Source organism: Ipomoea nil, unplaced genomic scaffold (assembly GCF_001879475.1).
Source record: "Ipomoea nil cultivar Tokyo-kokei standard unplaced genomic scaffold, Asagao_1.1 scaffold1421, whole genome shotgun sequence".
NCBI lineage: Eukaryota > Viridiplantae > Streptophyta > Magnoliopsida > Solanales > Convolvulaceae > Ipomoea > Ipomoea nil.
Genome location: NW_017617849.1, coordinates 6,090,611 through 6,231,071, shown reverse-complemented (window position 1 = coordinate 6,231,071; position 140,461 = coordinate 6,090,611). Strand labels below are relative to the sequence as shown.

Genomic DNA, 140,461 nt, shown 5'->3' with positions numbered 1-140,461 from the left:
CAGTTTCCATGGGGAAAACCTAAGTACAGTTGCCCTGTGGTTTATCATCGGAAGGACATAATCCTGCTGTTTCCTGACATCGATAATGGCGGAAAAAGCAACAGCGGAGTGAATGTGTTGGTCGCTCTGCCCCCTAAAGAGATGGAGAAATTCAAATCACTATTCCACAAATTCTTGGCTTGATCTTCGTCTTCATCGTATCATCGTCATATTAATCCTCAATCATCTTTCTTGAATATTTGAAGCTGTGAAATATATATATGTGTGTGGATGCAATATGTAAAATGGTTTAATATTCAATGTTGATCAAGGGATTAATGCACAAGTAATAAACGTATCATTTGTTTTCTTTTCACCAATATTTCGATATCAAAAATTTCAAAAAACAAAAATCCCATCAATAAAAATTTATGGGTATTTTTAGTTTGAACCGGTTAACTATGAACAATTTAGGATAATCCGGTTCAACTATGGACAACCTAAGGTAATTTAGTGTTACAAGGCGGTCTTCCGATTCAACTATATATGGACAACCTAAGGTCAGGGACGGAGGCACCTTAGGGGGTAGGGGCCTGCCCCCCCCCCCCCCACCCCCACCCCAACCCCACCTCTACCCTCACCCTAATTTTTTTAGTAAATATGTATGTATATATTGATATAGTTGGGATAAAATGCACTTTTAGCCCTCCTCTAATTTTTTTATAAGAAAAAGTTATTATGTTTATATTAAATAAAGTCAAAATATATATTAAAGTTCAAATTCATTAAATAAAAAGAAATGAATCAAATAACGAAAGTGACCATTTTTCTTTATTATCTTATTTCTTTTATCAATATTTTAATAATGAATGGCATCAAGTATACATTTTAATTTTTAAAAAAAATCTCCAAATTTGAGATATATGCTTTGGTTTTATTAGTTATATATGTTGATTAATTAATTAGTAATTTATTGTGTGTTTTAATTATTTATTTACATTTTTAAAATGTACATTTATTAGTTTAAATGATTAGTTTTGAAATTGACAAAAATTAATATTGATTATTTAATTCATCTTGAATTTTGTCTTTATCTCTCAAATTTTGAAATATTCAGTTAACCAGTAAAATGAATATAAGTTAATTATGAAAAGAGTAAATACCCAAAATGGTCCCTCGACTATAGCTAAATTCGCAAATTGGTCATCGACTTTCAATTTCAACCAATTAAGTCCTTAACTTTGCCATTTTAACACAATTTGGTCCTATGTCTATTTGACCATTTTGTTGACTGTGATTTTTGAGGATATATATGTAATTTCATGGTCCATCGTCGGTTTTTTAAGGTTTCAATTGCATTTTCAGACCGCACTATTATATTTGAATCCACTGCCGAAAGTAATCTACCAACTCCGGTCGCCTTCTTCATCCTCCATTTGGATTCAATGTAGTTGAGTTCGTACCAGAGTGAAGAAGACGACATGTTTCCGAACCGGTGCAACGTCATCCAGGAGGCCTCTATGTGAGCTTGAGCTTTAATTTGCACGTGAAATTACATATATATATCCTTAAAGATCACGGTCAACAAATGGTCAAATAGATAGACCAAATCGTGTCAAAATTGCAAAGTTAAGGACTTAATTGGTTGAAATTGAAAGTCGAGGACCAATTTGTGAATTTAGCTATAGTCAATGGACCATTTTGAGTATTTACTCTTATGAAAAAATTTGGTGAAAAAATAATTGACAAAAAATTTTATTTGATGTTAAGTGACAATCTATATTTAAATAAATGTTGTTGTTATTGTTATTATTATATTTTGTGTTATGTGAAAAAAAAATTCTAAAGTAATGATCGACACCTGTGTCGATCGTAATTATATAATTATGTATTTCATACTTTATTACACATAGTATAATTAGAAATTATTATCAATAATAATCACAATAATGTATGGTATATATAATAATATGGTGCAATTAATTGTAATGTCGACTAACATTGTAAATTTTCTCTAATACATCGCCCCCCAACTCAAGTTTTCTATCTCCGTCCTTGCCTAAGGTGATTTAGTGTCACAAGGCGTCGTTCACCTAGAGCACGCCTTTAGACAACAACTGCGGATTTTTCTTATAAATCAAAGGTTAATGTTATAATAATGTGGACAAATTATACAATTGACCGGAGTTTACATTACATTGTGGGACATGATAAGTGTTAAATGTGTCACTTTTATGAGTTAATTAAGAGTTATATTTTGCTTAATTATAGTCCTTCAGGTTTATTATGTGCTTAGAATAGCTTAATTTAATTAAAGTTTGGCACAAAGACTAGTTTTGATTACATTTGTGAAAATAGCAAAATATTAACAATTTTAGGACATTTCAACGACACATCGTAAGAATAATCATATCTGAAGCTATGAGTGTCCGATCGAGGTGATTCAGGTTGCCATAGATCGACATCGAAAATATCTACAACTTTCGTGAAGATCACAAGGGCTATTTCGGACATCTAGGCAGACAAATTCACATTTACGCTGGAGTCACGCGCGTAACGCGCCGTGAGCTGAAATGACATTTTGGCGACACTTTGGTAAAATGAGCATATCTGGATCCATAGATGTCCAAATGATGTGATTCAAGTGGCGTTGGATCAGCATTTCAAAGAGCTACAACTATCATGCAGACCACGAAGGCCGATTCAGACGTCTAGGCAGTCAAAATGAGCGAAGAAAGCGTCATGAGACCCAGTTACGCAAGCTGTTTGTGCGCGTAAGGTGCACGTAAATGGGAAATAACAGGCTGTAGCAGTGCTAAAAGGGGCGAAAATTTCCAGATTTGGGTAGCCAACTACATTGTTCATTTTCCACTTTCTCAATCTAGGTTTTTAGGTTAGATTTTCTCTCTATAAATTAGAGAAGTTTCTTCCTCTTTTTTTAAGCTTTTGTGCAATGTTTAAGATATTTTCTTGTGCTTTCTTGTTATTTATACTATTTAATCATGAGTAGTTAGTTTATGAACTTTGAGTTAAGGTTGTATTATATATCTTGATGCTTGATTTGTGATTATTGCAAAAAAAGGGGAAGAACACTAATCTAGGGTTCTTGAGTTTATGAATGATTTGTGTTCGTATGTTGTTAATGTTTGATGTACACTTTCATTAGCATGTTTTGGAGGATTCTTGGCCTCAATGAAAGTTGGGTTAAGATTCCAAGCAACTCCTTGCATAAATTCAATTTTTTCCTATGAAAATATGAGAAATTGGGGGCTTTAGATGTTTTGTGCAGTGTGCTTGATGGACTTGGAATTGATACGTCACGAGGGTGGAGCAATTCCTTGTTCTAAACTTCTAATCCTTGTTTATTAATCACGAGAGTGGTTCGTAGACTAGGATACCTACGTGCGTTCCCTCTTTATTCCTTGGTTATTTGTTCTCCCTAATCCCATAGGTTGTTGAAGTATCTAGATGATAATACTATCTAGCTTGAATCCTATTTCTTTATTTCATGTTTACATCTTGTTCATATGTGTTTTTTGTTATTTTGTTTAGTTACCGTAGCCTTAAATGTTGTTATGATTTGCTTAACTTCTTGTTGGGTTCCTTATGCTAGTGCCTAGTTTCTTGTGATTGCATATTGCATGACATATCCCCCAATCACTTGAGGACGATATTTCACACCCGTACACTCACCACCACTCATTTTTGATATAATCAGGCCCTAATCCAAAACGACATTCATATTATGTACCTACCGTTAACATATTATGTACATTGATATAACTGATTATAAACCAATAAATAAATGGAGAGTACATAATATGTTAAATGCATGTACATAATATTTAATTGTAGTAGTTGTAATATGTACATAATTTATTAACTGCAAGTATATAATATGTTAACTATAATACATATAATGTTAACACAGATATATAATATATTAATTATAGTAGATAAATTAAATAATTTATTAATTAAAGACTGAAAACACATAATGGGGGTGTTTGGTTCTGTTAGATGATTGGGATAGTGGGTTTGAGTAATTGATAGTATTAGTTGATTGTAGAAATATGTTTGATAAATTAGTTGTAAGGTGAGAATTGATTACATGCAAAAATGACTTTATCAAAAAGGTTGTTTTGACCAGCTTTTTGAATTTAGCACTTTGAAGCAATAAGTTGTTACAAAAAAAGGAATTAATAAAACATTATATTGGATGTTCAACCAAGTCAAACAGCTAATAGTGGTCAAATAAGTCAAAATTGACTGATAAACGAACTATGTTACCAAACAGGGTCAATATGTTAATTGTAAGTATATAGTGTGAATTATTTTAGATCAAGATTCAAAATTTAAAAATGGACCATGCTATATGGCATAATAATTAATTAATGTATTGTTTGGTAGTAGGGTGTAATGGGAATATATGATTATCAACAATGTTGTTTGGTTATGTATGATCCTATAATGGGAATAAAGATTTTAAATATACAAGAACACAAAATCAAGACAATTGATTCAAATATAAAGACATCCAAAACGCCAATATGAACAAAAAAATAAAAATAAAAACAAAAATCTAAAAACACTCATCAAAGGGGATGAGAAGGAATAAGGGAATGAAAGGAGATTATACACTTATTTAATTTGAGTATGAATTTTTCAATTAAGGAGTATTTGAAACCTATAGTAGTGTTTTAAAAACATGTTAATCAAACAATACCAATCACTTTCATACTCATTTTTTAGAGCTAAACCTGTCAACCAAACACACCCATGGACGGAGCTAGCCTGGGGGAAGTGGGGGCAGCTGGCCCCACTCCCCCATCCTACCCCTTTATATATATGTATGTATATATATATACATATATAGCATTAAATGTTATATAAAATTTATATTTATGTTTAAAATATTAATTGTTTGAGTAGTTTACTTTGTTGAACTCTAAATTTAATTTTAATAAAAGGTATATGGTCATGGGTTCAAAACTCATTAACAACACTTGTTTATTTTATCTCTTTCATTCATTTCCAAGATAAATTAAATATTTTTAGTCTACTTTTATGAATCATTTAATTAATGTAGTACACAAGTTTATATTATACTTCATATAAATTTATTCGAATTAATTTACTAGTTGATCTACTTCATTAGTCTACTTCGTTGTATTCAAATTGATTTAGAAAAATTTAAAGTTGATCTAACTAAAAAATAATAATTAAAATTTAAAAGTATTTATGATCGAATATAGTGTTATTCAAAATTTTTTATCTAATAGATTATGTTTCATATTTTTACATTTTCACCCCACACAAGTATATTTTTAGCTCCGACTCTAATTATTGTGTAATCTATAAAACTATTCTATTTTAATTTATAAAGTATTTTGTATTTTAACCTTATTATGCCGGTTTGATATTTTGTAATTGACATTTCTATCGTCATTTAAACTTCGCCCCCACTCAATTAATTTTCTGACTCCGTCCCTGAACACACCCTAAACTTTTTAATGCACTATATTACATGTCATTAAGAAACACTATCTTATAATCAAGAAAGGGTGACTAAATTAGTGTACAAATTAAAAAGTTATAAGTTTGATCTTTGTTAATATTTTTTCATTCATCGAACCGGTCACACGTGGTAAAACAAATTAAACTAAAGTTTTGACAATCAATGCTCCTAAGATATGATTCCCGTAAATATGTCAATAAATAAAGCAACAGATGAGGGGAAGTATTTACGTAGACAACACTCACTAGTAAATGACAGAGATTCTGAAATGCCAATTTTCCAAATTTCATTTTATCATTTAATTACTCTCGAAGAATAAAAGCATATGGTACGTTTCACATTCAAAGAATATAATAAAACCAATGGCTTCACTTTCTAGTTCTAGGAATAAATAAAAGCTTATTTTGCACTCGATTATTCTAGCTATATAAGTATATATGAATAATTTGTTTTACCCAATTCAGTATACTAAAGTATTGGAGTTGAACTATGTAATCCAATATTCACACGAATATTTATATAAATTAAAAGATAAGATAATCAAATTGTTGGAATAATAATGTAATCTACCACATTGATATGGTTGGATGGTCGGCCTAAGAAAATTTACATTTACGCGTGGCATTGAAATTTGCATTACATTTTTTAGAAAGCTAGCTTGCTTACGAAATTAAGTGCTTAAAAATAATAAAATATCTTATAAGTTATAAGAGTATCGAATCACCAACAATATATGTGAATTATAAGATGATATGTCCATTTTCACATAATATTATATATTTTTTCTTTTTAAATCTTGGTGTTTTTAATATATTCATTAACGCCTTTTAAATAGTGATAAAACTTCCCTTTAAGTTGCACATGTGCATCATACGTTGCTTGTTCAGTATGCCGTTGTTTGTTACCTATTTGCTTTGAAGTTTTATCAACTATATGTGGATCAGCGACAACATTTTTCTTAGAAGAAAGAACAATTTTAGAGTAAAGCCGCTCAATAGAAGAGAGATATGGAATGAATAGAACAAGAGGGAAACTTGTTTTTGTTGCTTTTCCAACCAAGTCAAAATATGTAATATGTTGTCTTTGCAAATTTGACATCATCAATCTCGTGCGGTTATCATTATTATATTATTATTTGTAATAAATAATGTAAAATGTTATTTTTAGTATTATATTTTGAGAGTGAAATGAAATAGTAGTATGAAAATAACATTGTAATTAATAGTAAATATGATGATATAACCGTATGACTCACATTTAAAACTTAGTAGTATTTAAAGGATGCAGATAGCCTAAATTTATTTTTGAAGAATATCCAACATATTTTAAAACATGTGCACTCTATAGCCCATTACTCTCAACTCAAAGTAATATAATGTGTGTGACATTAAGCGTTTATTTGGAAACCTAAAAAATATATTTTTAAAATAATTCATTTTTCGGAAAATATTTTAATTTTCTAGTATTTTGTTGAATGTCAAAATGCTATCCTCTTTTGTTAGGCTGAAAGTTAAGGAATATTCTTTGGATTAATATTTGATGCACCGGCGGTGAAGGAGAAGATGGCACATCATCAAAAAATAAATTCAATATTAATCGGATCCTTTTTTACAAAATATCTAAGACTTGTACTTTATTAGGTAAGTCTTCTATTTCTAATTAACAAAATATATTTACTTTCATAAAAATATTTATTACTTGATTATTATATATCTAATTATTAACAAGTAATAAATATTTTGTTAATTAATAATTAGATATATAATAATCAAGTAATAAATATGTTTAGGAAAGTAAATATATTTTGTTAATTAGAAATAAAAGACTTACCTAATAAAGTACAAGTCTTAGATATTTTGCAAAAAAGGACCCGATTAATATTGAATTTATTTTTTGATGATGTGGCATCTTCTCCTTCACCGCCGGTACATAGCATCTATACACCGACGGTGCATCAAATATTAATCCTTAATTAAATACGTTCACATGCAAACTAAAAAGTTGTGTTGGATAAGGTGTTATATTCTTCCATTATAATTACGAATTAAATTCCGAACAACTCCTGTGGTTTGAATGTGAACAACAAGAATTCGATGTTTTGGGATTTATATAATCATTTGATTTGATCTCATATTTCAAAAGTGAAAAAAGACTAACTTTTTTTGACTTTGATAAGAAGTTCATGTTGATTTGTCGATTGAGTAATCGATGCTTATGGGTAAGATACAGAATCCACAATTTCACACAAACTTCATTCAGCTAATGGTTATAAGTCCTGGGTGCTGGGTGGCCACTTTTACAAAGCATATCTTTTAAAGAAAAATGCGTTGTATCTGGACACATTACTACAGAAATTACATATAACGACTAATATATAACGTCGGTTTTTGAGAAACTGACGTTAAAAATTAAAAATAGATATATTATTTTAAAATGAACATTTAACCCTCGGTTATTCTAAATAACCGACGTCGTATAGCAAAAATAAATAATAATAATAATAATAATATAAGACGTCGGTTATACTATTCGTTTTTTCTTTAAAATTTTAAAATAGGTGATATATCGTTTTTTTTTTTCAAAACCGATGTGGTATTGTAATTTTTATTTTTTAACTTTTTAATCCCTAAGTAGACGGGTGTCAGTTTTTTTTTTTATAAAATATTGTAATATAATTCAAATTTTAACATTGTGTATTAATATTGGGCATATATTTTTACGCATCACGCATAAAAAATTAATATATATATATATATATATATATATATATATATATAAAAGCATCCCGTCTCTAGTTTGACATCAGATGAATATATTACAATAAGAATATACTTCAGTAAACAACCATATATATTAACATGCCCCAACAGTTTTACCTGGCCGGGATAACAACGACTCAAAATCTGGAATAATGTATCACATTGAAACAAGGGATATAGCTTTAATAAGAATAAGAATATTAACAATTTGACTATCACTAATTAAAAGTTAAAACACAGAAAATAGAACCCAAAATTTATTTATAAGAAAATTCTATAATGCCAATAATAAAAACATTAGATACTAATTAAAATATAAGGAACAGTGTATTTGTAATTTGACAAAATTAAAAGAAATTGTTTAGTATTTGGTATTGCTGCGATGAACATTAAATCGACTTCCCAGGATTGATTGATTTATCACATGTGGAAAGAAATATACTATACGTATGGTTCAGCAGTGTAATGGTGTCCACATAGCATGCATTATTCTAGTGGATAATGTTGGCATATAAACATAAACGTCGAATCCAACTATCAGTTTAAGCTTAGTTGAGATGGAACATATGCTTCAATTGATAAAATGTTTCATTTTCTACTTACTTAGAACAGTAGGGTGGTGTTCAATTCTTGCCATGAACATTGGAAGTTTGGGTTTGGATTGGATTCTTTTGTGCATATTAGTATAGAATGAATTTGATGTTTTTTAGTAAAACGTAGTATGTATATATATATATATATATATATATATATATATATATACTTATTCAAACTATTAAAGCACAAAGACCCATTTGGAAGAGGCACATTTATACTGCTTTACCACAAGGTCTTTAACAAAATTAAAATGGCTCGGTTCATCTTTTTATTGACCTTGGAGGCAGGTTTATGAGACCCTTAAGCTCTACTTAATAATAATAACAATAACACCCCTATAAGATGATTTGTGAAACAGGCAGAATTTTTTAAAAACATTTCTATAACCAGCAACTATTTTAAACACCTAACACTATCAATAAGTTATAAATACCAGTTAATTGCCAAATATTCATTATAATTACTTACTAGTACAACTCATCATACCATGCAAGAATTTGATTTAAAAACTGGTTTTTTTTTTTTAAGAACAAATTGACTTTTCCACTGGAATCTAAACGTACAATGCCCGTTTCCAACAATCACAATATCACATTGTATTTTAACATATTCAGAGTAGTTTTTTGCCCGACTTTATTATAATGGCAAAAACCCCTATAATATGACCTGTGGAACGAGAAGAATTTTTCAGAAGTATTATATTTTTTTTGTAAAAAATATTATAAATTGATTCAATAAATAACATTTCAACCACTTATATTACATGTTGATTCTAAAATATTATATTTTTCATTAAAAGTATCACATTTTTATATGCATTACAACTTCTCTCAAAAGTAACAGTAAATAGATTTATCTGTTTGATGAAATTTATCCCGTTACCCGTACACACTCTCAGATATATTTGTGATTTCCCTCCTCACTCATAAAAAAAGAAAAAAAAAATATAATAATAAAATTAAAGCTCTGTATGATGGATGTGATGCTTATGTTCTGACCCAACACTGCATTCTATTTGCCAGCTACTAATTACTTACACCACTGAATACAATTAACAAACATGCAATACGGAGTATCGTCAACACTCGACAACGTTACAAAAATACTAGGATTCGGGCAGCTATGTTCTGCCAAATATGACAGAGAAATGCACGGATTATATTCTTCAGAATGACCGTCAACTATGCAGTCCGACCGTCATCCACGAATATATATATATCTATATATAACAAGACGTAGTGCTTGCATATATATATACGTAAGCATACATACAGTGATACAGAGGGCTATATATATATGGGAGGAAGATATAATTTTAGTAAGAGCTATACTTACAGATATATAGTCCACTCCCCCGGCCCGGTGCATATATATATATCTGTTAGTTAGAACTACTTAGGGAAATGCCGAGGGACAGAGATTCTCTGGTAGTTGGTCGTGTTGTAGGGGATGTTTTGGAGCCATTTACGAGGTCTATAAGCCTTAGGGTGGCCTACGGCGGCCGAGATATCACCAACGGCTGTGATTACAGACCGTCTCACGTTGCTAACCAGCCTAGGGTTGAGGTTGGCGGCCATGATCTTCGCACCTTCTATACTCTTGTAAGTATTATATATATCCACTCCCCTATTTAACTTATAACCAGTATTGACCTTCTCGATTTAAGTTGGTCCGTTTTTATTAGCTATAATCACGAGGCAGAATTTACATAATGCACAACCTTAAATAGTGATTGCTGATTTTTTTTTTTTTTCAATTATTCGAAAAATATTTCCGGCTAGATAATTTTCTATCCAATCAAGTTCATATAATTGTTAATGCATTATATTTTTGGACTGATTAAGGTTATGGTGGATCCTGATGCTCCAAGCCCAAGTAATCCAAGCCTAAGAGAGTACCTGCACTGGTAATTATTGGCACACCTTTTTTACTCCTTCCATTTTCTACTCACATTATATTCCATGTGTTATAATAATACATATATATATTTAAGGTTTTACTCTTTTGATTTTGGACATATTCGATTGATAATGGAAATTGCATGTTTTGAACTTTATCAATTAAGTCGCCTAATATTAAACTATATTAGTGATAATTTTACTTTTTGAAAATTTTTGAAAAGAGATTAAGATATACAATTACAGTATAATATAAATATTATGTACATTCTTCCAATTAAAACAATATTGTTAATTGGCAAAGAATTATTGGGAATGGCATGCATGATAGTACATCATGTCTATCCAAATTTAGGCCTTTTGATCTTACTTAATCATGTATAAAGTAACCTTAGCTTCAAGAAAGTGAAAGTTGAACCAACTATTTACTAATGTATTTTTACGTCATCTACTCACCGTAGGAAAATGGCAACAGAACAGAGTCATAGAGTGCACTAGGTATAAACTATATATAGGGTTTGACTCTCATTAAAAAAAAAATACCTTAAATCGAATGATTGTCTATTGATAGTCACCCTATGCTTTTTGTTTTTGTTTTTGTTTTTGTTTTTTTTCCCCTTTTCGCATTCTTCTACCTTAGGTCTCAAATTTTACAAAACCCAATAAAACATTTAAACTGATAGAGATTAGATGTTCTTAGAGAATAAAACTGATATATCATGTCAATCTTTTAGTAGGAGACAAAAAAAGAAAAACCCGAATAAAAATATAATAAATGTAGCTATCATTCTATTCTGAATCACTGAATGAATTAAAAGATATTGAGTAAATTAAGTAAAAAGTGAGATTACCTTCAAAAAAAAAAGTAAAAAAAAAAGTAAAAAGTGAGATTACACGTAAAATTACTTGAGGAATAATCATAGATTTGAAATGGTGGCGTGACAAGACCCCAATCCGACATTTCCGTAGCAAATGAAAGAAGACTGGACACGCGGGAGAAGAGGAATACAAGACACATCAGAGAGATTCTAGGATACTTTTCAAAGGGTTCGGTGTCGAACTCTTGTTCGCCCACGTGTCCCCTACAAAACAGATATTGAGAAATGACATGCACACATACAATATAAACACCAATGAGGAGTCAAGGTTTCCTAGTCGTGCAACATAGTACCGGAAAAGACTGAAACAAAAAGTGAAACGAAACGAGAATCTTTAGTCGCAGGTGGTCTTGTTGTACATCATAGCTGCTCTGATCTCATCTTCTAATTGTGTGGACTGCACATTTTAGAATAATCTTTTTTATTTTTTGGGTCATTAATTCACATGTTTATCCATAGGTTGGTCACAGACATCCCAGCCACCACAGGAGTTGATTTTGGTGAGTACAGTACTATTCTTTTGAATAAATTTTACTTTTTATCCTTTGAATTATATTTTTATCTTTAATTATTAAATTATAATTAGGTGTATGACTATTTAATTTACATCATATTTGGTCCTGTCGTTCAATTTTTCGTCCAACTATTTGTCAGAAGGTGCTCCTTCCAAAAATGTATCTTCCCGAAGAAGCAAATGCAATGCTCTTTTCCAAAACAGCACTTACAACAATAGTTGGCAAACCAAATTTAATATAAATTACATAGTTATGCACATAATATTAAAGGGTCAAATGTGATTCGTGTATAATAGTCAGAGACCAAAGGTTAAATTTTTTCTATTTTGTTTTTTAATAATAAAGACGAGGATGACGATGAGGATATGACATGTTTAATTTGTTGAGTTTGTTTGTTTGTTTGTATAATAGGACATGAAATTGTGTGCTATGAGAGCCCACAACCGTCGATGGGAATCCATCGTTTTGTGTTTGTGTTGTTCCAGCAGCTGGGCAGGCAGACAGTTTATGCTCCGGGATGGCGCCAGAATTTCAACACTCGAGACTTCGCCGAGCTTTACAATCTGGGCTCGCCGGTCGCCGCCGTCTACTTCAACTGCCAACGGGAAACTGGCACCGGCGGCCGCCGCCGTTAATCGAACATATGTTAGTTGATTATCAGTAGCTCCGCCCGCCGGCTACCATTTGACTAGCTTAGCTTCTTCGTTTCCTAACAATATATGCTTGTAACTGTGATAATGTTACGATAATAACAGCAGTAATTATTATTCACTATAGAGCAAGTGTCACGATTTCTTCTTTTTTTTTTTTTTCTTATAATAAGCTTCCCGTTCATAATATGCATGATGTAGTAGTGATATATTTATGCTAGATTGAAATAAAATAATGCCCTATTTTAATACAAAACCTAAGGATCATCTACTAACTGAAAATTTCTGAAAAATAGAAAACAGAAAATATGTTTACTAACACAGTTTTCTATTTTGAAAATTGAAAATAATTTCTGGAAAACTGGAACACACTTAAAAAATATTTTCGAAATGAAAAACATAATCATCTATCATCTATTTAGTTATATGTCACTATAATTACATTATTACTATGATTACATTCATTACATTCTTATTTTACTTATCACTATCTTCTATCTTTTATACTTACTTTACTTATTTAAACATAATTTATTTGCTTACACTTTAAAGTTAGACATTATTTACATTATCAAAATTAAGAATTAAACTCTATATAATGTTTTAGATTTTGATTTAACTCAATAGATTATTAGTTCGAATATGTTTAATTATGTTACATTGTAATACAAGTTCGATCCACATATCGAATATTGAAATCTCACATATATTAGAATTCAAAGTAAAAGTTATATATTCATATTCATTTCATTCAAATGAATATATCAAAAAATATATATTTAAATATTAGCTTAAAAAATATTAATATTATCTAAACCAAATTTTGAGTGAAAACTGAAAAATTAGAAAACAGAAAACAGTTAACAGTTTTCTGTTAGTAAAGTTTTCTGAAATAGAGAATGGAAAACAGAGAATGAAAACTGAAAATTAGAAAACATAAAACAGAGAATCGTTTTCCTATAGTAAACGGATCATAAAAGTTTGTAATTTATAGAAGAGTTTAATAACTGGGAGTCGTACATATAGGACGATACATATGACTATCGTACTTGGGTCGAATTTTATTTTTCTCCCAAATACTATTTACTAAACTATTGAGCTATGTGGGTGCAGACTGGATTTTATTCTTTAAATACGATAATAATATGTTATGTTATACATAGAGAGAGGTTAGGGTGCGTCATTACGCATTATATAATAATTCATCGTCTCCGGCCTCCGGTGCCGCTCTCCCTCTGGCCATTAAAATAGACGGCAGCCACCGGCGAAGTGAGATTGTAAAGCTCGGCGAAGTCTCGGGTGTTGAAGTTCTGACGCCATCCCGGAGGGTAGACCGTCTCCCGCCCCAGCTGGCGGAACAGCACGAAGACGAAACGGTGGATCCCCATCGACGGACGCGGGCTCTCGTAGCAGACCACCTCGTTTCCTGCGCCGTTAAGTTTATCGTACAAACAAACCACACACAATAATCAGTATTGTTAACTTTTTGCTGTCTTTAATTTGTCTCTCTTTATGTCCCAAACAAAATAAATTAATAAATAAATCACCACTTATTTAGTTATTTAGTATAGGTCTGCTGTTTCTCAAATACTATATGGAGAAATGCTATTTGTTAGGATGTTATTGCCAGTTAAATATTATTAATTACCTTTAAAAGGCACCAAAATATTTCATCCATCTTCTACATAAAATACTTTAAACCTTTATTTTCCGTAGCAAATTAAAAGTTATTACTTAAAATTCCATCTTCTTCTTTCTTTTAGTTGTAGACAATGTTACAAAGGGCTAGTCTAGCGCCAGGACGCTTAGTGCCTAGGCACCGCCTAGATCGCTGCTTAATTTAAAAAAAAAAAAAACAATTCGTATAAAAAAGACCTCAATTTGAATAAAAAAAATTAGCCCCTTAGACGGTCGACCGACTAGCAATCGCTTTGACGCCTTTCACCTCGGTCTAGGGGTTCCTAGGCCTAGCCCCAAGCTTAACTTTTGTAGCTCAACGTTATATATATAGGCATACTATATTTTTACATTGTGACTTTGTAAAATGTTAGTATTATTAATTTGGGTGATGAAGAAAATCGTAACTATGTGTATAATATATACTAGGTAAACTCATTTTATGTGTGCAGAATTTCATTCTTAATATTATTATATATGTAATTAGGTGTACGTATATGTGTGCGGAAAGAAAGACTAACCAAAGTTTGCTCCTGTAGTTGCTGGAATGTCAGTGACCAACCTGCAATACATATATATATGTTAAAGAGAATTATTGTTTTGTCTTATGTATGTATAACTATAATCAATGTTTCAAATACTAGCAGTGTAGTGGGTAGAGACGGATCCATTAATCTTTGCGCAGTGGGAGCGAAAGATTGAAAATCAATGAAATAAAAAAAAATTAAAAAAAAAAAAAAGAACAACAACAACAACAACAACAAAATGCTTAGAGTTGAGCCATCAATATTGTTGATTATGGATGAAAAGTTAAAATACATGCATCAAAATGAGATTAAAAATATTCAAAACAACATATGAAATATAATTAATTAGATAAAATATTTGGAATAGAAAACAAATCAAAAATCACTCATATCACTATTAATATTAAGAAATAAGACAAAAAGAAAAAAAAACAATGTTATATATTGTTGACTAGGGATGAAAAATTAAAATACATCAAAATGGGATAAAAAATATTCAAACCAAAATATGAAATATAATTAATTAGATAAAATAGTTCGGCTAAGTAGCTTGTAGTTCAATGGCACCTCCATAACTTTCATAAATGGGAAATCACAGATTCGAATTGAATCTCTTGAGTCAATAGTACTCAAAAAACAAAAAAACTGCCGATCAATACTTCGTCCAAATGAAACCTTATATAATAAATTATACTCCGTATTATATATCTATTATTTCATGATGACAAAATAGTTTACTTAGTATATTTGACAACATATTTAACATGCACATAAACATATACACATATTGTATGTTAACTCACCAGTGTAGGTACTCCCTCAGGTTTGGGTTGCTTGGGCTTGGAGCATCAGGATCCACCATAACCTTACAAACCAAAAGCATATATAAGTATATATGCAACTTATAACATATAATAAAACGCATGTTCCATTTGTAACATCTATTATATAATTAATTTTGTACAACTCCAATCAAATTAATTTGGTTGTTGTCCGGCTTGGTAACCGTACCACTCGACTCGCTCAATTAATCATTAATTTTGGACAACCCCAATCAAATTGATTTGACTGTTGGCTGGCTTGGTAACCGTACCATTCGACTCGCTCAATTAATCATTAATTTTGGACAACCTCAATCAAATTGATTTGGTTGTTGTCCGGCTTGGTAATCATACCATTCGACTCGCTATATTATATTATTAATTTTGGACAATCCTAATAAAATTGATTTGGTTGTTGGCCGGCTTGGTAAGTGGAACCGTTCCATTCGACTGGCTCCTTGAGGGAGTCACTTATTGACCTTCTCAATTTGAACCAATCAGTTATATATGAGATGAGCAACCTATTTGGAATTCTTTGCCAGCTAATTAGGTCGCAAAAACCATCTTCACCCGAGAACGCGTGCACATTCGTTCAGGTAATGGTTGTGGACTTTAATGTAAATCAATAAATAATAAATAAATAAATGTTACCAGAGTGTAGAAAGTGCGAAAATCATCTCCGCCAATCTCAACCCTAGGAGGGCTGACGATATGAGAAGGCCTGAGCTCGCAGCCATTGTTGATTTCCCTGTTGTTGTAAATCACCCTGAGCCCGACGGATCTGGTAAACGGATCCAGAACGTCTCCGACCACCCTTCCGACGACCAGTGGGTCTCTTCCTCCCGACATTAGTATACTATATTGTTTTTCTCCGGCAACCTATTTGATGCTTATGAAACACTTTCTGGCTGGCCCTTCCTCGCCTATTTATACCCACACTTGGGATCTTTACATGCATGTAAATCAGTATATATATGCATATATATCTTGGCATCTATACGTATTTTACAACACGTATAGTAGCAGAATTTCAGCCCCCGCCTTTAACGTACATGGTATAAACTTTTGCCTATTGTAAGGATAAGTGATATTTGATTCAGTAAGTTTTCTGGTAAATAAAAGTTGATAAAATGCATGCATCACACTTACGGATTGGAAAAAATCGCAAACTTTACGCAAGTGGCTTTCTCGATCGGCGGCATCATTTTTGTTTTTTAAGTTTTGGTTGGCTGGCCTTTGAGCGAAGCTGCGAGAAGACGACACCGATGCATGGACAATATATTCTTGTGGACCCCTCCATGCCACCAAAGATTATTATGCATGCATGTCTTCCCTCTTTCCTACCTTAGCTACTATAACTTCAATGTCGCATTATTTCAATTCCTAACGTGGTATTTGCAAAACATCTAATTTCGTCTATCTTTTAAAAGAAAAAAGAAATTATTGGTGAATCTCATCACAAGTTCAGTTAAATATACAAGTAGATATTATTTAAAAAAAAAAACACTAAATAAACAAAAAAAAAAAAAAAGTTATTCGTGGAGTTATATGAGATGGCATTGGTCTCACTTTGAGGTTATATCAAACACGAACAAGATTAACCTTAGAGTCCTACTGTATTTCGGTTGGGAATTTCAGTCAAACAAAAAAAAAAAAACACACACACACACACATCGGATGATCAACTCTAGCATGTCTGTATGCCATGTTGAAGAGAAATGAGTCATACTTTCTTAAGTAAGGGTTAAATTTGATGTGCACTGGATGAATCCAGATTAACATAGTGATATCAAATACTTTAATTATGTTTTTTTTAAAAGAAAAGTATTATTTCTTGATGGTTTTGTCGGGACCGGATCCATCATAAATCGAGTATAAATATATAAAATCGAGGGTAGAAAAATAGTAGTACTATTGCTTAGAGCGCTAGGACCAAATAATTGTATAAAGTCCAAGGTACCGGTCCAAAATGGCGGTCCAAATACAAAGGCTATGGCCCAAAGAATGAGCTAGAATATAATTAACTATGCTACTAGTATAGACCAGAGACCACTAAGCGAGTGTGTCTGTAGTGTCCAGATGATGATGTCTTCGTGAGAGGCAAGGCATCCTATTTAGAGCAGACCCCCCTGCCACTGCACCGTCCACGTGTACGACTCTTGATCCACTTTTCCCCCCTCCTCCACTCACCATACCACGTCACATCACACCACACCTAACGCACCACTCTGACCAATTGAACCAGCCCTCCAGGAAAGGGGGCGCGGGCAAGCGGGGCGTTTATGGAGGCACGCGGCAGGCTGACAGTCGACGCGCGCCAACGCCCTGACTGGTGACCTCGCCTGGCCGGCTGCCGATAGCTGGCGGCACCCCCCGCCGCACCACTCCACCTCAAGAAATGGGGGCGCAGGCGGGGTGCTCGGATGCGCACCTTCGCTGGCAGGTGCTTGCGCCCCGGCCGTGACCCCTCACGGTCGACCGTTGATAATCGACGACACCCTCCGGATGGGTCGACCCACCATTCATTCATTGACTTGTTACCTCCCCTAAGCATTATTGCCAAATTAAGCACAAATGAAAAGCCCAGTAAACCTAGCCCATAACCAATATCCCCCTCCTTTCCCATCTAAAATTTTCCCATAATATTTTCACCCATTAGGTGACATATAATCTGGTTTCCAAAAAAAAAAAAAAAAAAGGTGACATATAATCTCATGGGTGTCATTAATAAGCTGACCCCACATCACTCCAGTTACATTGACATTTTCACCCACTTTTTGTCATTTAGTTAGAATGATATTTTTAACCATTTCTTTTGTCATTCAATTACAAAGACATTTACATTTTTAATCATCAGAAATTAGGATGATCATTGTTGGTCACTTTACACGTTCATATTAAGTATCTGTTTGGCAGAGCTTATTTAGGAGCTTATAGTTTATTTTAAGCTACTAATAAGCTATAAGTTCTGTTTGGTAATATTTTCAAAATAAGTTCCTAGCTTAAAATAAGAGCTTATTGGGATTTGTTTGGCAAACCTAGCTGAAAAGCTATAAGCTAGGAGCTGAAAGTTGAAAAATTATAAGTTCGGAACTGAAAACTAAAGAGCTGTTAAGCTAGCTGTTATGATTGGAAGTGTTTGGTAAAATTAGCTTTTTGATAAGCTGATGAATGTAAAAAGACTAAAAATGATATCTTCATAAAATTTAAATTAGTTTGTTTACATATTCTTCCAAAAGGCTGAACCCCAACCCTAAAGGCCCCCCACACCCCGGCCCGACAGAGCATTTGGGAGGATGTAAATCATGGTGACTCAACTGAACATGAACCATAGAGGCTAGACCGGTGCACAATGCGCACAAGAAGCCCCCCTCACGAAACAGAACTTATAGCTTATTAGTAGCTTGAAACTAAAGAGCTGTTAAGCTAGATATTATGCTTAAAAGTGTTTGGTAAAATTAACTTTCTAATAAACAGATAAATATAAAAAGACTAAAAAATGAAGAGAAAAAGTTTTAGTGTGAGGTAAAGGATGTCACGGATAAAGATAGAAAAAAATTAGAAAGCTATTAGCTTATTTTGAAACGCTACCTAAAGATATGTAGCATTCCAAACTAAACTCTTATAGTCTTATTTTAAGCTATAGCTCATAATTAGTAGCTTAAATTAAGTTATAAGCTCCCAAATAAACTCTGCCAAACATAGTCTTGCTCAGTTTCACTTTGTTATGTTGCGCTCTACTTACTACACTTTAAATCCTGTTGTCTTCATATGAGATATATAAAACATATATATATATATATATATATATATATATATATATATATATAGATATAGATTTTGGTTCCTGTGAGGTTAGGTCTTCCCGTGCGGTCAGTGCGGTATACACCATTAGGTATGCATAAATGCACCACACACTGTTCGAAAATACACCAGAATGAAATGCCAAAAAATGCACCACAAAAAAAAAAAAAATACACCACACATATTGGTGTATTACGAACAGTGTATGGTGCATTTATGCATAGCTAATGGTGTATGCCGCACTGACAGCACGGGAAGACCTGACCTCACAGGAACCTGACCCTATATATATATATATATATATATATATATATATATATATATATATATATATATATATACTTTGCCAATGGTTAGTTGAATGATAAGGAAAGTTGTTTAAGTTAAATGGTTGATATGACAATGCATGACATGAGCAAAATCGGATTTGGATATGGTAATTTAATTAGTTGTCTATAATTATAGATATAGTATTAGAAATTTAGTTTATTTACTCGAATAATTTAAATATAATTATTTATATGACATTGTAACTCTTGAAAAGACAATAAAGTTAAAAGATGGAATAGAAATACCGTCTCAATATTTTTTTATTTCACTTTGAAATATGATATTTGATATGTTTTTGAACTATAGATATATTATTGCTGGGCCAAGGGAATTTATAAAAGGGTTACATGATTTTTAATGATAGAGAAATTGTTGGGCGCCAATTTGAAAAGTTGATTCTATTGTTGTGTTTTAGAACTATGTCACTAACGGCTACACACGTTTAAAAAAAATAAAGTTATACATTTACTACTAGCTATAATTTGAAACATAATGATAAATTTTTAATCTTGACAATTGACATGTATGAAAGTATGTCGCGAATTTGAATGTATATGTTGTGCAGTTAATGCAACTCTAGCATCCTAGGCTTGGAACGTTGCAAAATAGCCACCATAGACATAAGTTGACAAACTTTTGAATGAATAATGAGATGAGATGAAATATAACCGTTATTTCTCTAAATTAATAGAAATAAAAAGGGTAAATGTGATATTATTGCTCAAACATGATGTTGGATACGTTTTATGAGCATATTGCCGAAAAAAATATTTTAGGTTGTACGTGTAACTAACATGTACATGAGCCGTTATGTTGTGGAATCGTGTTCACTTTGCAAGATGAACACAGTTCTATGTTCATAATTATTGAACTATATATTCATAATTACTGAACTATATGTTTATAATTATAAATTTATATATTCATAATTTTTAAACTTTATATTCATAATTTTTGAACTCTATATTCATAATTACTGAACTATATGTTCATAATTTTAAAGCTATATATTCATAATTTTGAACTTCATATTCAAAATTATTAAATCTCTATATTAATAATTACAGAACTATAGATTCATAATTATGTTTACAACTCTATATTCATAATTATAGAACCATATGTTCATAATTTTTGAACTATATATTCATAATTCACAACTTGATATTCATAATTATAGAACTATATGTTCATAATTTTTGAACTATATATTCATAATTATGAACAGTTTTAAAATCGTATCCACCTTGATTCCATAACATAATTTGACCGTGTACATGCGGCCAACAATTCATGAATCTTTGCTTTCATATTTTTTGTTCTATATATGATATTCTATTTGCAGATTTACGATGATTAGAGATATACTTGCGTGAGAAAGCCAATAACATTTTCCCTTTAGTAATTTGAGAGCGATAGTAGAATATAGAGTCTCATTCCATTTCCAAATTTGATGTGTGGCTGGTATTTTGATCATCCAATATACCATATCTCTTACTCCATCTATATCTTACAAAGTATATTCTCTCTATAATTTATTATGATAAAAACTATATAATATATATAATTTTTTATAAAGCTAGTTATTAAATTCATACATCGTATATACTTATTATTTGAAAGGATAGAACATCATAAAGTGCTACTAACAAGTAATATCTTCTTGGACTAATACTCCCACCATTGTGTGAGTTTGTTGTTGTACTAGTACAAAAAGAACTTTCTACATCTGTTGTACATACTTTTTTGTGTAAATAAGCCGCAAATTGTAGTTGTGAAAAGTACGCAAATTGTGTGTACTTTCTCGGTGTATGCACTAGGGTCATATTTGAAGAAAATTGAAGGGTGCATGGCATTTTCTCAACGAAAAGTGCTACATGTATTCCCATTTTATACTTCAAACTTGTTATCTCAAACACAAAATTTTGATATAGACACTTGTATTAAAATTCACATAAAAAAGTAACTTATCAGAATCCGCTCGGAATAAAATGTAGGGAGTACAAGTAGTAGAAGTCTTTCTCAACATATATACACGTACGGAATGAATATAATACACGTCAAGCATAAAAAAGTTTGAAAATAGGGAATTGAAAAAGCTAATCCATTTTTATTTTTTAGCTCAGACGTCACCCTATGACACATGCAATCATCTGAAAGTGTATAAAAAGGTGGTACAAAATATGCACCTTCACGGGACTAGTAGGTTCATCATATATATCGATCTCGATCCCTTTAATTTTATTGAATTGCTTTGCATATTGCATATGCTTTTCCAGGCTGCAGCTACGTCTTTGAATATTATATATTTCCATGGGCAATAATGAGTGGAAGAGAATAGGTAGCCGGTTTTTAATTTGTGGCCGTTAGCGCTGGGATGCATGGCCTCTCTCAACCACAATCCACAATGCGCCGGACCAGCCCGATATTCTTATAGCGACAACTACTCCATCCACAACCACACCCACATATACGAAATAATTTTTATTTTTATTTTTTTAAAAAATCTTCTTTAATTTGGATTTACATGCACATTCTCTTGATAGGCATGGATTTCGCCACGTATTCATATAGGGGTGTTGAGGCTAAAGATTTGAAAGATGATTATTTTTAAATATTACTCCTAAGTTTTTTTTTTTTACCTACTGAAACACAGAGAACCAATAACGCCTCTACTGAGGCTCAAACTCATAATCTTCCATATGGAAGTCAAATTCGAGTACCATTAGACTACATAGTCCTGGTGATTTGACTGGAGTTATTTTTAATCTATTTTTTTATAATATTAAATTTAGTATTAATATGCAAAATTTATATATTTAAAAAGTACACTAAAAGTACTATTAAACACAAACAATCAAATTTAAAAATAAATATGTAAAAATATTCAAGAAAAACAAAAGAAAAAAGCAAAAGTTAGTTTGATTCGTGAGTAGTAAGTGTAACAGACGGAGTAATATATTTGAATATATTTTGAATAATATTGATATTATCTAAATTATTTAATTAAGGGAAAAGAGTCAAATAGGCCCTCAAACTATTGCTCAAAAGTCAATTAGGCCCTCCAACTTTTTTAAGAAGCAATTAAACCCCTGAACAATGTATTTTGATGCAATGAAGTCAAAATACAGGTAAATGACCTGTTATCCCAAGTCATTGCAAATCCGGCGACATTCCGACATATTTTCAGACAAAAAAGTAACCAGCACATAGTGAACATGTGATAGCTATACGGGTTGAGACACGAGCAGGTAGGTGCTCGTGTAGAAAACATAAAGAAAACCATTTGGAGATTAGTGGCGCATGGGCGGATACATAGGCACGTAGGCGCTCGTGCATCTTGGCATAATGTCTTCCTTATTATTTTGACAATTTTAACATTAGAATTAGACTTGATGATCTTCATGCAATTTGTAGCCCCTTGATTTGTCCTTTACAATGGCGTAAGAGTCACTTGATTTGGACATTCATACATTGAGATCTTGTCAAAATACTAGTAATGGACATGTTGTGCGATGATTGCAATGCCTTTATCTTTTACTTGACTTTAGCCTTGGTTTGTCCGTATATATGATCAAAACAAGTGAAAAATCATTCGTTGTCTATGTACATCAAACATATGTTAGCCATGATTTTAGCTTCACATTGGCTCCCATCGACTCCAAATGCATTCATAATGCTTCAAAGATCATTTAACTCATCTCAATCATCAACAATTATACAATGAAATTTATATTCCTATTAATTGCTTTTATATGGAATTTCAATTCCATTTCCCATAAAATATTTTCCCCGAACTAAACGGGCCCTTATTGTTTGAGAGTCTATGCAATTGTTATATCATGCACCATGGCGCATTGTGCACCCTGCCCAAAACGATGTTGTTTTATCTATTAAAAGTTTATGTGTATTATGTTAAGAGTTGATGTATATTATGTTAAGAGTTTATGTGTATTCTGTTAAGAGTTTATGTGTATTATGTATTATGTTATGAGTTTATGTGTATTCTACTATGCCATTTTGTACATTCAAAATATGGATTTTTTTTTTTTGTTGAAGTTAACAATAGAAATAAAAAACAAAATTTCTTTAAAAAAAACAGATACAAAACGATGTCGTTTTAGCTAAGGCGCAAAATGCATTGTGCGTCATGGTGCCCGATATAATTTGTCGAGTCCACGTATGAACTATTTTGGATCTCCAAAACTGGGTCCTTCTAAAATTTTACACGCAATATTTGGAAACAGGCCCTTGAAGCCCATTAAGGGATGGTCACCAACAATTGGGCCTATGTGAGTGGGCTACCAAATTCGGCCCATAATATTGCCGCGCGGACAATTTTTCGCCGCGAAACTGAAATCGGGGATTTTCCATTTTCGCCAAATACTGGCGGGAAGATTGAGGAAAAATGGAAAAATATAAAATAGGCGTAAATTGTTCGGTCCCCGAGAAAAGGGGGGTTTCATTTCACTCTTTTTATTTTTCTTCTATTTTCACTTCATATTCCTCTCGATTTTCTTCTCAAAGACGTTTCGTCTTGATTCTTCTTCTAGGGTTTCGATTTTCCACTAGAAAATCCGGCAGATAGTTATAATTTTAACCGGAAGGTATCTTGTTTTGGGTATCCATCAGTTGTTGATCGTCTTCTCTTGACTGATGGCGGAGCCGATGATAGTCGACGTTGTGGATGTGGCAAGTTCGAAGGGTCTAGATCCTCAAAATGACGTCACCGCCAAGAAGACATTGAAGAGAAAGAGGGCATCTTCTTCCTTATGGGAGAGTCCTGAAGAGAAAGAAGCTAAAATCAAGGCGTTGCGCGAAGAAACGGAGGGTTTGTTCAGGTATTATAGGGAGGTGATGGAGAGCAGAGTGGTTGAAAATGTGGAAAGTGTTATGCATGGCGTCTCGATGAATTCAACGATTGCTTGCTTAATGGAGGAGAGCAGTCTTCCGCTCTCGAAGTTAGTGGATGAGATTTTTGCGAAAATCAATGCCCTGCCCGATGGAGTCAAAAGCAATGTGGAGAGTATTAGTAAAGCCGGTGTCAAGAGCGCTGTGATCTTGGTTGGGCAAAGATTGTTCTACGGAATACCTAGCGCTGACGCCGATGTCTTGGAGGATGAGTCAGAAACCGCCCTCTGGTGCTGGGAGGTAAATTTCAATTTCAGTCTCTTTCCTTAGTCACGTCAAATCTGATTACTAGCATATTCATTCGATTTTTAGTACTCTTTGTCTTGTTTTAGTAGTTTTTTTTTTCCCTTTAGTTTGTTAAGTAGTCTAGTTTTTCATTTGTGTCTTTGGAGATTTATTTTGTACCTATTTAATGTTTCCTTACCTAAAATTTGCTGATTACCTATTTCAGCAACTTGATTTGGTATTGTGGTCTGTGGAAGTTCAATAACCATTTTACTAACCTTTGTTATTCTCATCAGCAGATTTGTTTAATTTTGTTATTGATTGTACAATGTGCTGTGTCTGAATGACTAACATCTACAACTGCCTCTTCTTGATGTGCAGACAAGGGATGTTAAATTGTTGCCAAAGTCTGTGCGTCCTACTCTGAGAATCCGGCGAACTTGTCGGAAAAAGATACATGAGAGGATTTCTGCGGTATCAGGTATGTTATTAATGTAATGCATCTCACTATGTATTTATTTTCTACTCTTGTCAATAGGTTATGCTATAAGTTCTCTTTGGTACTAATGGTTCTTCTTGCTTGAGGATTCTCATTGAGTAATGAATGTCAAATGCCAATGTGCAAATGCTAGATCATTTCACTGGGTATATTGATTCACCAAATTTTACCATTTTTTAAAAACTTTGTGAGCTGTTCAGTTTTTTTCTTCAATAATTACTTGGGAATTCTTTAGTGTTATATTGGAAAATCTATATCCAAATTACCACCAAAAATGATGTAGCATCGATGAATGTGTTATTATTTGTCAGAAAGAAGTAGCGGCAGCTTGGTATTCTTGTTTCTTAAAATTTCTTTACACGGAAAAGTTGATTAATATGTCTCAGAAGTTGGAACCAAACCCAATTATATTTTGGTGATTATTGATTATTGCTTCAGCTTCTGTTTATTAACATAATGCTTTCTTTTGATTTTCCCAGCAATGTTAGCTGCTCTAGATAAACCAGAAAGTCATGGAAATTGCAGCAAAGAGCTGATGAAAGCTTCAGAAAAGCTTTGTAAAGTCTTAACTGAAGCAGATATACGTTTATTAGTAGACAACATTGAACAAAAAAGCGGTGCTGAAATGTGTGTATTAGCAGCTGTCTTGTTATGGTATTTTGTATGCTTGACTTCCAAAATTTTTAATCAATTTCTTTAACTTCTAAAGGGCTGAGAAGGAGACAAAGAGCGAGAAGTTTTTGATCAAGCAGTTGGAGAGGAGCAAAAGAGAAGCTGAAAAAGAGAAAAAAAGAGTAGACAAGGAACTTCAAAAGGAAAAGTTACAGAGTGTAAGTCCTCCTTGTTTTATGTGTGTTGACATAATGCCTATAGCCTATGCTTTATTTATTTTCACGTGGACGTTTAATGCATAATTAATGTGTATTGAGTATGTTTTTTGTTTTTTTGTTTTTTTGTTTTTTTTTGTTTTTGTTTTTCCTAACCAGGAGAAAGAGCTGAAGCGCTTGCAACATGAAGCAGAAAAAGAGGAAAAGCGCCGTGAAAGAGAAGAATCTGAACTAAGAAAACAGTTAAAAAAGCAACAAGAGGAAGCTGAGAAAGATCAGCGACGCAAGGAGAAAGAAGAATCTGAGTTGAAAAAACAACTTGCTTTACAAAAACAAGCTTCACTCATGGAGCGCTTTCTTAAAAAGAATAAGAGTAGCTCACCTTCTCAGAGTGATCTTTCTTTGAACAGTACGATGCCAGATTTATCCTCTGACAAGGGGGACAAGATGCTTGAATCTGTTACTACATCAATGGACTCTATCCTTTCACACAATGATGGAATAAATGCTGAAGATCTATGGAGGTAAATTTGCCATTTCTATTTGACAGTGCTGTTTTTGCTATTTAATTTTCTTAATGAAATTGCTATTAATTACTTTTTTTGGTTACTGTATAGATCACATTTGAATTCTTGGCATGGCTTGGGTCACCTGATTCGTTCAAATGGAAAGGTACATTGGGGCATTCGTCGTGGGCCTAGAACTAAAGTTGTTAAAGAGCTCAAGCTAACTACAAACAAAGGACTCACTAATGATGATGAGTTAAGTGTAGTGAAGCTTGTTGATAGATGGGTTGACTCTAATACTGATAGCACATCCTGCCATGTGAATCCAAAAAGTTCGCAGTCTGGCCAGAAGAAATTACCAAAGATAAAACTGTTGCAGTTTGATAAGAGTCATAGGCCTGCATTTTATGGTGTTTGGCCAAAGAAAAGGTGACTGACCATATTTCCACACTCGCACATGTTCCAGACAATTACTTTAACCATTTAGATGTGCACCATTCATGCCAAATTTCTTCTTGTATTATGTTTTCTTATCATATTACCACCTTATTTGACTGTGACTGTTGAGAAGTTTACACATGGTAGTGCTCCTAAATGAAATATCAGTGAACTCTTATTGAGCTTTTCTCTTACTTAGCTTGGAACAATTTCTATTCTTCTCCTTATTTCTCTGTTGGGGCATAAAAAGTTCCATATCTATATTTGCTTTATTGATTATGACATGATTGAATATGGTGGAACTCGCTATCTTATTGCTTAATTGTTTGTGAATTTTAGATGCATAGGGCCTTTACCATCAAAGCGTTATATTTAAATGTCATTTTGATGATGGTTTGCCAGTTATGAGGATAAAAATGAAGATAAATTGAATTTGCAACTTTGTTACTTTAAATGTTGCTTTTGACTACATGAGCTGTTATACTGATCTTGCCAAGTGTTGCTATGATCTCATGTATTTATGGTTTTCTTCTTACCAGTGAAGTAATTAGACCATGTTGCCCTTTCAAGAAGGATCCGGAGTTGGATTATGAGATAGACAGTGATGAGGAGTGGGAAGAGGTATTTCTGCTTTATTGAGCATCTCATTTGATTTGATTTTTTCATGAGGGTTCTCTTTTACTGATAAATTGATATCACAGGAGGAACCCGGTGAAAGCCTATCAGATTGTGATAAAGATGAAGTTGAAAGTTTAGATGAAGAATGTGCTAGAGGTGATGATGAAGAAAGTGAAGATGGTTTTTTTGTCCCAGATGGATATCTGTCCGAGGATGAGGTATGTTTATCTTAAATCTACATTAAGCATTTTACATTTTCAATATTTTCCCCCAAGAATCTTTCTTCAAAGATTCCCATAATCCAGAACTACCCTCCTTTTGATGGATGGAATCAATTACAAAATGAAGGAATCTAGTCTAGGCCTAGCTAAATAAAGGCAGATTTTTTCCTTTTATTATGGTGATTATTTGCCATTTTGCCCAACTTTATCTACTCTGTGCTGCAGGGGGTTCAAGTTGACAAAACTGGATCTGATGTGGCGGAGACAAAAGTTTCACCAAGCTCGAAGCAGGAAGCTCAGACTGAAGAGTTCAGTGTACTTCGACAGCAGAAGTATCTCAACAATTTAACTGAGCATGCACTTAGAAAAAATCAGCCCTTGGTTATATTGAATTTTATGCATGAAAAAGCTTCAATATTGTTGGATGAAGATGTCAGTGGTAATGATAAAGTTGAGCAACTATGCATGCATGCTTTGAGGATGTGTTCCTTCCCTGGTCAGCCATCGATAGAGATATCATGTTATCATATGGATGAAGAGGTTCAGGAAGCTGGCCCCTCAAACAGCAAGATGGTTGCTCCCTCACAAGTTGCAACAACAGTTGCTCTGCAGGATTCAGATTTACCTCAAGTTGTAAGTTTTCTATTTTTGGAACATATAGTAATGAGATCCACAAGAGGGGGGGGGGGGGGATGGGATTAAATCATAATCATTAATTATTTGTTTCATTATGTAACTGAAATTTTGTGCTTCCTTCACCATTAATTGAGAGGCCCTGCTCACACAAATTTCAAACTGATGCTCCTCCAGGTATCTGTTATCCGGTCATGCTCGCATGGCATAAACAAAGTTGTTGAGTCATTGCAAAGTAAGTTTCCCCACATTGCAAAGTCCCAACTACGGAGCAAAGTGCGGGAGATATCAGATTTCTCTGATAACAGATGGCAGGTTAAAAAGGATATTCTTGTGAAACTCGGGTTATCAGTGACCCCAGGTAAAACCTTGATACATACCCTTGGCAAACTAGCTAAGATAATTTCTTTGGGTGGCTAAAAGTTGTGTCCATTTTGCAGAAAAGGTTAGTAGTGGGAGGACAAAGAGTATTGCCGCATTTTTTTCAAAACGGTGCCTGCCACCTTCGACCAATCCCAATGAAACTTCCCCACAACCCTGCCAGAAAACCAATTCTGCTGGACTGCTCCAGGAAAGCGAGAACAAAATCGAATGAGCTGCCACTTTTTTTTTTTTTTTTTTTTTTTATGCTTATGGACTTCCAAGGCAGGAAAAGCAAGAACAAAATCCGATGAGCCTGGAACGCCTTTTTTTTTTTTTTTTTTTTTTTTTGTAATGCTGGATCCACAAGGCTTTTTTTTTTTTTTTTTTTTTTTCTTTGTTACTTTGATCCTATATACTCCGTATATGTTATCAGAATTCTGGTTTTGATCTTCAGTTTTATTGTATTTCATGTACGTATGAAGTTTGGTGCTCTGCTTCTTATAAGACAAGATTTAGTTTCATTTCATAGGGAAATGGTTACAGACTTACAGCATAGAATGAATGATATATAACGTAACACCCAAAAATCCACTCATCAGATTTAACACTCCCAAATTAAATAAACGAATAAATAATAAATACAGTGATAAGAGTGAATATATTAAAATGGGTGAGGCCTTAAATGTAATTTTACACTTGGAAGGGCCATGGCCAGTTCTTGAGCTCTTCCTCATCGTGAACAACCTTGCCGCTCCTCATCGCAACGACGCCGTTGGTCTCCGCCGCGGCCTTGTACTTGAGGATGAACGCCAACGTGAGCACCACCCACTCCAGGCAGAAGATGAGAGCGCAGAGGCCGCCGGCCAACCTCAGGATCATTTCGCCGTCTTCTTCCCTCACGTACGACTTAAGATTCCCAAGGAAGTCACCGGTGCGCGTGAAGATGAGCACAAAGACGGAGCCCTGGAAGATGGCGGTGAGGACAGTGGCCACCATGCGAGTTCCGTACAGCTTGACGCCAGTGTCGGAGGAGACGGAGGCGCAGCCGAGGACGGCGCCGCCAATGGTGAAGACATGGAGGAGGATGAGGAAGAATCCGCAGAGAGAAGGGAGGAGGCGGAGGGAGAGGGTGAGGAAAATGCAGCTGGAGGCTGCACCCAGCAGAACATAGTTGCAGCAGAGGAAAGCCTTTTGAGTCCCGGAGGAGTTGGAATCGTTGCCGCCGAGACGCAGACCCATTTTTCGTCGAGAGATTTGCTGAGTTTCAGATATAGTGAGAAGGTTGATGGGAAATAGGAGCTCAACTAGGAAATTGCTTTACTGAGTATGAATGAAATACAGATGGGAGTGATGGTATGTATATATAGTAAAAGTGGAGAAGAAGAAGAAGTAAAGGTGGAGCTCCAACGGTCATATTTGAAATCTGATTACATTATTGAAATCAAATCTGACCGTTGTAGACTACTAGGCACAATTTTTGTAACGGATGTCTCTTTATTGAGCTGGAAATGAAAATTTAAAAAAATGGAAAAACATACTTTTATGAAAAAGTAAGGCAATACTACAAAAGTACAGAGTAAATGATAAGGATGTACAATATTATAAATAAAAGTTTTCGAATAAGGCCAAATATGTTAAGAAAAATCGAATAATAAGTAAAATTTTCACGTTTTCAGTAATTGGTAATTAAACATGCCATATAAGAAAAATCATTCTTTTTTTTTTTTTTTTTTTTTTTACAAAAAGCATGACTACTTGAGGAAGGTATATTTGAACAAGGAGATCATCATTATGACTATCTCTCCATCACACAAAAGGGAAGAGAGTCATGCAAGGAGGCATTCACTAGCCGTCTTGCAATAGTTATGCTGTGAAAACGTGTTCACCATGTGCATGATGAACACAGGGGTAGATTCATAATTTCTATACTGTAGATTTATAATTTTTTTTTTCTTTGAAAATGTAGATTCATAATTTTGTTTTTCATTTGTTGTTAACGGGATAGATTTATAATTTATAAGCTGTAGATTCATAATTTCTATACTGTAGATTCATAATTTATGTACTGTAGATTCATAATATCTGTAACAACAAATGAAAAACAAAATTATTAATCTACATTTTCAAAATAAAAAATAAAAAAATTTATGAACCTACAGTATAGAAATTATAGATCTATCCCTGTGTACGTTTTCACAGCATAATGTACGGCCGTCTTGTCTCTAGATTGGGATGAGGAGATAATTGTTATTATTATTATTATTATTATTATTATTATTATTATTATTATTATTTTCTTGGTCCAAGCCAACTTGTAGAGTAATCAAATTTTTTATGTAAATAGCCAACTAAACCATTTTTATTCAGATCAAGATGGTAACATTAAAAAGATGTAAATTGCACAATTTATTTATTTAATTATTTTTATCTATTTAATTGTTGTGGATTGTGACTGCACATGTTATTAACCCAATAATCTAATTGCATTAAGTACAAAAGTTTAATGGTATATTTTGTTTGACACTTATTCCTAAAATAAATATATTCATACTATTTGGTTTTGTAAAAGAGTGATTTGCATTGAAATTTCGTGTGAAGCAAGACGGACGCTTGTTTTTAGTTTTAATGGGAACTCATTAACCCCCTCTAAAGCCAAATCAGCATTTCAAGGAAGGAAACACAAAGAATACATACACACATACATACATGCATCTCCCCTCCCTCCATCATCACAGTATCAAATGGGTGAAACAAACCAAGAGGACTAGGCTGCTGCAAATAAGCCTCAAAACTGGTAGCTTAGCTTTGCTTCACAATTTGTTTGCTTCAGGCAAACCCAAACCAGCATGATTTGAGTAAATTTTAACTTTTGGAGACCACCGAAACCACAGCCACCAAAATTGTAAGACTGCTCTCATCTTTACATAAAAGAAGCCATCTACTTAATGCAAGCTCTAATATTTAAAGTATATACATACATGTCGCGGGCTATGAAAATTGATGTTCGCCTCACAAATAGCACACTAAATGTATATAAATTACACAGCTTTGCACGCCACAAGTAATATAATACAGAGTAAATCACAAGTAGTACATGTTCATTATATTTACATGATTTGCATGCCACACACATAAGTAATGAAGGAATAGACAGAGAAAAAGTCAAGGGACTAATTTGAGAAAAAGATCATAGTCGGATGACCATTTCGAAAATTAATTCAAAATAAAAATCATGGAATAAGTGTGTCATAATATTTACATCAATGGTAAGTTCCACAAAGTTAGGCTTCCTGAGTGAAAAATCCCATTGGAACCAAACACTTGTAACACACTTACGCACCCACCATAATTTTCCTAGAATTATGTTCATATTTGTGGTAGCACACTCTCTTCTCACCTTATAAATCAGTTCTGGGCGATCATTTCAGTTTCCCATCTGGATTTCAACCAATAAAACAAAAAATCTAATAAAAAAAAAAAAAAAAAAAAAAAAAAAAGAGGATGGGTTCCAAGGTGATTCAAGCTGCATTGATTTTTTTCTATGTGGCATATCTTGTAGCAAATGTACAGGGTATTGAAGTTAGTGTTAAAAAATCTGGTGCAAAAGGCGACGGGAAGTGCGATGATGCTCCGGTACAAACATATATGCAATACTATATATATATATCTCTCTCTCTCTCTTATATATATATATATATATATATATATATATATAGTTTGATTTGATTGTATTTTGTGGTTTATTTGAGTAGGCTTTTAAGAAAGCTTGGGGTGAGGTATGCAAAGCCGCGGCGCCGAGCACGCTGAAAGTTCCGGCCGGCAAGTATATGGTGGGTCAGATTGGGTTTCTAGGTCCTTGTAAGAGTGCCATAACATTTGATGCGGGAGACGCCACTTTTATCGCGCCAACCGACCCCACTGCGTTCAAAACAAAAGACGGATGGATTTTGTTCAGCATGGTTAAAGACTTGACGGTCACCGGTGGCACTTTCGACGGTCGGGGTTCCGCCGCCTGGAAGATAAACAACTGTAATAAGAATTTCAACGGAAACTGTAAAAACCTCCCCATTGTAAGTACTCAATCCGATCGAGAGTCTCTTATTATTAATCTATTCTTTTATTTGTTTATTATTCATTAAGAATTCAAATGAATGCATATATTTTTAAATAGAACCTCAACTTTGGTACGTTGACGAACGGGGTGGTGAAAGGAGTAACGTCGGTGGACAGCAAGTTTTTCCACATGAATGTGATACAGGCCAAGAACCTAACGTTGAGCAAAATCACTATCAAGGCGCCGGGGGATAGCGCCAACACTGACGGAATCCACATCGGTCGTTCCCATGGGGTTACCGTCGATGGTGCTGAAATTAAGACCGGCGATGACTGTATCTCCTTTGGGGACGGTTGCCAGAATGTGACCGTTGAAAATGTGAAGTGCGGCCCCGGCCACGGAATCAGTATTGGAAGCTTAGGAAGATACCCTAATGAACAACCGGTGATGGGAGTGACGGTGAAGCACTGCAAACTCTCCAATACTCTCAACGGCGTTAGGATCAAGACGTGGCCGGCGTCTCCGAACGGCGTCGCCTCCGGCATGCACTTCGAAGATGTGACGATGGACAACGTCAGCAACCCAATCTTGATCGATCAGCAATACTGCCCTTGGAATCAATGCAAGACCGGCGTTCCGTCGAAAATAAAGATCAGCGACGTTAGCTTCAAGGAGATAACGGGGACGTCGGCGACAAAGGTAGCGGTGAAATTACTGTGCAGCTCCGGAGTACCGTGCAACAAAGTAGTGCTGAGCGGGGTGAAGTTGGAATACAAAGGAACCAACGGTAGCGCCATATCGGAATGTGACAACGTGAAGCCAACACTCTCCGGCAAAAATTCCCCTGCAATTTGTGATGCCTCTAAAAAAGATGCCCCTGCCCCTAATGCCCCTAAAAAAGCTGCCCCTGGCCCTGCCCCTGCCCCTACAAAAGCTTAGCTTAATCACTCTGTGTAATCCCGTCTCTAATTAGAATTAGACTTAATTACGTGTTTGTAAATAAATAGCTTAGATCAGACCAAGGACCTTGTAGTCCAATGGTATCACGTTGCTCCCCTATATGGAAAGTGATAGGTTCAATAACTTAGATCAGCACTCCTATATGGAAAGTGATAGGTTCAATAACTTAGATCAGTGTGCACTGCACCAGATCAGGGGTCGTGTTTTTTATATATGCACGACTGAAAGGTGAAATTCTTTTTTTTTTTTTTTTTTTTTTTAGTAGTAGTACAATATATCTTTTCTATTCTATTTGTCTTGTACATTAATTTCATTCAGTTCATTATTTGGGTGACAAGGAAAATCGGCAGGTCACTAGGTTAATTTACAAGAGTCAAAACTTTGAATTAGTAGTATATAATTAGTTCAAGACGCCAGGCAAGCGTGGTGTTATGTATAGAAAGCTAAAGGCCCTTTGGGTTGGGGTTTAACCTTTTGGAAGAATGTATATAAAGCTAAAGCTAAGGATGAGCACCCTACGCAAATTATGCCCTGGAAATGTGTTCACCGTGAATGGTGAACACAAGTCCAAACGACGTCGTTTTTACGCAAAAAAAAATAAATAAAAATTCGTGGATGTGGAGTTAATGGCGCGTGTTTGATCAAATTATGAATTTTCTGTTATGAGATTATGAATGTAATGTAAATTCATAATCTCATAACAGAAAATTCATAATTTCATAACATAAAATTCATAATCTCATTACAGAAAATTCATAATCTCATGACTAAAAATTCATAATCTTATAACAGAAAATTCATAATCCCATGGTTCCAAAGTGAAAGTGTAGGCATGGTTCCAAAGTGAATGTGCAGGCATGGATTCATAATTTATGAATGTCCGTGATTTCGGACGGGAATGTGTAGGCATGGTTCCAAAGTGAATGTGCAGGCATGAATTCATAATTTATGAATATCCGAAATCATTGCTCACCTCAAATTAAAGTGAAACTGCGAAATGTGAAAATGAAGAAGAAAAGTCACGCAATTAATTAAGAAAAAAAAAAAGAAGAGATAACGGTGTACTAACACCGTTGGAACCGTGTTCACCATGAATGGTGAACACGGTTCCATGGCATAACGATTGAGCACCCCATGAGTGGTGAAATATAATCTAAAAACATAATAAGTGTGAATGAAAGTTATACCCCTGATTTATGTCCGTTTCTTTCGTTAAGTTTTTTTTGTACATTATGCTATAAAGGTTGTACATTAAAATATTTTGGACAAACATACCCCTACCGTTATAACTTCCGTTATCTTTTCCACTATTGTTACCATGCACATGCATCCACCATATATTTTCTTATCTTCTTCATTAATAATATATAATATATACACATTAAATATTTGAGTTATATGTTAATTATTACATACATATAAATATCAAATTTATAAAGATGATTTACATTATTATTATTATTTAGAATAATTTAAATATCTAAAATCTAAATAAATTTAAAATTGTAATATAATGTATTAATATTGGGCACCTATTTTTTGCGCATCGCACATAAAAAAGTTACTAGTATATAATATATATGTTGTTATCCTATCATTCATCAATAATAAAATTATTGGAATTCACATTTAATTTGTCTTGTTCTCTTTTGGTTTGATACATGCATCTCCCCTCCCTCCATCATCACAGTATCAAATGGGTGAAACAAACCAAGAGGACTAGGCTGCTGCAAATAAGCCTCAAAACTGGTAGCTTAGCTTTGCTTCACAAAACTACAAAACTACTGAGGGGGGGGGGGGGTTAAAAAAAGGTGGGATAAAGTACAAATAAGCCACTTAACTATTTGGGAAACAACAATTAAACCATCGAACTCAAATAACCATCAAATAAGCCATTGAACCCGGAAAAAAAAAAAAGAAAAGCAAATAAGTCATTGAACCCTTAAAAAAAGAGCAATTAAAATTTTTTATAGGTTAACCCCAAGTTTTTGCTAATTGAATTGCCAAATGTTTATTTTATTTACGTTTATTATTTTTTTATTAATATTATCCACTTAGATAGTATTATATTTTAAAATAATTATAATCAAAATAATTTTATCTTGTTGAGATTTGATTTATTTATTTATTATTATTTTTTCACTAGATCTTTTGTTTAAAATAATAATAATAAATAAATAAATTAGATCTAGACAAGACAAAACTACTTTGATTATAATTACTTTAAAATATATTACTATGTAGATGGATTATAATAATAAAAAAACGTAAATAAAATAAACATTTGACAATCCAGTCAGTAAAAACCTGAAGTTAACCTGTTAAAAATGTTAATTGCTCTTTTTTTCTGGGTTCAATGGCTTATTTGGAAGTTATTTGAGTTCGATGACTTAATTGTTTTTTCTCAAATAGTTCAATGGCTTATTTGTACTTTATCCCAAAAAAGGTTGATGGGTCTGTTTTCTACTCAGTTTACATGCATGTTGGCGTGCAACAAAAATAGAGAGCTAGCAGTGGAGACTTGTCTGTAAGAAAACAACATCTCAGAGTCTAAAGGATTTGTGTATCAAATTTAGTAATCTTACATAATCAGCCAAGTAGAAGCAAGCATTTATAATTTCATTGTACATGGGGTGGGGTAGGTAGTTGCGCCCACACTCCCTCCACACCCTCCCCTTCCTTAATCATCGGTTTCTAGCTCTGCGCCAAACTTCTCCAATCTTTCAGCTTCCCCATTCCAATCTCTGACCAAAGAATGATTTACAGAACCATCATCCTCACTAGCATGTACCTGTCTCCCCGCAAACCTTCACAAACAAAACATGTGCCAAATATTATTAAGTTACAACAGCCAGCCAGCACAGGATAAAAAACATCCTGGACACTTTTTTCCTTTTTTCTCTATGCCAAGGAGATGCATGAAATGAAAGCCAATGGTAGCAACTAGCAAAGCAACAGTTCATTGGCTGGCTGGCTGGCTGATTATGATGCTGGAGGCATTTCTAGAATGAATAGACAAAACTGTTGAAAACTAAAGAGTTAGGTTTATCTATAGGGTTGTGTCTGTTTATGAATAGGTGTCAGTTATGGGTAGTTACTTACAGTTATGTATTTGTGTATATATATGTACTGTGTTTCTAATACAGAAACACAGAGAATACCAATATAATTTCAGTTTTATACACATTTCCTAGTCCTTGATTCTTCACATTGCTTCCGCCTAACTGGCGGGTGGTGTTATTCTCCACCCGCCAGGCCATTCCATCTTCCAAATTCAACAAAAACTCCATTTAAAGTCAACTTACCATCGTCCATTCATCATCTCAATGCATTTGCGGGCATCCTTCCTGTCTTTGAATCTCACCAAAATAACTCCTTGTGGATGATTTTCACAAACCTGAAAGAGCAGCCAAGCTGATATAGTGAGATTGATCGGTCCAAACCTTGTACAGATAGATATCTAAAACACATATATACTAAGTAGAGATTGTTTTAACCAACAGACCTTGACTGAATCAACTGGGCCAAGTTTAGCACACTCCTCCTTGACATCTGCCTCCAACTCAGGTCGCAGATTTTCATCAGCCTGTGGTCAATAACTAGGCATTTTACAAGGAAACAAATTTGAAAATACATATAACTATGATAGTTTATGTATCAAGAACACTTGACTTTAGACCATCTTTAGGAATGTAAAAGACACTCACAAGCCCAGAATTAGAGAAAAAATAATAAATTAGAATCATCTGGCTGTTTAAAGATACTTTTAGATGATGTAGAAACAAGGACCATCTAAGAAGAGACTACAAGGGCACTCCAAGTTGTTCAGAAACATGTCAGGCCAAGGCTACTGGGGAAGCAGAAGCCAGTCACCCTTTTCACATCCTTCCCCCTTGTTCTTTCATCCTCTGGTTATATTTGGCCAACCAACATATGTTTATGTACTTCAGATCGCATTTACAACAATACTTTGGAGCAAATGCAGGTTTCCTAAATTGTTCAATAGTAAATGTCACAGAGGAGCACACCTAAAAGCTTTGCATGATTTGCGTTTAGACAAAGAATAGCAAAAACGATACAAACTTTGGAAAGTGTCTTTGAAAATAAACAAAACAGAACATATGCACACAAAACTGCAAAGATATCTTTATACAGAGCATGGTTGCAGTAGGCGCTAGGCGCTAGTCGGGCGGCCGGGCAGCGCCTAGGCGGTCTAGGCGGCGCCTAGGCGGATTCTAGGCGGCGCTAGGCGGGCACCAAAAAAATTAAAAAAAATAGTAACAGACTTGTAGTTCGACAATTTTAATGAGGTTGTTTTCAACGTTCACTCAAATAACACATCTAAATAATTGAAATAATGATAATTTATAAGTCATAATGTCATAATAATATTAAAATCAATAATTAATGAAAGACGACATCGGTCAAAAACGGTCAAAATCGGACGAAATCGGTCGACTCGGCCGAGTTGGCCGAGTTGACCGACTCGGCCGAGTTTGGCCACCCAGGCCGCCTAGGCGGCTGGCCGAGTTTTTGCCAAAACTCCAAGGCTCGGGGCCGCCTAGCGCCTAGGCGGCTAGGCGGCCGAGTTTTGCAACCTTGATACAGAGTAGTGTTGGAAGCAGCCAGAGTGAGAAAAGAAATTGGAAGCTAGATGAAGACACAATACCCTTAGCTCAGCTGGTGTAAACATATAGCGAAGCAAAACAGTAGCTGGAATTGACACCTTCGCATCATCCCGACCACCTAATGCAGTCAGAAAGAAAAAATTAAGATAATTTGTAATGTCAAAGATTTTAGAATAAAGATTGAAATTTCCAGAAGTAGTTCAACTCTAGCTAATAAAGATTAGGTAACTGAATGTGAAAACACCTATGACCTACCCCAACCAAGCATCTTCTGTTCGACCTTTTGAAGTTTCCTCTTCTTTTGCTTGTCTGCTTGCTTGGATATGAATTTGTCTCCTGTGAAATCAACACACACACATTAGTAGGTTGGCGTTTTCTATTTAGTAACTTGATAGTGACAAGCACCAAATTATATCATTATAAAGCACAAACCCAATTCAAGACAAAGAATAGCATCCATGTTTCGAACCTTTCTGTTCGAACTTAGCTAGCGAAACTGACATAGGAATCTTGTCACCAAGCCGTAGTGGTGCCCCATCCAAAATTTTGATGGCTAGATCAACAGATGGTTCCTAATGCATTTTGGAGAAAAATAAAAATAGATTAATGACCAAAAAAAAAATGAACAAAATCAAACCATATTTAGTATTCTAGGCATGAACCAACCTTCATATATGTTACCAGTGCATCACCCTTGTTCTTTCCAGTTTGCTTATCAACATATATCTTTACTCGAGGCTTTTTCGTATCTATATCCTACATTTTCCAATGATACAACATCATGAAGTCCATCTGAAATAGAAGTTTGTGCAGTGCAACATAGTATACTCCACTTTTGATGTCTTGAGCTTGATTCTCTCTCTCTCTCTCTCTCTCTCTCTCTCTCTTTAAAATAACCTTAACTTAGTAGAACCAAAGGAGCTAATCAGGATTAATAGCCTATTACAAAGTCCTATGAGTTCTCCATTCTCCCAGCAATAAAGTCAAACAGCATGAGCCAAAATCACAAAGGAGGTTGCCTAAACGAAGCTGGGTGTTACATTACTATATAATGGACAAACATATGTAAAGTTTACACCGTATGACTTCATAACAGACTCACAGGACTAAATTCCTTTAAGATACTGACCACTTGAACTTGGAAAAAATAACAAGTTAAAAATAAAGAAATACTGCCTCTCGTGATATCAAGCTATACTTTGAACTTAACGACAAAAAAAGCAGAAACTTGCCCATAGCACATCATTAATGTTAAATATATGGTACGTCTACCCCATAAGAAGGATATATACAACAAAAGGGGCACAGCAATGCCATTCCATGGAGACTGCATGAGTGCATTCAGATAATATGATCCTCAGACCTCAATAATGCAACTACAACCCTCTAATTACTACCCCTAAGGTCAATGCAACTTCATCAAATATATGATGGACATAAAGTATATGCAGTAAAAAGTGCAAAGAAAACATAAAACATAACTATAAGGATAAACTATAGTTCTCTCCTACCAAAACACGCACAGGACTCCTCAAGGAACAAGACAACAAAATGAAACCTAATTACTGGGTATTGGGTAACCATAGCTGATTTTACTTTTCACTAAGTGCATGTTTGGACCAAATAGATATAAAAAGTTCTTTTTATTTCAAAGAAATTATAAACAAAGAAATTTCAGAATCTTTTTTAAAATGTAAGAGGGTAATTTAACAAAAATATAAGTTAATAACTCCTCCTATTCTCAGAAGAACTTTTTCAAAGAAGCTGCAAGTTGGTGCTTCTCAGAAAAAGAGGCAAAAAAAAAAAAAAAACCTTTGTAAAATACATTGTTTGGCCCACCTTATGGCATTTTGGAACAGAAAAGCTCCAATAAGCTGCAGGCCAAACAAGCACTAACTGGTACCAACATAACTTCAAAGTTTTTCTTGCATGCATTAAATGCAGAAACACATACCTCCTTTATAATTCCACACTTGGAAAATACTTCAACTATCTGCATGAAAAGCCACTGCTTAGTACGAGGGACAGTACATGGACCAACTGAAGAGGCCACATTTTCATAAAGATGCTCTCTAATCAAAGTTGTAAGCTGTAACAGCTGAACAAGTCAACAAACAATAGCATTCTCTCTCTCTCTCACACACACATGCTATTTGCTATATATATATATATATATATATATATATATAATTATACATGTGTCAAAAACAAAATACAGCTCACCTCATCAACAGTAACATCTTCCGGCAATCCTGTCACATATACATGAGTATTCACTTTTAATTCAAACCAACTATCTGGAGGTTTATTGGCTTCCTGCAAATGCATCAAAAAATGAAACCACGGTAATCGGTTAAAATATTTTATATAAGAAAATGTACTAAACTTGTTTGCATTTGAGAGACAAAAAATGAAACTGCCAACTGAAAGGAACAATTGAACAGGTATGCATGCAAATATGGCATCTAGACACCTAGTAGGATAATACAGATGATGTAAACACGAAAACCCAAACAAATAGGGAATGGCAGGAAGTAACCTTCTTTTCAGACATTTTCTCAGGCAATTTTCTCTTGCTACTGCATGTTGCTTCCTTAGTTTCATCAGACTCCTTACTCTCTTGTATAGTCGTTGAATCATCCACTCTGCCATTATCCTCAACTTCCTTTTTGGCAGAATCATCAACCCCTGGTATTGGAAAGACTTCATCCTCTCCTACATAAATCATGTCTTCCAAACCATACTCATTTCTTTCTGATGCAGTTTCCTATTACATTTGCATTTCATTTCATCAAATTATTGCACCCATGTAAGACAAAAATGAAACCTACATAGTTAATGCTACAACGTTGTATAGATAACAATGTGTTGAAATATAGAAACTAGAAACCCTAGCATAGCCCTAGTTTTAACCTAGACCATCAGTTAGGCCCATTATATTTCTATATAAGCATGCACCACCCTTAGAATGTGAATAACGGAATATTATTGTTATTATTATTATTATTATCAATCTTTATTTTGATTGTAACACACTTATAGCTTCCACCTAACTGGGAAATAGTGGCTTTTCCCACCCGCTAGGTCTTTCAATCCATCAATTTCAATATGATATCAAAACCCCTAACCCTAGGTTTAGTAGTGGGCTTAGCCCCACTTGTGTCTTGTGTGTATATAAATATAGGACTTTATGTATAGTTTCACGTAGAAATCTCAATGCATATGTATTATTCAAAATGGCATTTCAACACAAAGAAATAACATTATGAACATAAAATTACTAACAGAGAACAGAAATGCCAAAATCTATGTTTTGACTGTTTAGGAGAGCTGCATAAAGCAAACACTTATGCCAGTATTAGGTTTAAATAGCCAACCTGAGGAACCCAAGCCCTAAGAGATTTGTCCCATTTGTACTGAGTACCATCATCATCAGTAAATTCTTCTTCACCCTCTGGTGGAGTGGAAGGCCTGTCTAGATCATCATTGATCTCTGCTTCAGCCTGTTTGACCTCCTTTTGAAACTTCTCAAACTCATCTTCATCATTAACAGAGGTCTCACCAGCTGCCCAAAAAGAATACAACAATTACCAAAATAAATCCTCAAATGAAGTCTACAGCTCAATTAGCAATTTGACCAGACAGTTAGTCACACATACTTGGATAACCAGTGCTCTGTTGAGGTATATCCGCCAACAATCCAGGAATAGAAGATAGCGGCTGCCAATCAGTTCTCCCTTCAGTCCACACAAGGGTGCTCTCCACAAGATACCCGCTTGAATAATGCTCTGTCCAGGTGAATTAAACAAGCATATATAGACGGTTCATTACCTCCTAAGAGCATTTGAACATTGGATAGAGATGCATATTGGCTACTTGTGGAACTGAAATTGCCAATAAGAAATACAAACATGCAAAAGAGATAAGAAAAGAAAGCATCTCAGGAATGAAGAAGAAAAGAGCTGCAGTAACCTAATGCCCAAGTCCAAAAACTATGGGACAGACTTACAAAATTTCCAGTATACAGCGGTAGGATATTAACAGAACTAATGCTCATCAGTTTCCAACATTGAATCACTACCAGTTAAGCATTAACACTCACCCCGCAACTCAGCAGCAGTATAAGGGCCAATTTGTTGTTGATCTTGACCGAGGACGTACCAGCCACCTTCAAAACTCATTCCGGAATTCGCAATAACACTGTTATCTTCACCTAAATAATTCACAGAAACTCCATTAATTATTTAATTTCAATCCATAGGTAACTGTAGGTAGGTTTCAGCACAACTACATACAAACTCATAAATTTGCAATGTAAAGCCAAGCAATAACCGCGACTAAAGCCCCCGATAAATATTTAATCATGGAAATGAGTAATCTTAAGCAGGAGATTCCGTAACCTTGTTAACCGACAAGTCAAACTCAAAAGAATCTAAATTAAAATTACAATAAAGGAGATATGGAAGATATGCAGATGATATTGGAGGTCGGAAGGTAAGGGGGCTGGACGAGGTAGGTGGGACGGTGGGAGGTTGAGTTTTGTGGAGCGGCGAGGTGAGGTGGGGGAAGACCGCCGCTTACTGGCGGCAAAAAGGTGGAGAACAACTAGGGCAGAAGAGAGCTGTATGAAGCCTATGCTTGAGAATGGCACCTTGCGGTAGAAAGGATGGTGTCGTGAACTCACCGTTGACATGCTGCGGCGACGCCATTGAAGCCACCTTGCTTCCTGACGGCCTCGCCCCCGTCTCTCTAAACTCTAGTGGTTTCTCGTCGTTGATCATTGGGCCGGGTCGGTGGGTATGTATCCGGTCTTTGGAGCGGGTTGAACCATATTTTTAGACTAGATCTTCCATTTGTCAAATTTTGTGACAAAAATTCCTAATTTAGCGTGCCCTTTTCCAATTTTCTTCCAACCTTGACCCCAGTGATTTTGGGTCATATCTAGTATTCAGAGTTTGCCTCAATTTGATACCGCTCTCGCGACCTGCACCAAAATAGTGCTTCACCCTTAGATGTTTAGTCAAGTGTTGCATTTCAACGCATTTTGGGAAGAACCAACTAGTTCTGTGTTCGAGTGGGATTCTATCTCTAATCACAATTCATCCGCTAATTCTTCAACATCAGTCGGTTTGAACCTCCACTTAAGGGTGGGAATAGGCCAGATCCCTTGTAGGGGCCTATGTCATGGCCTAATTAAAGCCTAGTTAGGCCTAGCTTGTTTAGTAAAAAGGTCAGGCTTGAGCCAATTTCATAGCATATTAAACTAAACAGGCCAGACTCGGCCTTCAGGCCTACAGGCCCGGCCTATGTATGTATATATTCTATTCTATACCTAATATTTTTATATTTATAATATAACCCCAAGTATATATAATTACCAATCCTTAACCCTCCACCTCCAAAATCACATTCTAAATTATGATTCAACTATAAACATTGATGTTAATCCTGCTATAAGTGTTCTTATTGTGTAATTTTTTTATTAACTGTTCTTACTATCATAATATTTAATGAAATGTCGCAACTTAATTATGTGAGTTGATTGTTAATCTATACTATATATAAAAACAAAATCATGGAATTTTAACTTCCCGCCCAATTCCTAAAAAATCTCTCTTCCTAATAAAATATATTGATTTCTACTTTCCCATTCGTACAATAATTCTGCGTTAAAATTCTATTCTAATATTATAATATAGTGTAATACAATCTATCTATATTATATATAAAAACAAAATCCTGAAATTTTAACTTCCCGCCCAATTCCTAAAAAATCTCTCTTCCTAATAAAATATATTGATTTCTTTTTTCCCATTCGTACATTAATTCTGCGTTAAAATTATATTCTAATATTATAAAATAGTGTAATACAATCTATATCTATACTATATATAAAAACAAAATCCTGAAATTTTAACTTCCTGCCCAATTCCTAAAAAATCTCTCTTCCTAATAAAATATATTGATTTCTACTTTCTCATTCGTACAATAATTCTGCGTTAAAATTCTATTCTAATATTAAAAAATAGTGTAATACAATCTATCTATACTATATTTAAAAACAAAATCCTGAAATTTAACTTCCCGCCCAATTCCTAAAAAATCTCTCTTCCTAATAAAATATATTAATTTCTACTTTCCCATTCATACAATAATTCTGCGTCAAAATTCTATTCTAATATTATAAAATAGTGTAATACTATTCCTATTCTAATCTATATCTATTTTATATATCAGTGTTGCAAAAATCGTGTCGCTGGCCGCGGCGAGGAAGGCTGGAATCGGCCTCCTCAGCGGCCGCCTCGGCGGCTAAACTGGCCTTTAATTTTTTATTTTTTTTTTCAGTTGTAAAGTGTCAAAAGTTCGGCAAGGCATAACTTTTGACTCCGTTGTCCGTTTTGGACAAATGTTTTTTTGAAATTGCGTATTTTTTCGAGATATATTCACCGCAAACTGCTGTAGGCGGTTTAGCCCACCAATTTCTAAAAAAAAAAAATACTTTATTAAAGAGTTTCTAAGAAAAAACTATGAGAACCTTATATTTTATTAATGAATTTTTAAAATTTTTAATTAAACTATTGTCTCGTGCATTATTTAATAATCTTTCTTTATAATTGGTCAAATTATTTAATCATGGTAAATTTTGGAATAATTAATGATGGTAATAGAAATCCTAGAAGAATATAGAATTGAACAATATTTAATTATTATATTATTATTGTGACTCACGGAATACAAGAGTTAATGCCATTTTTGGTCCTAGACTTATTGGGGCATTGACACTTTTCATCCTCCATAATAAAAATTGCCACTTAGTAGCCACTATTATTGATCGTTGGACAGTTTTGATCCTCCGTCAATGACGCCGTTTGTTGACCGTGAATTAGATGAGTTTTTCTGTCTTTTTATGTTCTAATCCTTGTATTTCTCTATCTATTGGTCACTGCTACATCCATTTCTTCAAACTGAGGTTATCCGCTTCAGTCCTTTCTAATATTAAGAAACCATCTTCACCCAACTAACAATCACGAATTTTACATTTGACATCAATCTCAAGATAATGGAAACAAGTGCAGTTGGAATAGAAAGGGCGTTAGTCCATGCCTGTGCAAATTTTGTCGAGCATACAACATAACTAGCAAAGTCAGGAATATCACCCAACCCCTCCCTTAACCTTTCTGCATCAACTATAATAGGTATGCCCCTACTCTTTGCCTCCTGCACTGCAATCAAAGAAGTCTCATGCAGCCTTCCATCTAAGTAGACAATATTTACTCCAAGCGTTGAAGAAAATTTTGATTTGGGTATGTAGATCCTCAAATATCATGGGTGGATATCCTGGAGTGAAAATGCACGTGCGAGTTTTTTTTTTTTTTTTTTTTGGTTGTCAACAATGACATATGTGAATGGTGAGTTTCCTCCTTTGGACACCACCATAAAAGATGTATCAACACCATCCCTTTCAAGCTCATCAAGTATTCTTTCGCCATGCGAGTCATCAGCAACCTTAGATATGATCCTTGAATTAAGACCAAGACGAATTTTATCATCCGGGTTTTATCAAAGCATTGCCAGTGTTACCACCTCCTTGAACCTCAAAGCTGGTGCTCCGAATTTTATCATCCGGGTTGGGGAATGAAGCTACAGCAGCCAGGAAGTCAACACCGGCCATTCCAACACCTCAAACAATGCGATTTTTGGGGAGCGGCGGATTCCACATTTTCAGCTTGAAACTTCAATGAATTTCAGGTAGAATAATAGAGTTTTTGAGGTTGTGCACAAAGTAGTTGTGGTAGAGAGAGATGGGAAGGATATTTGTGGTCAATATGGAAGGGAGGACTTACATGTGCAAATTCTACATCACGCCATCTACAACTACAACTGCTATTTACCATAGGAGGGTTCGTCGACCTGCTGCCCTCTCTACTTCGCCGGAACCAAAAACCACCGGTGAAGGCCCCAACCTCGCCGGATCTGTTTCTGCACCGCCAGATCTGCCTTACTGGTCCGTCGCCTAAAGGAGTTACTGCCTCGTATGCTCGCCGCCGTACCCACAACTCGCCGGAGAAGAACCTCGCTGCTACTCACTACCGATGGTTACTACTTAGCCGCCAAGTCTCGCCATCTCGCCTCACAGGAGTCACAGCAGCGCTGGTCTAAACAAGATTAGAAGAATAAGACATAAAAAGATAGAAAAGCCCTTCTAATTCACGGTCAACAAACGGCTTCATTGACGGAGGATCAAAACTGTCCAACGACCAATAACAATGTCTACTAAGTGGCAAGTTTTATTATGGAGGATGAAAAGTGTCAATGCCTCAATAAGTCTAGGACCAAAAATGACATTAACTCCGGAATACAATACAAGAATATTTAATTATAGTTATATTATTATTGTGCCTCACGACCATTATATACTAACATTACTTGAAAAGAAACTAATAATAATAATATAATAATAATAATATAAGTGGTAATAATAATATCTAAAAGTAATTAAGTGTTAATAATAATAGTAAGAATATTAACGTAAGAGTTGTAACATAGAATAAATTGTAATAATTAATAACTATAGTCTAGGATTAAATTTGAAATTGTCAGGAAAGATAAACGACCTCTGGTGAAATTAACTCTTAAATAATTATATATCGATTTAAATATTCTTAATATATTACAACAATTCCATTCCGTGCATCGCACAGGTGAAAATACTAGTTATTTATAATACTATATAGGATAACAAACAATAATACAATTGAATTTATTTCTAAACAAGTTAACGAGCATGCTAAAGTCGTGACTTGTTTTATTTTATTTTATATGTATTTGCTATTATGTTTGCATTGTGGTGATATACTTATGTAATTATGTATTAGTTTTGTATTAGATACATTTCTTATATTATTTAGATATAATAAAGTTTTTAAAAAGTCTTAACATGTAGGCTTTAATAGGCTCAAGGTAGGACTTACTTTGAAGCATTTTTTTTTAATGACCTAAATATTAAACAGGTTTTTAATAAGGCTTCAGGCCAGGCTAATTGCAGGCTCAGGCTTGAGCCTAACAAAAAGCCTACATACAGGCTCAGGCCTAGGCTTTTGAGCCTAACAAAAAGCCTACATACAGGCTCAGGCCTAAGCTTTAGATTTTCGTAACAGGCTCAGGCCTAATTTTTCAAAGCTCGGGTCGACTCGGCCTATTTCCACCCCTACTTCCACTTCATCTAAGTCATGGATAGATCAAGTGTTTATTTTTTTTTAAAGTATTATTGACTCTATTACAATGTAGTATCTGTTCATAATTACTTTCTAAACATATTGACTCTCTTTTAAGTATTTATTTAGAATATTTGTAGACAAAATAATTACGGAATAGTTACAAAGTGAACTTCACTTAAAGTTTTAGAATTAAATTATTGACTTTTTCGTAGACGCATGAATAGTTGGCTATCAGAATTCCTATAAAAATTGAACCATCCAGTTTTTAAGCCGATGGCCAATTCATCTTTCCACTTTCAATATTCAAAATTTTGACAGAATGGTTACTTTTAGAGGGTACTATCATCAACGGTAATGACATAATCACTCGAGAGGGCAAACATATTCAGATTTATTAGCATTATTTGTTAGTATTAATTCATTAACAACAGCTCTTTGAAAAAAAAAAAAAACAAACAAACAAAACAAAACAAAACAAAACAAAAAAAGAGGTATCATACATGTTTGCTGCCAACAAAACGTAGGGTTTGGGAAAAGGAATTGATTTTGAAGCATTCTCCACAGCAGTAACCTCCAATCGCCTACTCTATAATCTATTATCCCCGACTTCAAACAGCAAAAGAAAATATAAAATAAAATCACCCAAAAAAGGGAGAGAGAGAGAGAGAGGCATTTGTGTTTATAAGAAATGAAATCATTCGGCATGTCTGCATCAGATTCGGAGCACAGGGCGTCAAAACTGCCATAGCCTTTTGTCCCTTTTAAATAAATGCCTGTCAAAGCACACAAGTTCAACTTGCTTAAATGCATGGTTCAGTCACATGTGACACTCGGTGTTTTTACACTATTGCTATGTTGTGCATATGGAAAAAAATTTATTTACAATGTGCAGTAGTATAGTAACACATGAAAGTAATGAAAACCAGAAAAGATCCAATAAATACATATTTTAGGGGAAATTACACAATGTTGTGCAGCATAACATTGTACTACCAAAAATTAACACAAGGGGGTTGAAATAAATAACGTTAAATGAGAGTATTGGTTCTTTCCCTTACTATTTTTCGACTACAGTATGGCATTGTAAAAATTCCCCATATTTTAGTACTACTTATTCAGTACTTATCTTAAGTATACCTTATATTGCATAATGGCAACAGTCTTCATGACAAAGTAAACTCAGTTAAGAATTACTTAGTGAACTTCAAGCATAGCTATTGCAGTAGGTATGACTCAACAACAGTTCGGCCAAACTTCTCCTGGACATCCTTTGGTGTCTCAATCTGGAAACCAACGAGAAACTTTGATAAGAGACGAAGGGGAGATAAAGATAAATGAGCTCCACACCTTTACATTGAGAAAGGATGTTCAATTTGCAATTTTATAAAGATTGCATTCAACTTACCGCATTTAGAGCTTTGAATACAGCCATAACTGTGTTTTGAGGATTCCTTGAGCCAACAACCTAATAGAATACTACGTTAGAATAACTATTTAAAATTGATAATATTGGTATGACTGATAGTGTTTGCTTTAAAACCTTTGATTTCACATTCTTGAAACCAGCTAAATGTAGAACTATTTGGACAGTTCTGCCTGCTTTCATTCCTGTTTGAGTAGGTGCAGGCCAGAGATATACCTGAAGAAAGGCAAAAGCAAACAGAGTTTCAAGGATAAAAAATCAAAGTTAGAACTCTCATGCCTTTTGCACTAAAACATCTATGTTTATTTGAATACAAACAAGAACAGAAAAGTCCTGGACCTTTGTCTTTTTATAACTTGTTTGAACTGCATGTGCAATGGTATGTTCTTCATGCCGCTCAATGTAATGGAGATTCTGAAAGCATTTTTCATAGGCCTGTTGCAGAATAATCCAGTTAATCATTTAGCCAAATTTCAAAAAAGATAATGGTCTCTACTGCTAATCTCAATGTAATAAAAACATATTTAAAGGGTTCTAATTTTCTTTCTTACTCAAGTAAATCAAGGTCCATTCTCAATAAAACTTAGCTAAAGTGAATAAAGTTGAGGTCCTACGGCTACCAGGTCTTGGTTGTATTCTTAACAGACTTGTCTTAATTACATTTGCTCTTTGTCCAACTCTATGTGATCCTCTGTTACTTTAGTCTGTTGTTGTTGATTGGATTGTCATCATTTATTGATTTCTCAAAAGATAATACATTGAAATAAAGGGACTAAAAATGGGGTCCATTCTAAATCAACTATTTTACACTCAAGTAAATCAAATTTGGTTCTACTTGAAATCATCTCAGACTAGAGGGCCCTACTGCCGTGGTTGTGTACTTGAGGGTATTCCGATTTCCAATAAAGGATCTTGTGTAAAAATATGACCTTTAACTACCTACACTCGTACACATTTATTATATCTCAATTTTTACATGCACTGTCAGCAGATACATTAAGGACAAATTTTCTCTTACCAGAACTAAGACAACTCATTCAAATTTAAAATCAGGTTATCCCATAAAAATCATCAGCTCCTCTTTGATATAAAGCAGGAGAAAGATTGCTAGAGACATTGACCACATATGAATAAACTGGGGTTCAACCGAATTATAAAACTTAGAAGTTCTTTCTAGTACCTTTTGAAGAGCAATTGCAACTGCTGGACCCTTTGCTTTTGCAAAACCAATGACACCATTATAGTTCCCACAGGCTAGCAAAGCAGTGTACTTGACAACTTGTCCCCCCTATAGGTGATTTCAAGCTGAAATTTTGACAATGTTGACACAAGAAAAGGGAGGAATTTAAAATGGAAGGATTATATTACCTTTGTAACCTTACAAGTCCTATTGACATCAACCAGTCTCACATCAAATCCCTGAAATGGTCAGGGAATCTAGTTTAAAATTTAAAAAATAAAATAACACCAGTGAAGCACATGAACATTACTAAATATGACATAGTTGAAACTAAATAGAAAAACTCTGAAGAACATAAACAACTAGACAATCTTTTCCAGGCGGGAAATAACTAGAGGTGTAAGAAGCAAAAGAGGACCACATTCATGAAGGACTATATTTAAGAGAGCCTTGGAAATTGGAAGTACATAAAATGTAAGAAGGCACTTACTTTTCGGTAAAGAGGCGTTCTCTTCTTCTCAGTCAAAGAGTTCCTCTCTTCAGCAAGATCTCTAATTTCCTTCTCGAGGAGCCTCCCCTTCTTCCCAAAGGTGTGTTCCAATTCTGCCAACTTCTTTTCAAGTATCCTATCAATGGCATTAAGTTTCTCCAACAATATATCATCTCTTTCTTTCATGTCATCAAACTCTAAGTCATCATCACTGTCATTTTCTACTCCTTGAGTTGTCTGCTCTTCCTCAAACTCAGCATGCTCAGAAGCATCAGCAGATAGTCCAACGTCCTCACGTTGAATGACTCCAAAATTGGCTGGATCATTTGGATCACAGGCTTCCTTCCATTGCACCATCCTAAGGGCCCGATTTATCTTAAGTTGGAGGAGAAATTTTTCCTTACCCTCAGCCACTTTCAGGCGGTTCATCAGCTCACCAATCACTCGGTACTCTGATCTAAGAGGGAAGTGCTTTTGCTCAAACTTATCAATTCTACTCATCCATTTGTGTGCTTCATCAAGAGTCTCTGCTCAAAGCAGTAGAGAAGCAAGCCATAAGAGAGAACTCATTAATTAGTATGCAAGCTACATATTCATTTTGTAAGAAGCAAGCATATTTGTTGTCAGAAGGATTTAACACCTTAAGAACCCACAACCAAAGAAATTTCACTCCAGCAGTTGACCAATAGGGTAGTTGATTGCTAAATATTCTGAATATATACTCAAAGGAACTCGTTTGAAGGGATTGATTTACAGTCAAATTTAACAATATGCTGAATCAAAGTATCCAGTAAACAAGATTTCTAATTAAATACAAATATCGTAATATCCTCATATACTAGAAAAGTAAAAGACTAATTAAATACGAGTAGAGTGTAATGTACATACCAGCATCAGTGAAATTTGTAAGGAGCTGTTCATGGCGCTCGAACTTCTTCTCGAATACATCCCATCGTTTCCGCAGGGCATCAGCGCCCCAACGTTCATCTTCATCATCCGAATCGGAGTCCGTGGGCTCCTCGTAGGCGGCGGCAGACTCCTTCTTCTGATTCTCCTCGCGCTTGTCGAGCTCCGCGGCTCGAGCATCGAGGTCTGCGGTGTCCAATCCCTGCTTTATCCTCTCCTCCTTCTCCTTCAGCAATTCGCTCCGCTCCTTGGAGAACAAGTCGTCAAACTTTCCCTGCCACTGCCTCTCCGAAGAGAAGAAGCGCGGAGCCGGCAGAAAATGCGACGGAGACTGCAATAATGGCCGCAGCACAACAGCTGGATTTGACGTTCCCACTGCAGATGACGATGCCGTGCTGATAGGCCGGAGCTGATTGAGAATCAAACGAGATAATTGGATTGCGGATTTGCGATACATTGTCGCTTTCATTTCATTCGCAAATCTATGTTAATGTTCACAGCTTCATTTCACTTGTCAGTTGGCACAGATGAAAGCCAGAACTCCTCTGAGGTTGGGATGGGAGGTTTTAGCTAGGGTTCAGCAATCAGATCCGTATTAAATCGGGCCACATTAACGGGTTATTTTAACCCAGTTAAAAATTTGCTCTATTTATTTATTTATTGTTTTGCGAAGTATGAACTAACTCCTATCAACATTTTTTTGTCAAAATACCTACGAAGTTTCTGTATTATAGTGTTTTATTCAATTTAGTCATTGTATCTTTATTCTGTTCAATTTAGTCTCTCTATTTTAAAAATTGATAAACTAAAGATAATTGTCCAAATCTTATTATGAACATGGTCATAATTATTTATTTTAGACATACTAATTTAATATATTGGTGGTACAAATAATAAATTTTAAATATTTATAAAGTAACTAGTTTTGTACGCGCATTGCGCGATGGGGATAATGCCCAATGTTTTTTTTTTTTAAATAAGTACTTTAAAATATATCAAGTCAAGATTATATTGAAATTGTTCATACATAGATAATTGAATGTCAAATTTGCATATTTAAATAGATAATTCTAAGTTTACAAGTGCAAGATAATATAGTCAAGATTGATAATAATTGTCAATAAAATAATTGTATAGGTATGGTTGAAACCAAATACGGGACATAAGGGATAGCAAATAAAAATTATGGCATAAAATATTAAATATATACTAATATTGAAGAGCTAACTACTGGTTGTCAAATAATGACATTGCGAGGTAGTTTCCCACTTCAATTTGTTGTGTGATTTGAATACTCTTTTTGTCAATAAATCCCCCAAGTAGTTAATATGATTGGCTTAATTATATATATTTTTATATTTTTATATTTTTTAAAAACAATTATTATTATTATTATTATTATTATTATATTATATGTATACTCTTATGCCATTTTACATGTTAATCTAAACAGCTAATTTTTTCAAATATCTTTTTATCACCATTGATATAATTCGTTGGTTAAATTCGCTAATGATAACCGCTGATTGTCAAATAAGGACATTGCGAGGTAGTTCTCACTTCAATTTGTTGTGTAATTTGAATACTCTCTTTGTCAACAAATTCATCAAGTAGTTAATATGATTGACTTTATTAATTTTATTTTTTATTTTTTCATGGTATTAATAAAATACTTGATTGATAAATATATAGCATTATTTTGTATATAACTTTGATATTTAATTAAAAAATAGTGCACAAAAAAGATAATAGACAATGTAGTGAATATAATCAATTGATGAATTTAAATATAATGAATTTGTAAATTGGAGAAATATAAAGACAATATAACTAATAAAATTATTTTTCTTAATTAATTTACTGATAATGAATAATTTTTTTGTAATAAAGACATTGTAGGGACAATGTAACTAATGTAATCAATTGATGAATTTGAATGTAGGGAATTTTTATATTGGAGAAAAATAAAGACAATATCACTAATGAAATTATTTCTCTTATTTAATTTATTGATAATGAATAACTTTTTTTGAATAAAGACATTGTAGACACATACTTCTAAATTAAAGAAATGCATATGTATTATTTTTTGTTGTAGCTACTAAATTATTATTTAATTTAATAAGAGTAAAATAGAGTACTAATTATGCCATGTTTGATTGGGATGGGGTTCGAACCTAAGACCTTTTTATTGAAATCAATGAGTAAGTTAACAGTGAACTAACATAAATTAACGGAAAAGATAATATTTTACGGAAAAGTTAACAGATAATCATATTCATTAAGGATAAATTATGAAATCTTAAGGGAAAATTAAAATCTGATCTATCTGAGCCATTCATTTGATTAAAAAATTTGACCGCCATTTTTTCTACCCATTATAGGCCTAACTCTCTTGGGCTCTTATTAGTATACTAGTTTTTTACGCGCATTGCGCGGTTGGGAAAATGCCCAATGTTTTTCTTAATTAAGTATTTTAAAGTATATTAAGGAAAGATTATATTGAAATTGGTTATGCATAGATAATTGAATGTTGAATTTGTGTATTTAAATTGGTAATTCTAAGTTTACAAATGCAAGATAATATAGTTTATAATTGTCAATAAAATAATTGTATGGGTATGGTTGAAATCAAATACGGGACATTAAGAGAGAACAAATAAAAATTAAAGCATAAAATATTAAATATATACTAATATTGTTTGAGGAGATTCCGGCAGTAGGATTTGTGGTTAGAGTTCTATTAAGACTTTAATATTAGAAGAGTAAATACCCAAAATGGTCCTTCGACTATAGCTAAATTCATAAATTGGTCCTCGACTTTCAATTTCAACCAATTAAGTCCTTAACTTTGCAATTTTGACACGATTTGGTCCTTCATCTATTTGACCGTTTGTTGACCGCGATCTTTGAGGATATATATGTAGTTTCACGTGCAAAGCTCAAGAGAACGCTCTTGGAGGTGACATCGTTGTTTCGGAGGGGGAAGTGTTTCTCCACTTGCTGCTTGGGGATCACAAGCCAGTTCAGCTTAGAGAACGCTCTTGGAGGTGACAGCGTCGTTTCGGAGGGGGGAAGTGCTTCTCCGCTTGCTACTTGGGGATCCTGAGCCGATTCAGCTTGCCTACATTGCTTGGAGTCACGGCTTTCTCGAAGAGCCACTCCAGGGACTTCGGCGATCTATCTATCAAAAGCTATAATCTCTCCGGCATGGGGTGCAGCGCCTGCAGTGGATTCAAATGTAACAGAGCGGTCTAGAAATGCAACCGGAACCTTAAAAAACCAACGATGGATCATGAAATTACATATATATCCTAAAAAATGCAGTCAACAAACGGTCAAATAGACAAATGACCAAATTGTGTTAAAATTGCAAAGTTAAGGACTTAATTGGTTGATATAAAACTCGAGGACCAATTTGTGAATTTAACTATAGTCGAGGGACCATTTTGGGTATTTACTCATATTAGAATTAGATTAATGTTGTAGTTATAATTCTATATTAGACTTTAATATTAGAATTAGACTAACGGTGAATTAACGGTACTTAATGGAAAAGTTAACGGTTTGGATAATCATATAATTAAGGATAAATTAGAAAATCTCAAGGAAAAATTAAAATCTGAACAATCTGAACTATTCATTTGATTTAATAATTTGACGGTCATTTTTTCTACCCAATGTTTATAATTAAATAAATATTTGAAAGTATATCAATCCAAGATTATACATGAGAAGTTCAACATAAGTAATTTAATGTTTAATTTGTTTATTTAAATATGTAATTCATATTATATGAATACAATGTAATATAGGAGATTCATTATAATTGTTACTAATTTGTTTTTAAATAGTAACAAGTATTTTTGTTGCAAAGGGTTCTAATATATTTAATGAATGCACATATATACAAGATCAATGAATGAATCAACAGTACCAGTCCTTTAGGTGTTTTGCTAAGTGTTCATTTAGTTCAACTATTATTGTTGAATAAATTATTATAGATAAAGAAATTCATAATTTAAGGAATTTAGATGTAATAAAAATTTAAAAATTTTAATTATAATGTAACCCAAATATATTGGACAATTGAAAATACGATGTAACCCAAAGATCAAAATACTAAAGAAAGTGTTTTGGTTATTCCACAGTTTGAAGCAACAATTTGTTCCAAACCACAGAAAATATAAACATTGCAATTTACAATATTTTCACTTAGCATTTTTAAGAATGATTTTCCTAAAAACATCTGTATTTTAAAAAAAAATTATTATTATTAAAACAATTATTATTATTATTATTATTATTATTATTATTATTATTATTATTATTATTGTTGTTGTTGTTGTTGTTGTTGTTGTTGTTGTTGTTATACCCTTAGGTGCTAATTTTCTTAAATATCTTCTTACCAATCATTGATATAATTCGCTTGTCAAATCCGCTAATGCTAACCGCTAACTGCTGATTGTCAAACAAGGACATTACGAGGTAGTTTCTCACTTCAATTTGTTGTGTGATTTGAATATTCTCTTTGTCAACAAATCGAAAAAGTGAAACAATGTAGTGAATATAAAAAATATATATCACTATTTTGTATTATAACTTTGATATTTAATTAAAAAATAGTACACAAAAAAGATAATAGACAATGTAGTGAATATAATCAATTGATGAATTTGAATGTAACGAATTTTTACATTGGAGAAAAATAAAGATAATATAACTAATGAAATTATTTCTCTTAATTAATTTATTGATAATGAATAATTTTTTAATAAAGACATTGTAGGGACAATGTAGCGAATATAATCAATTGATGAATTTGAATTTTGAATGTAGAGAATTTTTATATTGGAGAAAAATAAAGACAATATAACTAATGAAATTATTTGTCTTATTTAATTTATTGTTAATGAATAATTTGTTGTGAATAAAGACATTGTAGACACATAATTCTCAATAGAGTACTAATTAATTATGCCAACTTTGATTGGGATGGGGTTCGAACCTAAGACCTTTCTTATTGAAATTAATGAGTAAGTTAACAGTGAACTAACAGAAACTAACGGAAAAGATAATATTTAACGGAAAAGTTAACGGATAATCATATTCATTAAGGATAAATTAGGAAATCTCAAGGAAAAATTAAAATCAGATCAATCGGAGCCATTCATTTGATTAAAAAATTTGACCGCCATTTTTTCTTCCCATTATAGGCCTAACTCTCTTGGGCTCTTATTAGTATAGTAGATAGTAGATAGATTATTAGTATAGTAGATATATAATATATGAGTAGGAATCTAAATATCATCAGCGTCACGTAACCTAAGTTAACGACAATATTAACATCGTTAACTATTGTCCTTATTAATTGCATCACTTTTGAAAGAACAAAGACTAAATTGAACAAAATAAAAGTATAATAACTAAATTGAACAAAACGTTATAGTACATGGACCTCGTAGGTACTTTAACCACATCTTTTCAGTTGAGTCCGCCACATACGATCCTTTTTGAGTTAATGTCTAATATAGTCTTCGACTATACTAATTTTACTCAATTTAGTCCTAAGTGATTTTTTTGTGATCAATTTAGTCATCGATTTTGATGATTTTACACAATTTAGTCCATCGTTAAAAATTTAGTAGTTGACTATTAGAAATAGGGTCCTAATTGTAATTTCTCATCCTTCATCCCATTTGGGGTGATTCCTTCTTCATACACAAATCAACTTCATCCTACGCAGAAATAAATATTTGCCTAACCTTCCTTCCTTCCTTAAGGGGTTGAAGTTGATTTGGGTACGAAGATTTGCATTTCTACGTGGATCTTAATAAGGGAAAGAAGAAGGAATTATCCAAAATGGGATGAATTATGAGAAATTACTATTGGGACCTTATTTCTAACCGTCAACTAACATGTTTTTTACAAATGACTAAATTGTGTAAAATTATCAAAGTCAATGACTAAATTAAACACGAAAAATATTTATAACTAAATTAAGTAAAATCATTATAGTCGATGACTATATTAGGTATTAACTCGATCCTCTTATGTGGGATCAAAATTTATGAAATATCAAGGTTACAAAAATTACAAAGTGTTCCTTGAGTGTTCGAGTAAGCCTAGGCACCTTTTTTTTTTTTTTTTTTTTTTTTAACTTAATAATTATAAATTATTTAATACTTTAATAGTTAATATTAAATATTAACCATAAAAAATCTAGAATTATAAATTATATAAAAATTTAAAGAATCAAAACACAAATTCACAAAGTCTTTTTTTTTTTTTGAGTTTACGATTGATATGAACAATTTAAGATTATTTTGCTCAAACAGCATCATTTTAAATAAATAACCCATAAAAGAATTAAAAAAAAAAAAAAAAAAAAAAAAACCAGAACAATAGCTAATTGACCATCTAGACGGCCGACTACCTAGAACACCGATTACGGTGAAAATCTAAGCGGCCGGCTCATAACGCCTAGGCGCGATTTTTGCAACCCTGCAAAATATACAGTCTCAAGTATAATTTAAAAATTATTACATACAAAAAAAAAATTACCTAGAATACAGTATCAGATATGATTTGTAGACTCTTGTACACAAACAAAATTTACCTAATATACATTGTTAGTACTTAGTAGTAGCTGTGAACTTCCAAAAAAAAAAAAAAAAAAAAAAGAGAAATCGTGAATTACTCAACTTTTAAGTAAAATTAGACGTTCAATAAATTGATAATATTCAGTACAACAAAATGGCAAATCTTTCTGAGTATTCTTTACATTGGCGTATTCAAGCACTGATCAGTAAAAATACTTTTGACAAATTTCTTGTGTTCTTGAAACTAAGGCGCTTGGAGACAGGTGTGCCATTATTGTTTTACCAAGTGGTTTTCTGTTCACTGTGCCTTCTTTTTGTCAAAGAGCAAACCCAAGGAGTAGGTGTTGCCCTTTTGAGCTGCAGCTTCTACGCGTTTTGCCCCAATCTGCGTAAAAATCACAAACGAATATTAGCCCAATCATCAATGGAGAGAGACACTCTACACGCGAAGATTCTATGTGAAGAATTCAGCTTGATGGCATCCACTCTTAGTTATATCATCTTAGTTCTTATTGTCCCACTACAACTTCTATGGGGAAAAGATTATCCTAACAGCATGTATATATAATAATACCTTGTCCATTAGCCAGTATCCAATTGCTGGCATATACTGCACTAAGTACATTACAGCAAGCACAGGCTGCAAGATTGCAAGAACAACCAAACGTTAGTGTCAGGTTTTCGTAAATTGGCCCAAATACACGAGGAAAATTTGGGAAACTGTACTTCACTGAAAGCTTTTGTGGGATTAAAAGATATTGTGTTCACAATTAGCTTCCCACCCCTGCTCAGGTTGATATGAATTTTGACCATTCAAATAAGTAGGCCATGACTAGGTGGAATTACCTGATACGATATCCAGGCTTCCTTGAGACCATGGCTGGCAGCAATAATGGTCAACTCTGCACACCGTTCAGATGAGACTCGCTTCTGAAAGAAAAAAACGATAAGGTCATGAATGGTATTTACAACTTTAATGTATCCACAGCTCCAGTTCAAATCATTAAGCTAACAAGTCGACACGTTTCAAATTTGCATTCATAAACTGGGAAAGTGATTTGTATGTTTAAAGTGGAAAACACAAATCCATAAAGAACTGAAGGATTCAAACTCGGAGAAATCAATAATGATGAGAAAAAGTCAAAAACTGAGGAATGAAAACCTTGTTGGTTTGTATGTTTAAAGTGGGAATGCTGCATGCTTCTAGCAATAACTAGTTTCTATCCTAGCAAATATCAATTGCCTTTGGTTTGCATTTGTTTCCCACTTCTCATCATTGCAAATTTCAACTATGGCCAAATCTAGTCAAGACATTTGAGTATAAGATTCTTAAACAATTGGTCATAAGAAATTAGGACTCGTTTCCTTCAGAGTAAGAAATCTTAAACATTAAGCCCCATTACTGCCTTCAAACAGTTATTTTGTTAGGTTAAGCAAGCTATATGTACTACAGACTACAGAGAACTTTGACCAGACAGCATAATTAATAAAGAAGATAATGAGTCATCACTCATCATTGGATTTCATTTAAATTTTATACGGAGTAGAAAAAAGTCATCACCTCAGAGGCACCCCCCGCTCCTGAGGTACTTGATGTTTTTACAGGTCCTGGACAAACTATTGTTACCTTAATCCCTTTCTTACAAAGCTGCAACAGAAACAGAACCAAGTAAATATGAAGAATACAAAATGGCAATAATAATGATGCTGAAACTGAAAAACCATTTTATTTGAGTAGAACATCTATAGACACATATCATATTGGTCTCGGACATGAAGACACAATTTCTAAAGTAAGAACATGACAATTGACATCACTATCATATGTTTGTTATTTTTATTTTCTTAAGGTTAGAATTAGCAAGTGGTCATTTACCCACCCATTCATCATATGATTGTCATTTCAAATACTAGAATAGAAACACGATTGTTGTTTCTTGCATGCATCTCCATTCCTTGAACATGTTTGATGCATTAGTCAAGTACTCAAGTCAGCATTATTCAACTAAATCCTACCAACATATAGTATTTAAAAGAAAGTTAATCAAAAGAAACATAGCTATCATGCTAAACATCATGTGAACTTGAAGTAGGTACAATTAACAACAAAATGTATAGTTAGTGTCATCACCAAATAGTAGAGTTCATGATAAACAGGCATTATTAAGTCAACAGACATTCTTTCTTTTGGTTTACTCTAGTTTCATTGTTAAGATGGGTTGTGGTGGCTCTAGGTAACATTTTTTGGAGGAAATGCCATCTTGATAACCAATTAGCTTGGAATTAAATCTTAATGGAGTTGAGTTGACCATACCTCAGAACGCAATGTGTGAAAGTACCCATTTACTGCAAATTTGGAAGCCGAGTACACCGCCTGACCTGGTGCAGGAGCCTTTCCAGCAGCACTGCTCATCTGCACATTGTGAAACCATGTCTTTTTACTTTTGTTTCAGCTTCTATTGATCATTTATATTAAAAACAACAAAAGAAAATGCAATTCCTCTCATAGAATGTAATATTACAATTCTACAATCCAATTCTTCCACATAAATCTAACTTAGTTCAGATACAATCCCATCAATTATGAGATTTAGTAATAAACACAAGAAAAAGTTTTCTGAGGTTCACACAGAGCAGACGTAAAAAATCAGACAACCAAGTGTTTTGAGGGTATAATGAAACAGAGACATTATTGCACATATACTAGCCAACCAGTATATAATATAAAATATCACAGTGCAACTTGCAAAATGTCTCTAAGTTCTACTTACCACAACAAAATGTCCTCTTCCCCTCTTCAGCATGAATGGTGCTAGCAATCGTGTCAGAGATATTGGTCCCAGAACATTGACATTAAAAGTAGCCTACTAACAATAGAGTACAGACATGATTCCATAAAACACTACACAGTAAAAGTCCAAAACTTAAATGAGAGTACAGGATCAATGTGGAAGCAAGATTAGTTCTAGAAGAAAAGGAACCTCTGATACTAATATTCAAGGGACCAAAAATTCATATCTTTTAAAGATTAACTACATTATTCTTTTATTTGATTTTCTATGGATCTGTCTTGTCAAGGACAGAAGAAAATTTGATAATAAAAGACAGGTCTGCTTGGGAATATCAAAAGCACTTTACAAACAGCTAATTTTAGTACCTCATTTGTTTGTTTGTGTTTGAGGCCAGTGGGGGGTTAGAGTTGTTATATCCTACAGTGCAAGACCTTTAACCACCTTTATGGAACTTTTGAATGTAATGATGATGGATTTTGTCATTCTGTTCAAGAGAGGACACAGACACAAACTGAACCAAACCATATGACTACTACTATTGCAGCATGTTTTACAGATGTATAATAATACCTTGAGGCCTTCTTCTGTGACATCCAGTGCTGCTGTTTTCTGCAGAGAGGAAACTGAATAGAGTTACTCCTCAACATAAATTTAAAAAAAAAAAAAAAAAAAAAAAAAAAAAAAAAACTTCAATGTGGCATGAACTATTGAAATTGGTAGATGACCATGTTCTAAAAGGTTGCAACCCACATGAAAGTAAACTCCAGTTACACCCTCCCCTATCCTCCCACACTTCACTCTCCGTCATATAAGAGATTTGGCAAAACAAAAAAAAAAATAGAACCAAAATCAGTTCTAGTTCCACTACCCAAGAGTTCACAGCAATACCAAAAGAATAAATAGCAAATTCTATTGATCAAAAATGGGGAAAAAGTACCAAAAACAAAATCCATCCCCTTCATAACTGTTTCACACACACAAGAGCTACTAATTGTTTGTGCCAGTCGAACTACAAATATGTTACTGTTATTCAACTACAAACTACTACAAGTCCTCTCAGCAGAATCATTTAAAAACTTGTGAAATCACAATAACTTAGATGACTGTTCGATTAGCTTCAATTATCAGAATACTTATCCACTTACAGGACGCTCATAGGCTGCATTGTGGAACATATAATCCACACCCGCTCCATTAAAAAAAGATTCAGCTTTCTCTACCGCCTTTTTAAGAATATCTTCACTTGCCGTCAAATCTAATGGCAAAATTTCCACTTCATTTGGCGCGTGTTTTCCTAGTTTGCATGACCACCACAATTCCAAAATTAGAAAAGCCAAAAACAAAAAACATCAAGCAAACTAGTTCTTACCAAAGCCTCCTCCAGAGATACCTACCGGCAAGTTGTTGCTTCACACGCTCCAGTTCAGCTTCATTTCGAGCAGATAAAATGAGTTTTGCTCCTAGAGTGGCAAGTTGCTTGGCAAGGATCTCCCCTTTTCATTAAAAAAAAAAAAAAAAAAAAAAAAAAAAAAAAAAAAACATAGAAGAAAATATATACTCCATCAAAATAGGGAAACAGCAACTAACCTACAATAAAATTATGATAAAATTCATGACACCACAACCAAAAAAAAAAAAAAAAAAAAACATCAGCCTACCTATTCCACGGCTTGCTCCAGTAATCCAAATAACCTGCAAATTTCCAGGTTTATAAATAGGGGTAAGAAGGCAAGTGGTGAACTGCAAGCATGTATAAACTATAAAGAAAGAACAAACCTTGTCCTCGATTTCTTTGCGCTTCACTTTCCCCTTGGACAATAAATTGAAATCCGCTGATAAATAAATAAATATGCAGCAAATAAATAACACTAACAATATCAAAATTTTCAACTAAAAAAAAAAAAATTAAAAAAAAAAAAAAAACTTGAGAATCAAATAAAGGAAGCAGCTTTCAGCACGCAATGAAGTTGGGTTAAATAGATATACGAAAAATCAATCAAATTGATGAATACTACTATGCTCCGTGATAAAGAAATCCGCGAGAGGAATAAAAAAGATGAGTGCGATAAGTACCATCGGAGGTGAGGAACTTGAACAGGAAGACTGCGATAAAAGCAACGAAAATGGATAAGATGAAGATGATGCTCCCCATTGTGATCCACTTTCGCTTCTTTCCTGTGAAGTAAAAACTGATTTTGCCTCTATTTATAGAATCAAATGCGCTAATTAGTTCACTGCCGCCTGATAGTCGCAGGTCCGAGCTCTACGAGGAAATCTGCGTTTATCGTTCGGTTCTTTCGCCCCTTCGGCATAATTTTTCTTTCTTATGCGATATCATTGTTCCAAAAGGCTGAACCCCAACCTTAAGGGCCCTCTACACCCGACCCGACAGAGCATTTTGGGAGGATGTAAATTATGATAACTCATCTCAACTGAACATGAACCATAGAAACTAGACTGGTGCTCACTGCGCACAAGGAGTCCCCCTCACTTTGAGAGGTTGCTCCCACACTGCCGCTGGTGAGACTCGATCCCTGAGGCTAGACCGGTGCTCACTGCGCACAAGGAGTCCCCCTCACCGCTGGTGAGACTCGATCCCTGAGGCTAGACCGGTGCTCACTGCGTACAAGGAGTCCCCCTCACTTTGAGAGGTTGCTCCCACACTGCCGCTGGTGAGACTCGATCCCTGAGGCTAGACCGGTGCTCACTGCGCACAAGGAGTCCCCCTCACTTTGAGAGGTTGCTCCCACATTGTCACTGGTGAGACTCGATCCCTGGTCATTATTCCTTATGCGTTATTATGCTTTCATGCTTTCCGGTAATTAATTAGTGCAAACAGTTAATTTCATTTTTTATCTTAAATTATATGTGGTAATTTATTTTTAATTGTTTTTCCAAAATATTTTCGTTTGATCTTAATATTAATGTGGCATGACATTTTTATCGTCATCAATAAAAATGTTTAAATTTCGTGACATTTAAGTATTCAATTATAAATTTAAAATAAAAAATAAAAAATATATATAATAGGTCAACTCAAATTGTATAAAACTGTATCGAAATGTCTTTGTATTTAACGGCATTTCAATAATTTTGTTGATGGATGATAGAAGATAATCATGCCCCTCCCCTGGACCTGACCATTCGTGTATATAGGTCCGTTAACGGATCAACATGAACACGATAAGGCTAAACATGGACACGACACATTATGGTTAACAGGTTTAAATTTTTAACACGAACACAGACACGATTTGTTAGCGGATTAAACGAGTTGACAAGATAGACACATTTTGTAAACAAATTTCAAGTCATGTCAACACGAAACCCGTTTAAACCCGCTATTTCTATTCATATATTTTACGGAGTAAAAAGTAAAATTTAAACTTAAGTTATATGAACAAAAAATAAAACATACAATTCAACCCGTCAAACAAACTAAAAAATATTCAATTCATAACATTCATAAAATGATAAAATAAAATTCAAAAAGCATAATTAAATGAGTACATACAAATTTTTAGAATAAAATTAAACACAAAAAAAAAAATCAAAATTCAAACTGTTAAGCATCACAATCGGGCATCCTTAGTTATGTTCATAATATCTTTTGTAATCTCATTCATGACAATAGTTCTTAGGCCTCCTCCCCCCCCCTCCCCCCCCCAAACACACACACACACACACACACACACACACACACACACACACACACACACACACATATATATATATATATATATATATATATATATATATATATATATATATATATATATAATTGCACTCTGGTGTGAATGGAACGCCCATATGCGAATGCCTGATATCCATCCACGTGTCCAGATCTAATGGATGAGAAACACTGATTTTTTTAAAAAAAAATGCGGTGGTATTTTCTTAAATAATTGAACATCGAAGTGCTAGTAAAATGTATTACAAGTGCATGTAAAATGTATTATAGGTGCAATTTTAATTTACACTGAGAATCAATACTAAGTGCACCTATAGCTATAAGTAGTTGTACCTAGGTGCATGAATGTTTGCGGTGGTTTTCACGGGTACTACTACTCGCTGAACTCCCCGTAAGAACAAAAACGATGCCAAACAGAACGAACTCAGATCAATGAATGTTAACAAGGCAAAATTACATGCACTTGCAGGCGAAAATAAGTACATTTGTAGGTGAAAGTAGGTGCACCCGATCAATGAATGTAAGCAAAAACTACATGCACTTGCAGACGAAAATAAGTACATTTGTAGGTAAAAATATGTGCACCCGATCAATGAATGCAGGCAAAAACTACATGCACTTGCAGGCGTAGGTGCACTTGTAGGTGAAAGTAGGCGAATTTGATTAATAAATGTTAACACGTGACGCGTACTGATTAGTTCACATTTTTCTTCTGGGCACCTATTTACACCTGAACGCGACCCTCTATATATATATATATATATATATTTTTGAAATTCATAGTAAAAAATCAATATTTTTTTTGAACAATATCTTATTGAGTTTCATTATGTGTCTAGTTGAATTTTACAATCTAATGTCAATATATTCAAGTACATGTTAATGTGTATAGTGTCATAGTGTGTTATATAAACTAGTGTACGAGAAATCTAAGTTATGAATAATTGGACAATTTTAACTAAATTAGCTCAGCAATTGGTTTTCAAGTTTAATTTTGTGTGTGAATTATCTATTAATCATTTTTGTTTGAGTTTTGATCATATAAGAGAAAGTAAGCCTGCGACTATATTTAAAACTTAAATTAAATCAAGAAGACCATAAGAAAGTGAACTTATAATTTTATTTCTAAGTCAAACTAAGAAGATCACAAGAAAGTAAATTTGTGATGGAACACTATTAGTATACAATAGTATAACCATTACCCTACCATTACTTGGGTTGGAAGCCGAGTGTTACTCTTCCAGCAGGGTCTGTTCGACAAAAAGGATGAGAATCAAGTATCCGACGCCGGCCAGTGCTCTCCTTCTGCTGCTGCTGTTGATTGGCGCTACCGAGAAGACGTGCTCGAGTTTCCAGTCCGACGAGCTCCTCGTCGACGATGAAGATTTCGGTCTCGAAGGTGGGTTAGAGATCGGATCTCCCCATCGAGATGAGGTCACTGCATCACCGCCGCCGCCGCCTTCTCACGTTCACTCCGCCCGCAAGAAGTCCTCGGCTCCCGACGGCGATTCCAAGGTCCAGTTCTCCTTGGAACACTCCTTCGGCGGCTCCGATTTCTCACTCGCCGGCGCCTTCACCGCTCGCCTCAAGACCTCTTCTCATGGCGGCCAGGTTCCTTCGCCCCTTCCAAATCATCTCTTTATAGCTACACCGCAATTAATCTGGCACTTATTCTAATACAATAGTTGGTGATTCCTTTTTTTTGTCACTACTTTTGTGATCGTGGATAATTACGGAGATTAAATTCTATAGGCGAATTTCGAAGTAACTGCAATGGTTCTTTTCATATTTTTTCAATCTTCCTGAGGGAGGGTGCAGTAGGAAGTAGAATTTTTTTGTTGGGGGGTAATATAGCTTTTAGAATAAACATAAACACTCATGAAAATGTATTTTTTTCCCGGTATTCTCATCTTTTACAATCCTACTGTAATTTCAACCAACTGAAAAAGTATATCCTTTCCGTTCACTCAGATCAGAAGTATTAAAGTAAGTTGTTAGATAGAAAGCCCTAGGATAGAAGGCTATAACTTCTGAGGAAATAGCACTATTTCAAGCAATAAACAAATTTAAAGCATAGGAAAAGCTAGATTGTTCGCATGCAAACCCCAGGGTAGTTCATAGAGGTGTATTCCTTCAAAAGAATTACAGAATCAAATTTTGTTTTTCCTAAAAACAAAAAGAAGAAATTAAAGTTTATCTACAGAGAGGGGCACTGTAGTTTATACTCCAGGGCTTCCAAGATTCAAACAATCAACTTTGCCATGCCATCCTTTCATTGCATGCCATCTGTCTATGTGGCAGACAAATCCAATTAATGAGAGTCCTGTATGCCTTGGAGTACCAAGGATAGTTTTCTGCTAAAGATATATTTATGTGTTTGCCTATATATGCACAAGTACATCTTAAAAACAATTCCAATGATTAGTATGTGCTAATGCTTTCTTCAAATGCAATGTCTCAGACGCTCACAAAACTCCGCTTCTCCAGAAATGCTTTTACTGAAGTAGAGAAGGAGAATTTCAGAGTAATTCCTTCATCTAATATAATATTCTGAAGCTTTCTTCATCCTGTTTGTAATGTGTCTTCTGATGATTTAATTCTGTCATGCAGAAACTCTTGGACAGTGATGACTTTTATACCATAAGATTGCCATCCAATGTGTTGAGCCATACTGGAAGGGAGTATGTAGTTTCTTCAGTAAAAGCTGTAAGTTTGATACTAAACACACTACATTTGTTTGCCACTGTGCATGCATGCTATGGAACAATACTGTTTGTCTTATAAATGCATAAAAGATTTGGGTGCTTATCTTTGCATAGATATGGATGCCAAATTAGATATTTTTCAACTCTTTATTTGATACGTGCTTAGAGAAGTTAAAATAGCATTACTAATGGCAATCAGTTGCACTGTGCAAAACAATGCTTTGAGCCTTAGACAGTGAAAAGTATTAACATTGAATAGTGAAAAATTCCTACCCAGATCAGAACATATAGTCAAAAATTAGAAGCTCAAGGAAAAGAGAAATTGAATGAAAAATTACTATTCAATTTGCAAAGCAGCAGAGGTGTTACTTTCCTCTTTTAGTTTTTGCTTAGCAATTGCTATCTCTCAAATATTTGACTGCAGTTTACTCAATGGGCTAAAGAAAGGTTTTTCTGCTTTGTTGACGTGCTTGCATGCAAAAACACACTAATGTTATTCATATTCTAACTCCATGTTGTTGGATTTCCTCAATGGCTCAATTAGGTTCTAAAGTCTAAACTATGATTTTTTTCCCTTTCCATTGTCTCTGTTTGAGTGATAATACCTATGGAAGCATAATTTCCCAATTTCTTCCTCTTTCAGAGATGTCTTCCACGGGATGGTTTGGATGAGCACTTTGCCATACACATGGTAATATCAAACTCAAGAATGTTCTGGTGCTATTTTTATCTATACATAATCCTAAATTAGTTTTAACTTCTTATACTGATTTCATTTATTTATTTTTCAAGTTTTGGGGTGGGAGAGTGTAGTGAGTTACTGTAATAAAACCTGAATCATGTTAAGAACATTACTATTGATTGTTTTTTCACAGCATGTTTTCATGAAAAAAACTGGCAGTGGTTCCAGATGTGTCGTTGATTCTATTGGCAAGAGATGTTGGCCTGGATCTTCATCTCTAAACTTCTCCTTTGGAACTTTAGGAATATTACTATGTTATATCTTCTCATGGAAAATTGGAAATTAATGATGGGTAGACTTGAGAATTTATGTAAAATTACACATTCATTTGTATTAGTACCTACGTACTGTTCTTGCATTTTTAATAAATCTGTTTTATCATATATGCATTGCAGGACGGCGTCAACATTCTTGGTGTTAATTATGGTTCTCCTGGTTCTTGCCAGTATCCTCGAGCATTAAAAGTTGTAAGTCCTAACAGATCTCAAGAAAATGGACATTTCTAGAACCAGCGGCTTTTGTCTGTTGCTTTAATCTTTCCATTATCAACTGATACTTGCATCATGTGTTGCATCACTTGTGTGATAATCATGCCTCTGTCTAGTGTTGGATGAATGGGTCTTCTAAAATAAGCATGCAACTTACATCAATCACTAATAGTTTGGGTTACCTTTACATGTTCTTTAGCACAAACGAAACTTAAACCAACTTGTTTCTTTTAAGGAGCTGTACCAAGGCATCCACATTTTGATGTTTGCAACAAATGAGCTCATTGTCATTTGCTTTCATGATGCCAAGTGAATAGTTTCGAGATGATTTCAATACCCTTTCTGGACATTCTAGCTTTAGTGTGGCTGTTATGTTGTATTCACATACTAGTTTGTCTTCCACTTTTCCGTTTTTCTGTTTACCTTTGTTTTACTTCAGTTCTTGTTAGGTAGGTAATAGCATACTTAATTAAATGCTCCCCATTTTAATAAGAAATTTATGGCAATAGATATAAACATCGTTATAATAAAATCTAAAAATTATTGCTATACAATCTAAACATCATTGATATGGTGTATCTAGCTAGTAAGCCATGTATTACCTAATAGTTTGCCATTTTACTTAATATCTGATGTGCAATTTCTTTCTTTTTCCCAGCCTTCGAAGTGGTCCTTTAACTCGCACACGGTATTAAAAACAAGTGAGCAGGCACCCAGGTATATTGCCTTGTAATTGTTTCTTTACCCTTTGTACATCAGTCACTTAACTAAGGCATCACAAAGCTACTTTTTTTGGGGGATAAATTAGTTCATGTTGCATTATCATCATATTATGAATTTATCTTGGGGAAATTTATTACAATCATTCTGTATTTGTAAGGTCCCTTATATGCTATACTTCATACATCTGCTACATGCCGAACTTATTAAGTAGTATCCATCCTATCAAGCCTGTCACCCTTTTGCTTTATTTGATGTATTTATGTAATACATTGCTGTAAGACTCTAAGGTGGGATAGATAGGGATCTTCTCTTGTTTGTATCTTGGACATTCTAAATTTAATTTTCCATTTGGATAATTATGGTAAGTAAGATGTTTTGTACGACTACGAGTGAAAGTTCCTGAACTCTTACTTTTCTTCTTTGGAACAGAACTCCAATACTTCCAGAAATTGTGGGCGAGAATGCAGAGGGGGAAGAAGTAAAGCCTCCAGAAAAATCGTTCTGGGCTAAATACGTGAGAACACTTTATACTTCCTTCATACTACTCCCCTTGTGTGTGGTTCAAAACATGACCCGAGTTTCTCTTATGCTTGTTTCAGTGGATGTATTTGCTCCCGCTTGGGCTTATCGTCATGAATGCTGTCACCCAAGCTATGAACATGGCCGAAGAACAGACTAATGGAGGACAACCTCAGCAACAAGCTGGTGGAGCTCCACGCGGACAAAGTACTGTGGTACGACGAAGATGATTGGATTTACAAGTCCCTGATAGCCACCTGTGTTTCTCGACACATCTACACATGAATCTTTGCAATTCGAAAGTGGATTTTTTGTATGTTCAGATATTCATGGAGAATGACATAATTATTGGATAGTCTTCACTTTTGTCATTTAAATCTTGTCTTATTAGTTGTGAGTCAAGAACATCAAAGCTGTAGTCTTGAATCTATGTATGAAATGATATGAGATGATCATCTTTAATTTCAAAGAATATGATTTGCATGCAAGAAAAAGAAACTTATTTTTATTTCCCATTCTTACCCTATGCTGATTTCTGTTTTTTTTTTTTTTTTTTTTTTTTAAACATATATTCTCTCTTCCTTTACTTGAAGAATTATACCCTTGCATAATATTTTGTCCGTGACCATTTCTATCCACCGCCACAAGTTGAAACACTACCAACGTACATTGGAAAATATTCATGAAATATTCATCTATTATAATGATTGGAAAATATCAATTAGATTCTCAAGTTTTACTCTCATTCAGAATTTTGATATTGACATTTTCATTGAGCTCACAAGATGAAAATAACTTATTATCATCTCATGTTACATCAGAAAATAAAAGTGAGGGAGGGAGATTGAGAGTCCACATGTACTAGAACTCATAATGATAATATTATTTTCACAGGAACCAGTTGCCTCTTAGACCGTTGGAGGACCAAACAGATCACAACCTTTCATTCTTAGTCTACAATTTACCATTACTATGCCATTATTTATTCCCTTCTATTAGTAATCAAGTAATACTGAACACTATCCACGTAAAGGACCCATCACGCTGACGCACTTTCATCCGCCTCCTCAACGGCTCGGCCACCTTAATAGCCACCCGAACCCTCAGGAAACTCCGCCAGTTGCCTCCAAAATTATTCTGATCTAACGCTATGAAAGTGCCAACGTGATTCGCAATTTGTTTCAGGAAATCCGGCGTTGCATGGCGCCCCGGCAGGTCATGAACCTGCACCCAATAATCTACCGTATCCAACACGGCCTCCTCCGGGCGAACCTGGGACGTGATCTCCTTACACACGAAAGTATTATTTTCAAAAGACCACGGGCCATCATCGATGACCCGCTGCAAGTCCTTACGATGAGGGAACTGGAACAAGAACAAGTTTTCATTAATCTGGAGGACCCTGACTCCCATCATAGGTTTCCACACGGACGCCATCACCTGCTGCATCTGTTCAAACTTGATCTGCCTCGTTGTCAAAAAGCGCCCTACCAACTCATAGCGGGTGGCACTACAACCCTCACCATCCTGGACTGGGGCGTCCAACCCCCCGCTCTCCTCCTCCTCTAGCGCAAGATCGGCCCAGCTTTTCTGCAACTGCTCGACATCCATGGATCCTCCGTTAGAACACGATTAACAGGCTCTCAAAGAAGAGATGATCGAAGGAAAAAAACCCTAGAAAAGACTAGGAGAAAACTCTCTAAGAAACCCTATAGAGAGAACCGCTTAGGACACTGAGAACATACTGCCGGCGGATTATCCTTATGGGGGATGGTTGAGGGCTGGTGGAAGACGGCAGCAGCAACCGGTAGGGGCTCAATGGCTATTGGCTGATTTACCTGCCCAGCCGGTTTTTGTGGCAGGGACAGTGGATGTGCCTAGTGTGTCCCCAGAACAAGTTGAAAACGCGGTGGTGTTGCAAGGAGAGTTGAAGCGCCGTCGGGAGGATCCCGGGAATGGTGGTCGCAACGGGGTAGGTGATTCTCATATGTCTGAGGCTGCGGAGAACATCACGACGGTGGGTCTGGGGTGCCAGGCTCGCCAGCAAAGATGAGTGTGCTAAGCTGGAACTGTCGGGGTATGGGTAGCAAGCCGACGGTTCGTGAGTTACTGAGCTTGGTTGTCAAGCAGCTGCCTATGTTTGTTTTTATTTCAGAAACTAAATCAATAACTACGGTCCTGGAAAGGGTGAGAATAAGGATGGGGTTCGAAGGCTTGTTTGTGGTGGATAAGGTCGGAAGGGGGGGTGGCTTGGCTTTGTTTTGGAGGGAGCGTGACATGGCGACTTTACTGGGATATTCGATGAACCATATTGACGTGCTAGTAAATCTTCCGGGGCAGGAGCCGTGGCGTCTCACCTGCTTTTACGGTTATCCTGACCAAGCAGATAGACAGTTATCATGGGACTTATTAAGGGGTCTTAAGGTGCGCTCACGGTTACCGTGGGCAGTCATCGGGGATTTTAATGACTTAGCAAGTCATACGGAGAAGTGGGGTGGCAGAATACATTCAGACAGACTAATCCGGGGCTTTAATGCAGCGTTGCATGATTGTGGGCTAAATGACCTGGGAATGGAAGGGCATGAGTTTACATGGGAGAAGGGGAAGGGCTCGGGACATTGGGTGCAAGAACGGTTAGACAGGGCTGTGGCAACGACTGATTGGTGTGCTATGTTTTCGGAGGCAATGGTCAGAAATCTTATTACTGTTAACTCTGATCATAGCGCTATAATTTTGGATTTAGAAGTAAGGCCTATCCGACGAGTAAGCAGGAGATTCAAGTTTGAGTCCGCTTGGTTACTGGATGGGGAGTGTCGACAGGTGGTAGAGCAGTCCTGGGCTATGACGGGGGGAAGGTCTTTTATGCAACGCATAGAGTGGTGTGGTGCGGATTTATTGCGTTGGGGTGGGGATTATTTTGTGAAGTTTGGGCGGAAGATACAGCAGGTGAGGGCTAAGTTGGAGCGTCTGCGAAGTAGCCGTGTGCCGCATGATGTGAATCTTTATGTGCGGCTGGAGAAGGAGTTGTGTGGGTTGTTAGCACAGGAAGAGGTTTACTGGAGACAAAGAGCGAAGCAGTTGTGGCTAAAAGACGGCGATAGTAACACGCGTTACTTTCATAAGTCTGCTTCGAGTAGGCGCCGTGTTAACGTGTTGAGAAGGTTGCGGGGTCCCCAAGGCGTGTGGTTAGAGGGTTCGGCAATGGCGCCGGAAGTCATAAGATATTATACTGCTATCTTCCAGGCTTCTGCTACGACTGGAAATCTGTTGCAACGTGTGGGGGGCCGTGTCACTGATGAGATGAATGGGCACCTCTTGGCGCCGGTAACTCCGGATGAAGTGAAGGATGCAGTTTTTTCTATGGCTCCGGAAAAAGCTCCAGGCCCGGATGGTATGTGTCCCTCTTTTTTCCAGAGTTTTTGGTCTATAACCGGGAGGGACCTGACAGACTTTGTGATAAGCTGTATTGATGGCTGTTATTTGCCGCCAACTCTTAATAACACCAATGTGGTTCTTATCCCAAAAAAGAAAACCCCCGAGACTGTGGCGGATCTACGGCCTATTGCCTTGTGCAACGTGGCCTATAAGGTCATTGCAAAAGTGGTTGCAAACCGAATGAAAACGGTGCTTGATCAGGTTATCTCTCCCAGTCAGAGTGCTTTTGTGCCTACTAGGCTATTAACGGATAATATTATAGTGGCGGGGGAGATAGGCCATTATTTAAGGCGTAAGAGGGAAGGGGTAGTGGGTTGGGCAGCTTTGAAACTAGATATGGCGAAAGCCTATGACCGGATGGAGTGGGATTATTTGGAGGGTATGTTGCTGGCGTTGGGGTTCGCCCGTGGGTGGGTTGACCTCGTAATGCTATGCGTTAGTTCAGTTCGGTATAATATCCTGTTGAATGGTGAGGATGCGGGTTCGGTGGTTCCATCTAGGGGTATTAGGCAAGGTGATCCAATATCGCCATACTTGTTTATTGTTTGTGCTGAAGGATTGTCTTTGATCTTGCAGCATGTCGAGGCGAGTGGAGCAATACATGGGGTGCGAGTCGCACGGGGGGCACCATCAGTCTCCCATCTATTTTTCGCGGACGATAGTCTGCTCTTTTTCAGAGCGAATGGGGTGGAGGCCATGGAGGTTAAGAACTGCCTACAAGCTTATTGCGCAGCTTCGGGTCAGGCTATCAATTTTGGTAAGTCCAGCATCTTGTTTAGTCAAAATACAACTACTCAGATGAGGGACTATGTAGCCAGTATTTTCGGTGTCCAATCAGTCCAGCATTTTGGAAATTATTTGGGGTTGCCTTCTTTCCTGGGGCGTGATAAGAGGTCAGTTTTCCGTTATATTGAGCAGCGGGTGAGGGATAGAGTATCTGCGTTGCAAAAAAAGCTTTTGTCTAAAGCGGGGAAGGAGGTTTTGTTGAAGAGTGTAGCATCATCAATGCCGATCTTTGCTATGTCTGTCTTTCTGTTGCCTAGAGCCACATGTAATGCCATTGAGAGTACTATGAACAGGTTTTGGTGGGGGAATGGGGAGTCGGATAGGAGGGGAATTCATTGGTTAAGCTGGGCTCGACTGGCAAAGCCAAAACATTTGGGGGGGATGGGTTTCAAGAGGATGCATGAGTTTAATGTGGCGTTGTTGGCTAAGCAGGGTTGGCGTATTCTCACCACTCCTAACTCTCTTGTTTGCAGGATTTTAAAGGCGAAATACTTTCCTAATGTGGGCTTTCTTTCGGCACCTTTGGGTAATAATCCCAGCTATTTATGGAGAAGCATTGTGGCGGCACAACAACTGTTGAGAGATGGCGTAGGTCGAAGGATTGGAGATGGCAGGGGCACTTTGGTTTGGGGAGATAGCTGGTTGGCGGATGTAGAGAACCCGGGGCTGGACACGGAATGCTATGACGAGTTGAGACACGCCACGGTGTCGAGCCTTATGACTATTGATGGTGCATGGGACCAGGACCTTTTGAGGGATTTGTTGTTGCCTTCTGATGTTAATAGGGTGATTGGTACGCCGATTGCTCCGGGACACAGTGATGTGTGGTACTGGAGGAATGATCTTCGTGGGCAATATACAGTGAAGCATGGGTATAGGCTTCTAGTCCAACACAATGCTGCACAGCAGGAGCCGAGTAATGTGTCTTGGCGTAAGTTGTGGCGGTTGAAGGTGCCACCGAAGGTTAGGATGTTTTTGTGGCGATGTATAAGGGGGATCCTGCCTGTGAAGGAGGTACTGAAAGAGAAGAGGGTGTTCATTGGAGGTGGATGTCCGTTGTGTCCTGCTAGTGAAGAGACCATTGCTCATATTTTGTGTGAGTGCCCTATGGCGCTTCAACTCTGGGGTGTGGCTGATGTTTTGAATGGCAGCAGCTTGGTACAGTTTGTGGACATGGCGTTAAACCACCAGGATGAGGCGCAAGTAGTGCTCATGGCTTGTAGGTTCTGGGTTATGTGGAGGGTAAGGAATGATGTAGTGTGGAATGGAAAATTCTGGTCTTTGTCTCAAGTGCGTGAGTATGTTGTGAGTGAGGCAAGTGCTTGGGAAGGTTTGGCAGGTTCTAATGCAGTTCCATAGCAGTTTACGTCCCATGCATGGGTGGCGCCATCTGAGGGTACTTTAAAATGTAATATAGATGCTGCATTGCATGATCAATTCGCCACGTTTGGGGTGGTGTTAAGGGATCACAATGGTGGTTTCATTGCGGCATATGCCGGGAGGTTGCCGGGTGTGTTAGATGCTTATCTTGCGGAGGCCCTAGCGTTTAAGGAGGCTCTTTCTTGGTTGAAGAATCGTCCCGTCCATGTTTATTTTGTTGAGATTGATTGTTTGAATTTATGCGTTAGTTTTAATTCAAGTTGTTCAGACTTGTCTTATGTTGGTCTGGTAGTTAAGCAGTGTAGAGACATTGCAACTGACATTGGGAATGTGCGGGTTCGCCATCAGGAGGTCAGCGAACCGAGTGGCTCATGTGTTAGCTCGAGCGACAGGTTCACACACTGGTCTCGCCATATGGGAGGCTATCCCACCACCTTGTGTTGCAGTGTTGCTTTGATTAATTCCATTGGTTTTTTACTATCAAAAAAAAAGTAATACTGAAATTTTGGCAATTATATTAGTTAATACCAACAATTATGATCATGGTAAAGATAAATTCCTGCTGATATGATTTTTTTTTTTTAATCCTCAACAGTTGTGATTACAATAATATAAAAGAACAACAACAATTTCCATCCTGTTTTGGATACGAACAAAATACAAAACACCTTGTGTTAGTAGACAGTACAACGTACGCAAGAAAACCCCATAATCCAAACGAAAATCTTCCTGTTATTGGATCATGGCTTAATATTCAATTTATTCTGATCTGATCGATCCTCTCAGGCGGGACACTTGAACCCTTCCGGGGGAGTCTTCCCACAGTCGTCGATGAGGACTTGAAGCGCGATGGGGAGGATAATGTTTATGTTCAGAAGCTTAGCTCTAATGGTGGTGCAAAGGCATATTCCGGCGTCTAACCCTGCAAGTCCTCCCAGAACTGGACAGCATGTATCCTTGGGGCTGCCGCCGATTCCGATGTGGATCAGCCCGCCCAGCAAGTCCACGCATGCCCCCAGCTTCAGGGCGTCGATCGGGCAAGTTGGTTGCGCCGGCGGCGGCGGCGGCGGGCACGGCTTTTCAACTGGAGGTGGAGGAGGAGGTGGGCATGGCTTTTCCACTGGCGGGAGAGGTAGTGGAGGCGGCGGTGTAGCTACCGGAGGCTTTGGCACGTACGGCGGTGGTGTTATTACCACTGGCGGCGGCGGGGGGAGTACTGGCGGGGTCACCACCGGGGGCTTTGGCACGTAAGGCGGTGTCACGACAGGAGGCGTTGGGACAATGGGTGGTGGCTTAACGACCGGAGGTTTGGGAATGTACGGAGGATGAACCACCGGCGGTTTGGGAATGTACGGAGGATGAACCACCGGAGGTTTAGGCACGTGCGGCGGGTGCACAACCGGAGGTTTGGGTACGTGCGGCGGGTGCACGACCGGAGGTTTGGGTACATGCGGCGGGTGCACTACCGGAGATTTGGGAGGACAGGGCGGCGGCTCGTGATGAACTTTTGGAGGGTGTTTTGGGACCTTTGGGGGAAGTGGTGGTTTAGGGTGGACCTTGGGCGGAGATGGTGGGTAAGGGCAGTATGGGCATGCATGGGCAACCAATAAACTTCCCCATTGAAGAAGGAGAAGAAGCAAAACTTTGCCCAAATGATTCTTCATCTTCAAGAGAGATTAGAGGAATCTTGACAAGTGACACAAACCACCAACATTACCCTTCTTATAGACCACGTACCCACTAAACATTCATTACACACAATAGCCCGCATGGGCAGCTCAGTTTCAGAACAATGCCCCGAGATCGAATTTTACCAACGATAGTGTAAGATCTGATTTATCCTGACTTACATTCTCTGATATGCTCTGTTGGATCGGGGTGTAAGGCTCTTAGCTTGGGGTTGAGAATTCAACCTTTTGGGATCAATTCATTACTCACAATAAGAAAAAAAAAAAAAAAAGAAGCATGATTATTGCAACTACAATCTCAAATGATTCTTTCTTTTCTATGTGATATTAAAAAAAAAAAAAATCCTAAATTAGGGTTTCTCTAAGTTAGTTAGTAAAACTAAATTAGTACAATCTTTACAATGTAGTTTTTGTTCATAACTACAAGTCAATTATATGAGTTTAAATGTAGTATCATCTGTTCATAACTACTTAAAAGAGCCAATAACGTCTCTATCTCCCATATGAGAGTCCAACCTGGGTGCCATTTGTGCACAAGATGCTTGGCACTCTAACTGTATCTTAATTAGTCGATCTTATAACAATAAAAATACCATATGCTAAACAAAAGGAAGAATTAGACCCTGTCAGTGCAATCTGAACAGAATCTGTATTAATTTGACAGTGATGAGATATTGAATATTATATGAAAACAAAAAACTTTAATTATTTATATTAATTAGCTGTAATTTCTCACGGGTGAAAAATGGTCAGTTCATTGCAGCTGTTTGTGATGGTCATTGATTGGGAGTGAATGTTTGTCTTGGTGTCTTCATTTGGGCAATAGAATATTGCAAGTGGATGGAAGTGTGACAATGCTTTTGTTTTTTGGAAAATGCCTAACCCCTATACGTAAATAAATCAATAGAAGAGTTGTTACTGTCCCTGTTAACATTTTTGGATTTTTGGTCCAAGTTATTAGCCAGCATATGGTGAATCAAACTCCACTCAATGTATAGTATGTCTCCAACGTTTATGAGTTTAACATAACCGATTTTTCATTACTTGTCCAATCCTTGTTCCTTTATATGTATCAAAAAAGAAAAAAACTACTAAATATCATAAACTCGATTGATTCTTGTATTGAAAATTAAAGGTTCAAATGGGCAAACTTATTTCTTTCTTGAGAACAAAAGCTTAATTCATTAAATCATCAATAAGACACTGAACAAGAGAAGGAGGAGAGATATCAAACCACTCTTCGCAACCTAACTCAGAAACGGCCTTCTGAGCAATAATGTGGGCAACACAATTCGTAGGTCGCTGAAATTTAACATCAATAATCGAAGATGCTAATTCTTTAATGTTTCCTACTATTAAACCAAAAGCAGAAAAGAAAGAATGACTGTAAATAGCATTATAAAGTAATTGTGAGTCTGTTTCCACATCAACTTCACCCATTCCTGTATTCTTGAACCAACTCAGAGCTTCTAATAGCTTCAGCCACCTTCACATCATAATTCCCACGAACGCACATATTTCTTGCGTCAACATTCTTTTGATTGAACCTGTTAGTAGTACGCGCGATCTAATTTAATTTTCACTATCGTAGTATCATATTAGATATTTTGGTGGGTTAAGCCGACACCACGGGATGTACATACATGCCCTAACATTGATTTAAACCAAAGAAAAGGAAAACAAACGAACAATTGTGGCGACAAGGAAAAATGAAGAAAATCATTTGTCATGTACAGAAGGAGATAGTGTGAATTGGCAAATTAATTAAAGCCCCTTTTTTCAACAATTGCGACCTCGAAATTCAAAGTTGCGAAAGAAAACGACAAGCGAATCTGGATCGTCGGCGAGACGAGGTGGATGGAGATTGTTTTGTCTGTGTGTTCCTTGGTTCAACTGTACTATTACGCCCGTGAACGCATATACGGAGCAGTCAACACTGGGTGTATGCCCGTGAGGTATCCACAATCTCCCAGATTTGTTTTCCTTTGCACTTTCTCGGTACCGGACAACCTCAACTGGTTGGAAAAACATGTACGATTATATTGTGCACATGAAGAGCAAATGTATGTGTCATCATAATGTTTCAGTAGCACGGCTTGCATTGCATGTAGATTAGGTTGCTGTCACGTGGCCAAAATTTTGTGACACTAGCTAGTACATTACTATGGCTTCATGGGGAGTAGGTGGCTTGGATTTTTTTTTTTTTTTTTTGAATAACGAGAGAAACTTGCAATCATTATTGAATGTGTGCACGAGATAAACTTCATATTGTGAACTTAGTCGGTAACAGATCACATGTAAACTAGCTTAGGTTGTCCATAGATGATCGACTCAAACAAATTAATTAAATAAGGTCAATTGACTGTTCTTGTTGAGAGTCAAACTTGTAATTTTGTGGTTACTAAGTCAATTGTCTGACCAACTTAATTAGGGTTGCTCTTGATTATTTATTTATTTATTTATTTTTTTGATTATATCGTGTCTCGATTTTTCTTTAAATTTGAGGAAAATGATATTTTTTTTCATTTGATTCATGAATTTTCCTTAGTTATGAGGAAAGAACTTCTCCAAAGGAGGGGTGATATTTTGTTTTCCATGCATGGAACTTGTGAAAAAAAATAAGATACACATAAACAAATTGAAGGCACATCACATGAAAATTAGACACATAGCATGATAATTAGATACAATAAATAATTTATGCATTTCTAATTAGTATGTTATGTGTCTTCAATTTATTTACAAATATATAAATTATTAATTACAAATACAAAATGTGTTAATTATAGACACATAATTTCTAAACTGAAATTCACAATGCAATATATGAACCATGTTCAATGGTATATATAACATACGATTGCTTCTTGAGTCATTTGTCTGTTGAAGTGGACCCGATTTGTCGACTCCATAGGTTGAGAAACACACCCACTAAGCTCATCTTCAGCTCGTGAGCTGCTGGAGTGCTGGAGCTATCCCGCCTATCCGTATATCTTTATCAGGGAGTTAAAATATATAATATAACTGGTAACATAAGTAAAAAATTCCGTTCGGCGGTTGTGGGTTCGAGTCTCAGTGACGTGATATTAATTTTTTTTTTTTTTTTTTTGGCTTTAATAGGTTGAGAAAATAGTTATAAACAGATATTACATTGTAATAGAGTCAGTAGTATTAAAAAAAAAATTAAAAAATCCTTAATTAATTTACATGTATCTATTTAAATCTTAATTATCGTTCTTTCTTCAAATAAAATCGCTAATTTTTTTTTCAATGACAATCACAATTATTTTCACTAAATAAATAGTTCAATGTACACATAAAATTTTAATTAAAAATAAAATAAAAACTAGCAAATGCAAATCATAATTAACTAGTAAAGGCACTTACTGATTAACCAATTAATAAAGACACACACTAATTAATTACCTAGTAAAAATATATATGGTATGCCTTATGAAACTATTTTGTTGGAGACCTAGAGTTAACTTTGATACTTTAAATCTTCACAATGAAAGTGATGCCTTTTTTTTTTTTTTTTCCTCTCTCTCTCATCTCTTTCCAAATATGACATTCAATATCTAGATTAATTTGAATTCGACATGTGTTTTGTCTGCAAAGTTTAATTCTTACTTAAAGAAGTTTAATTTTTTTGTTGTTGTTAATAATTCAAATTTTATGGACTATATTATGAACTTTATGAATCCGCCACAGGTCCATGAAGAAGTAAATTGAACCAATTTAGTTTTGAGATTCCAAAATCAAATTACTACACACAAGAAGTTAGACTATATCATGACTTAAAACTCTTTAATATGGCACATTCTTAATAGAGTCAAATAAAAAAAAAAAGACAAATGAAAAAAAGTTATGATTTGTATTTTTTTAAATAAAGTATTTGGGCTTTGACTTTTGAACTCATATGATATATATACATGTGTGTTGTGGACATCAAAAACATTTTTTTAAGAAAGCCCCAAAAAATATTTTTGTAAGTCATACAATATATATACATGTGTAGTGGACTTCAAAAACATTTAAGGAAGCCCAAAAGAAATTTTTGTTTATATGATAGTACTCAACACCAACACCATTTTGGTTGAATTCATCACACACCATTTTGGTTAAACATGCCCTAATATCTCACATGTTGGTTGGTCAATGGACCATTTTGCATTTTGGCCAAATGAAATATTGATTTTGTGCACGGATTTGGTGATTGCTTCAACACTATATTAAATTGAATCCGCTCATTCTAAGCCTTGATCAAATGATTGGTCGAATACCAAAAAAAAAAAAAATTAAATAAAAAAAATGCATGGATTAAACCCCAGCACCACTTAACTATATATAAAAATATTATTTATGTCAAATATTTGTAATTTTCAACTAAGGTTGGTTAACTATCAGTAGGAGCAGACCGAGCAACGGCCTATTGGTGTTATCCAGGCTGGTCCTATATAATTCAAGAATTTATTTCTCATTTTTCTCAATAATAAATTTAAGACTTTTTGAAGGGAAATTTAGAAATTTAAAACAACAACAATATATATTATCATACCTCAAGACACCAAATAATAATAATGGGTGGGATTAAGTGGATATTGTGCGCTTATTTTCATGGGATAGGATTTACTTTGCAGCACGCATGATTTGGCTTCAAGATATAGTTAGCATAGTTTAATGTTATGAATTATGTCGTGAATCAAACGCTGTAAAGAGATGAAGGAAGATCCACCTTCCTTCAACGCCTCCCGGCTCTTCTCTCCCATCTCTTTAGCTCTTTTTCTCACCGGATTTTCTGCCTCCATCACGCTCTCTATCGCTTTCTCTATCTGCTCCGCCATTACAACATTCTCTGAGCCTTGCGCCCTTCGATAATCCACCGTCAGCTCCACCGCCAGCCCGAGCTCCTTCACCAACTGAAACGCGTTCGTCTGCTGCTCGGCGTAGATGGGCCACGTCACCATCGGAACGCCGTGCCATATACTCTCCAGAGTGGAGTTCCAGCCGCAGTGGGACACAAACGCCGCCGTGGCGGAGTGGGCCAGAACTTCCACTTGCGGGGCCCACCCGCAAACCTTCCCCCTAATTTTGGTCCTTTCAAGGAATCCCGCCGGCAAAATCTGGTCGAAACTGGTGAAGTCGCTGGCTCGCTCGGAGCTGGTTAAGGACCACGGCCGGCGGACCGACCACAGGAACCTGTGACCGCTCCTCTCCAGCGCCGTCGCGACCTGGTGTATTTGCGGCGCCTCGAACCCTCCCTGGCTTCCGAAGCAGAGGAACACCACGGACGACGGCGGCTGCTCCGAGAGCCAGTCGATGATTTCTTCCTTCCCTGCGTGCTCCTTCTGAGGTGCGAGCATCGGTCCGACGGTGTAAACCGGGGGCAGATCCGGGTCGGATTCTAAAGCTTTCACAGCGTATGGTTCCATTTCTGCAAACGTGTTTATGATCATCCCCTTTGTTTCTCTGAACTTCTTGCCATGTTCCACAAATGATCTGTACCCATCGTCGTTGAACGCGAACGTGGGCATAACTCTAGCAGGAACCGGCGAGGCAAACGTGGAAACCACCGAGTCCGTGTCCGACAACGTATATTCTCTTCCACCAAGGCTCTCCCGGATCACGAGGTAATGATTTACCCCGAGAAACCCGGCGCCGGATGTGTAAAACAGGTAAGAAGGAACACCGAGGTCATTCGCCACGTCAACCATAGAACTGCAGAAAAAATCAAATACTATCCCGGCGAGCGGCGGGGATTCGCCGGAATCCGACGAGAGCACGTTATTGACGATCGCGTGTTTGGCTTGTGACCTATGGCTTTTTATATAGGCGGAAAGGTAAATCTCTGGGACCTTGAGAATCATTTCTTCCGGCGGTGGCTCCATCTCCGGAAGGTTCAAGTGGCGGATTCTGGCATCGGCGGAGACAACATTTTGGACGACGGTGTTGGCAATAGGGTCCGCCGGTTGCTTTATAACTAGCACTGTAATGGATAGGCGGTCGTCTCGGTCGAGAAGGAGCTTGGCAAGCTCAACAATGGAGACAATATGACCTACCATCGGTGCAGGGATGAAGACAAGCTCAACTTTCTTCATGTTTGGAGTGTTGAGAGACGACGGAGATGATGATCGAGTTTATTTATTTATTTATTTTTTTGGTGAAAAGTTTATTTCTTTATGTATGTGGCTATTCTTTGTTGGTTATTTTAGGCTGCCCCATCTTTGAAATTACCCCCTATTTCTAGATGATGTGACATTTTATTTTTTTTTTTGAAAAAAAAAAAAAAAACAACAATAAGTGCATTAATTCAAATACAACAACAAGTGCATTTCCTTTTATTTGATTTTGCCATGTCACTTACCAAGCTTGCATATGTAAGCTTACTGTCGGCAACTTTTGCTGCCTTTTGCAGCAAGCTTGCTATTAGTAGCTTTTGTTGTCGATGTCACTAATTTTTTTTTTAAACGTTAACTTTTATTGTTTTATTTTTTGTTATTTCATATATATATATATATATATATATATATATATATATATTTATAGAGTTTTGGTTAATGTTTTTTATTGTGTTATTAACTAATTTATTTTAATATTTAAATATTACTTAATTTATTTTTAAATTATTGTATTGAAATTAGTTACGTAATACATTTTTAAAAATTTAAATTATTAGTTGTAGTTTGCGGAGATGAAATAAATGAATAAATGTATTTACTTTCAATGGAATCGGTTAGTTGTAGTTTCTTAACTTTTAATGATTTTAGTGTCTTCGAATTTGTAATTTGTTTAATTTTAGTTATTTCAATGTATTCAAATTTGTACTTGGCTTAATTGTAGTGATTTCAATTAGTTCGAATTTGTAAGGATCATTTGAGGTTTAGTTATACAATTTAAATCGTAATTTAAATTAATAACACGAATTATTTTAGACAGTGTTACAAAAATCGGGCCTAGGCGCCGAATAATCGCTCTAGGCGCCCTAGGCGTCTAGCAATTTTTTCAACCTTGATTTTAGATTAAAAAAAATGTTACAGTATAACTTGCATTCGGTTAAATATAGTACGAATAATTTTTAAAAATTACGTTTTTAGATTTTCCGTATAACTATTTTTAATATTTAAAAGTAATTTATTTAAAAAAGTACTCCGTATGTTTTTAGGTTTTCATTTTTATTATTTTTAGTATTTAATGTAATTTATATATTGATATAAATTAATAATGTTGAAGAGAAAATAATATTTATTGAGAAAAAGATATTAATTTTTTAAAATGATGTGAAATAGGGGCCCACTTTAGAAAGTTGGTTGGAATTGTAGGGGGATCGTTATGCTGTGCATACAGATGCAAAAACGACGTCGTTTTATTAAAAACGCACATCTCAGGCCACTTAAAAAAAAATTCAGTTTCGATTTTGAAATTTTAGTTCATAGATTCTGGAATTTTAGTTCATTGATTATGAATATTTAGACGTGAATTGAAACTGATTTTTTCATTCATGCTGGATATTTAGTTCATTCGATATGGATATTTAGTTCATTCATTATGGATTTTTAGTTCATTCATTCTTGAATTTTAGTTCATAGGTTCTGGAATTTTAGTTCATTGATTCTGGATATATAGTTCAAATTACGCACAATATAATGTTGTTGCTAGGCATCGAAACCGATTTTTTTTTTAAATGAGACGCGCGTTTTTAATAAAACGACGTCGTTTTTGTATCCGTATGCACCATGCATGGTATCCGTATGCACCATGCATGGTGCATACGGATGCTAAGCATAATTTGTCATTGTAGGGACGTAGTGTAAATAGTATATGATTTGTAAAATTGGGTGATGTAAAAATAAGACTCATTTTAAAAAGTGAAAGAGAATTGCAGGGATAATATTAACTTTAGCTTCTCAAATTTGTTCATTGCTTCCGCGGGGACCACGACAACTATTACTTTACATTATTGGTATAAACCGTATAACTTGACATTATCGCAAAATTTGTCATTTAGATTTGAGTTGAGAATCCAAGGCATCTTCTCATTGGGAGATAAAATTTGGCGATAATGGTAACGATTTAAATATAATGAATCAATTTGTTTGGTAATAAATAAGAATTGAAATAAAAAAATAATTAATTAATATTGATAGGATATATATCCCGTCACCGATTACCTGTACGTTTATGGGTTCGTTTATAATCAGGTCAGGATCAAGTGGTTTAGGACTCAATTCACAAATTATAGTTGGAGGTGATCGGTCAAACCCACCACTTTACATATAAAAGGACTCATAGCCCTCCAAATGGGGGATGACTTCTCCACACTCCACTCTCTCTCTATGCACCATATTCTCCCCTTTCTCTCCACAAACAAACACCCAAGAACGATTATTAATAAAAGATGCCCCTTCTTCTCTATTATGCTTCTTCTTGATTCATTCCTTGTTCTACACATACATACAGCATATGATACATATATTCTACGAGTACAATCGACTACAGAGAATTAATATATATATATATATATATATATATATATATATATATATATATGACACCACTGATGGCTTGAGACTCCTTGTGAAACCTATACAGTGTGAATCCCTTTGCTAGAGTTGTACACTTAATTTACCTTAGAAGTATGGTAGAACTATATTACGAGAATTGAAGGTTTCAAATCAAGAATACAAGAGGATCTGTAGTCTTTGATTATCCCAAGGAGAGAGAAAACTAAGGAGTCTACTAGAACGAACTATATATTGATAAGAGTAGATATCCAAAATGGTTCCTCGACTATAGCTAAATTCACAAATTGATCATCGATTTTCAATTTCAACCAATTAAGTTCTTAACTTTGCAATTTTAACACGATTTGATCCTCCATTTGTTGACTGTGATTTTTGAGGATATATATGTAATTTCATGGTCCATCATCGGTTTTTTAAGGTTCCGGTTGTATTTACAGACCGCACTCTAGTTGAGTTCGTACCAGAGCGAAGAAGACGACGTGTTTTCGAAACGGTGCAACGTCATCCTGGAGGCCTCCATGTGCTCCGACGAGAGCTGCAGGTTCTTCTGGAGATCGTCGATGACGGCGCAGCCGCCGACGATGATGCAGAATCGCGGCGAATGATGCAGAATCGTGAAATTACATATATATCCTCAAAGATCACGGTCAACAAACTGTCAAATAGACTAAGGACCAAATTGTGTTAAAATTGCAAAGTTAAGGACTTAATTTGTTGAAATTGAAAGTCGAGGACCAATATGTGAATTTAGCTATAATTGAGGGACCATTTTGGGTATTTACTCTATTGATAATATTGCTCAAGTTTTCACCAAAAAAATAAAAAAAAATAAAAAAAAAAAAAAAAAAAAAAAAAAAGAAGAAGAAGAAAAAAGACTACTATATATCGCTCAAATACTAGGGTTAAGTAAGGCAATTTATATCCTACACCACGGCGCGCGTTGCACTATGCGCCCAGATGCAAAACGACGTCGTTTTAATTTTTTTTTTTTTGAAATTTCCCGCCCCAGTGAATGGCAGTAGTTTTTTTTTTTTTTTTTTTTTTTTTTAAAAAACCGCTGTTCAAGAATGTACATAATGTTATACTAGAATACACATAATGTTATACATGAATGTACATAATTATATAACAAAATATACATACTCTTTTTAAAAGATAATACACATAATCTAACATAATACATAATAAACATAAACTTTTAACATAATACACATCAACTCTTAACATAATACACACAAATTTTCTGATTCGGATGTACATAATTGTATAAAAAGAATGTACATAATTATATAAAAAATACACATAACTGTATGAACCAATACACATAACGTTGTGAACAAATACATATAATCTCAGCAACTTCCTACCGCGCCTCCCAACACTACCCCAAAACGACGTCGTTTTGGGAGGCGCGCGGCGCACAGTGCTATATGCGCCGTGGTGTAGGATATAACGATTGGGTTAACTAATCTATCGATCATATAACTGTCAATCAACAAAATTTTATTTAAGAAAACTTTCTATAATATCCACAGTTCTCGACAGATGGAGTTTTTTTTTTTTTACTAAACAAAAACTAATATTATGTCATCCTTTGCACCAACTGTTGGTCTTACACCTAAAGCGGTCGCGGGCGGGCCAAAATAACCACTCAATAGTTAAAGTAAAGTGATCAAGTGCGAAAGAGAACTTTCTATTTATTTTTAGAATGCTCAAAGAGATAACTCAAACTCCCCATCATTGAAGGCATAAATTCTATTAATTACTTGCCTTGATGAATATTATCTGAAAATGAATATTACATGATGAATATCAAGTTCAAAAAATGAAAATTTACTTAATTAATAATCATGGTGAATATGCATCACCATCAAAGTGAGCATTCATATAGCTATTTAATTACATCTTCTTCCCATCTTAGAAGAAGATGAACCACGTTCGTCATCCATTCATTTGGAAGACCACGAATTATTATCCTTTTCTGATAAAAAGCATTCATTTGGAAGACCACAAATTATTATCCTTTTCTGATGAAAAGAAATGAACTTAGTTAGTCACATGTTATGGTGACAAATAAAAATAAATTATGGCAACTATTGTCCATTTATCCATAACAATAACAATAATTATAACAATAACAACAACAACAATGGGTAATTAAGTAGGACTGTTTTCATGTGATAAACTTTGCAACACCCACCATTTGGCTCTAAGCTTTAATTAGCATAGTTTACTGTTATGAATTATGTCGTCAATCAAACGCCGCAACGAGATGAAGGAAGATCCACCTTCCTTCAACGCCTTCCGGCTCATCTCTCCCATCTCTTTACCTCTTTTTCTCACCGGATTTTCTGCCTCCATCACGCTCTCTATCGCTTTCTCTATCTGCTCCGCCATTACAACATTCTCTGAGCCTTGCGCCCTTCGATAATCCACCGTCAGCTCCACCGCCAGCCCGAGCTCCTTCACCAACTGAAACGCGTTGGTCTGCTGCTCGGCGTAGATGGGCCACGTCACCATCGGAACACCGTGCCACATGCTCTCCAGAGTGGAGTTCCAGCCACAGTGGGACACGAAAGCCGCCGTGGCGGGGTGGGCCAGAACTTCCACTTGCGGGGCCCACCCGCAAACTTTCCCCCTGTTTCTCGTCCTCTCCGCGAATCCCGCCGGCAAAATCGGGTCGAAACTGGTGAAGTCGCTGGCTCGCTCGGAGCTGGTTAAGGACCACGGCCGGCGGATCGACCACAGGAATCTGTGGCCGCTCCTCTCTAGCGCCGTCGCGATCTGGTGTATTTGCGGCGCCTCGAACCCTCCCTGGCTTCCGAAGCAGAGGAACACCACCGACGACGGCGGCTGCTCCGAGAGCCAGTTGATGATTTCTTCCTTCCCTGCGTGCTCCTTCTTAGGTGCGAGCATCGGTCCGACGGTGTAAACCGGGGGCAGATCCGGGTCGGACTCTAAAGCTTTCACAGCGTATGGTTCCAATTCTGCAAACGTGTTTATGATCAACCCCTTTGTTTCTCTGAACTTCTTGCCATGTTCGACAAATGATCTGTACCCATCGTCGTTGAACGCGAACGTGGGCATAACTCTAGCCGGAACCGGCGATGCAAAGGTGGAAACCACCGAGTCCGGGTCCGACAAACTATATTCCCTTCCGACAAGGCTCTCCCGGATCGGCAAGTAAAGATTTAATCCGAGAAAGCCAGCGCCGGAGGTGTAAAACAGGTAAGAAGGAACACCGAGGTCATTCGCCACGTCAACCATGGAACTGCAGAACAAATCAAATACTATCCCGGCAAGCGGCGGGGACTCGCCGGAATCCGACGAGAGCACGCTATTGACGATCGCGTGCTTGGCATGGGACCTATAGCTCTTTATATAAGTGGCCATGTAATTCTCAGGGCACTTGACAGCCATTTCTTCCGGCGGTGGCTCGATCTCCGGAAGGTTCAAGTGGCGGATTCTGGCATCGGCGGAGACAACTTGTTGGACGACGGTGTTAGCGATAGGGTCCGCCGGGTGCTTTATAACTAGCACTGTAATGGATAGGCGGTCGTCTCGATGGAGTAGAAGCTTGGCGAGCTCAACAATGGAAACAATATGACCTACCAGCGGTGAAGGGACGAAGACAAGCTCAGCTTTCTTCATGTCTGGAGAGTTCAGGGACCGAGAAGATAAGAGTTTAGAAGTTTTTGTATGTGGATATTCTTTGTTGCTTATTTTAGCTTTGAAATTTGTTCATTGCTTGACAGTGATTTATTGGAAAATTTGTATTGCTTCAAGCCTTCAAATTTGTTGATTGCGTGTACTCTTAAGATGCTGCTTTGTTATAATCTTATTTGCTTAAGATGTATGATGGGTGTTTTTAAGGTGCATGATTGATGTTTTTAAAGTGTTTTGTTTGTGTTATTTATGTGGTTAATGTAGGTGTGTTGTTTACATAATCCCTTTCATATATATATAGTATTTAGTATTCATTAGTATTTATAGTGTTTATTATTTTAGTACACTATCCAATACATTAGTATATTGGTAAATGGTGAAAATGATTATACCATATGTAAAACCCAACGCACCAAACAATGCAAGGTTGTTTCCAATGGTTGGCAGAACTTGAAAAGGCACACCATAATTTCTTTTATTAAATTCCAATTCTTCGTATTCCCAACCAGCAAAAATACAAAAAGGCACCACCAGTTCTGCCCAAAACGCTGCATTTTGTATGGGCGGAAACTTTTTTCTCTATTTTTATTACAAAATATGTTTATATATATATATATATATATATATATATATATATATAGGATATAGATCAAATTTCACTTTTAATTATATTATTTTAATTTTTGTATTATTACATTATTCATTTTTATTTGTTTATCACATTACAAGTTATCATGTTTCTCATGATTAATTATTTATTTAAAATTTATCTAACACGTAATTTATCTCCTATTATCTTATAAATAAACTCTTTTAATTGAATAATAAAATCATATATTAGTCATATATATTAAATAATAAAATAATAAAATTTTATAATAAAAATTAGTTATGACAAACAAATAAAAATTAATATTAAAATTTGAAAAAGCCAGAAAATGGGCGGGTAAAGCTAAATACGGATGTTGCGATACGCACCAACACTATGGGGCTTGGCTGGGTTTTAAGAGACGATTGTGGAACAATTCTGGCTGTGGGTAATGTGTGTATGAAAGGACTTTATGGGGTAAAAGAGGCTGAGGCTATATCTATGAGAGAGGCCCTAAGTTGGTTGAAGAATACAAGCATGGGAAATGTTGATGTGGAATCAGATTCTCAATTACTTATTAATGCTTTATCTACTACGGAGTACTTCTTTTCGTTCTTCTTTTGGTTTATTAGTTGACGATATTAAAGAATTAGCATCTATTATTGAGGATGTTGAATTTCAGTTTGTAAAGCGATCTGCGAATTGTGCCGCCCACATTGTTGCTCGGGAGATCATTTCTGTGTCAGGTTGCGGTGAGTGGTATGACACCCCACCTCCTTTTCTTGTTGATTGTCTCGTTAATGATTTAATGAATTAAGTCTTACCTTTAAAAAAAAATTAATAAAATTAAAAAAAAAACATAATTAAATGTGACAGGTTATAATGACAGTACTAATTATTTATTAATTTATAGGTATTGCTTGCCATGTTTGAAGATTAAATCATTTGATCCAGCAATATGTCTCCAAAGAAACACACTTTTGTTTCTGATTCCATAGCTTATATATATATATATATATATATATATATATATATATATATATATATATTGCAAAATAAAGTTGTTTTTTATTTCGCCTACTTTTTTTTAAAAAATATAATTGTTTATATATACGTTGGTCAGTTTAGTTAACTGATTCGAAACCGGCCACTCCCATCAAGTTCCAAACTTTTACTAGGGACTTTCTTTATATGGGAGTATATATATTTTTATGCCCTCATGGACACTTAGTTGATTTTTTTTTTTTTTTTTTTTGTAAAACATTATAAGCAAATATACATAATTATTGAATCCTTTGACAGTCGTAGTATAATAGTTTTAGCCTTTTGTAAAGATAACTCATTGTGGGCACTGGGGATGGATCTTCCCATAGCTAGGTTAGGTTGGGATGACTTGAACTTGACTTTATTTGAGTTAGTGGACAATTGAACTACTCTATAGTAGTTTAATTACGTATTTACGTAACGCCAAGCATTATGGGAATACTACATCGCATAATTAGACATTTTAGATTGTACTAGGTGTAAATTGACATATAGTATTTTCCTACATTTACAAAAGATTATATGACTATGCTGTGATGGTGGTTCATTTAAAGAGTGATAAATTTGAAGTGGTAAAAAAAATAGACTGAAATCCTACGGTCTCATATCAAACACATACACCCACGATTCGAGACTCCCTGATGAACCTATACATGGTGAACCTATACCCCAATCTTCCAACCCATCACCAACATCTATACCAAAAGATCTTTGTTATAGCTAAGCCTTCCCAAAACCTTCTGTACCAATTGATTTATACCATAAACAAATACAAACACCTATTTAAATATATAGGACTTTCTGAATCTATTTTTGCCAAGAATTAAGGCAACAACAAAGTATATATACCAATGTATTACACTATAACAACCTTTAACTAATTGTTGACTAGATTTTTTAATTGATTTGGGAAGTTGACATGACTTTTGCAAGTGTTTTTACAATGATATGTTTTAATAAAAATAATAATTACAAAAATTGCTACCATATTGAAGTGTTTGTGAGTTTAATCTCCAATTTTTGGAAGAGACGAACCATGTTTATCTTCCTCCATGGTGGTGGAAGATAATTTGGAGAAAGACATACAAAGCAACTATTTACATCTTCCTCCAATCTTAGAAGAAGATGATGAACTATGTTGGTTCTTCACTCATCTAGAAGACAACGAACTCTTGTCCTTATGGGAGGAAAATAAATCTAGTTTATCACTATTACTATAATGGTAACAAATAAAAATAAATGGCAGCAATTACTATCTATAACAATAACAATAATAATATAATTATAACAATAATAACCACAAAAATCAGGCCTAGGCCTTGATTAATCCCTAGGCGCTAGGTGGTCGGCCACCTAGACGCCCGCCTAGACACTCTAGGCGCCCGCCTAGGTGCTTTAGGCACCCTAAGCGGTCCAGGCGCCTAGCTATTTTTTGAACCTTGATAACAACAATAATAATGGGTAGGATTATTTTCATACTTTGCAGCAAGCATGATTTGGCTTCAAGCTATAATTAGCATAGTTTAATGTTATGAATTATGTCCTCAATCAAATGCTGTAAAGAGATGAAGGAAGACCCACCTTCCTTCAACGCCTTCCGGCTCATCTCTCCCATCTCTTTAGCTCTTTTCCTCACCGGATTTTCTGCCTCCATCACACTCTCTATAGCTTTCTCTATCTCCTCCGCCATTACAACATTCTCTGAATCTTGCGTCCTCCGGTAATCCACCCTCAGCTCCACGGCCAGCCCGAGCTCCTTCACCAACTGAAACGCGTTGGCCTGCTGCTCGGCGTAGATGGGCCACGTCACCATCGGAACGCCGTGCCACATGCTCTCCAGAGTAGAGTTCCAGCCGCAGTGGGATAAGAACGCCGCCGTGGCGCGGTGGGCGAGCACTTCCATTTGCGGGGTCCACCCGCAAACCTTCCCCCGAAGTTTGGTCCTTTCAAGGAATCCCGCCGGCAAAATCTGGTTCTCGGAGATGGTTAAGGACGACGGCCAGCGAATCGACCACAAGAACCTGTGTCCGCTCCTCTCCAGCGCCGTCGCGATCTGATGTATTTGCGGCGCCTCGAACGCTCCCTGGCTTCCGAAGCAGAGGAACACCACGGACGACGGCGGCTGCTCCGAGAGCCAGTTGATGATTTCTTCCTTCCCTGCGTGCTCCTTCTGAGGTGCGAGCAGCGGTCCGACGGTGTAAACCGGGGGCAGATCCGGGTCGGATTCTAAAGCTTTCACAGCGTATGCTTCCAATTCTGCAAACGTGTTTATGATCATCCCCTTTGTTTCTCTGAACTTCTTGCCATGTTCCACAAATGATCTGTACCCATCGTCGTTGAACGCAGCCGTGGGCATAACTCTAGCCGGAACCGGCGTCGCAAAAGTGGAAACCACCGAGTCCGGATCCAACAAAGTATATTCTCTTCCGACAAGGATTTCCCGGATCGGGTAGTAAAGATTTATGCCGAGAAACCCGGCGCCAGAGGCGTAAAACAGGTAAGAAGGAGCACCGAGGTCATTCGCCACGTCAACCATGGAGCTGCAGAAAAAATCAAATACAATCCCGGCGAGCGCCGGGGCCTCGCCGGAATCCGACGAGAGCACGCTATTGACGATCGCGTGTTTGGCATGGGACCTATAGCTCTTTATATAGGTGGCGAAATAATTCTCAGGGGATTTGACAGCCATTTCTTCCGGCGGTGGCTCCATTTCCGGAAGGTCTACGTGGCGGATTCTGGCATCGGAAGAAACAACATTTTGGACGACTGTGTTAGCAATCGGGTCCGCCGGATGCTTTATAACTAGCACTGTTATGGATAAACGGTCGTCTCGATCGAGTAGGAGCTTGGCAAGTTCAACCATGGAAACAATATGACCTACCATCGGTGCAGGGACGAAGAGAAGTTCAGCGTTCTTCATGTTTTGAGTGTTCAGAGACTACGGATCGGAGTTGAGTTTATGTACGTGGGCATTCTTTGTTGGTTATCTTATCTTATAGTGATACAATGTAATGTTTTTTGGAAAGAGTTAATTCTTTTTTTTCCTAGATTTATGGTGTGGCAATGACAATTTTAGTCCTTTATAAAAAAAAATTTAGATAATTTATAGACACACTTGTTCTGACGAGGACAATTTTGATTATTCGTCTCCATTCCTATTAAATAGCTATTTGAGAGAAGGGTATTTGTGTCATTTCATGCTATCTACTTCTCTTTATTCCGTCTCTTATGTCTTTATTCCGCCCGCTAATGCCTGATCAATGGCGGCCACGATATCAGAGAGCTGAACACCTTCATCCAAAAGTGCCTTGTACATAGCAACCTGAGCTTGGGGAGCTATGCCGGTGGCGTAGCCCAAAAATGCCGGAACTATCCAGAACTATCATCTTCTTCTTTGACTCTGTTTTGCTGCAGAAGCTCCCTCGTCGGGTTTGGGTTTGCAGAAGTGCTGGCGTACCGGAACGGGGAGACGTGTCCGATGAAGGGAGAAACGGTGTCGTATTGTTCTCCGTCGCTGGTTCACGTGGCGATGACCCCCTGAGCACTCCGATCGCCAATATGAACAAAGGGGATTGATCTGGACGCCGTCTCAAAACCAGCCACTACCTCCGATCCGATCACCTATGTAGAGGCTCCATTGACGACGGAGCGACCAAAACATCGGAATTGACACAAATACCCCTAATTTACACGGTCAATTAACAAGATAATAGATAGAGGACCAAAATTGTACTCGTCACAATAAGTGTATCCATAAATTGTCCAATTTTTTTATGAAGGACTAAAATTGTCTTTGCCACCATAAGTCTAAGACCAAAAAAGGAATTAACTCTTTTTGAAAATAACATTACTATCACTAATAATTTAGATCCTCAAACAAAATATCAACAAGAAAAGCGAGAGTCCAATAAGACCAATACATAGAAACAGACTCTCTAGCCATAAGGTGGATAGCCTAATTTGCAGATCGCTTAACAAAAGAGAAATTTAAATGAGCAAAGCTGGTCGACATTTCTTTTACATCTACAAGCATTAAATGAAAAGAGGAGTTTTCAAAAAAAAAAAAAAAAAAAAAAATGAAAAGAGGAGAATCTACTTTTCATGCAGTAACAAATAAACAAAACAATAGGTCCAAACTATAGAAAAAGCTATGGCGTGCAGCTGCTCTGGTAATAATATACTTCAAGGCATGAATTGAGTCTATTCTTGAAGTAAGGCATGAATTGAGTCTGATTCAACCAGAACATAGTCCAAATCCTTGTAATGGAAAATTTTGTGATGGAATTTTTGAATAATTCTGGTGTGGGAGCTCTCTCACCTTTAAAAGGTAATACTTTTATGAGAACATATCAACACCTCGAGGTTCGATCTCATGACCTCCATATGAAAGAGGTCATTATATGTCATTCAGCACAAGATGTTTGTAAAATTGTCGCATTTATTTATATTCTTTTATTTGTGTCTTATTGCATCATTGACTTTTATTTCCTCATATAATATCTTTGACTTTTACAGTTTTACTTGCTTTCCACAATTAATTAATTATTTAAAATTTTTTCATTTTATCATTTAATAAATATGATTAACATGTAATTTTATCATTCAAGTCTTTTATCTTAACTTGTAATTTCTCCCTTTTTTTTCATAATTGAATAATGAAATTGCATATTAATCATTCACTAATTGGTGAAATAATAAAAATTTAAAATAAAAATTAATTATGACAATCAAATAAAAGTAAAAAAAAAAAATATAATGTGACAAAATTAAAAAAATATATAATTAAATATACTAGTGTCATAATATTTAATGACTAAAACTCTAAAAGAGAATTTGTTCTGCTTGTGTAGTTTGTCATGTTTTATGTCATCAAAGACGTTACTTTTGTAATTCATTGCTTAATTTTAAGAAAAGGTGTTAAATAGGCCACTGAACTTTTACACATTGTGTAATTGAATTATCAAATAAAAAAAGTATGTAATTAGACCATTAAACATTCAAAAATTGTGCAAATATCATTTTTTACAGATTACTTCTAAGTTTCCCTTAAATATGATGTCATAATGTTAAATTATATAAAAAATTATTGTTATTATTATTTGTCAAAATTAAAAGAAAAATAATAATTTTTTAAAGAAATAATAGCATTGAAATGTACTCCGTAACAGTTAACTCTAACAAATGCCATGGGTAAAGGTACTAAAGGCCTCTTCCCTTTTAGTTCGTTAATCAAAATGCTTGCCAGATTAGGTAAAATTTTAATTTGTTTTGCTTCACCTAATTATATTTGCCAAACTGATTTTTTCACTAAAGTGTCTACTGCCCATTTAACTTCAACCACAGAGGTAAAATATATTCGCTAATGAGTATATTCGTTAATCAAAACGGGTCTTGTTGAGTGTTCAGAATGCTTGCCAGATTCCTGAAACATCATAGAATGAGTAAGTATATATTCTCCTAAAGTATCTTGGCCCGATACTCAGTTAATTACGTGACGAAGGTCGAGCTTCATTAATCCCATCCCAAATGTAGCAACTCGCCTGATCAAGTCACCAAGCATACCTTCGACTATAAGGATAATAAAAAGAAAAAAAATGATGTTATAATGTCATTTTTTAAAGAAAACAATTTTTAAGACAAAAAATTATATATACAATTGTCTATTTTTTTGAAATTAAAAAAAAAATTAAATTGAAATTTAAAATTCAGAACAATGTGAAAATTAAAAAAAAATGTTTTTTTTTTCTTTTAATTTTGAAAAATAATAATTAAAATAATTTTTTATATATAATTTGACATTATGACATCATATTTATGGGAAATTTGAAAATAACCTGTAAAAAGTGATATTTGCAAATTTTTTGAATATTTAATGGTCTAATTGCATGCTTTTTTTGTTCGATGGTTCAATTGCAGAAAGCGTAAAAATTTAGTGACCTATTTGACACTTTTTTCTACATTTTATAAAGTTGAACCAGTCTCATACTTCTATGAGTAGCTTTCTTTGTGTGTGTATGTGTGTGTGTTTATATATATATATAGGATCAGGTGCGAAAGCCTCGCCAGGTAAAAGATACGCAAAAATCTCAACCATTAAATCCATTCAGTTTTGATGCTCTTCAAAAACAAAAATTCTCTTCGAATTAATAAAAATTGTGCACTTGAAAGCACAAAAACATGCACTTAAAGGCAAAAAAATTACACTCGAAGGCAAATAGTTGTGCAATTGATGCAATTTATGGTACCAAAAAGGAAGGTAATGCAACTTAAGTGGTATTAAACCAATTAGCCATAAAAATTGTTTGTAAATCTCACAAATTTAATTAGAAATTTAGTTATATGTTATTGAAAAGAATGCACAAGATATAACAAATATTGCCTAGAATTGTGCACTTGAAGACAAAAAATCTGCACTAAAGAAAAAAAAAATGGTTCACTTGAATGCTAATATTTTTTAAAATTTTTTTTTACACAATAGTAAGAGTGTAAGACACACATACACTTGTAGGCAATGAATTGAGCACTTGAAGGCATAAAGATGATCACTAGAAAGCAAGTGAGAAACAAAAAAAAGACACTAAAAGAAAAAATTCGAAGGAAATTAATTATGCATTCTTAAAAAGGAAAACATGCACTTGAAGGCTACAAAACGTGCACTTAAAGACCAAGAGAAACTAAGTACTAAAACAAAACAGATGCACTCGAAGAAGAGAAATATGCACTTGAAAAAGGAAAAATGTGCACTGCAAAAATGTCCACTCAAAAACAAAAGACAATCTGACCAACTTACTCAAAATTACAAATATGCTACCGCGCGTTTTTTAATTAGTATATATTCAATCTGGGCTGTTGATTTGGACTGCATCTACGATCAAAATTTGTACGCATTTTTACCAGTAGAAACCTTTTTATTTGATCCATATATATATATATATATATATATATATATATATATATATATCACGAGTATCTTAGTTGATTCTCACGTGAAAGATTACATGCATTTCAAATATCTAAGGACACATAATGAATTATGACATTTATAATGTATGAGTTTCACCATATTGTAAAAGTAGCCTTATTTGAGTTATTGAACTACTCTATGGTTTTGCTATAATTTTTTTTTTAAACGGAAACGAGATAGCGTTAATTAAAGTCCAGGCTCAAAAAATGAAGTATGGAAGGAAAGGGAACATCGAAACAGTCCATACACATCGACAAGTTAAGGCTTCCCTAACTAAACAATGGGCAACCCTGTTCGCAGACCGTTTAGCAAACAAAAAGTTTAAGTTAGTATAAGTAGAAGCTATATATGTACCTAATATCATCAAAAATAAGATCTAAATATGAAGTGGAGTCATGAGAGTGAAGAATTCCATTGATTGCAAGTAGACCGTCACTTCCCACCATGATGTTGGTCGAATACTTGTCTTTGATCCACTTTAAAGCCTCACGAATTCCTATTGCTTCTGCCTCAACTGGTTTATAAACACTGAACCAAGGCATGCACCTTGCTGCGATGAAATTAAAGCAGCTGCAGAATCACGAACAATGAAACCAAACCCCATTCTGTTATTGCTATGATAAGAGCTGCATCAACATTGACCTTAAATGTTCCGGGAGGTGGCATAGACCAAACAGCAACGCATCCGAGGCCCTGGCAGTAGTAATAGAATCAAAATTTACAGAAGACCATTCATTTAAGAAATTTATAGCATAATGGCAGATAAAGTGAAGTGAGCTGGTAGGATGATCTGATTCCATATTTTCTCATTCCTTGCTTCCCAGATTTTCCAACAAACAGAAATAATAACACACAAATCATCATTTGTTTTGGAAGAGAAAAAGGACTCGAGCCATTCGGAGAAAGAGGAAGCTGAAAGATAGTCAATTCCACCAATAATGTCCCACCAGCTTCTAGCAAGGGAACACCTCACAAATAAGTGGAAAGATGATTCTTCCTCATAGGTGCAGAGTTGGCACACATCCGGAACCTGAACATTCTTCATCTTCAAATGATCATGAGTTGGTAGGGAAGAGGAGCATATATAACTGCCAGAAAAAGGTTTTGATTTTGGGGGTAGTTTGAGTTTCCAAAATAGGATAAAATATGAAGAGTTTAAAATAATTGTTTATTTTAAAACATTGTGTTAGGTAGTGTTCTACAAGTAAACTAAGTTGCTATTAATTTTTAAGTTTTCAATTTTAAACTCTGCTCGGTACAACTTATTTTAAAACATTGAACTTATTATTTTAACCTACAAATAAGTCATAAGCTCAGTTCGGTAAAAAAATAATACGGTGTAGTGCCAACAGCTCTCCCAAACTCAATATGGACCTTAGTGGACTTCCAAAAGTCTTAAAACCAACAACCATAAACAAGTACAAACACCTATTCTAATATATAGGACTTTCTGAATCTATTTTTGCGAAGAATTAAGGCAACAACAAAGTATACCAATGTATTACACTATAACAACAATAATAATGGGTAGGATTATTTTAATGGGATTTACTTCGCAGCACGCATGATTTGGCTTCAAGGTATGTATAATTAGCATAGTTTAATGTTCCCAATTATGTCGTCAATCAAGTGCTGTAAAGATATGAAGGAAGATCCACCTTCCTTCAACGCCTTCCGGCTCTTCTCTCCCATCTCTTTAGCTCTTTTCTCACCGGATTTTCTGCCTCCATTACGCTCTGTATCGCTTTCTCTATCTCCTCCGCCATTACAACATTCTCTGAATCTTGCGTCCTCCGGTAATCCACCCTCAGCTCCACCGCCAGCCCGAGCTCCTTCACCAATTGAAACGCGTTGGTCTGCTGCTCGGCGTAGATGGGCCACGTCACCATCGGAACACCGTGCCACATGCTCTCCAGAGTGGAGTTCCAGCCGCAGTGGGACACGAACGCCGCCGTGGCGCGGTGGGCCAGAACTTCCACTTGCGGGGCCCACCCGCAAACCTTCCCCCTGTTTCTCGTCCTCTCCGCGAATCCCGGCGGCAAAATCGTGTCGAAACTGGTGAAGTCGCTGGCTCGCTCGGAGCTTGTTAAGGAGCACGGCCGGCGAATCGACCATAAGAACCTGCGCCCGCTCCTCTCCAACGCCGTCGCGATCTGGTGTATCTGCGGCGCCTCGAACCCTCCCTGGCTTCCGAAGCAGAGGAACACCACCGACGACGGCGGCTGCTCCGAGAGCCAGTTGATGATTTCTTCCTTCCCTGCGTGCTCCTTCTGAGGTGCGAGCAGCGGTCCGACGGTGTAAACCGGGGGCAGATCCGGGTCGGATTCTAAAGCTTTCACAGCAAATGGTTCCATTTCTGCAAACGTGTTTACGATCATCCCCTTTGTTTCTCTGAACTTCCTTCCATGTTCGACAAATGATCTGTACCCATCGTCGTTGAACACAACCGTGGGCATAACTCTAGCCGGAACCGGCGTTGCAAAAGTGGAAACCACCGAGTCCGGATCCAACAAAGTATATTCTCGTCCGACAAGGATCTCCCGGATCGTGTAGTAAAGATGTGCGCCGAGAAACCCGGCGCCAGAGGCGTAAAACAGGTAAGCAGGAACACCGAGATCATTCGCCACGTCAACCATGGAACTGCAGAAAAAATCAAATACAATCCCGGCGAGCGCCGGGGCCTCGCCGGAATCCGACGAGAGCACGGTATTGACGATCGCGTGTTTTGCATGGGACCTATAGCTCTTTATATAGGTGCCCATGCAATTCTCAGGGGATTTGACAGCCATTTCTTCCGGCGGTGGCTCCATTTCCGGAAGGTTTAAGTGGCGGATTCTGGCATCGGAGGAGACAACACTTTGGACGACTGTGTTAGCAATAGGGTCCGCCGGATGCTTTATAACTAGCACTGTTATGGATAAACGGTCGTCTCGATCGAGTAGGAGCTTCGCAAGTTCAACCATGGAAACAATATGACCTACCAGCGGTGCAGGGACGAAGAGAAGTTCAGCTTTCTTCATGTTTGGAGTGTTCAGAGACGACGGAGATGAAACAATATGACCTACCAGTTTATGTATGTGAACATTTTTTGTTGGTTATCTTAGCTTGTACCTCAAGCACAACTCTTACTATACAGTGATACAATGTAATGTTCTTTGGGAACCTCATTAATATCACTAATAATTTAGATCCTCAAAAATAAATATCAACAAGAAAAGAGAGATGCCGATGAGACCAATACATAGAAATAGACTCTCAAGGGACAAGATATATTTGTGGGAGTATATATATATAGAAAAAAGTTCAAATGCGACGGACCCTTCTCGTGCTGCGGTGCGACGGAGTTTCAGAATAAACCAACAGTTTAAGGAAAACACACCACAATGAAATGCAAAAATATACTAAAAATACACAACACACCTAAAAAAAATACACATTATAACTCAACACCTCAAATGGTGTGTTTTTTGTGATGCGTATCTAATTTGTGTGTGTTTTTGTGGTGCATTTCCTAACGTTGATAATGTGATATTTGCCTTTAACTATTGGTGATGCCGCACCGCCACATGGGAAGGGTCTGCCGCACCTGAACTTGTGTGTGTGTGTGTTCACGATTATCTTAGTTGGCTCTCATGTGGAAGATTACATTCAACTGATCTAAGGACACATAATTGAATTATGACATTTGTAATGTATGAGTTTCACCATATTGTAAAAGTTACTCCTTGTGAGCCTTGTTTGAGTTATTGAACCAATTGAATTACTCTATGATTTTGCTATAAATTTTATTTAGTAAAATATAGATAGTTTTTTTTTTTTTGAAAGTAAAATATAGAGAGTTTAAAATAATTATTTATTTTAAAACGTTGTTTTAGGTAGTGTTTCAAAATTAAGCTAGTAGCTACTAGTTTTAAAGTTTTCAATTTTAGACTCTACTTGTTAGATCTTATTTTAGAACATTTAGATTATTTTAACATACAAATAAGTCATAAGTTCAGTTTGGTAAAAATATAAAGATTTTAAAATAATAATATATTTTGAAACACTACTTTAAATAACGTTTAAAAATGCTACTAACTTTTATACTTTTAATTTCAAACTAGCTTTTACGCCATATATGCGAAACATAATTTTAAGCTAACTTATAAATTAAGTACGCTAAACAAAGCCTATAGCTTCAATACGTTACACAATTACACCAAGCATTGTGGGAACACTAAATGGTACAATTAGACATAAATTTTGGATTGTACTAGGTGTAAATTAATTTTTAGGCTTATCAATCAATTTTGACTTATTTGACCATTATTAGATGTTTGACTTGGTTAAATAGCTAATATAGTACTTGCTTAATTAATTTTTGGAATAAGGTTCAAATTGGCCACTGAACGTAACTTGAAAATGCAATTAGGCCACTGAACGAAAACAAAGTGCAATTAGGCCACTGAACACTCCAAAAATGTGCATTTTCACCTGATAGCAGGTTATTTGCTTACGTGGCAGCTGAGTTGGCATTTTTAATAAATTTTAATAATAAATTTTTATTTTAAAAAAATTTTAAAAAAATAAAAATGACTTTATTTTATTTTTTATTTAAATTTTTATTTTAAAAAATTTTAAAAAAAATAAAAATGACTTTATTTTATTTTTTTATTTAATTTTTTTTCAATTTTTTATAAAATTTATTATTAAAATTAATTATTAAAAATTATTTAAAAATTATTAAAAATGCCAACTCAGCTGCCACGTAAGCAGGTAACCTGCTAAAATTGATGGTAACCTGCTATCCGGTGAAATTGCATACGTTTGGAGAGTTCAGTGGCCTAATTGCACGTTTTTGGAGTGTTCAGTGGCCTAATTGCACTTTTTGTTTGTTCAGTGGCCTAATTGCATTTTCAGGTTACGTTCAGTGGCCAATTTGAACCTTATTCCTTAATTTTTTGTAACATCTTATTGTTCCAAAACACTAAAATTCAAAAAAAAAAAAATTAAGAAAGTTATTTTGTATGTAATTAACTAATTAATAGCTAATTTATCAAATATTTTTTTTATCATCGACTACCAACACTATCGATTAATCAAACATACTAACCTAATTAGCTAATAGTTATTTATCAAACACCCCCTACTATTTTACAAAAGGTTCTATGGCTATGGTCTTAAAGTGGTGGCCGTGGTGCATTTAATAAAGAGTGAAAAATTGAAGTGGTTGAAAAATATAGAGTAAATACCCAAAATAGTCCCTCGACTATATAGCATAATTCACAAATTGATCCTTGACTATTGATTGAACTCAATTAAATCCTCAACTATTCAAAATTTACCCAATTAGGTCCTCGGTCAATTCCTCCGTCTAAAATTTGCAAGAAAGGCACCAATTGCGCTCTCCAGAATAGGTAGTTGGTCGAGGTGAGTTTTAGAGACACGTAGTGGTGGGCTTGTTGTAACATATTAGGAGGGCGATGGTCGGAGCTGGCAGCCGCCGCGGTGGAACCATCGGTAGAACCATCGGTAGAGTCAGGGGTAGGGGAGGGATTCTCATCGGTGGCCATAGGATCGAAACGGTAATCTGATACCAAGTTAATGAATAGAATTGTATGTTCGTATATATTATTTTAGCAGAGGAATACACAGGCCTATTTATACACAGGAGACTAACAGATAAATAGGTAACAGCTACATAAAAAGCTCTAACAGACTCTGTATTATCTAACTGACTAATAATGGGCCTTATCAGATTGGGATACAACCAATGTCACACTAGTGCTCCCCATTTTCTTGATCATATCGCCTTTAATTTGCAGTTCTGGGCACCCCTGTGTTATTGACAAAACTTTAAAATTTTCCATGCTTTGTTGAAGAGACAAGCTTAGGACAACAACAATATATTATATATGTGTAGATATTGGAAAAGAGTCAATATTGAAAGGCTTGTAGGCAGCATTGCCTACTAATACTCAATACTTCCAAAAGATTGAGGTTATGCAGTAAGTTTTCTCAAAATCGCATGCGAAACATTTGTGGAAGATAATGCGGTACACAAGGAAGATGGTCCCGACGATGATGCCGGAAGGGAAGCGCCGCCGAAGTCGTTCTGGCTATCTAAAGACGCCGAGCTTGATGTACAACGTCTGAATTTGAACCCAGGTACAACGCCGGCGAAGGGAATAAACACGAGCTCAATTACAGCCTATCTGAATTTGAAGCCAGGTTCGAATTCGAGCTCGCTTCGCTGCAGTAAAGGTTGCTGAAAAAGCAAAAGATGAACTACGAACATCTGGAAAACCTGTAGCAAATAAACCAATATTAATTGAAAGAAGATTTTTGTTTTTTTTTTTTCTTGAGATGGTGCAGGGAGGCGACGTAAGAAAGGACGGAGGCAATGCCGCAATGGTGAAGAAGATAAAATGATAAATTACGCTTTTGACCTCAAAGTTGATGGAATTTAGACGGAGAAATTGACAGAGGACCTATTTAGGTAAATTTTGAATAATTAAGGATTTAATTGGGTTCAATCAATAGTTGAAAGTTGAGGATCAAATTGTGAATTAAAAATATAAGAGGAAGGTAGAAATGATTCACCAGTCACCACTTCTATGAATGTACTGCCCTCATTCCAACCTCAGCTCCAATATGAGAGGTTGGTGTAGGGCCAACACCTTTCCCAAACTCATCGTCTCTTTCTTGTTTTGTTTCTTTCATAATTATTTGGTTTGTAGAAAGTGAGAATAATCATCTTTCAGGCTGTGTGTATTGCAGTTGCAGATAGAAGCGATTTGGGCGCAAAATTAAGATGGAGAACGCCGCAGAGGTGATTTTCATTCCGGGCCATGGAATGGGTCATCTTGTACCAGCTGTGGAGATGGGGAAGCTGTTAACCAGTAGAGCGGAATGGATTTCTGTCACTTTCCTCATAATCGGCGTTCCATTTGGAACCGGCGTCGACTCATATACGCAGTCTCTCTCGCAAGATGCCGCCGGCGCTCGTCGCTTACGCTTTCTCAGTCTCCCTCCGCCGCCGCCTCAACGCCGTGAAAACGCAGCAGCTAGTTCCAGTGCCCAGGATATTAATGCTTTTGACCATATCTCTGCTCACAAGCCGGCTGTGAGGGATGTGATCTCCGATTTCTCCGGCTCCGGTCGAGTAATTGCAGGTGTTGTTGTGGATATGTTCAGTGCAGACATGATTGATGTTGCCGATGAGTTTGGACTTCCCAGCTACGTGTTTTATACCTCCGGCGCTGGCTTTCTTGGCCTCAAATTTTACGCCCAGACGCTCAAAGACGACCACGGCCGGGACATTTCCGACTACCGTGACTCGGAAGCAGAGCTGGCGGTTCCGAGTTTCTCCCACCCTGTTCCGGCTAAGGTCTTGCCTACTCCAATGCTGGATAAATATGGCCTTTTGCTGGTCCAACACTGCGCTCGAATGATCAGAAGAGCAAAAGGAATCCTAATTAACACGTTCTTGGAGCTAGAGGCGCACGCGATTGCATCCCTATCTGACGGGAAGTTCCCGTCCGTATACCCTGTAGGGCCGCTGATCAATCACCCCGGCGGCGGCGGCGATGATGAAGAGGTGAAGAGATGGTTGGATGAGCAACCGCCTTCTTCGGTGGTGTTCCTGTGCTTCGGGAGCTACGGGAGCTTCAGCGCAGAGCAAGTGAAGGAGATAGCCGCCGCGCTCCAGCGCGGCGGCTGGCGCTTCCTCTGGTGCCTACGGCGGCCGAAAGTGAAGGGAGAAATCGGGGCGCCCGGAGACTATTCGGATCCGAAGGAAATCTTGCCGGAAACCTTCTTGGAGCGTACTCAGGCTAGAGGCAAGGTGATCGGATGGGCGGCGCAGATGATGGTGCTATCCCACCCGTCCATCGGAGGCTTTGTGTCTCACTGCGGTTGGAATTCCATCTTAGAAAGTGTGTGGTGCGGAGTGCCGGTGGCGGCGTGGCCAATGTACGCAGAGCAACAAATAAACGCTTTTGAGCTTGTGGTGGAGCTGGAGATGGGTGTCGATATCAAGATGGAGTACAGAAGTGACACCCTAAAGTCCCCGGAAGAAGAAGAAGACGACGGAAATATTCAAAGTCCGGTCATTGTCAGCGCAGATGAGATTGAGTGTGGGATAAGGAAACTCATGGAGGACGGTAGCAATGGGGATCACGGAAGAATCATCAGGAAGAAAATGAAAGATATGAAGGAGAAGAGCCGATTAGCCTTGTTGGAAGGTGGCTCTTCATACAATTTCTTGGGGCATTTTATCAATGATCTTGCCCACCAGGCAAAATCGTCCCAGACCAGCAGAATAGTGAAGGAGTAAATCATGAAATATCGTGTGTCCACAAGAGCCTACCACATTGAGTGTAGATCATGTGTCCTTAACCATATCAATCGCATTCCACATTCCTAATTACTCCTGAAAGACTTTTTCCAGTAAAAAGTATTTATTTAAAAAGCTGTGTATTAATTACAATTCTTAATTCCACAAGATATAGTAGTTTACTTATACTGTGATGAAAAGAGCATTGCTATATTTACGTCCTAGAGTCATTTCTTTAGGTCTGTAACTTAATGGCACTCCACATCGTCATAATACTCATCATCTTCGTCTTCCTCTGACTCATCATCTTCCTCATCATCATCCTCTTCATCATAATAGTATTCATCATCTTCATCATCACCATCGTAATCTTTACTACCATTTCGCAGCAGGGCTCTTTGCTGCTGCCCTATTAACCTTTCTTGAATGTGATCTCTTATGGCAGTTCCCTGGTAAGTAATAGAGAACAAATATGAAGAATTATGGTTATATGAAATGACTCAAAACCCCAGTGCTTTGGAATAAAGTGACATCTGTTCTGCTTACCATTTTATGGCAACCCTCCTCAAACATCTCAAGAAACCCAGCAACCCACCGATCAGCATTCTCAATCCACTCGTTGCGATGCATACCGGCGGATTTTGCAACAGTTTGAATCTTGAATAATGTCAGGAAACAAATGTCACTCTCATACGGTTGAGCATAATGCAAAATGATGTATGGAGAAAAAACCATAGTCTGCTTAATATAGAAATGCCAACCAAAAGTGTTGATTACCTAATGCTTATCAGATAGTAATAGTTCCAACCAGTTTTTTGCAATATAAACTCACACATATAGTTTAAGATACAATAGACCCTCTTCACAAGAATAGAACACAAGAAATATGCAGTTTTCAGAATGTAGACTACTATATCTTCAGGAAGGCGGAAATCATGACATTATAGGGGGTTTGGTCAACAGGACCATGACAAATTAAGCTAATCCTTACAGCGATCAGAAAAAAGTAATTTTACTATTGAGCAGTAAATAGAAGTATACTTTTCAGTAACTTGTAAGCAAGGTTCAGGGTTGGAGTTTACAAGTTCATTCTCTAATGTGGATTATCTCTGGGAAACAGGATTTATGTGAACATAAAGTAGCCATTCCGCAGTGCATTTATAGGACATTATCCCCACAAAAAGAGAACATACCTTTTCTCCCACTCTCTCTTGATGTTCCTTAACTTTGTCATGTAACTTCTTCAATCTCATATTCACTCTCAGGCGTTTTTCCTGCTTACAAGAATCAATGACTCACCAACTCCTTGCAGAAGGCCATATATATTCACTAACACATAAAGTCATAACTGAAATCCCAAAAAAGAACATGCCTTTACGTAGCTGACCCCAAGATCCTTCCTCGAATATCCACGATCCAAATTGCGCATGACATATTGGTTATAATCTTTAACTATCCTCATTATAATGTCTGAAGTTGAAATTCCTTCAGTACGCATTGTCTCTTTGAATCTCCCAACAGCTTTCACCTATAAAGAGAATCCTTGACTTCAGGTACGTGAATACAAACAAGTATGTAATCATAGGTGATATCAAGCTGAAAAACGACGAATTTTTAAATGCACTGAAGGTGAAAACTACACATACAAATTCATATACATCATTTGAAGCTCCACTAGCATCAGCATAACTGTAAATGTTGGAAGTAAACAAGATGAAAAACATAATCTACCACAAAAAACAAAAACATGTAAAAAATAATTTGGAGGGCTGTTAACTGTTAAGCAAGTAAAAGTGAAAGGACAACAAGTTGAGAAATCTCACGGAAGAGCATCATGGGCCACAAAATCAATCCGGTGATGGTCAAGGAATTCCTGATTTATCACCCACGGGGCATCCGGAATAACTTCATCAACCCACCTACCAGTTGTAAAAGTGGGGTGGGGAAGAAAATGTTCATATTTCAGTTTATCACACAAAAACTTTATATATAACGCAAAGAAAGCATGAAACATTGCATTTAGTATAGCCTAGAAAGCACATTCTCCATCACTCATAATAGCTATACAAATTCTCAACAGTAGAATGCCTTTAGCAAATGCCTCAAAAATGAGGCTGAATATTTTAAATGTTTCTAGGCTAAAGATTGAATTCCATGAGAAAGCACAAGACAAGAGCATATGACAAAAATTTCGTTTCTCAAGTATGGAAAGAAAGAGCGAAAAACGCACTTGCAATGGCGGAGGGACTCATAACGCTCCTCCGCGGTCATGACAGTTTTACCCTTGAACCTGTGCGTGGTTTCATCGTTGCAACATCCCACCAGCAAGTACGTGTTTGGGAACCTACAAACATCAAATGCGGAATCAGATGCCTATTATATTATCATAAACGGAATCGAATGAACGAATTTGCTCGAATTAGGAAACCAAATAAATGCTCACTATGGAGAAAAGCGTAGCGAAGAGTTCGTATTTTTTTTGCAGGAAAACAAAAACGCAAACAGATAGACGGCATGGAAACAATTGCGAAAATAAAAGGAAAAAGTGGAAAACACTAACGATTTCTTGGCTTGTTCGAGGGAGCGGGCATGGCCGAAATGGAAGAGATCGTAGATCCCGTCGGCGTAGACGCGTACGGGGCGATCAGTCGGTGGCGGAGCATGGGGAATTGAGTTATGATTATTATTATGATTAATATTATTATTATTATTATTGTTATCGGAGGTAGAATTGGCGTTGAGGTGGTGGCGGTGATCCGCCGGCGACTCCGTTAAAACTCTTCCGCTCTCTCCCATCGTCGTTCTGCTTCTCTTTTTGCTCCCGTCCGGTGAAGCCACCCTCCGGTTGTGTCCTTTTATATCCTTTGAATTTATGACGACCATTTAGTATATAGTTTTATACGGAGTAGATTACATAAATATTTTTGGTAATTAAATATTCATTAATAATTGAGCAATAAAGTAAATTGCCCTTATACCCGGAGCGAAATTCGGAGCCAAACCGAATATATCTCAATCCGGTCCAAGCGACGTGGTCCAATGCCCTGCGCGGTGGGCCAGCCAACACGACTTAGTCTGCACATTGGGCCCATGCGCCAGAGAAGTTCTGCTAGCCCATCTAGCCCAGCCTGGCTCCAATCATTATTGGGATAGTTATGCTGTGCATCCGTATGCACCATGCATGGTGCATACGGATGCCAAAACGACGTCGTTTTATTAAAAAAAAACGCGCGTCTCCCTTTTAAAAAAAAATCAGGTTCGATTCCCAGCAACAACATTATATTGTTCATTCATTTTGGAATTTTAGTTCATAGATTATGGAATTATAGTTCATTGATTATGGAATTATAGTTCATCGATTATGGAATTGTAGTTTATAGATTATGGAATTTTAGTTCATTCATTCTGGAATTTTTAGTTCATAGATTAGATTATGGAATCATAGTTCATCGATTATGGAATTTTAGTTCATATGTTGTTGCTGGGAATCGAATCTGATTTTTTTTTTTTAATCTCATAACTGTAGATTCATAATCTCATAACTGTAGATTCATAACTACATAACTGTAGATTCATAACTCTATAACTGTACATTCATAATCTTCGAAGCTCTATATTCACAATTTTAAGGCTCCATGGTCATAATTTTATCACTATATGTTCATAATTGTAAGTTCATAATGTTAGAGCTCTGTGTTCATAATTTCATAATTGCATAACTGTACATTCATAACGGCATAACTGTTCATTCATAATCCAAAAAAAAAAAATAAAAAAAAAAATAACGCCGTTAACGACAAAACGCGCGCGATTTTTTTTTTTTTAACTAAATGACGCGTTTTTTTAAAAAACGATGTCGTTTTGGGCCCGTGTCCACAATGAATTGTGGACACGGGTCCAGGGCATAATTTGCCTTATTGTGTAGACCATGGTCCATACAAGTTGTGTGGATCATATTTTGTATACTATAAAATAATGTACAATTAGTACAAAAATAATGTACATTCAGCATAAAAATAATGTACATTTTATTCAGGGGATGTACATTATGTTTGTACTGAGTGTACATTATATTGTATAATGTACATTCAGTACAAAAATAATGTACATTTAATTTTGATAGGTTATATACTCCGGGTCCTGCCTTCGCTTGCAATCAGGTTGGGTCTGACGGTTCGGGTCTTGACCTACAGATCGGGATCAAAGGTGACGGGTCAAACTCGCCACCTCGATAGCCCTATAAAAGGACTTCTAGCCCACTAGTTTAGGGGATGGACTCTCTCAGCTCTCTCTGTATGCTTTCAGCTAACTTGCTCTCTTCCTTCTCTCTACAAGAAAACACACAAAAACTCATATGAATAAAAGGGTTTCCGTCTTCTTCCTACCTTCATGTATTGCTTATACATTATATATACACGATCTATATACATACATACAGTACATACATTTGTATACCGGGAGGAATTAGTACTATCAAGTTTAGTATATTAAAAATGTATTTTTTGTTATGGTTCACATAATACAATAATTTGTTGAGGATTTGGGCAAATTATATCGTGAACTCTGATCCAATACATAGAATTTAACTTCACAATTCACATAATTCATGTTCATAATACACACACATAAACACGATATAATAAATATGAATTCTGTGTACTATGTTAAGTGTTTATGTGTTCTCAGCTATATATTACACAAAATTCATGTCTATAATGCACAAAATTAATGTTCATTATATCGTATTTATGTGTATGTGTATTATGAACATGAATTATGTATACTTGACCATACATGGTCCACACAGCTGTGTGAATTACGGTCCAAAATAATGTAGTTGTAACGTTATATTTATAATATTTATAACAAAATTATGTTGATTTTTTTTTTTTTTTATATTGCACTATTCTTCACATCTTGTTTGAAGAATAAACTAATTCAAGCTGAGTATTGGTCTGGTCCTAATCATGAATTTGAAATTATAACAAATGTTATGTTGATTTGATGTATGCCCTCTTCATGAATTTGAAAATTTGAACTCCATCCATGCGAATGGATAGATGATGTAACTTCCAAGTTAAAATTACTTCATGTGCTCCTTTTTCTTTTCCCCCATCTTTCTCCAATCCCTTCTATTTTATATCATCAGCTTCATTTGCAATCATGCACCCTCTCCTTTCTTTGTAATCAAGAGACATAAAAGTAGCATTTTCATTTTTCACATTCTTGATTTGAATCGATCAATTATGAATAACCTAAACTAATTTAATTCATCTTTTTATGATTTTTTGTTGGCTAGAGTTATAAGACATATTTCACCCAAAAACACACATCCTGGTAGTACAGTAACCACAAGTTTGGGCAGTATTTGGGGTAAGAGACCTTGGCGGCGGCAGTGTGGGAATTATGTCCAAAATGGGCAGATTCCTTGTGCGCACCAGCATTTGGCTCTGTCTACTAGCCCATTGAGTCACCGTGATTTACATCCTCTTCCCACATGCTATGTCGGGTTGGGGATTCAGCCTTTTGGAGTAAGTGACCACGAGTTTTGCCATAAATCAAAGAGACTAGTAACATTACTTGTTAATTAATGGGGACTTACTAACGTATTACATTAAAATATAACATTAGATGTATGGTTAAGTTAAACAAGAGATTGAAAGCAGTAATTAATTACTTTGTGATCTGAGTTTGTGCATTCATATAAAATTCTAAGTTTGGTAGAAGATGTGTGTGTAGGGCATAACCTCAATAAGAAACTTATTTGGGTAATTTGCAAGACATGCCACCCCATATTATCTCCCTTGCACTTCCCTTCAACACAATACTATTACCACTACTTCTATATATATCCCCACATTTCCAAACATCAAAATATCTTATAAGCTTGAGAATCCAAACCCCAAAAACATGATGATGAGCTCTAAAGGCATATCTTTTGCTCTTTTGTTTGGATTGGTGGCTGTTTTGGCTACCAACCCTTTCATACATCTATCCCTAATGCCACTCAAACTAAGCCTGGTTGGTTTAAAGTCAAAATCGCATCACCATCACCACAGCCGTCACCATCATCACCATCACGACGAGAAGCAAATTGTGAAGTCTATATGCGATGACTTCGTACCGAATTTTCCAACAGTTGATCCTAACGTCACGTCTCTTATCTGCGTCGATCACAATGGGTGTTGCAATTTCACCACCGTGCAGTCCGCCGTGGACTCGATTGGAAACTTTAGTACAAAGAAGTCTTTAATATGGATCAACAAGGGCATGTATTTGTAAGTTATTATTGTAACTCTTTTGTTTGTTTACATACATTGGATGGTGACATTTATTTTCATTTCTTTTATAATTATAGTGTGTATATGTATATGGTTCCATGCATATTAATGCAGTGAGAAAGTTATTATTCCGAAAACGAAACCTAATATCACGTTCCAAGGCCAAGGTTATACCTCGACGGCGATCGTCTGGAACGGCACTGCCAATTCTTCCGGCGGCACGTTTTACAGTGGCTCCGTTCAAGTTTTCTCCGGCAACTTCATTGCCAAGAACATAAGTTTCATGGTAATAAATTAAATTAAAACAAAAGTGAAATAACATTAATCTATTATTATTATATATCCATATATATATACATGCAATGAATAAAAAGAAATGATAAAGTAATAACTTAGCCGGCCTATTACAGAACGTGGCTCCGATGCCGATGCCCGGAGCGGTGGGAGCTCAGGCGGTTGCCATTAGAATAGCCGGCGACCAGTCGGCGTTCTTTGGTTGCGGATTCTTTGGAGCTCAGGATACCCTTCATGACGACCGAGGCAGACATTACTTCAAAGATTGCTACATTCAAGGCTCCATTGACTTCATTTTTGGCAATGGCAAATCCTTGTACGAGGTAACACTCATTCCTTTTTTTTCTCACCACGCACACTTCTCTACATTACACACGCGATGAGTTGTTTATAATATAATCAACAACTCAATACACACAAAATATACCTAGCTAATTGGAATGCCAATGAACTTGTGGTCTAGTTGCAAGGAGTGACTCTCAAATAGGAGGTCATTATTTGAGTCTTGGTGGACAGTATTAATTTTTTGTGCTTCAATAAGTAGATATATTACACTATAACAGAGAGTCAGTAGTACTCAAAAAAATACTTTGTACCTAATTGCATTGCTTTGATACCCCAAAAAATATAGGGGTGTACTCAAATTCGAGGAGTTTTTGAGTGTTTTTGTTGGGAAGGCAATGCATCGAGATCAGCTCAAATTGGCATGAATTGATTTAGTGATTTTTTTATGCAAAAATTATACTACACTTACTTGATCATCCCTTTTAAGACATTTGAATACCTATTAGAGATTATGCATAGTTGTTTTCATTGCCCACAAAAAAATGAATTTCAGGATCTTGCCCTTGGGCCTCAAACTTCGGGCTGATAAGATAGTGGATAGATAAATCAATGGCTCTTTAGGGGGAGGATTTGGTGTCCACAAGAAACCCACCACATTGAATATAACTCCACACTGTGACAGTCAAGGCTCGATTTATGATATTTTTACCTATAATCTACCATTTAAGAACTAACTTAACTGTCATTGCGGGCATTAGGGTTGTTTTCCTTAATTTATTTTGCACCGTCTCTAAACAAACGCCCGTCTTCTCTCCGTGCAATTTGGGAAGGCGAAAATGGCGTAAAACTTAACTACAAATTTCACTCATGCATTTTACATGCTATATTTACACTCAACTCGCACGTAAATACTATGCGCAGAATTGCCAGTTGATATCCATAGCCAACCCAGTACCCCCTGGAGCAAAGTCAATTAACGGCGCCGTGACGGCGCACGGCCGAAACTCCCAGGCGGAGGACAGCGGCTTCGCATTTGTGAACTGCAGCTTGGGCGGCACCGGCAGGATTTGGCTCGGCCGTGCATGGCGGCCGTTCTCCACCGTCATCTTCTCCAACACCTATATGACAGATATCGTCGCTCCCGAAGGTTGGAATGACTTCAATGACCCTACAAGAGACCAGTACGCGACCGTTTCCTTAACACTTTCGTAATACTAAGTGATTAAATTAATTAATTAATTAATTACGGATTATGTATTTATGTACGCTAATTTAACAAGATTAAAACAACATTATTATATTGTAGGACGGTATTCTACGGAGAGTACAACTGTACGGGCGCAGGAGCCAATACGATGATGAGAGTGGCGTACGCTCAAAGGCTAAATGACTCCCAAGCCCTCCCTTTCCTTACTACTTCATTCATCAATGGTGATCAGTGGTTGCTACCACTGCTCTCTTGAATACAATCATCGAATTCTATGCACTAATGGTGAATTAAATATTGGTATCAGTGATTGCTAACTACCGTTACTTTCTTGAATATAATGTAATGATCGAGTTCTATACATACATTGATGGTAAATCAAATATTATTATATATCACTCAAAAGTTTAATGAGTTGAAACAGAAATTTTATTTATTATTGTAATTATGAAGTGACAACCAATTGTGTACTCCAATTCACTACTTTTTTTTTTAGTACTCCAATTCTCTTCTTCAATGCGTTTAATAGTCATTGGTCAAAACTATTTGGTGGTTTTGAACTGCATAGTTAATCTATCTAATTTTAGACTATTCGTGTGACAAAAGGTATAAAACTCTACATTACTGTTGGTGAGACTCAATTTTTGATTATTTGTGATAAATTTTATTCCTGCGACTAGTTAAACTGCTCATACAGACAAATATTTTAGACTATTCTGGAAGAATATTTTAGACTATTCTACATTGACTTGATGTATGCTCCATAAATTTCCATGTGCTAAAATTAAGGTCCATAAACTTTGTTGAAACAATAATTTCTATTGGGATAAGGGTTAAATTGGTCATTTTACAAATTATAAAAACGAAATTGAATCACTAAACTAAATTGTATAATCAGATAATCACTATGTTAAAAATAATTTCTCTACTGTACTGCCTCTAATTATTTGGCACATAGACCATGGTGCAAATTATTGTTTGGATCATGATCCACACAGTGCTATGTAGATCATAATAATAAAAAAATACATTTTTAATATATTAAAACTTAAAAGGACATTATTTGTATATTAAATGTACATTATATAAAATAATATACTTTTTTAAATACAATATACATATTTAATATAATAAAAGTACATTATTTAATAATATGATTCGCGATAATAATTGTAGACATGACACGCCATCCTTTTTTTATTAACATGGCATCCATGAAGAGTATCATAATAGCGAATTAAGAAGATATAAGAGAACACATTATTATCAAATAAAAGTATAAAATAGTAGTATAATTAAAATGACACTTTAGCGTTTTCAAAAAAAAAAAAAAGTACTAAAAAAGTATTACTATAATGAAATTATTGTGCATGAAAAATGAAACTAAAATCCAGAATGATACAATAAAATATAGGCACAAGTGTCAAATAGACGCATCTACTACTGCGAAGTGCTCAATTCTCACAACGAACTAAATTAAGTGTCAAATAGGCCCATCTACCAGCTAAATTTGTTCGATTGGCATTTTTTACAGGTTGCCTATCTAATTATTAAAAATAAATAAATAAATAAATAAATAGAATACAAAATTTAAAAAAATTTTAAAAAAATATCAGCCACTGGTTGTCCTCGTCAGACCGCCAGTGGCTGATATTCTTTTATATATATAATTTTTTAATTTTTTTTTAAAAAAATTTTAAATTTTTATTCTATTTATTTATTTATTTTTAATAATTAAATAGGCAACCTGTAAAAAATGTCAGTTGAACAAATTTAGCTGGTAAATAGGTCTATTGGACACTTAATTTAGTTCGTGGTGAGAATTGAGCACTTCGGAGTAGTAGATGGGTCTATTTGACACTTGTGCCTAAAATATATTGTCAAATGACCTAAAATGCAATTAAAATAATACTTCAACATTACTATAATTAAACTAGTGTATGTGAAAAATGAAACAAAAAACAGAGCTAAAGCAATAATGTATATTATCAAATGAAACTATAGTAGAATTAAAATGATACTTTAGTATAACTATAATAAAATCAGTATAGATAATAAAAAAATGAAACTAAAAACATTAAAAAAAAAAAACATAACAATATTATCAAATAATACTGAAGTGTAATTAAAATAATACATACTTTATAATCCATGATCCTACATAGACCATGATATATAGTAAAATTTGCCAAGAAATGAAAGGGAGGCAATCTCCCACCTCCGTCTAGACAAATAGGAAGCTATTATATATTATTTGATTGAGTTGTTCAATTGCATTTTTACTATCACTAAAAAAATTTACTTAACTCGATCCATTTTGATTAATTTTTTTTAAACACTTATAACTTTTTACAAGGTAATATATGTTATATATTTTCTTAATTTTTTTTTTAGCATAAAGAATCAATGCCCATATAATATAAATTTGATCATGTAACCAGTCATTTGGAATCAGAATAAAAGTGTTATCACGCTACATAATAATTGATTATTTCAATTAATTTATTGAATCTGATTTAAAAATAATTTTTCGAATTCTATATGTTTCATCATTATAAATTCACTACTTAAAAAAAAAAAAGCAAATGAATAAAGCATAATTCTCTTATGAATTTAATTATTGCTAACTGGTTTCCTATCAAACAAAACGCGCATAGACTTCAAAATTATTAAAAAAAAAAAAATCAAATCACACTCGACCATTGGAGAATAATGGGTAATGAAACCACCATATATGATAATAACATTGACTAGGGATAGATGTGACGTCAGGGGCATAAAATCCAGCGGCGAACAAGAGAGCTGGAAGTTAGACTTATTCCAACACCACAAATTGTCTTTACACGTAAGTGGGACCCATTAGAAGCTCCGATTCAGCCCCCCTTATCAAAATCCCGAAACCATTTCTCACTCACATCAATCAATCAATATATACACCATCAATCTCTCTCTCTTTCTCTCTCATATTTAGTCTGATCTATATGTGGTATTATGCTTTGCTTAAAGGAGTCGAAAATGAAACTAGGGAATATCAGACAATATTCCAGCATCCACAATACTGGATTTTGAAAAGTTTTTGTCCGCTTTTAAGTATAGGTAGAGGAGGAAGAGTGTGAAGAATTTTCTTATAAAGTCTTGATTTTTATCAGAATTGTGAGACCTATCAAAAAAAATCTCGTCCTAATGGCGTGAAGTGCAACCACAGTACTTGTCGGGTGTTTTTTTTTTTTTTTTGTCATCTTCTTTTATAGTCATACCTGTAAAAACTCTTCCAAATCTATATTAGTTGGGACTGCTCTAAAACGTTTGTTGTTGGGTGGCTGCTCTTTCACATGTTATTCCAACGTGAGACACAACTTGCATAATTTCGTGTTGTTTTAAGGCTTTCCCTCAGCGTGGGATTTTAGTGATGTGGCCATGTGGGCAAGATATGAGATAGGAATGGAAGGGCCGGGTTTCCCTGTTAAACTTTACTTTGCATAGTTTTGAGAAAAGCAAATTAACAAAGTACCTCACTTAACTGGGAGTAATTTAATTGTCCGCATAGGGGTTCATCAAGATACTTAATTACCACGGGCAAAATCGTTTTGTTTTTTCAACGGCACAGATGATATCTCAAATTTGGAATTTGTAGAGATAATTTGAAACATGTACTGATGTACCATTCACCAGTTCACTATCAATACCGTCTGAGAAATTAATTTTTCCCCTAACACATCGTTCTACTTGCATTCCAAACGATACCGGCATTTCAACAGGTAGTCACTAGCTAAGTAGTTTTAAGATGTTTTTGTTTTGTTTTATTTTTCTGATCTGTTTGTTTAGACTTTGGAGATAATAAATTGGTTGGTTTATTATAGTTTGATTTTAAGCATTGTACTTATATTTTTTGTAATAACTCATTTATTTATTACATAAACAGGTCTCAAAAATCCAAAAAACAGACCTAATAGTCACCAATTGAATTTTACTATACATAATCTAAATGAGAAAGATAACAAGAGAATGCTGGTATGTTAATTCCTGCATTGCACAATTTTTGAACAAAAATATAATATTGTTTTTTTATTGAAGGTGAACCACAAAGGAGTGGCTTATGCCTCTAGTGGGTGCATCATAATGGCCGTAAACTGACAACCACTTTAAATTTTACTTTACAAGATATAACTTTAAAGCATAGAACGACAACGAGGCTAAGAAGAATAACAACAATCAATGCGAGCTTTTGAATAGTAAACATAAACATTATGTGACTGTGTGATTAAGTGGCACGAAGGGACTCTTCAAACCAGAGGTCATGAGTCGATACAAGGGACAATAATTTAACGTAACGTATTTATTAAGACCGCAAATTTTCCATGTTTTGGATAAAACCTTTAGAAAAAAAGGATGTTTTAAAAATACAATGGAGAAGAAAGTGAGAGCATAACACTGATTATGGTAATTAGTTAACTTTAACAACGTAAATTAAGGGAATGCCATAGGGGCATAAAAGGGAGGCTAAAGAATAAAGGAAGAAAAAAACGAGGGGCACAAGTAGTAAAAAAAAAAAAAGTTGAACGTCTAGCCGCCGACATATACGTCGGAAAACATAGTAACCTTTGTCGTCCATTTACACGAGGGTTTGGTTTTTTTAATCATTCCAACGGCGCGGCGTGCTTTTGAAAAGTCAGCACCGTCTAGCCTGCACATGTTTTGTCAATGATGACGACGACGACCTTTGATTTGTTTTCAAGATCGATGTTTAATGTTTTTAAAACATGTAATTGTTGGTTTCATTCCGGTTGTCGTTCCCGGAGGAGGAGGAAGATCCTCTGTGAGTGTGGAGCGGGAATGAATGGCCGTCCAGGGTGGTTATATGGTCGTCGGAGGTTGAGATTCCGAGCCCCATGGCGCCGTTGGGGCGGTGGAGAAAGCCGCCGCCGTCTCTTTGCTGGTTCGAGGAGGCGAGCATGTAGGTGCCGCCGACACCGACGCTGCCACTGCCGCCGCCGCCTTGCGGCGGCTGAAACTGAAGCTGGTAGCCGCCCGTCGTTCTCGCCGGAGTAGGATTCACGAGGTGCTGGTGGTGAGGGAGATTGCTGGCGAGCCCGAACCCGAAGCTCAGGTTCGAGCCGCTGGGGATTGGGTACTGGGCCTGCTGGGCCAGGGCCGGGCCGCCGGTGAACTGCTGCACCATGGCGCGGAAGTTGGCGGTGTCGGTGTTGAGAACCGTCGTCGGCGTCCTCCGGGAAGCCCTGGTGCGGCGGCGCGCCGGCTTCGACACCAGCCCCTCGGGGCTCAGCTGCCCCAGCGAGGGCGGCGCCGTAGGGGAAGTCACGGTGGTGGTAACCACCGTGGATTCAGACACCCTACCGCCACCAAAGAAGTTAGTCTGCTGCTGCTGCTGCGGCGGCGGAGGCGGCGGCGCGTGAGCTAAGTTATGCTGATAGAACTGCGCCCAATCAGTCGGCCCCCCCGGTGGCATGGTTTCACTCATGGCCATAAAACCCTAAAGTGAAATTGATGAGAGAGTGAAGAGTTTGAGTAGAGAAGAAAATTAAAGGTTGTAAGGATAGGGTGATAAGAAATATTTATAGTGGAAAGGGAGAAAAAGTCAAAGTTTCTCGAGTTGTTTGAATGGAGGCAAGGGTGCAGGGGTGATGGCGACTCTTGTTTGAATTGTTTGGCGAGAAGACGACACGTGATAAAGCACGTGGGTCTGCGGCGGAAATCCTTTGGCATGTGGTGGTGGGCCGGCCGGCCGACAGACCGACGCCGGCCTTTCTTTGCCCCGTGGTGGCGGGTTTGGATTAGGAGAACTTTATTTTGTCGTCCAACACCAGGAACACATTGGCTATACAGGTGTGTGGGCAGATCCCTTGTGCGCACTGACATTTGAAAATAACACATGAGCTATACAGGTGTGTGAGCAGATTCCTTGTGCACTGACATTTGACCGTAACACATTGGCTATACAGGTGTGTGGGTAGATCCGTTGTGCACACTGGCACTTGATCTTGTCTGTTGAGCTGTTGAGTTACCCTAATTTACATCCTTCGAAATACTTTATTGATTATATAGGTTATTTATATATAACTAGGTGTGTAAAAGTATCTCAAAAATGTGATCGGAATGAAAATCATTGTATGAAATAAATTAATTTAGTCCGTATGAGATAAATCAGCAACGTCAATAGGTTGCTGTTCTCACAATAAATCAAACTTAAAATCTTGTAATACTATCGATCAATTTAGTTGGAGTTGTCACTATATTTAAAACAATTAATGTTTGAATTCAGTTCGATTACTAGCGAATTGTGCTTGAATTTGAATAGTTCAAGTAACCAAATATGAACTTCTTAATACTTAATGTGAGTAATTATCGAGCATAATTGAGCTTTTTTTTAATGATATAAATTTAATACATTTACATGTTTTATATTACAGGCTAATTTGAAATGTAAAATAAAAATTCAAGAAGATAATGAAGTATTGTTGTTAAGTGTGTTGAACGTAAAAGGTCCACACGAATGATATGTTTGGTCCAAAAGTTTAAGATAGGAGTTTAACTACCATAGACAATAGTTTTGTCTACAAAAGAGGATATTTAATCTCCCATTAGTTGAGAATGGTAGTTGGATTTTGTACTTAATGAATGTATTGAAAAACAAATTAATGATATGTAAATATGTAATCAAAGTATGATAACAAATTTTCTTAAATAAGATACTGGGTTTTAGCCTTAAGACCAAGGGACCCAAAAAAAAAAAAAATGAAGTGCAACAAAAGCTCAATTGTGTAACAAGCAAAGTTAAATATGACTACTAGATACGGATAATTAAAGTGTCATAGTTTTTCTTAAATAAGATCTTGGGTTTGAACCTTGAGAATAATGAATAAAAAATTTAGAAAAACTCTTTCAAATGAAGGGCAACAAAATCTTAACAGGATAACAACCAAAGTTAGATATGATTACGGGAGACGGATAATCTTGATAAAAAATAATGTATTAAGAAAAATATAAAAAGAAAGAAAAGTCAAAGTTAAAATTATTTTTTAAAAAATAAGATATTCCGTTTGAACCTTAAGAAATAGGTTCACACTTGTGTGTTACTTATAAAGAAAAAATATTTTTAAATGTAAAAGTATTACATTTTTCTTCAAAAATATTACATTTTTCCATATAAGTAATGAAGATTTTATTTCTCATTGCTATTACTTTTTCCAGTATAAGTATTACATTTGATTTTAACTCGACCTGTCTCTGTGAAACGCTGTCACACAAGTTTTTGCCTAAGAAATAAAACTATTGAATGAAATGCAACAAAACATGATCAACGACCAAAATTACATATGACTACTAGATACAGATAATCTTGATGGGAAAGAATTGAGTGGAGGAAAGGTAAAATGAAAAGGGAGTTTTAAGAGTGGTGTGCAGGTTCGAGGAAGTAACATGAAGGGGAGGGTATTCTAGAAGCAAAAAAAAAAAGGATGAAAGGCATGACGTTTGAGGGTAATTGGAGTGGAGACGCCGGCAACGAGATTATTCTTGGTTTGTTGTCTGTGGGATAGGTTTAAGGATTTAAGGAGAGAATGGTGGTTGGTGAAAAGGATGACTTTGATCTGACTTTTGGAGTCTAGTGCCTAATTTGTCTTCGTTTTCTACATTCTAATTCCGGTCTCCATTACGTACAGTTAACATCAGGGAGCAAGCTTCACCTTCCTACCTCTTGCCTTTTTCTCTTTCATTTTCATTGCCTTGCCTGACTTTTCAAATCCCATAAAATTTAAAGGGTGCTAAAAAAACAAGTCATTTTGGATTTTGCGATCATTATTTGAAAATGTACACTTATACAATCCACTCCGTAATATTCAGGAGACCAGAATTGAGAAGCAAATCGTACTAAAAAAGACTATGTGCAAAGAGTTCGACCGAAAATAGTGTTAAACACTAGTGTGCAACCTTATCAATGGAGGTAGAGTGGCGTGGTGAAACAGTTAAACGCCATCCATCAAGAATTCAAGATCGAAAAGCAAAGTGTGTCATAATGAAGGACATAATCCAAAATTTTCTGCACTAGATTCAGGCCTACCAAAAACCTAAAACCTTGCGGCCCTCAGCGTTCCATGTCATCTTTGCTCTGCTTGTCCGTCCTAGACTCGTTGTCTCACTGCGCACGGCAGTCACGGCTGCAAATGTCAGTTTTACTAATCATATAAATTCTTCATTTTTTAGAGTTTTTTTTTTTTTTTTAAAGTAGAGAAACCAAATCAGAAAACTTGTTTACTATACATTTGAAAGTGGATAATAGAAAAGTGAAGAATTTGAAGTAAATGCAACCAAGAAGTCTAAAACCATCAGCCCATCACCCGCTCCACCATCGAAACCTCCTCTCTGCACTTTCTTCTTCTTCTTCTTATCAACAACATTTACGTACTTTTTTTACACTACATATATCAACAGGAGGATGGGAGCAATGGGATTTAGTACTAGGTCTCTAATCTTGAAACTAAGCCATGGAATCCCTTTTAAGTCATCTTTATGTCTGGATTTGGAGAGATTAATTACTACCTTGAAAAATGCTTATCTTGTTTTCCAGCAGAATTTATAGAATTTCCCTGCAGTAAAAATGAAAACTAAATTAAAAAACTTATAGAATGACTGCGGAATAACAAGCATTAAAACAAGGCATGCATACCATATCTAGCAAGCCATCCTGAATCTCAAAACCACCATGCATGGATGCTGCTGCTCTAAAGCCAAGCTGTCCCTGCAACTGCAAATTAGTGTGAGCTGAGAGTTGCACATAGTTTACAAACTAGGCAATATTGGTTTCTTGAAACTAAAGAAATCCAATACCATTCCTTGAAAGCTTTGGATGGGATAATGACTCAAACGTGTAGCTATTGAATTCAAATTTCCCTGCTACAAAAGGGTAGGAAATTTGCATCACAGATTTTGCATTTAATTGGTCAAGTTATTCGAAAACATTCTATTGTATTTTATGGCTTCAGATGTTTAGCTCAGTGCCATTCATATTATATTGTTTCAAAAGGGGCTATCATAGATTAAGTGCACACCCCAAACATTTTCTCAGCATCAAGCTCCAAATAATGAAAGACTTCATACCAGAATTCCCTGCATGCCCTGATTGTAGTAATAGCCTTCCCGTAGCATAGGCAGAGAAGCCAGTTGCCCCTATAAATAAAAACCACACAAATTCCAAAATGTTAGGCACAGATATCAAAATTTATGAACAAGTATTTTAAAAGGTGTGTGATAAAGATACACAACCAGTCCTTGAATGCTCTGTTGAGTAGAATAGTAGCCATCAGTAACTGGAGTTCTGGAGCCTAACTCCTATGGCAATATATGAAATATCATTAGATTATTCAATTACTCATAAGCAAATATCTGCTTTGCAATATTGTAGTCAGTGTAGGAATGACATACCATCCCTTGCATGTCTAGGAAAGCAACATAGGAACTTTCAAGGGTTTGTTCTCTTGGGTTTGATGACTCCTATAAACATGCCACAACAAAGCAAATGAGTAAACTTCTGCTCAGTAGATGCAAATTTGTACACAGCCACAACAATTGTCATGCAAGAGAAAACACACAGATTAAGTAAATAGTAATGTTTTGTTGGGCATTTAATTTAATTGATTGTTTCTATATTCACCATTTATAAATGTAGTGTTTTTTAGGTTAGTTACAATTTAAAAAGAATGACATTATAATAAATCAAATAAATAACACCATTGAACTTATTATATAAGAACTTCTTTATTCAGACAGAGTAAAAATCTAAAATATGTAACACCTGTTGGTTGCTGTCTTGGACCCCACTAGATATTTCTTCAGTAACAGATTGTACCTATAAAATTGGACAATATCTACCTTCAACACTCAAACAATTAATAAATCCCTTTGAATAACATTCTAGTAGTTTAGCTATTGGACTACCTTGTGCTTCTTAGGCAATTGTTTTTTCTTTAATCGCTTTGCTGTACCACTACCCTGCTTCTCTATGTCAATACACGGAAGATTTTGTGTTGACAATATATTGTTTTCTAAAGAACTTCTAGCAGAGTTATTCTCACCAACACAATGTTCCATTGCTTCTTCTAGCGCATATAGGACAATGTTATAGCTTTCCAAGGATAAAGAACCTGCTTCTCCCAATTTAACAGCGAGTTTACAAAGATCATTAAGTCGTTGAACCCTGTAATGGGGACTGCTAGGTAGTCTAGATGTTGTCTCCCTAATCTTTGCCTCTCTGGTCCACCGTTTCAATACATACTGAGGTGGGATGCTGGACATCCCATATATTTGAAGAACTTTCATTGCATGTCTACAAAGAAAACCTCTATATTCAAATGAATGACATGAACAATAGACATTGGATTGTCTTTCAATCCAAGCTACTATGAACTTCTGCTGCTTTTCAGAATCATCAACCCTGTATAACATTGTTTTTCCATCTTCACCTTCCTTCTGAACATCACAGCTACCCATTCCATGAACCTCAGATTGAAATTTTTTGAACACAGCGTGTGTATAGACAGTAGACATTTGTTTCTCATAAGGGAAGACAGATTTTATTGTAGGTTGCTTATATTTAGTTTCAAAATCTGCCTTGGTTTCCTCTTCATAACAGTCATGCAAAAATGTTTTGTAATGATCAATGAACTCCTTGAATGTAGTTTCCTTGTGAATATAGTTGTCAAAGAAAGAGGAAATACCTTCAGAGCGCTCAACTGTGCAGAGTCCTCCTAGAAAAGTACCCCTCATGTAAGCTGGAACCCATTTTTTACGGCTTTCAAATAGAAACCCCATGCATTCCTCTCCCCTGAGTTCAAATGCATCAACAATCTTGTCCGACCATCTCTTTTCAAAACATTCCTCTGACCATGGTTGATATACACATTTGTTAAACTTCCTTAGAAAAACTTCAAAATTATGCATTTTATGACTTAGGTGATGTGAAATTTTCTCCATTACATGCCACAAACAAAAACAATGGCGTGCATTTGGAAAGACATCATCTATAGCCTCTTGTAGGGAGTTGTTGTCATTGGTGATGACTACTTTAGGACTTTGGCCACCCACTGCTCTAAGCCACGTGCGCATTAACCAAATGTAATTTGATGAAGTCTCATCCCCAATCAAACCACATCCGAGCAACAATAATTGGAAGTTATGATTAACCCCAACAATAGGTAAAAGCGGTACCTTGTACTTCTTTCTAATATATGTAGTGTCAAAGAAAATTACATCAGAAAAATACCCATAATCATGCCTGCCTTTTGCATCAACCCAACATACATTTCTCATACGTCTTTCCTTGTCAAAGTCTACAGCATAGTAGAATCCTGGAGTCTCCCCTTGCATAAGCATGAAACTATCAAGCATTGCCTGTATGTCCTCTCCATCCAACGCCAACTGCAATGCTTTCTTCTGGTGCTGTGCATTGATGGACTGCTTGATCCTTCCCCTGATAGCATAATAGAAATCATCAGGGCAAATTTCATGATTATGCTCCTTTACAAAACTGTATATATGCCATTTCCCATCCTGCTTTCTCTTTATATGCATACCTGCCTTGCAATCTGTCTTAGGACATGACCGTGAGTTTACCGCCTTATCTGAGTCACGTTTAGTCCCAAACCTAGAACACACAATCTTCACATCAATGAATTTCCCAGACTTTTTTGACCGGCGACTGGCTTTTATCGTAATACCAAATCCCACTGACCTTGCATATTCCCTGTAGAATGAATATGCTGCCTCCTTCGTTTCAAATTCCAGATCCTTCCGAGGCTCATAACTAATCATACCCTTACCTGCAAGGCTAATACTATCGCCATCCATAAAATCTCCAACCCCATCAACATTTTCACCCTCTTCAAGAACTGCATTTGCATCAGTAGTAGCAGTTACAGAGTCTAGCTTTTCATCTACCCGTGAAGGCAGCTCAAGATCAATTTCCATAGAGAGAACAATTCCTCACCTTGTATAAACTGTCTTGAAATCATGTCATATAATAAAGTTGAAATCAGAATATCAGATCATTGTAAGCAACAGCTGGGGAAAAATGACTTCAACTGAATAGTGTTTGAATTTATAACCACAAGTCATTCCCTATACAAATTAAGAACTTATATATATCACAAAGCAAGCAATTAACAGGTTTGCTTTAAAAACCTTTGTTCATTTCCGCTAAACGCTTGAGGTTTCTTAGCTCAATCCAAAATAAGTACCAGTTATAGCATTAATTAGACTATACTAACCCTTTTTTGGGGTAGATAAGCGCAAAACGGCAGTTACTGCTACAAGTTAATATCGGAAAGATAAATTCATCAGTAATCGTAAACGAAATTGTTGTGCATTCAGAGATAACAACAGAGGAAACGGAAAAACAACGGAGAACACCTTCTAAAAATCAAACTGTAGCTCTTCGTTAACCAGTACTCTGAAAATGTATACTCCGTGGTGAGAGAGTGGGAGAAAATGCGTACCTCGTGATCGCTGTCTCTTTGAAGTGATTCGCAGGCAGATTTTCGAGCCCTACAATTTTGTAGTGTTTCAGACCTTCAGTCCAATGGAAGATGATTTCATCATCCGCTAATCTGCTTCCTTCCCCCTCTCTCTCTCTTCTTTTTATTTATTTATAATTTATACTCCATATTTTTTTAAGAGTTAATTGCACTGTAGGTCCCTTATTTTTTGTGATAATTTTAAATTTAGTCTATATTATCGTTTTTATCATTTAACATCTCAAATTATTATTTTTTGAATATTTTTGTAGTCTTTCTCGTGATTTTTCCTATTTTTAGTAAGGGTAATTTTGTCTTTTCATATCTTTCTTTTGTTATTTTTTTGGTTTCAATCGATTTAATTGGTTTAGAACTTTAGGTAACCTCTGATTTTTAATAATCATAGTTTTCAATCGGTTTTAGTAAAGTCTTAAACCAATCCCGTTACAATTTTTTTAACACTTGTATTTATGTGTATTTTGTTAAGAATTTCTGTGTATTATGTTAAGAGTTTATGTGTATTATGTTAAGAGTTGATATGTATTATGTTAAAAGTTTATGCGTATTATGTATTACGTTAAGAGTTTATGCGTATTATGTATTATGTTAGGAGTTTATGTGTATTCTACTATACAATTATGTACCTTGGAAATATAATTTTTTTTTCTTTTACTTTTAAAAATTAACTAGAAAATGAAGTCGTTTTGGTCGAGGCACACAATGGATTATGCGTCCTTGTGCGCTATATAATTTGAAGAGTCAATTCTTGTACTAAAAATCCGATTTTCTTTCAACCTCTGTGTCAAGTTCTTTTGTCTATTTGCCCTTTAATTTGTTTGTTTCTTCTTCCTTCATTAAATTCTCCCGTTTCCCTTTGGCCTTTTCGCTCTTAAGTTGGAGCAATCTCTCTGACGCAGGCAAGGACCTTCATTCTGCAGGATTAATTGGAAGCCTCTCAGGCATGCCTTGGAGCCTCATCATTCAATTGTGATGAAGACCTCATCACCTTTGGTTCTTCCTGGACACAAAGAAAGACCGCATCAAAATCTAGAAATTTGTATGATTATTACAACATTTTGCAGTTTGTCTTCAACATGACAAGTAGGATGGAGTAATAGTTTAAAATGAGATAAGTATCACATTTTAAAACTAACATACCTTTCTTTTTTTGGTTGGACTACTTCTCTTCTTATTTGTCTTACTCGTTTGGTTATCTCCTTCTACAAACAGATCACCAGGAGTGGATGAAGTCAAAGTACCAACAGGGTTAATCTTATTTGAACTCTCAAGATTCACACAATTCCCATAAGCTTCATGAAGTGCATGTAAAGCAGATGTATAGCGCTCTTGAGATAATGATCCTTCTTCACTCAATCTCATTGCTCTTTGGCATAGATCATTGTATCTTTGAACTCTACACTTCTTTTCTCCAGATGCAGCTAGCGGAGGATACCTTGTAGTATCAGAATCTGCCTTCGCTTCCTCTTTGTACCTATCTTGTAGAATCACTCCATACTGTTTCACAAACTCTTGCAGTGTGGTCTCCTTATTCACATATTTGTCGAAGAAAGAGTTCACACTTTCACCTAAAAATGCAGCATTATTGCTCCTCATAAGTGTAGGTACCCATTTTCTGCGCTCTTCATACAATGACCATAACAATTCGTTTTCTCTGAGTTCAAATGTATTGACAAGATTTTGCCACCTCTCTTCAAACTCCTCGTCGGTCCATGGCCCGAAAATGCACTCTTCAAACTTCACCATAAATTCCTCCTCATTCTGCTTCATCACAACATTTTTCAGACTCTCTGAGACCTTTCCAAGACAAAAGAAATGAAGGGATGATGGGAAAATTTCTGAGATAACTGATGTCATAACGTGTTCGTGGTCAGTGACTATGGCTTTCGGAGCTCGACCACCCATTGCTCTCAGCCATGTCCGCATTACCCAAGAAAGTGTTGCAGAGCTTTCATCAGATAGCAATGCAGTTCCAAGTAACACGAACTGATAGTTACGATTCACCCCAATAAATAGAGCTAAAGGAATTTTATACTTGTTTCTGACATATGTAGCATCAAATGACACAACATCACTAAAACGTGCGTAATCATGTCTACTTTTGGCATCAACCCATAAAAAGTTTTTCAGTCGATGATCTTCACTTACGTCGACTGCATAAAAGAAGTTGGAATTCATACTTTGCATCTGAATAAAGAATTCCAGTAAAATATTTGCCTCCCCTGCATCCATAGCCAAATTCTGGGCTCTCTCAAAGGAACTTTTGGAGTCACTTTTTGTGCCAACAACATTTTTGAATTCAGCTAATTGCCTTGCCATTGCAGCATACATCCTCTTTGTCTGTTCAGTGACAGCTTGGGGAAGTGAAAGCTCATGGTTATGCTCTTTCTCAAATCTGTGTATAATCCATCTCCCATCAGATCTTCGCTTAACATGCATACTCGCTTTGCAATCTGTCTTTTCACACACTCTTCTACCTCCACCATTTTCTGGATCCTGACTACTACGGGGGCGGTTTGCAGATTTATCATTTCCTCGCTTTGTTCCATACCTAGAACACGCAAATTTAGCATCGATGAACTCCCTCGAGGACTTTGAACGGCGGCTGTTCTGTATTGCCGTTTGAAACCCCATTGACCTCGCATATTCTTGATAGAAGAGTAATGCTTCCCCATGTGATTCGAACTCCATACCATCTAGTGGCTCGAGGTTTACATCGTCTTTAAACTCCCCCAAATCAGATTGATCTGGAGAATACAAGTCACCCCCATCTTCACCATTTATATTCTCCTCAAAATCCACCAAATCTCCTCCCAGTTCATCAGCACCGTGGTCAGGCCTCTCTTCATTGTTAACCAAATTAACAACACCATTTGTTTTTTTGTCCTCTTTATCCATGATAAGTTCTAAGTTCTATCTACTCTGCGAACTCTGAACTGAAATTTAAAATTAAAAAAAAAAAAAAAAAAAAAAAAAGGCAAAAACATGTCAGATCACTTGCAGGTTCTTATAACAAACACATTTAGCATCATCCAATTCTGGATTAAACATTTGAGCATACCACTTAACATTCAGACTTCAAGCATTTGCAAACAAATGATTAGATTACATATCACGAAATAATTCTCACAAGTCATATACTAGAATTACGAACTTCCTTTACTTATGAAACACGGTCACACGGACAAGGGATGGAATTGAACATCAAAGAGCACGATATAATGATGATCACAGATAGACGAGAATGGAGAGAGAGAGAAATTTTGACAGAGAAGAAGAAAAAATTGGAGAAGGAGCAGAGGGGAGTGAGAAACCTGTGTGACAAAAAAATTTGTATTTCTGTTGTGAGCGCGCTCACTGGATCTGCTGCGGCTGGAACTTCACGCGGCGGTCTCTTGCGAGTGGGCTGCCTTTTCCCTCCCAAATCCCAATTCCCCTTGCTAGTTGCTACTTTGAAGGGTAGATTTGATTTACAAAGTAATTGATACTCATCATGCGTAAAACGTGGTTGTTCCTGCCATCATTTTTCCTCTTTTGTTGTTTCTACTAGATTTCCTCTTCTTTCTTTCTTTTTTTTTTTTTTTTTTTTGGGGGGAGGGGGGAGAGGGTTTGATTTTTTAGAGATTTCGAATTTGGAGAGAAAAAATGGAGAAAATGAGAAAACGATGGCGAAAGGGTTGAGGGAGAGAGTAATTTATTTTCGGGAGAGACAACTCTCTTTGGAAAATGCGAGAAAGAGTTGGGGGAAAGAGAAATTTATTTTTTGAAGAGACGGTTTTCTTCCGAAGATGTGAGAAAGGGTTTGGGGGAGAGAGAAATTTATTTTCCGGAGAGACGGCGGAAGATGTGGGAAAGGGTTGGGGAAGAGGAAATTTTATTTTTCGGAGAAACGGTTCTCTTCAGAATATGGGAGAAATGGCTGGGGAGGGGAATATTTATTTACTAAAAAGACGGTTCTCTTCGGATAATAAATGCCCTAGGTGCATGGCACGTGCCACCACTAGCGTGTTTGCTTGCCTGCACGTGTCGGTTAGGTGTGTGACAGTTGTCCTCCATCAATAATGTATTCATTTTTAATATTATTTCTTCCTTTTTAACCCTCAACAATTACTTTTTATTTAACTAAGCTAGTAAATTACACGTAAGATGCACGGATAAATTTTTTTATTATATACTAGTATTTGCACCCGTGCGATGCACAGAATTGATTTGTTGTAATATATTAAGAATATATGAATCGATATATAATTATTTAAATTAGAACATCAAATATTATATAGTGCAATTAAATATATGGTTTGGATCGTTTATATATTTTGATGGTATCATTGCTTGAATTTGTGCAAATAATTGCTCAAATTAATAGCTAATGTCTAGATGTACGCATACGGTGCTATAACTTTGAAGATTTTATTTATCATTGTTTAGAATTTTCATAAATTAGTAAAATGTGCTCGTTCTCTAACAACTCAGTTATAGAAATGAATTGGTATCCTTATTCATTTGTATGGAAGATATATTTTTTTGTCCAGATATATAACAATTTTTTCATTAAAAAAAAAACTTAATATCACCGATTATATTTACACATTATTGAAACCTCTTTGTAGACGACATTGGTAGTGACAACACAATCCTATTCATCTTCGTCTAGAGCTAACACCTTCAATCCATCAGGACGGATTACTTGGATTAAAATATATAATGGTAGAATATTACTCGATTAGTTATCCTTTTATATTTTCAATCAATTAGTGATATCGGATTCATTTTCAGCCAATTATTCTTTTTTATTTTCAGTCAATTAATCAATTAGAATATCAAATGTAGTGATATTTTTACCTAATTTTCGTTCCATTTTTAATTGATGATGTAGAATTGTAGATATTATTATTAAAATATTTGCGTTTCATTTTTAATTCACCTTTACTATTGTTTAAAATATGCATTTACTATTGATAATGTAGAATATTATTATTGAAATATTTTTCTCCAATTTTTAATTTTCATTCCATTTTTAATTAAAATGCAATGATCTGGTCATTTTTTTAGTCAATTATGGAGCATTTTTTTATTTGCAGTCAATTATTAATATTCATTTCCTTTTAAAATTTTCAGTCAATTAGTAATATTAGATTTATTTTCAGTCAATTATTTTTTTTATTTTCAGTCAATTAGAATATAGATGTATTAATATTTTTACCTAATTTCCGTTACATTTAAATTTGATGATGTAGAATATTATTAATGAAATATTTTCGTTCCATTTTTAATTTACATTTACTATTTTTAAAAATATGCATTTACTCCTTCATGATGTGAAATATTATTATTGAAATATTTTCTTTCTATTTTTAATATTCATTTACTTCTAAACAAAAAAAAAAAAAAAAAAAAAAAAAAAAAAAAAACTTTGGACTTCTCACTCCTTGCCCACATTGATGGCAAGCAATTATGTTTGTAAACATTTTCAAGAGCTCATTTTTCCAAACATTTTCAATATGAGATTAAAATGATCCCACATCATTCTTCTTATTTTTCTAATTTTAATTTTATTTTGTATATCGTTTTGTTTGGATGATTATATGATGATGATTATTATTATTATTATTATTGACAATTTTAAAAAATTGAGATTGAAAAATTCACCAAAATTTTAACAAATTCGTCATTTTAACAATTTATCTTTAATCAAAACACCAAAAATATTATTTAATAACTTAATAATTTGCTCTAAACTGCTAAAAACTAAAACAATACATACATTTTGGGTTAATCTTTCCCAACCCACTAATAATTAATAAATAATAAATAATGAATAAATAAATAAAAACTAAAATAAGAAGACAAATCTAAGGTTTCTTAAATAAGAACCTTTTAATTTCTCAATACTTGCGACATTGATGGACAAACAATTATGTTTGTACCTCTTATATAGAGGAGTTCAAGAGCTTATCTTTTCAAACATTTTCAATGTGAGATCAAAATAATCTCATATCATTTACAAAGGGACGGGCTCCCCTTTGTCTTTTTTTTTTTTTTTTTTTTTTTTTTTTGTTAATTTTAATTTTATTTGGGTTATTATTATTATTATTATTATTATTATTATTATTATTATTGTTGTTGTTGTTGTTGTTGTTGTTGTCGTCGTCGTGTTGTTGTAATTTGATTATTTGGCAAATTCGACAAAATTTTAACAAATTCAAATGTTTAACATTTTATATTTAATCAAAACACCAAACATATTATTTAATAACTTAGCAATTTGCTCCAAACTGCTAAAAACTAAACCAATACATCTACATTTTGGGTTAATCTTTCCCAAACCCCTAATAATTTTTTTTTTTTAAAAAAAAAACTAAAATAAGAAGCCACTAAGATAAGGTTTATTAAATAATAGTCTTTTGACTCGTTGGGCTTCAATAGGTGAACATATATTATATGTAACAGGTCAATCGAATAGTTATGTTGTGGAACCGTGTCCACCTTGCAAGGTGGACACAATTCTATGTTAATAATTACTGAATTATATGTTCATAATTATAAAGCTATATATTCATAATCTTTGAACTTCATATTCATAATTATTGAATTCTATATTCACAATTACAAAACTATATGTTCATAATTACTTAATTATATGTTCATAATTATAAAGTTATATATTCATAATTTTTGAACTTCATATTCACAATTATTGAATCTCTATATTCATAATTACATAACTATATGTTCATAATTCATAATTATAGAACTATATATTCATAATTATGAACAATTTTGGAACCGTGTCTACCATGCAAGGTGGACATAGTTTCACATCATAATTTGTCGGGTCAATAGTACTCAAAAATAAAACATGAGCATTTGGACTCCTCAATACTTGCCCACATTGATGGTCAAACAATTATGTTTGTAAGAGGAGCTCAAGAATTCCTCTTTCCAAACATTTTCAATGTGGGATGAGGAGCTCAAGAACTCATCTTTCCAAACATTTTCAATGTGGGATCAAAATGATCTAGCATTATTTACAAATGGAGCCCGTGGATCCCTTTTGTCTTCTTTTTATTATTTTTAATTTTAAATTTAATTTTATTTTGTATATTATTTTGTTTGGATTATTATTATTATTATTATTATTATTATTATTATTATTATTATTATTATTATTATTATTATTATTATTATTATTATTTGTAATTTGATTATTGATAAATTCGCCAAAATTATAATAAATTCGTCATTTTAACATTTTAACTTTAATCAAAACATCAAAATATCAAAATCAAAATATATTATATAATAACTCAATAATTTGCTCCAAACAGCTAAAAACTAATACAACACATACATTTTGGGTTAATCTTCCACAACCCCTACTAATAATAAATAAATAAAAACTAAAATAAGAAGACAAAGTTAAAGCTTCTTAAATAAGAACCTTTTGACTTCTCAATACTTGACCACATTGATGGGCAAGCAATTATGTTTATAAGAGTCTCATTGTTCCTCTTATATAGATGAGCTCTCTCTTTTCAAACATTTTAAATGTGGGATCAAAATGATCCCACATCATTTACAAAGGGTGCCGGTGGCTCGCCTTTGTCTTCTTTTTTTTTTTGGTTAATTTTAATTTTATTTTGTATATAGTTTTTTTTTGGATTATTATTATTATTATTGTTGTTGTTGTTGTTGTTGTTGTTGTTGTAATCTGATTATTTGGCAAATTCGTCAAAATTTTAATAAATTCGTCTGTTTAACATTTTATATTTAATCAAAACACCAAAAATATTATTTAATAACTTAGCAATTTGCTCCAAACTGCTAAAAACTAAAACAACTCATATACATTTTGGGTTAATCTTTCTCAAACCCCCTAATAAATTTAAAAAAAATTAAAAAAAAAACTAAAATAAGAAGCCATTAAGATAAGATTTCTTAAATAAGAACCTTTTGACACGTTGGGTTTCAATAGGTTGAGGAAGTTTACATGTTACAGGGTCAATCGAATAGTTATGTTGTGGAACCGTGTCCACCTTGCAAGGTGGACACAGTTCTATGTTTATAATTACTAAACTATATGTTCATTATTATAAAGCTATATATTCATAATTTTTGAACTTCATATTCATAAGTACGTATTGAACTCTATATTTATAATTACAGAACTCTAAATTCATAGTTACTGAACTATATATTCATAATTATAAAGATATATATGCATAATTTTTAACTTCATATTCACAATTATTGAATCTCTATATTCATGATTACATAACTATATGTTCATAATTATGTTCACAACACTATGTTCATAATTATAGAACTATATGTTCATAATTTTTTGAATTATATATTAATAATTATGAACAATTTTTGAACTGTGTCTACATTTCAAGGTGGACACATATCCACAGCATAATTTGTCAGGTTAATAGTACTAAAATAAAAAAAAATAAAAAAATAAAAATAAAAAAGTCTTTGGACTTCTCATACTTGCCCATATTGATGGGCAAGCAATTATATGTTTGTAAATGCCCCTCTTATATAGAGGAGTTTAAGAGCTCATCTTTCCAAACATTTTTAATGTGAAATCAAAATGATCCCACATCATTTACAAAGGGAAGCCACATTTGTCTTCTTCCATTTTTTTTTAATTTTAAATTTATTTTGTATATAGTTTTGTTTGGATTATTAAATTTGTTGTTATTGTTATTGTTATTGTTATTGTTATTATTTTAATTTTATTTTTATTTTTTTATTATTACATTATTACATAGGATTTTTATGTAAATTCTAAAATTTGTATGAATAAATTTAAACTCTAATCCGACGCATTTCCTTATATGATTGTATAATTCATTTTATATACACATAATATTTATTAAAATGAAAATAGGAAAATTCTATAATATAATTTCATTAATTATAATTTATATTGATAGATTTATAATTAAAAAATTACATTTAAAAATTTAAAAAGTTGCATTTAAATTTTGCATGATTATTATAGTGCATAAGTGTATGTATGATTAGAAATATTCATGTTTTGTTAATTTAATAATTTCATTTCTTTAATTATATTTCATATTTTATTAATTGTAATTTAACTAAATTGTCACAAATATTTCTAGGGAAGAAATCTTATATTTCTCAATTTCTTTAATTATATTAATTATAATTACCAAATATTGTGACAATTACCATAATAATTTCATTAATTATATTACTTATATTAATTATAATATTTGTAATAATCTCTTCCAAAATTTAAATACATTACCATAATAATCACACAAAATAATGAAAAAAAAAATTATCAAAATAATTATCTTTAATAAAAATAAGGAAATTATATTAAAAATTAATTATATATTAAGATAAGTATAATTTTTTTCATGCCAATATATTATACATTAAGTATAAAAATATATATGTATATAAATTACCATAATAATTACACCGAAAAAGGTAACAATATATAATTATTAGGTAATAATATTAATAATTAATTATTAAGGTAAGTATAACTTATTTTGTACTAATAATATTATCCATTATATATATATATATATATATATATATACTTTTAATTTTATATTGATAACCACAGTCTATGTATATACTTTAAGAAAATATTCATTATTAAAGATTAAAGATGAGATATAATTTAAAAAGTAAGTTATTTATTAGATTACCTAATATAATTGTCTTACTAATTGATTCAATGCTACTATGTATAATTCATATATTTGAAAACTTTTTAAATCGAAATATCCATTAATTGCCTTAATAATTAAAATAATTGTTAGTCAATCAATATTCAATAGTACTAAAAGTATTATTTGAATTTTTATACATAAGATATAATATTATTAAATCGAAATAATTAAAAATAATGTGTCCATATTACAAAAAATTTTATAATAGTAATTTTTATTGCATAATAGAATTTGACAATTATTAAACATTGTTTATGGTAATTATTGTATGACTTTTAATACTAAAATTATTAGGTAGAATTTTTATAATTAAGGTATAATATTCTTAAGGTAAAATATTGCTTATATATGGTTTACCCGTATTAACCATCACTATATTAAATTAATAAATAATTCTTTTAATATAATATATTATTAAATCTAAACATATGATTAATATTTATTCAATATTATTACGGAAGTATTACAATTATAAATTTTACTCTGTATTAAATTTTAAATGGCTTAGCATATCGAAGCAAACATGGTAAGTCAATAACATTATTTTACATTAGTAAAGTGATTTTATATCAAGGAATGTCAGATGAAGAATAAAATCAAAATAATACTCAATTGAAAAAAAAGTCACAGTACTTAATCATTTTTTTTCTAAAAAAAAAAAATTTAAATGGCAAGAAGAACGTCTTGAAGGGAAAGACAAACTACTCTCTTATTACAAAAAATGTACACTTTAAAAACGGAGAAATTGAATCGAAACAAAGTCCAATGCTTTGATATATTGACAACTAAAAAATGCTTTTAATTTCATTTTGGTTTTTATTGTATTCTTTGTATGGTTCCCTCTATAAGTCTATATATATTTACATATACACATAACTCGTCCCTCTATCACAAAACTTTATCATCTTGATGAGCAAGGAACTCTTTTGCTTCCCGATCAATCTTTCTAGATCTGTATCTTCTCCACAAAATATATATATATATATATATATATATATATATATATATATATATATATATATCAACATTTTTTCTTATGAACCACTTTTGTTGTTTAAAAACCATAAAATACAAAAAAATAAAAACAAAACAAAACCCAAAAAGAAGAAAAAATAAAAGAAACTAAGATGATGAAAACCTCACCAATGTAAATCACGTATCAACCTCAACTATGGAAGATCACATGATGATTAGAAGTCTATTACTTCCCGGTCAATCTTTCTAGATCCGTATAGTATCTTCTCCACAAAAATAGACCAAAAAAAAAAAAGAATATATCAACATTTTTTCTTACGAACCACTTTTGTTGTTTAAAAATCAAAAAATACACAAAAAATAAAAACAAAACAAAACCCAAAAAGAAGAAAAAATAAAAGAAACTAAGATAATGAAAACCTCACCCGTGCAAATCACGTATCAACCTCAACTGTGGAAGATCACAGGATGATTAGAAGTCTATTGCTTCCCGATCAATCTTTCTAGATCCGTATCTTCTCTACAAAAATAGACAAAAAAAAAGAAAAGAATATATCAACATTTTTTCTTACGAACCACTTTTGTTGTTTAAAAATCAGAAAATACAAAAGAATAAAAACAAAATAAAACCCAAAAAGAAGAAAAAATTAAAGAAACTAAGATAATGAAAACCTCAACTGTGGAAGATCACAGGATGATTAGCAAAAATCAATAAAATAATTAACCTTAGTTGGGGTTGTGTATGGTCATATAAGGTGTATTTATACACAATGGATGAGATCAAAAGGGTTTAGTATTGAAATTATAAAATGGTAAGAGATCTCAAGAAAGGTAAAATCTTTAATATTATTAAAATGCCATATTTGTCTAAATATTTGATATTACAAAAATGCCTCTAAGTTTTGGGGGGAAAACTTGGCTAGGAGGATTTTACTTTTATATATATATAGACTAGTATTTGCACCCGTGCGATGCACGGAATGGATTTGTTATAATATATTAAGAATATATGAATCAATATATAATTATTTAAATTAGAACATCAAATATTATATAGTGCAATTAAATATATGGTTTGGATCGTTTATATATTTTGATGTTATCATTGCTTGAATTTTTGCAAATAATTGCTCAAATTAATAGCTAATGTCTAGATGTACGCATACAGTGCTATAACTTTGAAGATTTTATTTATCATTGTTTAGAATTTTCATAAATTAAAAAAATGTGCTCGTTATCTAACAACTCAGTTATATAAATGAATTGGTATCCTTATTCATTTGTATGGAAGATATATTTTTTTGTCTAGATATATAACAATTTATTCATTAAAAAAAAAACTTAATATCACCGATTATATTTACACATTATTGAAACCTCTTTGTAGACGACATTGGTTGTGACAACACAATCCTATTCAACTCAATTAGTTATCCTTTTATATTTTCAATCAATTAGTGATATCGGATTCATTTTCAGCCAATTATTCTTTTTTTATTTTCAGTCAATTAACCAATTAGAATATCAAATGTAGTGATATTTTTACCTAATTTTCGTTCCATTTTTAATTGATGATGTAGATATTATTATTGAAATATTTCCGTTTCATTTTTAATTTACCTTTACTATTGTTTAAAATATGCATTTACTATTAATAATGTAGCATATTATTATTGAAATATTTTTCTCCAATTTTTAATTTTCATTCTATTTTTAATTAAAATGCAATGATCTGGTCATTTCTTCTTCTTTTTTTAGTCAATTATGGAGCATTTTTTATTTGCAGTCAATTATTAATATTCATTTCCTTTTAAAATTTTCAGTCAATTAGTAATATTAGATTCATTTTCAGTCAATTATTTTTTTATTTTCAGTCAATTAGTCAATTAGAATATAGATCTATTGATATTTTTACCTAATTTCCGTTACATTTTAATTTGATGATGTAGAATATTATTAATGAAATATTTTTGTTCCATTTTTAATTTACATTTACTATTTTTAAAAATATGCATTCACTCCTTGATGATGTGAAATATTATTAGTGAAATTTTTTTCTCTATTTATAATATTCCTTTACTTCTAAACAAAAAGGAAACAAAAAAAAAAAAAAAAAAAAAAAACTTTGGACTTCTCACTACTTGCCTACATTGATGGCAAGCAATTATGTTTGTAAACATTTTCAAGAGCTCCTCTTTCCAAACATTTTCAATGTGAGATTAAAATGATCTCACATCATTCTTTATTTTTTTCTTATTTTAATTTTATTTTGTATATCGTTTTGTTTGGATGATGATGATGATGATGATTATTATTATTATTATTATTATTATTATTATTATTATTATTATTGTTATTATTATTATTATTATTATTGTTGTTGTTGTTATTATTATTATTATTATTATTATTATTATTATTATTATTATTATTATTATTATTATTATTG

General features: G+C 35.1%; 21 protein-coding genes across 37 annotated transcripts in view; 7 read left to right on the top strand and 14 right to left on the bottom strand.

Moving 5' to 3' along the window:
• LOC109187882 (omega-hydroxypalmitate O-feruloyl transferase) overlaps positions 1-359 on the top strand; it is a 2,900-nt gene extending 2,541 nt beyond the window's left edge. Inside the window, exon 2 of the mRNA XM_019338264.1 lies at positions 1-359. This exon is cut by the window's left edge and continues 726 nt beyond it. Coding sequence (XP_019193809.1) covers positions 1-183 — 183 coding nt within the window. The 3' untranslated portion in view covers positions 184-359.
• Positions 360-10,220: 9,861 nt separating this feature from the next.
• On the top strand, positions 10,221-12,916 carry LOC109187886 (protein HEADING DATE 3A-like). The gene is made up of 4 exons (XM_019338268.1): positions 10,221-10,454; positions 10,698-10,759; positions 12,089-12,129; positions 12,556-12,916. Exons 1-4 carry the CDS (start codon positions 10,257-10,259, stop codon positions 12,777-12,779), a joined length of 525 nt encoding a protein of 174 aa, XP_019193813.1. The 5' UTR covers positions 10,221-10,256; the 3' UTR covers positions 12,780-12,916.
• Positions 12,917-13,763: 847 nt separating this feature from the next.
• Positions 13,764-17,028, bottom strand: LOC109187567 (protein HEADING DATE 3A-like). Its single transcript, XM_019337794.1, has 4 exons — positions 16,471-17,028; positions 15,802-15,863; positions 14,993-15,033; positions 13,764-14,220 (listed from the first exon to the last, which is right to left on the bottom strand). Exons 1-4 carry the CDS (start codon positions 16,666-16,668, stop codon positions 13,997-13,999), a joined length of 525 nt encoding a protein of 174 aa, XP_019193339.1. The 5' UTR covers positions 16,669-17,028; the 3' UTR covers positions 13,764-13,996.
• A 7,390-nt stretch (positions 17,029-24,418) lies between these two features.
• Positions 24,419-29,477, top strand: LOC109188157 (chromatin assembly factor 1 subunit FAS1). Its single transcript, XM_019338708.1, has 11 exons — positions 24,419-25,104; positions 25,471-25,570; positions 26,068-26,215; positions 26,298-26,418; positions 26,575-26,939; positions 27,033-27,350; positions 27,899-27,980; positions 28,061-28,195; positions 28,424-28,831; positions 29,009-29,192; positions 29,272-29,477. The coding sequence occupies exons 1-11, from the start codon at positions 24,610-24,612 to the stop codon at positions 29,424-29,426; spliced, it is 2,511 nt and encodes an 836-aa protein (XP_019194253.1). The 5' UTR covers positions 24,419-24,609; the 3' UTR covers positions 29,427-29,477.
• Positions 29,478-32,666: 3,189 nt separating this feature from the next.
• On the top strand, positions 32,667-34,459 carry LOC109188159 (exopolygalacturonase-like). Its single transcript, XM_019338712.1, has 3 exons — positions 32,667-32,827; positions 32,947-33,264; positions 33,366-34,459. The coding sequence occupies exons 1-3, from the start codon at positions 32,696-32,698 to the stop codon at positions 34,185-34,187; spliced, it is 1,272 nt and encodes a 423-aa protein (XP_019194257.1). The 5' UTR covers positions 32,667-32,695; the 3' UTR covers positions 34,188-34,459.
• A 1,488-nt stretch (positions 34,460-35,947) lies between these two features.
• LOC109188158 (splicing factor U2AF-associated protein 2) lies at positions 35,948-43,639 on the bottom strand. Of its 4 annotated transcripts, XR_002055359.1 has the most exons (15): positions 43,488-43,639; positions 42,939-43,049; positions 42,496-42,624; positions 42,214-42,401; positions 41,376-41,603; positions 41,060-41,152; positions 40,791-40,829; positions 39,503-39,592; positions 39,306-39,408; positions 39,092-39,172; positions 38,878-38,954; positions 37,714-37,794; positions 37,514-37,605; positions 36,654-37,015; positions 35,948-36,017 (listed from the first exon to the last, which is right to left on the bottom strand). XR_002055359.1 is itself a non-coding variant. In XM_019338709.1 (14 exons), the coding sequence occupies exons 1-14, from the start codon at positions 43,615-43,617 to the stop codon at positions 36,889-36,891; spliced, it is 1,569 nt and encodes a 522-aa protein (XP_019194254.1). In that variant the 5' UTR covers positions 43,618-43,639; the 3' UTR covers positions 36,648-36,888. The 4 variants fall into 4 exon arrangements, 3 of the variants coding, with proteins under 3 accessions (XP_019194254.1, XP_019194255.1, XP_019194256.1); XM_019338709.1 differs by lacking the exon at positions 35,948-36,017 and having other exon boundaries at positions 36,648-37,015; XM_019338710.1 differs by lacking the exon at positions 35,948-36,017 and having other exon boundaries at positions 36,648-37,015; positions 43,521-43,638.
• Positions 43,640-48,557: 4,918 nt separating this feature from the next.
• On the bottom strand, positions 48,558-52,646 carry LOC109188435. Of its 3 annotated transcripts, none has more exons than XR_002055417.1 (9): positions 52,036-52,646; positions 51,148-51,674; positions 50,846-50,896; positions 50,658-50,765; positions 49,817-49,912; positions 49,595-49,693; positions 49,460-49,519; positions 49,192-49,337; positions 48,558-48,827 (listed from the first exon to the last, which is right to left on the bottom strand). XR_002055417.1 is itself a non-coding variant. In XM_019339120.1 (9 exons), coding segments are annotated over exons 1-9 (1,497 nt in total). In that variant the 5' UTR covers positions 52,523-52,646; the 3' UTR covers positions 48,558-48,827. The 3 variants fall into 3 exon arrangements, 2 of the variants coding, with proteins under 2 accessions (XP_019194665.1, XP_019194664.1); XM_019339120.1 differs by having other exon boundaries at positions 48,558-48,829; positions 49,271-49,337; XM_019339119.1 differs by lacking the exon at positions 48,558-48,827 and having other exon boundaries at positions 48,919-49,337.
• A 6,099-nt stretch (positions 52,647-58,745) lies between these two features.
• Positions 58,746-63,762, bottom strand: LOC109188235 (dehydrogenase/reductase SDR family member 7). 2 transcript variants are annotated; one of them, XM_019338823.1, is made up of 12 exons: positions 63,521-63,762; positions 63,224-63,279; positions 63,106-63,139; positions 62,842-62,940; positions 62,593-62,741; positions 62,018-62,056; positions 61,427-61,519; positions 60,970-61,068; positions 60,217-60,303; positions 59,502-59,585; positions 59,230-59,295; positions 58,746-59,040 (listed from the first exon to the last, which is right to left on the bottom strand). In XM_019338823.1, exons 1-12 carry the CDS (start codon positions 63,597-63,599, stop codon positions 58,954-58,956), a joined length of 972 nt encoding a protein of 323 aa, XP_019194368.1. In that variant the 5' UTR covers positions 63,600-63,762; the 3' UTR covers positions 58,746-58,953. The 2 variants fall into 2 exon arrangements, with proteins under 2 accessions (XP_019194368.1, XP_019194369.1); XM_019338824.1 differs by lacking the exon at positions 61,427-61,519.
• A 2,583-nt stretch (positions 63,763-66,345) lies between these two features.
• On the top strand, positions 66,346-70,823 carry LOC109188237 (ER membrane protein complex subunit 10). The gene is made up of 8 exons (XM_019338825.1): positions 66,346-66,749; positions 67,600-67,662; positions 67,749-67,844; positions 68,487-68,534; positions 68,981-69,052; positions 69,732-69,790; positions 70,226-70,310; positions 70,396-70,823. The coding sequence occupies exons 1-8, from the start codon at positions 66,405-66,407 to the stop codon at positions 70,543-70,545; spliced, it is 918 nt and encodes a 305-aa protein (XP_019194370.1). The 5' UTR covers positions 66,346-66,404; the 3' UTR covers positions 70,546-70,823.
• A 494-nt stretch (positions 70,824-71,317) lies between these two features.
• On the bottom strand, positions 71,318-71,926 carry LOC109187424. Its single transcript, XM_019337609.1, has one exon. The coding sequence runs from the start codon at positions 71,924-71,926 to the stop codon at positions 71,318-71,320; it is 609 nt and encodes a 202-aa protein (XP_019193154.1).
• Positions 71,927-76,693: 4,767 nt separating this feature from the next.
• LOC109188408 (36.4 kDa proline-rich protein-like) lies at positions 76,694-77,641 on the bottom strand. Its single transcript, XM_019339072.1, has one exon. It carries the CDS (start codon positions 77,578-77,580, stop codon positions 76,699-76,701), a length of 882 nt encoding a protein of 293 aa, XP_019194617.1. The 5' UTR covers positions 77,581-77,641; the 3' UTR covers positions 76,694-76,698.
• Positions 77,642-82,131: 4,490 nt separating this feature from the next.
• Positions 82,132-94,360, bottom strand: LOC109187941 (UDP-glycosyltransferase 71K2-like). Its single transcript, XM_019338353.1, has 2 exons — positions 92,933-94,360; positions 82,132-82,265 (listed from the first exon to the last, which is right to left on the bottom strand). The coding sequence occupies exon 1, from the start codon at positions 94,343-94,345 to the stop codon at positions 92,939-92,941; it is 1,407 nt and encodes a 468-aa protein (XP_019193898.1). The 5' UTR covers positions 94,346-94,360; the 3' UTR covers positions 82,132-82,265; positions 92,933-92,938.
• LOC109187940 (anthocyanidin 3-O-glucosyltransferase 2-like) lies at positions 82,175-83,763 on the bottom strand. The gene has a single exon (XM_019338352.1). It carries the CDS (start codon positions 83,700-83,702, stop codon positions 82,272-82,274), a length of 1,431 nt encoding a protein of 476 aa, XP_019193897.1. The 5' UTR covers positions 83,703-83,763; the 3' UTR covers positions 82,175-82,271.
• LOC109187423 (UDP-glycosyltransferase 71A15-like) lies at positions 88,347-89,777 on the bottom strand. Its single transcript, XM_019337608.1, has one exon. The coding sequence runs from the start codon at positions 89,775-89,777 to the stop codon at positions 88,347-88,349; it is 1,431 nt and encodes a 476-aa protein (XP_019193153.1).
• A 5,541-nt stretch (positions 94,361-99,901) lies between the features above and the next one.
• LOC109187942 (UDP-glycosyltransferase 71A15-like) lies at positions 99,902-101,433 on the bottom strand. Its single transcript, XM_019338354.1, has one exon. The coding sequence runs from the start codon at positions 101,407-101,409 to the stop codon at positions 100,054-100,056; it is 1,356 nt and encodes a 451-aa protein (XP_019193899.1). The 5' UTR covers positions 101,410-101,433; the 3' UTR covers positions 99,902-100,053.
• Positions 101,434-105,122: 3,689 nt separating this feature from the next.
• On the top strand, positions 105,123-106,892 carry LOC109187939 (anthocyanidin 3-O-glucosyltransferase 2-like). Its single transcript, XM_019338351.1, has one exon. The coding sequence runs from the start codon at positions 105,183-105,185 to the stop codon at positions 106,704-106,706; it is 1,524 nt and encodes a 507-aa protein (XP_019193896.1). The 5' UTR covers positions 105,123-105,182; the 3' UTR covers positions 106,707-106,892.
• Positions 106,812-109,607, bottom strand: LOC109187943 (choline-phosphate cytidylyltransferase 2-like). The gene is made up of 8 exons (XM_019338355.1): positions 109,267-109,607; positions 108,937-109,050; positions 108,530-108,625; positions 108,353-108,395; positions 108,079-108,234; positions 107,900-107,980; positions 107,253-107,363; positions 106,812-107,155 (listed from the first exon to the last, which is right to left on the bottom strand). Exons 1-8 carry the CDS (start codon positions 109,587-109,589, stop codon positions 106,955-106,957), a joined length of 1,125 nt encoding a protein of 374 aa, XP_019193900.1. The 5' UTR covers positions 109,590-109,607; the 3' UTR covers positions 106,812-106,954.
• A 2,983-nt stretch (positions 109,608-112,590) lies between these two features.
• LOC109187558 (probable pectinesterase 8) lies at positions 112,591-115,287 on the top strand. Its single transcript, XM_019337784.1, has 5 exons — positions 112,591-112,984; positions 113,102-113,273; positions 113,398-113,604; positions 114,488-114,747; positions 114,873-115,287. The coding sequence occupies exons 1-5, from the start codon at positions 112,617-112,619 to the stop codon at positions 115,027-115,029; spliced, it is 1,164 nt and encodes a 387-aa protein (XP_019193329.1). The 5' UTR covers positions 112,591-112,616; the 3' UTR covers positions 115,030-115,287.
• Positions 115,288-119,191: 3,904 nt separating this feature from the next.
• Positions 119,192-120,338, bottom strand: LOC109188467. The gene has a single exon (XM_019339165.1). It carries the CDS (start codon positions 120,256-120,258, stop codon positions 119,527-119,529), a length of 732 nt encoding a protein of 243 aa, XP_019194710.1. The 5' UTR covers positions 120,259-120,338; the 3' UTR covers positions 119,192-119,526.
• Positions 120,339-122,643: 2,305 nt separating this feature from the next.
• Positions 122,644-127,410, bottom strand: LOC109188396 (protein FAR1-RELATED SEQUENCE 2-like). 11 transcript variants are annotated; one of them, XM_019339057.1, is made up of 11 exons: positions 127,280-127,410; positions 126,517-126,785; positions 124,725-126,429; positions 124,582-124,635; positions 124,212-124,280; positions 124,053-124,118; positions 123,888-123,956; positions 123,618-123,683; positions 123,457-123,534; positions 123,330-123,376; positions 122,644-122,947 (listed from the first exon to the last, which is right to left on the bottom strand). In XM_019339057.1, the coding sequence occupies exons 2-11, from the start codon at positions 126,750-126,752 to the stop codon at positions 122,926-122,928; spliced, it is 2,412 nt and encodes an 803-aa protein (XP_019194602.1). In that variant the 5' UTR covers positions 126,753-126,785; positions 127,280-127,410; the 3' UTR covers positions 122,644-122,925. The 11 variants fall into 11 exon arrangements, 10 of the variants coding, with proteins under 10 accessions (XP_019194602.1, XP_019194594.1, XP_019194593.1 ...); XR_002055400.1 differs by having other exon boundaries at positions 123,051-123,376; positions 124,725-126,785; XM_019339049.1 differs by having other exon boundaries at positions 124,725-126,845.
• Positions 127,411-128,252: 842 nt separating this feature from the next.
• Positions 128,253-130,213, bottom strand: LOC109187421 (protein FAR-RED ELONGATED HYPOCOTYL 3-like). Its single transcript, XM_019337607.1, has 2 exons — positions 128,456-130,213; positions 128,253-128,315 (listed from the first exon to the last, which is right to left on the bottom strand). Exons 1-2 carry the CDS (start codon positions 130,211-130,213, stop codon positions 128,253-128,255), a joined length of 1,821 nt encoding a protein of 606 aa, XP_019193152.1.
• Between the last annotated feature and the right edge of the window lie 10,248 nt (positions 130,214-140,461).

Coding starts and splice junctions, on each gene's coding strand:
- LOC109187886 (XM_019338268.1), top strand. CDS start 10,257: ATGCCGAGGGACAGAGATTCTCTGGTAGTTGGTCGTGTTGTAGGGGAT. Junction 10,455..10,697: donor TTCGCACCTTCTATACTCTT/GTAAGTATTATA, acceptor GGACTGATTAAG/GTTATGGTGGATCCTGATGC. Junction 10,760..12,088: donor CTAAGAGAGTACCTGCACTG/GTAATTATTGGC, acceptor GTTTATCCATAG/GTTGGTCACAGACATCCCAG.
- LOC109187567 (XM_019337794.1), bottom strand. CDS start 16,668: ATGTCGGGAGGAAGAGACCCACTGGTCGTCGGAAGGGTGGTCGGAGAC. Junction 15,864..16,470: donor TTCGCACTTTCTACACTCTG/GTAACATTTATT, acceptor TTGGTTTGTAAG/GTTATGGTGGATCCTGATGC. Junction 14,221..14,992: donor AACTACAGGAGCAAACTTTG/GTTAGTCTTTCT, acceptor TTAACGGCGCAG/GAAACGAGGTGGTCTGCTAC.
- LOC109188157 (XM_019338708.1), top strand. CDS start 24,610: ATGGCGGAGCCGATGATAGTCGACGTTGTGGATGTGGCAAGTTCGAAG. Junction 26,419..26,574: donor AAAAGGAAAAGTTACAGAGT/GTAAGTCCTCCT, acceptor TTTCCTAACCAG/GAGAAAGAGCTGAAGCGCTT. Junction 28,832..29,008: donor ATTCAGATTTACCTCAAGTT/GTAAGTTTTCTA, acceptor ATGCTCCTCCAG/GTATCTGTTATCCGGTCATG.
- LOC109188159 (XM_019338712.1), top strand. CDS start 32,696: ATGGGTTCCAAGGTGATTCAAGCTGCATTGATTTTTTTCTATGTGGCA. Junction 32,828..32,946: donor GGAAGTGCGATGATGCTCCG/GTACAAACATAT, acceptor TTATTTGAGTAG/GCTTTTAAGAAAGCTTGGGG. Junction 33,265..33,365: donor ACTGTAAAAACCTCCCCATT/GTAAGTACTCAA, acceptor ATTTTTAAATAG/AACCTCAACTTTGGTACGTT.
- LOC109188158 (XM_019338709.1), bottom strand. CDS start 43,617: ATGATCAACGACGAGAAACCACTAGAGTTTAGAGAGACGGGGGCGAGG. Junction 40,830..41,059: donor AAGATGTTACTGTTGATGAG/GTGAGCTGTATT, acceptor CTTTTCATGCAG/ATAGTTGAAGTATTTTCCAA. Junction 39,173..39,305: donor AGCTAAGTTCGAACAGAAAG/GTTCGAAACATG, acceptor TTGATTTCACAG/GAGACAAATTCATATCCAAG.
- LOC109188435 (XM_019339120.1), bottom strand. CDS start 52,522: ATGAAAGCGACAATGTATCGCAAATCCGCAATCCAATTATCTCGTTTG. Junction 50,766..50,845: donor GGACTTGTAAGGTTACAAAG/GTAATATAATCC, acceptor AATCACCTATAG/GGGGGACAAGTTGTCAAGTA. Junction 49,338..49,459: donor TATTCAAAGCTCTAAATGCG/GTAAGTTGAATG, acceptor GTTGGTTTCCAG/ATTGAGACACCAAAGGATGT.
- LOC109188235 (XM_019338823.1), bottom strand. CDS start 63,599: ATGGGGAGCATCATCTTCATCTTATCCATTTTCGTTGCTTTTATCGCA. Junction 62,742..62,841: donor TGTGAAGCAACAACTTGCCG/GTAGGTATCTCT, acceptor CATGCAAACTAG/GAAAACACGCGCCAAATGAA. Junction 61,069..61,426: donor GAAGAGGACATTTTGTTGTG/GTAAGTAGAACT, acceptor CACAATGTGCAG/ATGAGCAGTGCTGCTGGAAA.
- LOC109188237 (XM_019338825.1), top strand. CDS start 66,405: ATGAGAATCAAGTATCCGACGCCGGCCAGTGCTCTCCTTCTGCTGCTG. Junction 66,750..67,599: donor CCTCTTCTCATGGCGGCCAG/GTTCCTTCGCCC, acceptor GCAATGTCTCAG/ACGCTCACAAAACTCCGCTT. Junction 67,845..68,486: donor TAGTTTCTTCAGTAAAAGCT/GTAAGTTTGATA, acceptor TTCCTCTTTCAG/AGATGTCTTCCACGGGATGG.
- LOC109187424 (XM_019337609.1), bottom strand. CDS start 71,926: ATGGATGTCGAGCAGTTGCAGAAAAGCTGGGCCGATCTTGCGCTAGAG.
- LOC109188408 (XM_019339072.1), bottom strand. CDS start 77,580: ATGAAGAATCATTTGGGCAAAGTTTTGCTTCTTCTCCTTCTTCAATGG.
- LOC109187940 (XM_019338352.1), bottom strand. CDS start 83,702: ATGAAGAAAGTTGAGCTTGTCTTCATCCCTGCACCGATGGTAGGTCAT.
- LOC109187423 (XM_019337608.1), bottom strand. CDS start 89,777: ATGAAGAAAGCTGAGCTTGTCTTCGTCCCTTCACCGCTGGTAGGTCAT.
- LOC109187941 (XM_019338353.1), bottom strand. CDS start 94,345: ATGAAGAACGCTGAACTTCTCTTCGTCCCTGCACCGATGGTAGGTCAT.
- LOC109187942 (XM_019338354.1), bottom strand. CDS start 101,409: ATGAAGAAAGCTGAACTTCTCTTCGTCCCTGCACCGCTGGTAGGTCAT.
- LOC109187939 (XM_019338351.1), top strand. CDS start 105,183: ATGGAGAACGCCGCAGAGGTGATTTTCATTCCGGGCCATGGAATGGGT.
- LOC109187943 (XM_019338355.1), bottom strand. CDS start 109,589: ATGGTCGTCATAAATTCAAAGGATATAAAAGGACACAACCGGAGGGTG. Junction 108,626..108,936: donor GAGTCCCTCCGCCATTGCAA/GTGCGTTTTTCG, acceptor TACAACTGGTAG/GTGGGTTGATGAAGTTATTC. Junction 108,235..108,352: donor CAAATGATGTATATGAATTT/GTATGTGTAGTT, acceptor TTCTCTTTATAG/GTGAAAGCTGTTGGGAGATT.
- LOC109187558 (XM_019337784.1), top strand. CDS start 112,617: ATGATGATGAGCTCTAAAGGCATATCTTTTGCTCTTTTGTTTGGATTG. Junction 112,985..113,101: donor ATCAACAAGGGCATGTATTT/GTAAGTTATTAT, acceptor ATATTAATGCAG/TGAGAAAGTTATTATTCCGA. Junction 113,274..113,397: donor CCAAGAACATAAGTTTCATG/GTAATAAATTAA, acceptor GGCCTATTACAG/AACGTGGCTCCGATGCCGAT.
- LOC109188467 (XM_019339165.1), bottom strand. CDS start 120,258: ATGGCCATGAGTGAAACCATGCCACCGGGGGGGCCGACTGATTGGGCG.
- LOC109188396 (XM_019339049.1), bottom strand. CDS start 126,752: ATGGAAATTGATCTTGAGCTGCCTTCACGGGTAGATGAAAAGCTAGAC. Junction 124,636..124,724: donor AATTGCCTAAGAAGCACAAG/GTAGTCCAATAG, acceptor CCAATTTTATAG/GTACAATCTGTTACTGAAGA. Junction 122,948..123,329: donor CAAGATAAGCATTTTTCAAG/GTAGTAATTAAT, acceptor TGACATTTGCAG/CCGTGACTGCCGTGCGCAGT.
- LOC109187421 (XM_019337607.1), bottom strand. CDS start 130,213: ATGGATAAAGAGGACAAAAAAACAAATGGTGTTGTTAATTTGGTTAAC. Junction 128,316..128,455: donor GTCCAACCAAAAAAAGAAAG/GTATGTTAGTTT, acceptor CTTTGTGTCCAG/GAAGAACCAAAGGTGATGAG.